At 47.1% G+C, this 143,841-nt stretch overlaps 1 protein-coding gene and 1 long non-coding RNA gene across 2 annotated transcripts; both read left to right on the top strand.

Annotated features, from left to right (window-relative positions):
- The first annotated feature begins 36,318 nt into the window (after nt 1–36,318).
- LOC113938086 lies at nt 36,319–106,903 on the top strand. The gene is made up of 3 exons (XR_003524817.2): nt 36,319–36,822; nt 105,223–105,500; nt 106,591–106,903. It is a non-coding gene; the product is annotated as an uncharacterized LOC113938086 (long non-coding RNA).
- Nucleotides 106,904–122,953: 16,050 nt separating this feature from the next.
- LOC118357269 (60S ribosomal protein L35a-like) lies at nt 122,954–123,348 on the top strand. The gene has a single exon (XM_035728946.1). It carries the CDS (start codon nt 122,995–122,997, stop codon nt 123,325–123,327), a length of 333 nt encoding a protein of 110 aa, XP_035584839.1. The 5' UTR covers nt 122,954–122,994; the 3' UTR covers nt 123,328–123,348.
- The last annotated feature ends 20,493 nt before the right edge of the window (nt 123,349–143,841 follow it).

Raw genomic sequence — 143,841 nt, 5'->3', positions numbered from 1 at the left:
AACTGGAAATAGGATGCCACCTTCAGAAGAGGCACAGGTGCTCCAGAGACAAGCTCAGATAAGGAAGAAGCAGACTTGACTTGAGTCCCTTCACCCTCATGGTCACCCCTTAGGCAAGGGGGCCCCTGACCAGAGTGAAACCTCTGTCCGTCTGGCTACCTGCCACTCACAGACACACTTGCAGGGGAGGGGGCTTGGGTTCCTCTTGGACACAGGAATCGGTGCCAGGGTGAAGGTTCCAGCCCAAAGCAAACAGTACTGCAAGAGAGAGAGTGGGGCCAGAGGAGCTCCAGGACCGGGAAGGGCAGGTTGGCTGGAGGTACAGGAGGCTGGAGTTGGACTGTCTCCGAGTGTTTTCACATGCAATCCTCTGTTCAGTGAAGTGACTCGCTTCTGGCTCTCCACCCCCAGACATGGGCCTCCCAGTACAAAGCAAGGACTGCCCCAGGACTGAGGGTACCGGTCCTGGTTGTGGATGCTGGGATTCACAGCCCCGAAAGGATAAAGAAGAAAATTCCATAGTCAACTCATTTCAACCAGTTTTTTTTTTTCTTTTTACATTTACTATAGCAAAGTTATCCAAAATGCTGTGGGGAATACAACATGATAAATTATATCTCCCATCCCTACCCCGCACTCCCCCACCCCCGATCATGGAAATCCAGTAGGAAAGACAAGCCTGGAAGCCAACTCTAACCAAGGCCAAATCAGATGCAGACCCTCCTGGACTTTCATATATGCCTTTAAAATATATATATATTTTATATATATAAAACCCTTGAACAACTTTGGCCATTAATATCCTGGGGCCTTTAATAGGGACTAAATTTGTTCTTTCATGAAGTGGCCGGGGAACCTTTCATGACAATGCTGCCCCCAGGCCATCAGAGTCCAGGGAAGGAGGCAGGAATAAATAGGATCCATAAAATACAGAGTAGAGACAATGAAAAGGACCAAGGATAAAAACAAAGCAAGGAAGGAGTGAGGAAGTTAAATCTGGGGAATGGTATACTTTTAAAAAGAAGGCCTCACCCAGGACAGGGTGACTTTTGAGTAAAACCTGAAGGAAGTAGGAAAATAGCATATTCCGATTACCAGGAAGAAGAGAAATCCAGGCAGAGAGAGCAGCATGGGCAAAGGTCCTGAGGCCAGTGCCAACAGTGTGGTAGCTGATGTGTCTGAGTCTGGGTGGGTCTAAGGGGAGCCAAGGAACACTCTAAGGGGAGCCAGGGAGCACTCACAACAGATGCTCATGCAGAATAGCTGGAAAATGAGCCATTCCTGAAAAGCATGGGGTGAACTTAACTCAGAGATGACCCGCAGCCCAAATGACCAATCTGTCAAAGTGGAAAACCAACGAAATTTGTTTAGCAATGAAACGACTGAAATGATTTCTCTTTCTCTGGTGTCCTTGCTCACTACTTATTCCCAGCTACTGCTCAGTAAGGGTTTGTTAAAAGGATGTTTCAGGAGGCATGTGGGCGTCTTCAGCGTGGCCCTTGTTGGTGAGCATCCTAAGCATTAGATTAGTGCCTGCTCAGGGCCTGCACTGCTGAGGGCCACACTTGGGGACCATGAGCTAGTTACCTGGTGGGGGGTGGGTGGGGGAGGTTCGGAGAGGACCCAAACGCGGGGACAGCAGGGAGGCGTCACTAGTACCTTGCAGATTCAACCAAACCATCTTCAGTTACTGAGTATTTCCAAAGCACTTGAAAAATAATTATTCGGTCCTGTATCTCCTGTGCACACTCAGTACCATGGAGCCTCAGTTTACAAACTTTCCAGGCAAACTGCTGCTCTCTCTCTCGTCAACATGTTAGAGAGAGGCCTTGATTCCCCTTGCTGCCAAAAGTGCCCTTGCTTTCAAGTTCAAACCAAAAAGAAGAAGTGTGGTTGTTCTTCAAGCTGATCCGTGCAGAGTAACCGCAAATGCCAGCCCGGGCGATGGTTTCTAATTGAATGTGACTTTCTTTGTTAACGCCTGTCCTTGCCCCCAGCAGCAAACTGACAAGCAGGACTTGCCTTTGTGAGCTGAAATGATATAGCTGATAACCAACAGCTTGTATTAATTTTTCCTGATAATCTCACAGCACTTTTAATGAGATCAGTGGCAAACGCTCTGTTTCTGGGGCAAATTAATTTGTCCTTGCAAAACAGACTGTCAGCAATTTTTATTTCCTTTGTGTCTGACATCGAACGGGTTGTGTTTTCAATGGCAATTGATACCACCTAGTATTTCGGCCCGCACTGCAGGAAGGACAAGATTTTGCCAAGAGCAATAAAATCAGCATAACCACAATTAAATGTCAGATGATGGAAATTTGGAAAATGGTCCGCTGATGTTTTCTCCCTTCACTGTCCATGTCGGAGTAGGTGGTGACTTCACAAGGGCCAGAGAGGTGAGCAAGGGGGCCAGTCAGCCACTCAGTCTCCCGGCAGCCTGGTTGTGAGAAGCAACGTGGCTGCTGTCCTTCGGGGGCTTCCTCCCTTGTGTCCTGTGTGGTGGTCACCTGCACTTACGCCCTTCATATTGCTGAGGCCAGGAAGGTGGAAACCGCTATTGTGCCTGCCTCTTCCATTTTCTCATTTCCAAGCTATTATTGCCCCCCCCCCAAATCAAATCAAATCAAATTTTCAGTCAGAACTGGAAGGGTTTTGGCCACACCTTCGGTCACTATTTCCACATTCTTTGCAGAGGATAGAGTTTTGAAGGGGGCAGGTCGTGGAGTAACATTGAGATTTAACCACCTCTTTCTCAAGCTGGCCAGAAATCAGCTGGGGTGCTGAATTCACAGATGCAGTTTTAAAATCTTAACACTCCTGGAATTTTAATGGGGGCGTGTTCTGCTGTGAAGGGTCCCATCCCAGAAGGGGAAGACATGCTGATATCTTCTCTGATGAGCAGTGGGGTTCTGAAGGTTCCGAAAGACCTGCGGGGGCCAGGTGGGGTCTTTCCACAGACAACAATGTAAAGAGCAGGTGCATTTGGCAGACCTCACTCCATCCTCTCTTTAATTTCAAGAAACCAGTCAAAGATAAGAGAGGCTGCTCCCAGAGCTCCTCTGTCCTGTTTAGGGGTTGACCCTGCTAGTATGGCTGGCGGTGGAGTAGGCCACACCTGCTCAAAACCAGCAACAGACGGTGATAGCAGGTGTCCACAACACCACCTAAGAGAGGCCATGAACCAACCCTCCTCCCTTCTAACTTAGGATTGACAGCTTGGAACGACCAGTGGGTGACAGATGCCCAGAAGGTGAGCATCTGCCTGGAGCTGAGGTCAGAGTCTTATTGTTTGTAACTTGAAGTTAAAAGAAGCAAGTCATCCTAGTAAATTATTATGAGGCAGAATGGCTTAGAACCCACTATAAGTAAACAGAATTTTCAACACGGGCCCGGACCCTAGAGCCCTATAGTGCTTTGTAGCCCCCACATGGGCACGACCCTGGCAGCCGGCTGATGTGCCTATGCACTTAATAAAGTCATGAGTAATTTTGGCTCTGAAAAAGGTTTTCCAATTCAAAAATCATGTTCAAGACCAATGCGTGGGACAGTGTTTTGGGTCATGAGTCTTACCCAGGAGCTCGGTTAAAGCAATACAGGGGGAAGTATGGGTCCTCTCAGATGTCTGCAGGCCATGTGGGTGTATAATTAAGTTAGTCTTTTTATCTGGGCAGGAATATAGACAAACTACAAGTGTTCAGAGGAGCCTGACAGCTCTGTTTCAAGCAAGCCAGAATTCAGATGCAGCCAGAAGCAGTGTTTTGTTCGTGGGCACTTGCCTCTCAGCCGGCCCCAGTTTTTATAATATGGAAACCCTCATACCCTTCGCCTGACCCTTTCGCTCAGGCGGTGTGTTTTCTGTTTTAATGTGAGCCTGCCAGGACCACTGATGATAACATTTACAGCTTGCAATAAAAATGGATTCGGGGTGCTATTAATAGAACAGCATATCATCTTGTTGTTTTTCTTTTTTACCTAAGACGATCAGGTTACTTCACAATTTCATTTACCTTCATCTTCAGAAGAATGATAAATAAACTGCTGCCCCTGCTCAGCGGCTTGGCCCCCTGAAAAACCCAGTATCTGAAGTTGGTTCCCAGTGGGAGAAATGGTGCTTTACCACATTTACCTAAATCAGTCTCTGATGTTCTGGTTCTGACTCAGGATGCCACACTGTACATGTAGCAGCTACAGCGTAAATGCCAGGGTCTCTCATCCCACGTGAACGCTGAACTTCTCTTCTGGGGCACGTGGAGTCACAGGCTCTGAAAGGTGCCGCTTTGAAATAATGACCGTGCTCAGAGGCAGATAGTAGAGCTGGAGATTGCACAAGAACACCATCATTTAACCAATCCGCCAGTGTCTTCATTTGCTGCTTAGGTCGGGTTCTTTTTGGAGTGTCCCCAGCTTCACTGAAGCAAATCGTAGGCATTCACAGGCACATCAATATAAATGCCTTTAATATAATACATACTAATAAATATGTGCAAATAAATATAATGCATATAACATAGCTAACAAGTATACATGTTTTATATACATATATTAATTGTGCATGTAGATTTATAATATAAATGTCAGGAATATGTTGTCAAATGAATGAAGGACCCCTTCCTTAAAACAAGTCTAAGTGTCTTACATCACTGCCATGATGTGAGACCCTCATTCATCTCCTGTGAGCATTCCCTCTCTATGTATGTAATCAATACTTATGGCAAATTGATTTCTATTTCACCTCATAAAATGGAAAAACTGTTTTCTCATATTGTGGCTATCCTAAATTTAAAATAGGACAATACTGACATTAAAAAAATAAAATAATATTATAATTTTAGGGCTTACAATTTTTTTCCACCCAGAAAATTAGTACTTTCCAAATTTCTGGTATCTTATTTAAAAACAAAAGAGAAAAAATGTGTGACAAAGACTACCAGATTAATATTCAAATTATATTTAAACGCAAGATTAATATTTAAAATGTTACTGAAAATCAGTTTCAGTTGGATGGTAGGTTTAAATGTAAAAGGTAAAACGATTTCACTTTTAGAAGAAAATATAGAATACAACACAATATTGGCAAAGGCAAAAATTTCTTAATGAGAATACCAAAAGCACCACGAAAGAACAAATGGATAAAATAACAACACCGATGTAATGTCGGGTATGGAAATTAATTCTCTTTACCTGGGTGAAAAAGAAGGTTAAAAGAACCAGGAAGAATTGGAAGGGGTGGGTGAGCCATTTCCCTTATCTTAGAAAGTCAGGCTTCAGAGGAGAGTGTTATTTTGTAAATAGGTAAAAACCCTTTGCGGGCAGAAAGGTTCACGGGTAGCCGCGGGATCTGCTACCATGTGGCAGGGGCTTATAACATGCTGACCCTTTATACACAGTATCTCAGACCATCTTGGTGGCAACCCAATGAAGTAGTTATGATGCTGAGGACATCGAGGCCGAGTAAGGTCAAATGACTAGCCCAAGGTCAGGCAGTTCATAAATGGTACCTGGGGAATTTGAGCCCGTGTAGGTCTGGCAGGGCACCATCTGTATCTCCCTGGATACAGGCAACGGGGCTGTGCCCTCCACCACAGGAATTGCCCAGCAGTCCCTAAGTTCAGCATGAGTTTGTGACTGTTCCTTCTGTGCCTTTTTGTGGTAGGGGCTTCTGTTTGGCCACACGTTCTGTGTTGTTTCTTTCAGAGTATGAATCAACTGATAAGAAAAATCACAATGTAATTTAAAGTCAGAGAAATGATGCTGTTAATTTTCTGACTTATAAATTATATTTTCTTTGGAAGTCTTTTCAGTTTGAAGATCATATGATACAATTGGAGGACAGAGAACAATGAGAACTGAGTTCCAAGGTAATTCAAGGTGGCGGTTGACTATTGAGCGATTAGAGACATGCGTCTTGGGACCTGGCCCAGACTCAACGTCCTTGCATCTCCTTCCCTCCATAGTGTCTGGTACACTTTACGTTGCTGGTACACTTCAACAGCTGTCAGATTGATGAAGAACGAGATAATCACACTCATTTTGGGGTCTCAGGCTAGGAGCATTCGAGTGCCATGTAGCATGTTGTTATCAATTAAAAACGCCAATACCCACCTGCTGAGGTTAGTGGTATTGAGAGACTCAGTCAGTGCACATGCCTGGATATCGGAGGGTATTTCAGGCGTTTGCTTCGAAGGGTTAATCCTGTGACTGAGACTCAAAAAGAAACTTCAAGAATTAATGTTCAAACTTCCGGATTGAATGTATTACCCATGTGATGTAGGGTATGAATAAAATGTTTTTGAATAGATTCCTTTGGGTGTGAGCATGAACATGTGTGTGTGTGTGTGTGTGAGTGTGTGTGTGTGTGTGTGTGTGTGTGTGTATTTAGCCCTTGGCAATCTCAAGGACATGAGCAGAGCTCCGTTGATACCCCAGTTTCTCTCCAAGTCCCAAGTCTCAGGTGAGAAGCTGTGCCCCTAATGTCCATTGTTCCTTCAGTCCCTGAAGCTCTAGACCCTTGCTATTCAACATGCAGTCCTTGGACCAGCAGCAATGCATCCCCCTGGAACTTGTAAGAAACGCAGAATCCCAAGGTTCACCCCAGACCTAAACGATCAGAACCTGCATTTTACCGAGATCCTCTGGGGACCCAATAGCCACGGGCATTTGAGAAGCAGAGAAACACTTCTCTGTGGGACGGAGGCAGGTGACATTCTCTCCCCCTCTCTAGAGCATATTTCTGTGCTTCTTCAGATCCTTGTTTTGGCGACTTTGTAATTAAACATGCTTAGGGACTGAATACTTTAAAACTTGTTCGGCTTTCTCATGCTTGCTTGGCATCCTATCTGTAGTCTGGGGTTTCTTGGTCAGATGTATTTCTCGCCCCGTTGCTCACCAAGCTCTTCTCTGGAGAGCAGAATTACAGACAGAATGGGATTCTGCAGCCAGAGGAGCACCGGAAGCTTGCAGGGTCTGGCCGTGTGGGGGGCTGTCTGAGGGATGTCTCGGGGCCAGGATGTCATCAGGACTAATGGTAGAGTAGCAGAATATTTGCAACTGAGCTACAACCCTGCCTTAGTTTCAGTAGTTGCTTACCTTTGCGACCACGTTTTTGTGTAATACAAAACAGTTCCCTCCCCAATTTAGATTTAAAAGATGTTTAAAATGCTCTCATGCCCCTTTGACTTTTTACCTAAGTGACGAATGGACATAGAAGCCGGGCAGTTTGTAGGATCTCTCTTCCCTTTTGGATTTATCCCACTGTTCCTGGCTTGATTCCCGTGAGTTTTTGTAAAATTTGCTCTTTGTTGCTTTTGTGTGAATTTGCTGCAATTATCACTCTCGGGCCCTCTTTTCCTCACCACCTTTCCCTTCCAGCGGCCTCCGTTTCTGGCTGCTCACACAGACCGCATTCCTACTTGCCTCCAGCCTCGACTCCCAGGCCCCCAGCCCACTGTGGCCAGATGCCCTGTGCCCAGATGTTCCTCGCTGGGCCCTCAGTCTCATGTCCTAAAAGGAAAAGCCTAGGAACCTTGACTTCCCTGTTCACCAACAGTAAGAGACCCCATTGCAGCTCACACCCCCTGCTTTGCTGTCTTTATGGCCACTCATGGAAATGACTTATGTGGGGAAGGGCCCCCCCTAAGAAAAAGACTCATAGGGATCCAGCCGTGTTTCAGATCAGACTGTGCTGGGGGAGCTGAGCCAGTGGTTGGGAGGAAACCTACCCCCGTCTCATTGGCCTCGAGTCAGGGGAAAAGGGAGAGGCCTTCAGGGACCTCAGGGGGAGCTGTGGTCTCCCTGCCTCCTGTGCGGATCAGCCCACCCATCCATGGCGTGGACGCTGTGTTCTCAAGCTGTATGGAAATCAGTTCTTTGTAAGCTGAATAGTACTTTAATTGCACTGGGGGCAGGCTGTCCTGCAGCGAATCGTTTGTACAATGAAGCACCCACCTGTGATGCAGTTAATTTAATAAAAGCCTACCCTGGCATCTCAGAGTTTCTTAAAACAGTGCACACAGCACACATGTCTATAAATACACTTATAGATGCACAAATATATCAGCAACTATACAAATAAACCCCAACAAGCAGGGCCTTGAGGCTTGGGGAACAATCTAGCACTGTTCCTCCTGGCCGTCAGGCCTTCTCCTTTCCCTAGAGATTCAGAGACCTTGGCTCCTTCCATCTCTCAGTTCTCCACCAGTCTCAGAGGGCTTGGAGGTCTCTCCAGCCAGCCAGCAGAAGAGAGTGGAGAGATTCCATCTGCTTCTCAAAGCCTCGGCCTGGAGAAGACCCATATCACTTCCTGTCAGCTCCCGTTGGTGAGAACTGGACCCATGGCCACGGTAGGCCGCAGTGGGGCTGAGCCATGCAGTTTTTGGCCACAACTCTGTCTGAAGTCTGAAGAGGTTGACAAAACGCCTTCTCTGCCACACGTTCTGTGCTTATTCAAGGGTTTAATAAGCAAATTTCCTCTAAGATGTCTGACACTTCCTACGTGGAAGTCTGAGTGACTGGTGGTATCTTTAGTTTATGGAAAGTGAGTTGAGGCCCTAGGGAAACTTATTTGCATTTTGGCAGATGTGGGAGGAGAAACAAAGATCCTAGGGGCTTCCTGTGCTTTGCAAAGTCTGCTTTTCTTCATCACTATGATATTGATTTTAATTTGAAAAAGCAAGCAAGCAAGTGTGAAATAAGTTAATTGCGCAGAAGCAGCTTTGTGGCTTGTTGTCTAATGAGACAAGACTCTGGGCTGTGGGGGCATGGAGCCTCTGTGCCCTACCAACTGATTTACCTTGGGCCCTGTTCTCTGGGTTCCAGAGGGATGACTAAACCTTTGCAGAACTGACCCAGGGCTCAAGCCTGCTTTGCACTGTTTATACTTCCCTGGATTTCATAACTTTACTGGAGCCTGGAAATAGTTTTGGTTTTTTTTTCCCCCCCCTAAAACATAGATGTACCAAGTTCTTGTGAAACTATAAGTAATCTAGTAACCAAAACAGAGCCCCAAGCTCATTTGTTCTGACTGCAAACACCACATTAATAAGGGCTGGGAGAGATCCAGCCTTCGGCCTGGAGACACGGGGCCTTAGAAGGAAGAACCCAGCAGTAGAATCCCATAGACTTAGGTCTCACTCAGTTCTGCCACCTGACACCATCTGACTTTAGGCAATAACCATAGTTCCTTAGGCCCCAGCTGCCTTATCTGTGACATGGGGCAAAATCACGCACTTTGTAGAGTTGCCCCGTTGGCCAGAGATACAGGGTATCGGTGGTGGGTGGGAGATGACTTCCATGGAGTGTGCTCCTTCCCTCTGTCTTCCCTCCCACCTCCTGGGTAGCGATTCCTCCTCATCCCCTCCTCCCTGGCTGACTCCAGTCCCAGTCTCAGAATCTGGATCTCTCACTAACCGAGCTTATTTGCCCCGAACCCCGTGTTTGCTCACCTGTGTGGCACCTTCTCTTCTGTGTCTCTCTGGCCGTGCCGAAACACGGGCACAGTACTGATCCTCTTTCCCTGCAGGGCGTCTCCTCCTGCCTCCCCCAGTCCTACCTCCTTCTGCCCTCATTGCTCGGGTGCCTGGTGGTACCTCCCCCCTTCCCACTTCTCCCACCGTCTCCCATGGCCTCCTTTCGGCTCCCCCAGCGGCCCCTGGCCCTGCCCCTGCATCCTCCCTGGCTCTAGTCCACCCTCTACTTCAAGGCCAGATGCGTCTTCTTGCAACTCTCTTGCCCTTGGCAGCCAGCGGATGCTGCCTGCAGCTCACCGGGTGAGAGACTTGCTGAGGGCCGTCCAGCTCTGAGTGTCCCGAGTCTGAAAGATACCCTTCCTCTGATGGCCAGCGTCCTGCAGTCTCATCTCCTCTTACGCCTTTAGCTTCCTCTCCTCCCCCGATGAGATCATTCCAGTTCAATCTGATCGAACGCAACGTTAGCCAACCAGAGCCACAGGTGTTCATGAAAAGAAAGAAAAGAATCCGGCTCTGTCTTCCCTACTCTGTTTCCCGAACTCACCCCCTTCCCGCTCAGACTCCCCTTGCCTAGAATACATCCTTCACTCCCCACTCTTTTATTTTTTATTTTTATTTTTACCCGCCCCCCCCCATATTTGCGGAATCTCTCCCCCACCGGGAGCTGTTGTTCTGACGACAGGGTGGCATGTGGGAGGACAGTCGTGGGCATAGAGAAGACAGTACGGCTGAGTGGGGTTTTACAAGGATGTTAGAAATAGTGTCATTTTTTTACTGAAGTACAGTTAACATATGGTGTTGTGTTAGTTTCAGGTGGACAATATAGCGACTCAACAGTTCTATACATGACTCAGCGCTCCTCATGACAAGTGCCCCCCTTAATCCCCATCACCTAGTTCCCCCATTCCCCACCCATCTCCCCTCTGGTAACCAGCAGTTTGTTCTCTGTTTAACAGTCTGTTTTTTTATTTGCCTCCTTTTGTTTGTTTGTTTTGTTTCTTAAATTCCACATATGAGTGAAATCATATGACATATGTCTTTCTTTGTCTGACATATTTCACTTAGTGTTATACCCTCTAGCTCCATCCATGTCTTTGCAAATGGCAAGATTTCATTCTTTTTTTATAGCTGAGTAATATTCCAGTGTGTGTGTGTGTGTGTTTATATATACCACATCTTCTTTATCCATTCCTCTATGGATGGACACTTGGGTTGTTTCCATACCTTGGCCATTGTAAGTAATGCTTCAGTAAACATAGGGGTGCATATTAGTGAATTAGTGTTTTTATTTTCATTGGGTAAATGCCCAGTAATGGAAATACTGGATCATAGGGTAGTTCTATTTTTAACTTTCTGAGGAACCTCCATACTGTTTCCACAGTGGCTGCACCAGGTTGCGTTCCCATCAACAGTGCACAAGAGTTCCTTTTTCTCCACAGTGTTAGAAGGATGTTAGAATTGTTAAACTTTCAAAAACCTAGTTTCCTAAAGCTTTAGAGCTCAACTTATAAGTTTTATTATTTTACTTACTAGTCTAATTTTACAATCCATTAATTATATGTCCTCAATATTTTAAACATTAAACTTCTAATATATTTGATTGTCTTCTTAAGCACTCCCAATGTCTGTGACAAGCAGAACTTTCCAAGCATTTAAAACATTTTGTAACTCTGCTGAATTAAACTTATAATGCATGTTCAGTTTATGTCCAGCCTTAGACAAATCATGTTATACCTTCCAACTTATATTCAGATTCTAAAATCAAACACTCGATGATATGTTTTATAACCACCAGGCTAATCTCTGGGATTTGTTAAAATTTCTGAAATATTTTAAACCCTTTAAAGAGGAGACACACACCGATTGCTCACTAAAATTAGTATATTAATTTCTGGGCTTGTCTTAACTCCCTCATTTGTCTACTTAATTCTGACCTTCTGTGTTAAGAGGCACATGTCCGATTTCACTGGACCAAGGAGGTTGGAGTTTCCACCGCAAGGACCCACCTGAAGGATTTGGGCTCAGGATCTGGATTTGAGTTTTCCAGCCGTGTTTCTATCCACTGCAACATATATACCACTGCTTACCGAGAGGTTGGTCCCTCTGACCAGGGTCCTTACATCAAAGGTGCAATCACCCAGCTCTGGGTCCCTTTGAAACTGCCACGGCCAGAGTTTACATTTCTGGTTCTCTTCTTCATCTCCACTCATTCTGGCATGAACACCTCTCCACTGTCCTCCCATTAGACCTTCACTTCCTCCTATCAACTATCAGATGGTTTCTGTGGAAGGGATTCTGTGTTCTTTCCATATTTTTCTTGTTGGATAAGCCCCCAAACGCTCAGAAATGTTAAAATGACATATAGAAGGTTATGCATCTCTTGCAGGCTCTGCCTCTGACATTGAAACCCTGCCAAGGATGGGGGCCTTGGCAGGACAGGGTCCCTCTCTTTTCTGGGCCTGTTCAAGACCTATCATGCATGGCGTGGCATTGTCTGTCAGATCTCATGTGCCTTTGAAATTGCAGTGGGTGCTCTGTGATGCCCATTCTCTCCTTCCTGCCTCTGTGGCCACTAACACGTTCTGGGCCAGCCATAAAGAACTGCTGTCCTGCAGAGTGCATTTACCCTATGAGGGAGGGCCAGACTGGGGAGTGCTTAGTGCAGGGCCACCCAGACTGCTGGTCACAGGAGTGGGATCCGTGTACCCACCCCCACCCCAATAAACTGCACACATTTGATGTCTTCCCACTTGTAGTTTAGCTGCTAACATAAAACTAATGGGTTTGCTCTTATCCCCATATTCTCAAGGTAGCTTTTAACTATAGAAACACTAATTCATATTCCCCAAAGGAGAGAGACCCTGAGATCTTAAAATGTCATCACACTGTTGTTCCCTGGGGTGGAAACAGTTGTGGGAAAATGTTCACTTCTCTGTTCTGTGCCGATTTGGGAAGCTGTAATAAGTGCATGAATGTTATCATCTGTTGTGCTGGGTGGCTTAGGCTGCAAAAGAGGGGTTTGCATCAGATCTTGTATCTTCTATAAGACCTTTTTGGTAGCAACAAAGAGAAAACTCAGAAAACTGGAGGTCACATAAGAAAGGAGAATTTTGAGAAGATTCAGGAATACCTCATAGGTCAGAGTTTGAACAGCGAGTCCTGGGAAGGAGTGGGAAGCAGGTCCGCCACTGGCCAGCCCCGTTCCCAGCCGGGCAGGGAGACCAGCAAAAACACAGCAGATGGGCTCACAGCCCTATGGATGGTGATAGTGGCGGCTTTGTCATTTTCTAGATTTGCAAACTTCCTCCAGTTTCCCAATTCCATTAACGCAAACTGAACTGGCCTTAGAGAATGTGCTGGTAGAGCAGCAAGTTTGGTTATCATGGAAAGGATTTCTGCCTCTGGAGTGCATGGTATGTTAAGTCACAAAAATGTCAGGAGAAGGAAATGGGAATTGACTGGTATTTTGAGAGAGAAAGGGGCATGCATGGGAGAAGGAGGTTCCCGGGTCCTTAAGGAAGGAGATCCAGCCCCTGCCTGGGAGGCCGGCTCCCTGCAGACACCCTGCAGGAGTCCATCACACGGTGCTGGAGATTTCTTCATGATGGCGTCTGGACCTGGAGACAGGGCAGGCTTCTGATCTGCTCTGTATCCATGTGGCCTCCTGCTTGGGGACAAGGCAGGCCCACATCCCCCTGTCATGATCAACCCGACAGAGCAGAGGAGGGCCTGACATGAATGGGCAGGCCAAAAATAGGTTGGAGTCAGAGAAGCTTCCTGGCTCTGCCACCGGCCACGGGGATCACCCCAGGCAAGCTGGGCTTGGCTTCCTCGCTCATGAAGTAGGTGGTTGGACTCCATGGATCCTCTAGTTTTCCAACAGGATTGGGATTTGACGATTGCAAATTAATGATGGGATTGGAACTTTGTTCTAAGTGAGTGACGACCACCTTTCCAAGTAGTTCCACGGAGATATTTTTTCATATCCTAGTTTTTACATAGTTCTGGATTTCAGTTTACATACCTGGAGATGCCACATTTAGAAATTGGTGAGTACACTTGAGTATTCCAGGCCTGGGGAAGGGTCTGGCTGATGTTCAGAGGCTGAAGTGGACAAGCCTGAAGACTCTCCTCCATCTGGAACCATGGCTGAGCAGCACAGGTCTCTGCCCCCAGCTCCCCCGAAGCAGCTCTGACAGATGGAATCGGTGTTTAGTTTGGGGCCAATTATGGAGCCTGCTCCGGGTCTGAAGATCTTCTTTGAAAACTCAGCATGTGACGTGATTTTTCTTGTTATCTTTTTAAGATTAAAAAAATTTGTAATTGTAGTAAAATAACTTCACATAACATAAAATTTACCATTTAACCATTTTAAATGTACAGCTCAGTGGTATGAAATACATTCATAATGTTGTGCAACCATCACCACCATCCATCTCCGGAACTTTTTCTGTCATCCCAAACTGAAACCTCATACCGATTAAACAATAACTTGGCCCCAGTCCCTTCCCCCCAGCCCCTGACAACCACCATTCCACTTTCTGTCTCTATGAATTTGCCTGTCTAGATATTTCATATAAGTGGAATTACACAATATTTGTGCTTTAGCGTCTGGCTTATTTCACGTAGCATAATGTCCTCAAGGTTTATTCATGCTGTAGCATGGGTCAGAATTTTGTTTCCTCTTTAGGGTTGAATACTATTCCATTGTATGCATGTCCCACATTTTGTTCATCCATCCACCTCTCATGGACACTTGGGGTGCTTCTATATTTTGGCTGTTGTTAAGAATACTGCTACAAACATGGGTGTACAAATACCTCTTTGCAACCTTGTTTTCAATTCTTTCGGTTAAATACCCAGAAGTGTAATGGCTGGATCATACAATGATTCTATTTTTAATTATTTGAGGAGCTGCTCTATTGTTTCCCATAGAGGCTGTATGATTTTTCTTTCCTACTAAGAGTGCACGAAGGTTCCAATTTCTCCACAACCCCCCAACACTTACTATTTTCTGGTATGCGTGCATGCGTGCATGTGTGTGTGTTTGTGTGTGTGTGTTTTGTGGGGGGGTTTTTTTGTAACCACATTTTTTTTTTTTCTGGCTGGTTCTCACACAGCCTTTGCTTGCCTCTCTCTGGCTTTGGGGACTGGCCGTTTTCCCAGGCGCAGCACCTTGGCTTGGGGAAGCCGTGAGAACTGAGTGCCTTTTGTAGGAGCATTTGGCTTCTGCAGTGGAAGAACCTTTATGCCTGGGGAGCGTGGGAAGTTTTCCTCTTGCTGGCTTAGGAATGAAGTTGTCACGTAAATGGACCAACAGACCTGAGGAGAGGGGCTGTCCTCCCGGCCGGCGGGTCCTCTCTACTGATGGGTCCAGAGCAGTGAGGTGGGAAATGTACCATGATGAGACTTGCTTATGGCCACAAAGTCGGCAAGCTGTGTGACTGAAGAATTCCTTTTGTCCTGGGTGCCAGTGAGGGGTGCTTAGTAGAGAGATGTTGGTGTTTGCCTCTCCCCAGCCAGCCCGGCCCTCTCAGAATATTCTGTCTTCCGCCGGGAGGCCAATTTCAGAGATTATTTCTCAATGTTCACTTTTGCCTTGAGTAATGTTGTGAACTTCCCTTCTTCTCTGAGGCCAGTAGTAGAATCCAGTTACGTTTCCAGGATCTTGCTACTTGGGATAAAATTCTTTCTAAGAAATATAGAGGAGATGTGGCTGTGCAAAGGATGAGAGCCTTGTTCTCTAGTGTTCTGTAGCACTATAAAGACTGTCCTGGGACGGGGGAGATACAAGGAGGCAAGGAGGGAACGCAGGAAGCACTGAGGGCAGGGAAGGAACCCAACTGCTGCCAAAATAAATACTAGAGAAAGCCCCCAGGCTCCTCGATGTGGAGAATTTCCTCTGAGCTCTCCGCAAGACTCCAGGGACAACGTAATGCATCACTTGATGCATTGAAGCAAATCGTATAAAAAGCCTAGACAGATTTTTCTTTGAATTTGAAACTGGATTTCGAGCGTAGAGTAAGGAATATTGTCCTTGCCACGTAAATAACTCTTGAGGGAGTTGTGTCCTCACTGCATGGAGGTGCTGAAGATCCTGCCCCTGAGCATTTAGTGTGTTCTTCCCGCCCTTCCTAGGGTGAGGGGTGGGGGGCAGGCTGCAGCATGGAACCCCCACCCAACCAGCCTCTCTGCCATTCACCCATTTCCTTGCCTGCCCTCTCTCCTACCCATGGCCACCCCTAACAGCCCACACACTTTCTAGCTCTATTTTGCCAAATCCTTTCTCCCTGACCCCTCTAATATGAAAGTAGAATTTGGCAAACAAGCACGTGTTGGCAAAAAGCTTTTGAATAGACTTACTTTAGACTAAAGCACACAATGGGTCTTATAGTTTGCCTTAGGCCACCATTTAAATGACTTAGATAATGAAATGGAAAACCGGACGGACTAAAATAAGAGTCTTATCTGCGCTGGACAGCAAAGAATGCTCCCTCCTTGCCTCTCTAACAGTTGTAATCATTGTTTCCATAACTTTGAAGCAGATTCTGAAATCAGTGCTTAATTCTGTATCAGTTCATAAATTATTAGGGAAATTGGTGAGTTTTCGCTTTTGCTGTCAGTCTGTTCATTTGACTTGTAACTTCTGGCCTTATCACATCACATTAATGTGTACTTTAGTTAAGCACAGTAATAAATAAAACATTCATTTAATTTTAGACCTAAAGATAAATGTTGGGAGCTATTAAATACTCTTCTAACATAAAAAGGTCTCCCAGGAAGAATTTGCCTTCAGGAAATCATAGAACTGGGTCTACAGGCCATGCAAGTGAAATTACCAAAACTCTAAATATGGTTGGCTGATTTGGTGCAGTTTGTTATTTTCCCCTTGTCCTTACCTGTGTGTTTTTTTCAATATCTATTGAGGCTCAAGGTACTTTAGAAGAGCTCGGTAAGAAACAGTGTCTTATTCGTCCATCCATCCATCCATCCATCCATTCATTCATCTATTGAGTACCTGCTGTGTGCCAGGCTCTGTGCCAGGCATTCTATTCAAGAGCAATATTTCAATGAGGATGGTGTGGGCTAAGACATGCACTCGAAGGCTTAGAGAATAGACACTAACTTGAATATTAAACGAAGAAAATTGTTTGGAGGATGTATTGGTTATCTAAGACAGGCTTAAAACAATAAACACTTCCTATCACAGTTACAGTGAGTCAAGAACCTAGACACAGCTTAGCTGGACATCTTCGGCTCAACACCTCTAATATGGTTGTTGTCAAGGTGTTGGTCCGGGCTTTGGTCTCATCTGAAGGCTCAACTGGGTCTAGTGGTGTCTGCTTCCAGGTTTACTCATGTGGTTGTTGGCAGGCCTTGTTCCCTCATGACATGGGCCTCTCTGTAGGGCTGCCTTATGACATAGAATCTAGTGTGAGAGCACATAAAACGGAAGCTACAGTCTTTTTATACCTTAATCTCAGAAGTGACGTTCCATCACTTCTGCCCTATTCTTTGTCAGAAGTGAGTCAGGAAGTCCAGCTCAGACTCAAGGAGATGAATTACACAGGAGTATGAATATTAGGAGGTGACGTCTGGCCTTAATACATCATATTAATGTGTAGTTTATTTGAGCACATTAATAAATAAAATTGTTGTTTACTGTTAGACCCAAAGATAAATGTTGGGATTTATTAGGTAGTATTCTAACTTCGTATTACAAATAGTATTCTCCCAGGAGGGACGATGGGCCATCGCCCATCTTAGAGGCTACTGACTACACAGAGTATATCAGTTAGGAATTGGATTTGGCTGCTCAGTGACTTAAACACATAAGCATTTATTTTTCTGACATACATAATGAGAAATTTAGAGGCAGATAATTATGGCCTTTGCTCAGAGGCTAAGGGCTTTGTGGCTCTTCTAGCTTTTTGCTTATGGCCCCAAGATCACTACTGGAACTCCTGCTTTCGTGTCTGCATTCCAAGTAGCAGACGAGTAAGTGGGGAATGGGGGAAGAACATAAAAACAATACCAGCCTAGTCTCTTCCTCCTTCATTCCAGGAACTGCCACTCAATGAACTCAATTCACATTTCCGTGACCATCCCTACCTGTTGTAGAACTTGGGGAGTGTAGCCACATGAACCCTTATCTCAAAGTGCTCGCTGCCTCCAGCCTTTCCCCCACCTCATGGCTACCGAGATCTGACTACCCTGCCATACCACCACGCCTGCCCCTTAAGCTGATCTTGTGCCCATCAAGACAATCATGGCCCTTGCTAGTAGTTGCTCTTGTTGTCAGAGAGGCAAGCATGTGAGCAACTTGAAGATACCCGGTCTACCCTGCTTTGCCAGGGACTTAAGTCAGAGCCCTGGAATCCCGTCTGCCTTGCTTGCATCTTCCCTCTAACAGTGACTAGTTAGAAGTCAGGGTCCTGGAGAAAGACTGTCTAGGCGCAAGTCCTTGCCTTGCCACTCCTGTGTCCCCTGGGGTGAGCTGCTGAATGTCTCTGGGTCTGTTTCCTTGTTTATCAAGTTGCCTGCCTTGTAAACCTGTGGGAGGATTATGTGAGGGGATGCATGGTGCTTAGCCCAGTGCCAGGGGCACAGTAGGAGCTGTGCACGTCAACTACATAGATGGCAGTGCTGATGAAGATGATGGTGAGGACAGTGACGATGATGGTGATGATGGTGATGGTGGTGGTGGTGTCCATTTTAGAATTTGATTATACTTTCCTTACTTCTGAAGATGTGCCTATCCATATATCTCACACACATACTGTCTGTTTTTTCCTATTGCAAAGAGAACACTTTCCCACTGCAGATGGACCCTTTTGCCTCCCTGTCACTCAGGGTAGGGGAGATTCCAGACCAACTCTTGAGTGGTCCACATGCCCATACAAGTCTCCAGACAAGCAGCACCTAACTTAGGAGCGTACATGTGGTCCAGAGTATTCTTTTGAAGTCACTAACTGTCTTTGCAATTTCCCAGAAATGAACGGATATAAATTGCCTGTAGGTCTGCCCCCTGAAGTTATATTTAACTCTTAACATGACTTGCATGTGGCATTAATAGGATCAACCTGGGCTCCGGGTCCTGGGAATTAGAGGGAGATAAATGAGTAAGAAACAGGGAAGAAGAGACTGGAAGAAGGCAGGGATGCTGAAGCAATATTTTGAAATAGGGAAGTTTACCAATGGTCACCTATATCACTAGTGCTCAATGTGGTGGGGGTTCACCCTTCTTTTGCTGAAGCCAAGCTCACTTCCTCATGGGGAATAGGTCAGTGAAGGGACAGCGGGCTGAGAAGCCTGACCCATACCCAGCAAGAGTGCTAAGCATGTATGCACTTTGGAGGCATTGGCTCCTTCCCAGGAAAATGCTTGTGAAACTCAAATTGAGTTGTAATTGTCAACATTTAAGGGAGTCTGTAAAAAGTCATTATTCAGTAAACAATATCAAATGTTGCAGTATGTGCTGGGCACATGCTAGGTGCTGGGCACACAGAAGTGATCAAATAGGCAGAGCCTGTTCCATGTTGCTGTGTTTTTGTGAAAAAAAAAAAAAGAAAAGAAAGAAAAAAAAGAAAGAAAAGATATTTTGCTTCAGAAAAGCCAAATCCGACACCAGGGAGCCTGGCAGGGGATCCACTCAGGATCAATGCTGGAGGCTGCTCAGCTTGCTATACCTGCTGTCTTCCCTCATCCAAGTCCAGAGCTCATCCAAGTCCAACCTCAAGGCCACTCGCTACGCCTTAGAGCCGGGGTGAGGTGAGTGTGAATTAGCGTGACTCTTTCCTCTCCTGAAAATTAAAAGGAGCAGTCCTACAACTATCTCATCTTGCAGTCACTGGCATAGTTTACTTTTTTCTTCTTGTGTCTGGATTTTTTTCCCTTGGGTCTGCTGAGGCATGGGGCTGCATCCTCGGTTCAAAGCCAGTGAAAAACTGCAGGAAAGAACTTCTGGATTAGTAAGGCTGCTTAGTGGGCAAGCAACCGACCCTGGGAGTGGGCAGCTGAACAAGTCTGGGCATGTCTTGCCCTCCCTGGCTGCATTAGTTCTAGTTTCTGTTCAGTAGATGAGGAGCAACCCACAACATTAGAGGGAGCTTGCCTTTGTGTACTGAAGACGTGGTGGGGTGATCCCACTGAGGACCATGGAAGCTTCAGCATGAAAATAGGCCCCCAGTCCAGGCACTAGGGAGTTTTAATAATGAGGAAAATGCTCACGTTGTAATAGTAAGTGAAATAAAGCAGTGCACAGTTATGAATAGTAAGTGAAATAAAGCAGTGCACAGTGTGAATACATCTACGTAAACAGACGAGGAGAGAAAGGGAGAAAGCAGGAATGAGCAGAAGGAAATGCATCAAAATATTAATAGTGCTTGGCTTTGGAAAGTGGGATGAACGGTCTCTGCTCCTCAGTATTTTCTAGATTATCCCCAGGCAGCATTTATAACTTTTATAATGAAAACTATATAAACTTTATATGAAAACATACATGGTTTCAAGATCTTAATACTTTGCCTACAGTTTTAAGAACATCGGATAAAAGAAACTCTGGCTACTCTGACCAGCAGATGCTATCTTGATGATTACGGATTCTTTCACCATTAACCAGATAAATGCTAAACAGAAGTTGGTAGGAGCTGTTGTTAGTTGGGTAATCAGTGGGTGAAATCACCTATGAAATGAAAACAAAGCAAAAACAATATGAAAGTGAAAATTAAAATTGCGTGCACTGCATCAGAAGAGGACAAATCCTGCATGACTCCACTTCCATGAGTGACCTAAACTAGTCAACCCCACAGAAGAGAAGAGGCCGGTGTTGGCTGGGGGCGGAGGAGAGAGGGAGATGAGTCACTATTCAGTGTGTGCGCAAGTTGAATAAATTCTAGAGATCTGCTATATAGCCATGTGCCTGATCAATTTTTTTCAAGGTCTGAGAGGATGGGGAGGTTCACCAAATCCTGAATGATGGTGCGGTTAAGGCTGCTGCATTGCAGACCCTCCGTTCTGGTGCCCGGAGCTGACTGGGGTTAGAGCCCGCTGTATGAATTATGATTAGGGCTCGTTGCATATAACCGGAACCTCCAATAACAGATGCTCAAAGGACGCAATGTTTAATTCTCTCAAGTAAAAGAAAGCCAGAGGTAAGCAGTGTAGGGTCACACGGCTGCCCCTCGTGGCTAACTCAGGCCCTTCCTAGCTCATGACCCTGCCCTCCTCAGGTGGTGGCCATGCCCAGCTGCAAGGGGGACTAACAAATGCAGAATTGTTCTAAGGAGAATTATTCTGGGTTCAACTGAAAACCAGGAGCTCGATTATTTGGGGCAAAAGGGAGAGCAGATGCGGGGTTAGGCAACCAGCGGTCGCTGCCATGCCGTAATCTGAGCTGTGTTTGGTAGAATGTTCCTGCATCCCCAAGTGATGCATGGCAGCCTCTCGGTAGGGTCTGATGCCTCCTTTCTTCATCCAGAGGCCTATAAACGATAATAGAACAGTAAGATAAATTATCTGCCCCACACAGTGGAACTAGGGGCAGGATAACCACAACAGCCCTGCCATTCCAAAAGGGGAAGACCAGGGGTGGCGGGGGGCAGAGGGGCACGGGATGGGGGGGCACATACAGCAAGTCTGAAGTCTTCCAGGCAGACAGGGTGAAACCCTTCCCGTGAGGCGGTGGGGGCCGGGGGGTGTCCCACCATCTGTGGGTTTCTCTTTGGGGACCCTGCCCATCTGTTGTGCTTTGGGGCCCCTATGTGTGTGGGGGAGGCCCTGCCATCACTTTGGGGGACTGAAAATGACATGGGGTTGGGAACATGTCTTCGGTGGGGGCTGTGTGTGCAGTTTTTCTAGCCTACTTCCTGTTGCTGAAAGGTTGTGGGTCCCTGAATAGTAAATAGTAAATAGCTGAATAGAAAATGCTTTTTTTTGCTCAAGCTAAAATTCACATCACACAGAAGTAACCATTTAAGAATGACCAATTCAGTGGCATTTAGTATGACCACAGCATCTTGCAACCAGCCCCTCATTCTCGTTCGAAACCTTTCTCATCACCCCGAAAGCACGTGCTGCATCCATTTAGCAGTTTAGCAGTTGCTCCCTATTCCTGCCTTCCCCAGCCCCTCACAACCACTGAACTACACTCTCTCTCTGTGCACCTGCCTATTCTGGATATTTCATATAAATGGAATCAGACCCTCTATGATCTTTTGTGTCTGGCTTCTTTCACTTGGCATAATGTTTTCAAGGTTCAGCCACATTATAGTATGTATCAACGTTTCGTTTCTTTTTATGGCTGAATAATATTCCATGGTATGTATTAAATACTTTTTAAACTCACGGTTTCTTTGACAAGTCAGGTTCTACAAAAACAGTCAGCTTCTGATCTGTCTGCTTGGTTCCACATGGTTGGTTCCACATGGTTGTACTCATACCCAGAGTTCTCGCCAAAACACTGCTCTCAGCCCTGCTTTACTTCTTTTCTTTCTTACCCCTTTCGTCTCTTTTGAGCGAATGTGGCTACTTTGGATCTTCCCATAACACAATGAGGGGAAGGCCAGGCTAGTTCAGGCCTTAGTCACTCAACGACCCACTCAGGCCCATCTCTTACTATTTGGAATCTATAAACAGTTGACTTTTTTGACTTTGCAAGTCCTGGATTTCTGAACTCTTTCTATTCTTTTCATGACCATAACTATTCCACTGATTCTCAGACAGCATTGATTGGAAAACAGAGCATGATTGTATATGCCATGAAAAATAAACATTTGCTGATTCAATCATGACGTGCCATTTAGTGTGAAAGTCGTTATAGTGTATATTAAAAAAAATATCTGCATCTCAGAGTCAACGGCATGCAGTAATAACAGTAATGACTTCCAACACTAAATGAGGTCTTACTATGTGGCCAGGACTGTGGATTATATCTTGAGAGGTAGTGGTATTATGATCTCTTTTATACAATGAAGCAGTGGAGACAGAGGGCGGAGTCTGACCGACTCTGCTGCTCTTGATTGGAAGACTCCTGTTGCGATATAGTCTGCATTTGCCAAACCTTAGTGCATTTGCTGTTCACTCAGTCACCCAGGGACAAACCTTTATGATAAACCTTTATGGTAGGAGTGTGCATGTGAATAGGGCAGGATTTTCCTGTCAAGACCTTTCAGTCTCATGGGAGGGGTAAAAGATTATAGTAAAATATGAAAGCAAGACAGGGAGAAGGAGTTTCAATTGGCAGCCTCCCTCCTGTTCACACTCCGTCCCTTCCCGGGCTCAGGTGCCCATGTGTGCTGATAGTATCTTCTGATGCCTCTCCATAGGGAACACGCACTCATTCTTAGCCGGTGTCATAGACCAGATGCTGTGGAAGGGCACTGATGGCCCAGCCTGGACCCATACCATGGGTTGCTAGTTGCCCACTGAGATCCCTTCTCCCTTTCTTGCTTAATTCAAAAACACATTGTATTTCAGGTGACAGCGTGTCCAGTGGAAAGACTACATTTCTGAGACTAGCTTGTAGCTAGGAGAGGCCCATGTGACTTAGTTCTATGTGTGGAATTATTATGTAGGATTTTCCGCGAGAATGGTGGGGCTGGGAGTGGCGTTATGCGCTTTTCCCATCTTCCATCACTTCTTTCTGCTGTTCATCTGGGGAATGTGGATTTGCTGGCTGGAGTTCCAGCAGCCATCTTGGACCAGGAGGTCGCATGAGGTTGAAAGCCATGCTCCAGGAGGGTAAATCAGAAAGATAGCTGCCCAAGCTCCTGGTGCCCTTTTGGGGCTGCCACATCAGCTTGTGCTCCCTGTGTCAGGCTGCTTTTATGCGAGAGAGAAACAAAGTCCTAACTTAAGCCATGGTTACTTTTTTTTCAGAAACATGCAGCCAGACCAAATCCTAGTTGATGTACTTGCCCAACTGTGTGAAAGGTGGTGAGGCACACTAGAATGATAGAACCGCTAGTACCACATGAAAGGGGAAGGGGAGGGTCCACCAGGAAAGGATGCCGTTAGGCAGAGTGACAGCACATCCACTGCAAAGAGCTGCCACTTGCTGGGTGCTTACTAAAGTCCCAGCCAGCCCTCTGCTAAGTCCTCCACCTGCATCTGTATTTAATCCATACCAAAATGCTGTGACAAGGCTCTCCTATGACCACAGTTATCCTCAATTTACCAATGAGGGAACAAAAGCCCAGAAAGGTCACTTTCTCAAACACCACTTAGTTGGGAGGTGGGTTCCAATCTGGCTCTGCTGGACTGAGAGACAAACCCTTAAACCCTACACAGACCCAAAGAAGCTGTGTCTGTGTGGAAGCTGAAGGGTGACTTAATCAGATCTGTGGCTTTGTCTTATCACAAAAGTGAAAGAAGCAGTTCAGAGAAGGGAGTGGTGAATGGTGAGGCCGAGGCAGGAAGACACGGGCAGCCCCTGCCACACCATTGGGCACTGCCTCGGGGTGAGGTTGGGGTGAGCGATGCTCAGACCCAAATGCCTTCCATGGCACTTCTTCTCAAGCCGTCGCTGGGGTTTATCCCTATTACATGTGAGATTTAACCGGGAAGTTTCCATGAAGAGCCACTCTAGATCGAATGCACTTTCGTAAGTTCATGTGTGATTACGTTAATAACCCATCCGTGGCCATCAGGAAGTGTGCTGATTTTTTTTTTAATACAGCTCAAGTTTTTGATTATGAGCTTTTTCAAAGGAAAACTCAGATTGCTTGAGGCGTATGTGTCCATGAAGTGAAATTAAAAAGCTAATACTGCTGCTAAAAAAAAAAAAAGAAAAAAGAAAAAAAATCACTGGGCTCCAAATCAAGATGGTTTAGCAGCAGAATAAGCTCCACTGATCTCTTGGCAGTCTGCAGCAGACCCAAGAATTATTTAGACATTAAGGTTTTGTTTTTCCAGTTATCAGGCCTAAGAAACTTCCCAGTTACACCAAATCATGCAAAATGATGAAGACTATCATCCTCTGCTGTTTATAATGGAAAGAAGCCATTCATAAGTTCTTCCTGTTAACCAAGAATGAGGAATTTTGCTTTATGTTTTTCTTGTTAACATTTCAATATAGTCTGTCTTCACCAAACCAGAAACAGCTGATACAAACAATAACTCAGAACACTATTAACGGGTTTGCTGGGACTAAGTAATATCATGGGAGATTGAATACTTACTCATGGATGATGCACTCTTTACTAGCAGTCACCTAACCCCATGCTGTAATGCATTCTCCATTGGAGCACCATTTCTCTTGGTTTTCCTCCAACCTCACTGGCCAAGGATGCTGGATCCCCTTCCTGTGTTTATACGTTCTCTCTCCCTCTCTCTCTCTCTCAGCCAGACCAGATCTTTAATGCCGTCTTTAGAACATTAACTCTCAAATCTGCCTCCTTTTCCCAGAATTCCAGGCCTACTTCACATCTCCACATGGCGGCCTGATAGGCACGTCCAAATGAAGGTGGCCCCAACAGAATCCACGATTTCACCCTCCCCCAAACTGCTTCCTTTTGTACCACGCAGTTGCTCAAACTAAAAATCTGAGGGTTATGCTTGATCAGTCTCTGTCGCTACCCCAAGCCCAATCCATTCATCAGCATTACCTCTCAAACTTTTTTTCTGGTAGGTCCTCACCTCTCCATCCCCGCTGCAATCATCAGACTCCCAACGGGACACACTGGACTTCAGTTTCCACTTGGTCCTACATGAGTGATGTACACTCAGCAGTAAGAGTTAGCCTTAGAAAATTCAAATCAGACCACGTCATTCTCCTGTTTAAAACCCTGTGTCTCCTCGTTGCACTTGGCATAAAATCTGAGCTCCTCCCTTGCCACCCTCCCCAGGCCATCTTCTCTCCCTGTTGCTTACCAAGCATCGGCCATGCTGGCCTCTCTCATATCCTGTGGCCCATCAGGCTCCTTTTGGTTTGGGAGGCCTGGGCATCAGCTGATTGCTCATCCCAGAACGCTACTGGCTGGCTCCCAGCTGTCGTTCAGTTCTCCACTTGAATGACATCTCTCCAGAGTGGCCTATCTAGATCGCTTACTCATCTCAAATAGTTTCCTCTTAGCTGTGCTAATTTTTTCACAGTTCATAGCACTGGCTTGTACTTTTCTTGTGCACTTATTTTCTGTCTTTTTGCATCAGAATGTGAGCTTCATGAGAATAGGGCCCTTTTGCGTGTTTTTCTCTGCTGTGCCCCGGAGCCTCAGTGCTTGCATCTGGCAAGCCTTCATTAAATATCTGTTGGATGGTTGAGTTCCAAACTTCTTGCATTCTGCTCCAAGTAGTCTGCTATCTTCTTCCTTTCTTTCTTCTAGTCTGCTTTGTTAAGTAACGTTTTGTAATCATACAGCTCAGTCACAGTCACTGAGTTTTAGAAGATGATGCATATTTAGTACGTGATTCATTCCTTTAAAATTCTAGACTTTTGATTATATCCTGAGACTCAAATACTGTATTGATAGGAAACTTTCAAATAATGAACCACACATAGCTGGCATTTTACCAAGTCGGTGGCATTGATGGTAATAGCCGATACTTAGTGATTGTCCTGATTGTTATAAGCACTTTACATGCATTAACTCCTAATTCTCCTGTAACCCTATGGAGTCGGAACTGATTTTGTCTCCATGTTGCAGATGGGCCGAGTGTTTAAGTTTTCTAATGCCGTGTAACAAATTCCCACAAACTGAGTGGCTTGAAACAACCCCGTTTATTAGTTCACAGTTCCATCAGTCAGAAGTCTGGGTGAGCCCTCCAGGGTCCCTGCACAGGGTCTCACCCAGCAAAATGAGGGTGTCATCAGGACTGAGCTCTTATCTGAAGGCTTTCAGGGAAAACCCACTTCCAAGCTCATCTGGGTTGTTGGTAGAGTCCAGTTCCTTGTGGCCATCGATCTGAGGGCCCTGTTTCCTTGCTGGATCTCAGCTTGGAAGGACTGCCCTCAGCCTGAGCATTCCTGTGCTTTGAGTCTCTGACTTCCTCTTCTGCTTGCAGCCAGGGGAAAAAATCTCTACTTTTAAAGGGCTCACCTGACAAGGTCAGGCCCACCCACTAACTCCCTTATCTTATGGTCAATGGACATGGCCTTCATTACATCCCTTCCAGAAAAATCCCTTCCCAGAAGTACTTAGATTAGCATTGGACTGAATAACCAGGAATAAGAATATCATTACTCTGCAAAAATGAGTAGCCCAAATTGTAATCCATGCTCACAAGTGATTTTAATTCGAAAAACTTCTAGAAAAACTGTATCAAGTGTTTAGTTTTCCTTTTTTCTTGTTTACCACCTGGCAGTGACAGGGATCACTAAACAGCCCTGAGGTTGTCAGTTTAAGTCTAAGATGGTGCTTTTGGGGGGTAAAAGATGAGGTGCCAGGACTGACCTTGACCAGTGGTGTGATGCAGCTCCTGGCTCTGTTCTCCCGCAGTGGAGTGGCAGAAGCCCATCTTGTTCCAAGTGAATGAATCAGAGACACGAGAATATGATTTATTGGAGTTGATGTTTCCAAGAGGTGAGCGTCCGTGTCCGAGGAGGGCAGCCACTACTCTATACATAAGCCTGAACTTTGCCTCCTTGAAAAGGCCCTGTGTGCTCATACTCCCTGCAGTATAGACCAGGAGTCAGAGCTCCAGCTTCCCATGGCCCTTGCCATCAGCCACGACATCCTCAGTTCTGAGGTTCCTTCCTATTTTAATTTACATGAGAAATAGATGCAAACTTGAGAATCTGAGTTCTTTTTGCACCTGTTATTTCCTAATTTGTCAGATGTCACCCCGTGCCATGGTGTGAATCAATGCCAACCATAAGGCTTAGAGTGGAGTATGTATACCTTTGAGATTATTTGGTCCAGGGATTCCAACCCCGACATGCCTGGATACCTGAGTCCAGAATTAGCACATATGGTCTTTGTGTACAAAACCCATTGCATTGTGTGTATTTTATTGTTCTTTCTTAAGAACCATCTATAGCTTTTATCAGACTCTCAAAGGGGTCTTTGTGCACCCAAAGTTAAGAATAACTGGCCTAATCTAACCCTTTTCAAATGCAGAAATAAGTACTTCCTTGAGGATCCTGAACAGGTGACCAGTTAGTTACTGTATGAAAAACTCAAGGGACAAGGACATTCAGGAGGTTTGGTGATGGATGGATGCAGTGGTAGGCTGGCTTGTCCTGGCTTGAAAGAGCTAATTTGTGCCTTTCTTCCCAACTACCTTTCAGTGACATCATGCTGGTGGCTTGAAGTGAGCACTGGAGGGAGAGTTTACATCAGAGAAGTCAGGGAACACTACAAATCAGGGCTTGTTGTATTCATTTATATTTGGAAAGCCTATTAGCACCCCATTAGGTAGATGACAGACAGGAAAGGCCAGGGCTTCCATTTCCATGACTGGGAACATGGAGGTGCTGGTATGCCTGTGGAGATTCAGAGGGATGACTGTGACAACTGCTTGTGTCAGCGCAGGAGAATGGCCCTGTGGGCTGGGATGTGGAGTCTTTTAATGAGAGAAAAAGGGGGAAATTTGGGCTAGGAATCTTGGCAAATAGCCCAGAGCAGAGGCAGAGGGGAGGAGAGAAAAGAATAGTCGGAGAAGGAGAATGATTAGCAAACTGTAGGCATTAGGATATAACATGTGGCTCACTGAGCATAATGACATTTCATGAATTCTTTAAAGAGGGGAGGATGGGAGTGAGGGGTGGTTATCTGCTTCAGCCCATGGCCAGCACCCAAATCATAAGACTAATAGGGTGAGGGCATCAAGTCTCAGTAGCCATCTCTAAAATAGTACTATAGGATTCTTTAATTTGGGGTCTTATGAAGATGATAAAAGGATTTATTGAGGATGGCCAAACCCACACACTGTAGGGAAGACAATTTCTACCTCATATAGGGGAGACATCAAGCTATAAAGAATGTACATGGAGAATTGAACAAATGGGGAGACATACCATGTTCATAGACTTGAAGATTCAACATAGTAAGGATGCTAATTCTTCCCAAATTGATGATGTATAGGTATCATGCAATTCCTTTTAAAATCCCAACAGGATATTTTATAGATATAGAGGACTTGATTCTAAAATTTATATAGAAAGAAACAGAATAGCTGAAACAATTTTGAGAAAGCAGGATAAAGGTGGAGGAATTGCACTACCTGCTTTTAAGACTTCGCACATAGCTACAGTAACCAGGACTGTGTGGTATTGGGAAAGGGATGGACACACAGATCAACCGAACAGAAAGTCCAAATACAGAAAGTTCTACAAACTTTCAGAAGCAATTCAGGGGAGGAAGGATAGCATTTTTTCAACAAATGGTGTTGGAACAACTGGATATCCAAGGAGGAAGAAGAAAAAGGAAGAAAGAAGAAGAAGGAGAAGGAGAAGAAGAAGGAGAAGGAGAAGGAGAAGGAGAAGGAGAAGGAGAAGGAGAAGGAGAAGGAGAAGGAGGAGGAGGAGGAGGAGGAGGAGGAGGAGGAGGAGGAGGAGGAGGAGGAGGAGGAGGAGGAGGAGGAGGAGGAGGAGGAGGAGGAGGAGGAGGAGGAGGAGGAGGAGGAGGAGGAGGAGGAGGAGGAGGAGGAGGAGGAGGAGGAGGAGGAGGAGGAGGAGGAGGAGGAGGAGGAGGAGGAGGAGGAGGAGGAGGAGGAGGAGGAGGAGGAGGAGGAGGAGGAGGAGGAGGAGGAGGAGGAGGAGGAGGAGGAGGAGGAGGAGGAGGAGGAGGAGGAGGAGTAGGAGAAGGAGAAGGAGAAGGAGAAGGAGAAGGAGAAGGAGAAGGAGAAGGAGAAGGAGAAGGAGAAGGAGAAGGAGAAGGAGAAGGAGAAGGAGAAGGAGAAGGAGAAGGAGAAGGAGAAGGAGAAGGAGAAGGAGAAGGAGAAGGAGAAGGAGAAGGAGAAGGAGAAGGAGAGGAACGAGAAGGAGAAGGAGAAGGAGAAGGAGAAGGAGAAGGAGAAGGAGAAGGAGAAGGAGAAGGAGAAGGAGAAGGAGAAGGAGAAGGAGAAGGAGAAGGAGAAGGAGAAGGAGAAGGAGAAGGAGAAGGAGAAGGAGAAGGAGAAGGAGAAGGAGAAGGAGAAGGAGAAGGAGAAGGAGAAGGAGAAGGAGAAGGAAGAAGGAGAAGGAGAAGGAGAGGAACGAGAAGGAGAAGGAGAAGGAGGAGGAGGAGGAGAAGGACAACGAGGAGGAGAAGGAGAAGGAGAAGGAGAAGGAGAAGGAGAAGGAGAAGGAGAAGGAGAAGGAGAAGGAGAAGGAGAAGGAGAAGAGAAGGAGAAGGAGAAGGAGAAGGAGAAGGAGAAGGAGAAGGAGAAGGAGAAGGAGAAGGAGAAGGACAACGAGGAGAGGAAGGAGAAGGAGAAGGAGAAGGAGAAGGAGAAGGAGAAGGAGAAGGAGAAGGAGAAGGAGACGGAGAAGGAGAAGGAGAAGGAGAAGGAGAAGGAGAAGGAGAAGGAGAAGGAGAAGGAGAAGGAGAAGGAGAAGGAGAAGGAGAAGGAGAAGGAGAAGGAGAAGGAGAAGGAGAAGGAGAGGAGAAGGAGAAGGAGAAGGAGAAGGAGAAGGAGAAGGAGAAGGAGAAGGAGAAGGAGAAGGAGAAGGAGAAGGAGAAGGAGAAGGAAGGAGAAGGAGAAGGAGAAGGAGAAGGAGAAGGAGAAGGAGAAGGAGAAGGAGAAGGAGAAGGAGAAGGAGAAGGAGAAGGAGAAGGAGAAGAAGAAAGAAGAAGAAGAAGAAGAAGAAGAAGAAGAAGAAGGAAGAAGGAGGAGGAGGAGGAGAAGGAAGAAGGAGAAGAAGGAGAAGAAGAAAGGAGGAGAATCTCAACCTTATAAAAAAATTAACTTAAAATTGGTCATAGATCTAAATATAAAATGTAGAACACTAAAACTTTTAGAAGAAACAAGGAGAAAAATATTCATTACCTAGACCTAGGGTCAGGCAAAAATTTCTTAGATATGAGATCAAAAGCACAATCCATAAGGGAAAGAAATCAATCAGTTGGACTTCATTAAAATGAACACTTGTGCTCTGTAAAAGATAGTATTGATGAGGATGGAAAGACAAACCACAGACTGGAGAAAATATTTGCAGGTCATATATTTGATTTTAAAACTTGCATCCACAGGGCACCTAGGTGGCTCGGTAGGTTGAGCGTCTTACTCTTGATTTCTGCTCAGGTCATGATCTCAGGGTCATGAGATTGCGCCCTGCATCAGACTCTGTGCTCAGTGGGGAGTCTGCTTCTCTCCCTCTGCCCCCTCCCCACACTCACATGCTCTCTCTCTCTAAAATAAAGAAATCGTAAAAAAAAATAAAACTTGCTTTCAGATGTTATAAAGGAAGGTGTAAACTCAATAGTAAGCAAACAAACAATTCAATTAAAAAGCAGGCAAAGATTTGGACAGACACATCACCAAATGAGCACATGAAAAGATAGGCAATATCATTAGTCATTAGGGAGATGCAAATTAAAGCCACTAGGAGATCCCATTACACACCCGTTAGAATAGCTGTTATTTCTCTTAACAAAAAATACTGACAATAGAGGCGCCTGGGTGGCTCAGTCTGTTGAACGTCTGACTCTTGATTTCGGCCCAGTTCATGATCTCAGGGTCATGAGATCCAGCCCCGAGACAGGCCCCATGTTCAGGGTGGAGCCTGCTTAAGATTCTCTCTCTCCCTCTGCCTCTGTCCTTTCCCCTCCTTAAAAAAAATACTGACAATAGCTGTGCTGACAAAGGTGAGGAGCAACTGGTTTCTCATTCAGGCGTTGGTGGAAATGCAACGGTACGGCTACTCTGGGAGACAATTTGGCAGTTTCTTATAAAGATACACATACAGTTACCATAGAACCAGCAGCCCTGCTGCTGGGTACTTACAGAAGAGAAATGAAAATTTGTGTCCATGCAAAAATCTGTATGCAGATGTTCACAGCAGCTTTATTTGTCGTAGCCAAATATGTCCCTCAACAGGTGAATGAGCGATGACATATCCATACAATGGAATAGTACTTATAAATAAACAAAGGAATAAATATCGATACACACAACTTGGATGGATCTCAAGAGTGCGCAAGTGCATGCGTGCACGCGCGTGTGTTTGGGGGTGTTTTGGAGCAGAATAGTATCTCTGCATTCCAGGGATTCTGGATCTCAGCAGAGCCCAGGAAGCCCTGCGCCCAGCCCTCAGCACAGCCGGCCTCCCCCAGCTTGGTGCAGAGAGAGGCTCATCCCCATGGAGTCAATCCGTGGGGTCTAGCCCCACAGCAAGGCACACTCCATCTCATTGATATTTTCACACCAACCTCCTCTTGGGGAAGCTAGACTTCATCCACCATCCAACCTGTGCCACCGCAGACATTTCTCTCTAGTATTTTTTTCCCCTTCTTACAAACGCATGCCTTTCCTCCTCTCTCCTAAATCCCTCCTCCTCCATCCCTCTCAGCCATCCTCATTACCTTAGTGGAAAATGCCACCTCTTCATCAAGGGGAACTTTTATTGATCTGTAATTATTTAAGGTTTTTAGTAGAAAGACTATAATTGTGTACTACTTGTCATTACATTTAAAAAAATTGATGTCACTTCTTTTACTACAAATGATGAAACATACAAGAGCATATGCAATATGCACAGAGCGGCCCCTCCTCGCCTGGTCGATGTCCCTCGCCGTGGAGGGCTCCATCCCACAGGGCCAAGCCCTCCCTGTGAACGGTAGGTCTGGTCCCTCCTCCCAATTCCACGAATTCCCTCTGGTCCTCTCTTATGTTATCAGCACTTCCCTTTGTAGTAAGTCATTTCTGCCAGTAAGCATCCTGGCAAGGTGTTATTTCTCTTAACAAAAAAGGACATTTGTCTGGACCCCATTTCCTTCTCCAGTGATAGCTATTTCCAGAAAGTATTGTCTTCCACCTTTTTCCCCCTTTCCTCTCTGGCTTTTGAGACCTTCACCAGCTCCTCTCAACACCAGCCTCCCTCACCAAATCCATGATGCTCTCCAGCCGCCACCTCTGTGGCCTAGCTGTGCTTACACAGGTGTTCATTCTCTGCTCTTTTAAGAGCACCTTCTTTACTTGACTCCTCAGGCACTACACTCTCCTGGATTCCCTCCCGCCTCTCTGGACCCTGCCCCCCATCTTCCCTCACCATCCTTTCTCCGCTGGCTCCTTTGACCCCCTGATCTGCAAAAGCTGCAGGACCCAAGGCTCGGTTCTTGCTTCCTTTTCCTACACTCATTCCTCTAGTGAACTCATCCGCTCTCATGGCTTTACAGAATAAATTCCATCTAACTTAAGATCCACTATCAAGTTCAAGTTCCCCCATGGAAGAAAAAAAAAACACTGCCAATTAAACTCTTATTTCATCATTTGCAGGTGTCCCTGGACTGCCCTGGGGTTAGTGGTAATGCTTCTCGGCCCCAGCCCACTGTGCGGGAGCAGGATTCAGACTCGTCTCTCTATTCTTTCCTCCCAGTTCTCTTTACCACCCAGCTGGTGGGATCCTTATATGGTCTCAGGGAGGTATCACCTGGTAGGTGCTACAATGAGCCCTGCCACATATGATTGTGCATATCATGGACTATGTAAATTTACTCTCTGGGGTTGCACAGTGTACAACCTGCACAACTATGTATTGTTGTCTGACTTCACCCATTTTTCCATATCTCTTTTTTTCTTTCTTCATAATGCCTTGTCCTAAACTTTAGAAACTTAAGAGTAAGAATGAGACTCCTGAGTTCTGTGCGTTCTTCCCTGTCATCCCTGAAGCAGTGGCCATAGTCCTGGGCTTTGCTCCAGTTGAGCACCCCTTACCCCATCAGTGTGATTAGAGGTAGCCAGACCCTCGCTGACAAAGGCCTGGGAGCCCATCCTGGAACCAGTCATAGTGACAGAGGGTGACATTCCCTTGTTTTGCTTAGCCTAATCAAAGCTCTGCCCTGGGTATGGGGGTAGGGTCAATCCCAACCAAGTGTCACTAACAAGGGAGAGAGAGGATGAACGGCGGGCATCCATGGGTCTACTCCACGGGGTCAAAGGCAGGGGAGGTATTTGGGGGATGGAAGTGACTGGAGCCTGTGTTGAGGTCCACAGACAGGAAAAGGTTAAGGATGTTGGGGGGAAGAGGCCTATTTTTGATTAGGAACAAAATCCTAGGGAAGAAGTGAGGATGGAGTGAGGGGAGATGCTAGATTTGCAACAAGGGGATGAATCCTCTCCTGGGAAAGAGGGTGGTGGGGACACATGTTTGCATAAGTGATGGAAGGACCATGAGGGATGTTCCCTGATGCCCTCATGCCCCTGATTGGGAGGAGTGCTCTCTGTGCAGACATTGGTGGCATGTACTTCTTGGGATGTGTCGGTGGGTGATTCTAACTGGCCGTCTCCATTAGTGAGAATTCTTACTGTTGTACGGGATAGGTCATTCCAAGGCTAGGATTTTGATTTACCTCTCAGATGAATAGAAAAAACATCTACCTTACACACATCTGCAGAATTGGGGAGAATATACCATGATGTAAGGGGATATATGGGCAAAGGTTCTTTTAAAAGTTCTCTGTGGGAATTCATGTGGCCTGGTGGTTAGGAGTGTGGCTCTGACACCAGGCGGCCTGGGTGCCCATCTGGGCCCTGCAACCTTGGGCAGGCTCCTGGTCCTCTCTGTGCCTCAGTCTTTGCTAGAAAGTGGGGGATGACCTTACTCAGAGGGCTCCTTTGAGGATCAGAAGTTGGAATACCTGTACATGTTTAGAAGAATGACTAACATCTAACAAATACTTTTCAGTGTGAGCCATCGATATTTATAAGAATCCTATGATGTGCTAGAAAGCACTGTCCTCAGACTGTGCACTCTTCAGGAGTGAAACTTCATTATTTTACTAATTCGATGAAATTTTCCAATGCTATTTTCATTGGTGAAAGAACATGTGGATGTTTAAAAAGTGTTTCCATGTAGCCATATTCCAAGTGTCACCATTGTTTTCTTTCTGGTGGAATATGCAGAAATTAGCCAGTTGAAAGAGAATCCACTGTAGAACATTCTGTATTAACAATTATGGGAAGCAGTGCTACTGGTATGCCTTAATGAATGTTTTATTTATGAATATGCTGGAAATAGCCTCCCCCTTCCCACTAATATTCTCTCCCTACCTCCCAGCCCAAATGAGAAGAGCTCTGGATGGAAGTTCAATCAGGAATTAAGAGACAGCATTCATAGGATTATTCAGTGCAGCACTATATGGGGAGGACACAGTTGCAGTGACCTTCCACAGTGATAGCTCAAATTGCTGCTTTGAGAAGAGGCCCAGCTTCATGTCGGAGGCCTTGCCCTAGAATATTCCAGAAGGCTCATTGTAACAGTGTTGCTGTGGAAGAAACCACTGCTAAAGTGATGAGGCCTCTGGCAGGGTCTTCCCAGCAGGAGGGTTGTGGCCGCCACTTGGAACCTACATTTCCCAACTATTTCAAATTTCTGTAATTTATTCCTGGTGATTTTTTTTTAATTGATATATTTTTTTAGTTCCCTCCCAGGGATTAATGAGTTGACTTAATACAAGTCTTCATAAATAAAATAAAGTCTGGCTTTCTACATATAGGACAAAAATCACAACCCAGAGCCCCTACTTCAAGAGCCCTTGCAGACTCCTGGCGTCGGTGTGGATCTCCCATGGCTACTGGATCCCCACAGGCTAAGAGATGTCTCTCAGGGATGACCTACGGCCTCACTGAAGCCCCATCTTCAGGCTGTTCATGAGGCTGCTGACCCCATCCCCATTCCCTGTTCTCCCCTAGAGAAAACACTGCAATGAATGGCACAACAAAGCTAGCCCTAAATTCCAGAAAACCAACAGGCTTTCCTCTCTCCTGGGGGGGGAAAAAAAAAAAACCCTGCCAGAAATGAAAATATTTGGCCAGTTGGCACCCTGCAGCTTTCACAAGGAAGTCAAAGCACTTGGGCCTGATAGAAAATGCCCTGATTTTCCTGTTAAAAGAACCTAATAGAATACTGAACAAGTACTTATTTTCCCCCAAGACAAACCTCGCTGTAAATGGAAACTGGGTCTTCTGACCCCTCTGGGGTAAGGTCCACTGCACACAGATGCTCCTTGCCCGGGTCTTCTGTCTTCCGACAAAACATTGTTTCCTTATTTTCTCTATATCCTTTAGGAGTCTCAGATAGGCACTAAGTCAAAACGTGTCTAAGAGCATCAGTGTTCATGCATGGCTTTGCGTGTGTGACCTTCCAGAAACCATGGTCATCCTAATGCAATCACAGCCGCCCTTCTGGGCTTCTCGGGAGGCGTGGATCCATCACGTGGATCCTGCTCTCCTCCATAGCCTCTCATAATTTAAAAATGCAAGAAGCTGTGGAAGACTGCCCCACCCGCGGTATCATTCCAGAGAAAACCGGGAGGCAGAGGCTACTCTCTGTCCTTGCCTGTTAACATTCATCAACAATCTTTTAAAAGTTCGATTGCTACACCTTCATTTCATTTCTTGGGATTTTAAATATTCATCTCTGGTGAATTCTTGAAGTCTGAAAGACGGATAGAAAAGATTTTGGAAGTCCACTTAATCCCCAAAGCAGAGCACACACCCTGCTCATAAACAGCTTTGAAGAGATCCGGATTTTAGATCCCATGATCTGTTATGTCAGAGGAAGATATGCAGAAGAAAACATGCCCTGAAATCAGTCTTGCCAGGGCAAAAGACCCAACCTCCTTAAGGAATGAGACCATATTCCATTCTCCTCCCTTCCCTGAAATGCCTTGAAACGAGCAAGTGGTTCATGGGAGCTGTGCAAGATATTACAAAATTGCAGTGTATATTTGAAATTCAAATGCACCTGAGATTCATGCATTTTGTTGTCCTGCGGTTCACATCTCCTAAATAAAACATTTCCCCTGTGTAGGCGCTCCCGGGGGCTCCACATGAGGTCAGCGTTTGGGTGGCTTTGCCGGGGTCAGAAGACTGTTCTTCCAGGAAGGGCTGCAGAGACCCTGGGAACGGGACCAGCCCAGCTCACAAGTATGAAGAGAATGTCGGAGAGGAAGTGGTGGCTGTGAGTCAGCATGAGTCATCTCGTTCCAATGAGAACGAAGACTGAGGTGTGCGCCCTTTTTTTTCTTTTTCTTCTTTTTCCTCTTTTTTCTTTTCTTCCTCCCCCCCCCTTCTCTCTTTCTCTCTCTCTCTCTTTTTTTTTTTTTTTTTTTTTTGGTCTCAGCCACGGGGACATGTTCAGGAATAGAGGGGAATAGTGACTGGCTGGCTGTTCTGAGCCTGGGCTAGTATTCCAGGCCGGCTGTGCCTGAGCCCGTGTGTGCCCCAGACCTTCGCGGCTCGGCGGCTGGAAGGTGGAGCCAGCGGCTTCTCCCCGGTGAGTACGTTCCTGTCATTTTTACGATCATTTCTACTGTCTGCCTTGGAGTCTTGGATGGGTTAAAGCTGTTACATCTTGGAGGGGGTACTGCACTTGAGACTTGGGGGATCCCTAATTTTAGAAAGTTGCTTCCTCTGCCCCCACCCCCAGAGCTACTGTGCCGTAGCCTGCTGTCTCGGTGGTTAAGGGAGAGAATGTCAATCCTCGTGGTACATTGTGTTTGTCCCGGCAGAGACAGGGATGCTGGGCTGGAAAATAAGCTGTTGCAGACTCATCTCTGGAGCCATGGTGAAGTTGAGAGATGGAAGTGGGTGAATTGGTGCTAACCCAGGGGTGCTGAGGCTGGGCCAGCTTCCGCTTCTCAGAGGTGGAGGAAAGACAGCCCCTGAGAAATTTCTGGCCGCATGGTCTGAGCTGCCCAGTTTTTAGTGCAAGAAAATACAATAGAGAGGCAGAATTTTGGCTTCCCTGTCTACGAGCCTATGAATGATTCTGGGAACTTATTTTATGTCTTGTCTTTTCACTTGTGACTGAATGTCACAAGCTGTGGTAAAGTCAGAAAGAAAGTTTGTGAGGGGCCGGGGGGTTGGGGGCCGGGGGGCTGGGGGTCAGGACTGGGTTGTTGAGTCCTTAAGGCCTGATATGACCTTGATAATGTGTTTCTCAACCTGTTACTATTCTGATGAGGCTTAGCTTTACAGTCAAGTAAAATACAGGAAACATTTTTTTTAAATGTCATTCTAGTTACTGTAAATGAAACGGTTAAAATGTCATAAATACCTTGTGATAAACATTTTTTGAATTTGCTTAAAAACCTGCACCTCAGTAAGCAGGGTATGACAGGGAGCTTTTTCAGTAGAGTCATTTGAGTGTGTGGGCTTTCTGGGTTAATAATGAGTCAGCACCCGATTTCTAAAATTGGAGCTGCTCTAAGAGAACAAGCGATCTGCCCCCGAGCCCAGCACGGTGGCTGGCTGACCCCTCCAGGAGGATCTGGCTGTTTGGTCTTCGGTTAAAATCAACTCTGAGTACCTCCCTTGTGTGGTGACCCCCTCCCGGCTTCAGTCCCAGCTCTTGTGTGTGCGCCTGTGAGGCCCCTTTGCTAAGGGGTCCCTCTGCCGGGACCCTCCCCTTCGGCTGCTGTTCATTTTTAGGGCCTGCCTTGACAGAACCGGTTAAGCCTACAATGTTAAATTACAAATCCAGAGTTTATGGAGGGCTGGGATCGCCCAGGGTTGAAGTTGCAGCTTGTGTCCCGTGACGTCACACCTGCTGAGGGATGGAGTGGGCGCAGGGAGAGGTCACGGCCTGAGCTTTGAAGCTGGCATTCTGCATGTTTCACACAGCGGCGGGGTGTGTGTGTGTGTGTGTGTGTGTGTGTGTGTGTGCGCGCGCCACCTTAACATCAGAGCGCAGGATTCCAAGGAAGAAAACCTCCCTTTAACCTTACTCTTCTTATAAACAGAGAAGAATGTTATGAAAAATTAAAAAAAAAATAGCTGGAGTTGCAGGCTGGTGGCTCAAAGGCCACATGTGGTCCTGTTTGAATCCACCCTCAACCCCCTCAAATTCTGTTAGCCTGCCCAGGATTGGTGGTGGTTTGGTTTTTGTTTTGTTTTGTTTTTTGTTTTTTGTGTTCAGATGACTATGGGGTCTCCTATTCTTTGGATCATGGGCCCTGTTGAACCCTAATGTGTGCAAGGCTCTGATAGCCTGGGGCTTCCGGACCATGGTTGCTGCCTGCCTCGGAGGGCCACTGGGAGGGCTCAGAGAGTTAGCATTTGCCAAGTGCTTCCAACAGGGTCTGGGCACAGAAGAGACCCCCTCAGTGTTAGCTCTGTCTGCCTCCCTTCTTACCTGGACTCTGAAGGCATCTGGGCTTGTGGCCCCTGAGTTAGTGGCATGACTTTCCCAAGCAAGATCTTGTGATTTCAGTGTAATCAGTGGCGGTTCCAAGGCTGAGCATCTCAGGACCAACTTGGGGCCTCAGCAAGGCAGACAATAGGGGTTTCCAAGGTGGGAGCCCAGCCCAGTCTGTCTCTCTTGGTGAGTAGTCTTTGTAAGCGCTCGGAGAAATGCCATCTTCCTGGAGAGAAGAGCCCAAGAAGGCAAAATGCCCTAGGCAGTGCCTCAGTGGTTTGGGCACACTAGCACTCTCTCTTGTCCCCATTTCAGAGAACATGCCAGGTGTCAACATGTGTTCCTCACCGGGTCCTGAGTCTTCAAATCCCCCTGGATAAGCGCCGTTGGGAAGTAGTTTTGAAGTGGTTGATTTTATCGTAGACATTGATTGTATTCTTTCGTGTAGAATTCGGGCAGTTGTACGAACGCTGGAAGTCAATTTACCGCTTACCCATGAGAAATAAGCCTGTGGCGAACTGATATGATCACTTTTATAATCAGGAGAGTCATTTAAAAAGGCCAGAAATAAGACCCAGGCAGGTCTGAAAATAGAGCATTCATTAATATGATTTGCTGCTTTGTCATATTTTCCAACTACCAAAAGATGCTGATTCTAAGTGAGGATGCAGGCAGGGAGTAAAAAGGGAAACCATCTACAAGAGAAAACAGAGCAGATATTTTAAAAGGACACCTGCAGCAAAAAGAAAATGCTGACAGTCTGATGACACTCGGAAATGGCCCAGTGCCCTGTTGTCATGGCGCCCTCAGCTTCGAGACTGGCCTTTTGCTTGCTGGCCCTGTCTCCCACTCCACACCGTTCATCAGCACCCCTATGCGGGCTTTCGTTATGTCCTGCCAAGAGGTTTTCGTGGTACCTGACAGGTGCCCCACCACCCATTGCCATACAGAGAGCTCACCCTCACATTGAGCAACTTAGCTTCCTGGTGTCCCACCTTCCTCACTGGGAAATGGAGTTAATAATAGTACCAGCCTCTTGGGTCCTTGTAAAGATCAGTGATGATGAGCACACCAGTTACAAGCTATTAAGTACACAATCACTGATTTGGACATACACCCAGACACCTTTCCGTCTCGACCTGGGCCCTGGGCCCTGGGGGCACCCATAAAGAATTGGCTCTCGTGCTTCTGAAGTGAGATCCCATCTGTGTCATGTTCTGCATTTGCAAGACGTCTGTTGATTAGGTAAATGGGAAATGCTTCCTGGTTCTCTCCAGGAAGACCCAGGGTACTAGATGTTGTCACCGACATTGAGGTTATCATGCTTTCTCTTGCCAACATCATCACAGTGAGGACAGCTCCCCTCGCCCTCAGCCCAACCGCATGGTAGTATCTTTCTGTGCATTTCCTTTAACCCCCGGCCCCTGACGCACACACATACCCACCCTGGAAGATAGGACGGACGGCCAGTTGCTCAACTTATTCGAGGTGCACGCGTCCCAGGCCGGTGAATCAGGCGGAGTAGCTGCTTTGAGGAGTGCGTGGCTGAGGGGGGCGCCTTTGCCTCCATCAGGAGAGGAGAGTCAGGAAAGGCAGGGGACCAGGAGAGTGTTGTCTGTAATCCAGCAGACTGGGACCACCGGCCCGAGAATCCAGGACCACTGGCCTCAGACCAGCTTCGGGGGTGGAAGCAGCTGGACGCTGTACCCATGCTTCCTGTCTAAAGGCAGCTACAGTCACCTTCTGGTTGTTTGAGAATCAGCCTAGTATAAGGAGCTGACTCATATTGAAAATATTAAGTAAGATACACTTAAAACTAAAACCAGGCTGAGCATAACGTGGCCTTTCCTTGCCGATTCTGAAGATATCCAAGATCATGCAGGGCCTCAGAAGCTAAATCTTCACATGCATCCTGTAGGGGTCCGAAAGTAGTGCCAAATGTGTCCCTTTGTTCAGTCAGCCTTCTCTGGTACTGCACTGCCAACATAAAGCATCGGGGGCTTTATACATCTCCTTTCTGAAAGTCAAGGCTTTGCACGCTGAGCATGGCTGTGTCGTGTTGGCCCTTTATAAATGGTGCCACTTTGTGGGCAGTTCTGTCCTGCAGCTGCTACCTGTCCCCAAACCCAGAGGACCCTCTCCGCTCTCAGGGCCGTGGCAGGGCAGTCATGTGCTTGGCCCGGTGCTGTGGGGCAGAGCTTGGGCTCCTCACAATGTCAAGAGGGTTCTGGTTAGACCACAGAGCTCAGGCGAGGGGAAGCCGACAGTGGATCAGAAGGAAGTTGGGTCCGCAGGAAGGAGGAGTGGTGGGGAGGCTTGTTTGGTCTCAGATGATTCCTCTGATTAAAAAAAAAGAGAGAGAGAGAGAGAAAAACACGCAGTTTTCTTGCATTTCGTATACGAGAGAAAAGCTAATGGCAGTGGCAAATCTTATCCATTGTGGTTCTCCTGCTTATCCTTTGCTTTTAGGTTCGATTACCCTGCAAGGAAGGGTTTCTGCCATGGAGGCTTTTAGCCTTTCCCTCCACGCTGCCCTTTCAAAAATGTATCATACTTAAAATACTATTTCTAGCAAAGGCATAAAGGCATCATTTTAGCTGTTTTCCCTGGACAAGTCATTTATAGAGTGTGAGAGGGATGCATTGGTTTCTATCAATTTAGGCAGATATAAAGGAAAACCTTACAAAATAGCAGTGCCTCCAGCAACTGTCAAGCTTACTTTCTCTCAGATGGAAAAAGACTGGAAGCAGGCTGTCCAGGGCAAAGTTCATTGGCCAGCCAGTTCATTCATCTCTCTTCTCTGCATTCCTTAGCAGTGGCTTCCTTCCTTAAAGTTGTCTTACGGTTTTAACAAAGCTGCTGGAGCTCCAGCCATCACCCCTGCATTCCACACAGGAGGAAAGAGGAAAGTGGGGGACAGAAGTCTAAGCATCCTAGGTGTCAGTCTCCTTTAAAGAGCTTTCCTAGAACCCCCAAGTAACCCTTTCTGCCTACATCTTTTATTGGCCACTGTATCTGTAAAGCAGCTTGGGGAATGCAGTTTTTTAACTAGGCACTTTGCAGCCCCGACAACTTGGGGGTTGTTGACAACACAGGAAGTAGAGGAGAATGGATGTAGGATAGGCAACAAACAGTCTCCACAACAGAGTGCTCCCGAAGACAGCTAGATTTATGTTTTACAGCATCCTCGGTCCTATGACTAGACCCAGGACAAGTCACTTAGCTCCTCTGGGATCAGGGTCTACTTTGTGAAATAACCACATTGCTGTCATCGAGAGTAGACTGACTTCAAGGGCCCTGAACAATGTGGAGGAGGACGTTCAAAGGGACAGAAATCACTTGTTTGATTTTGGTATTAATAGTTAAAGAAAGAAGATTTCTGTTCATTCATGCATCAGCAAATACTTAATATTTACCCAATAAAATAATGATAATTCAAACACTGCTTTGTTTACAGAGTGCTTGCTTAGGGCCAGGCACTGTTCTGGATGCTTTGCAAAGATGACCTTATTTAGTCCTCACAGAACTGTGTGGCAGATTATTATTATTATTGTCCCCATCATTCAGATGGGGAAGCTGGGACACAGAAGGGTTAGGGGAATGGCTAAATCACACTGTTAGTAAGGAGAGGAGCTTCATTTTGAACGCAACAGTCTGGTTCTTTGGCGCAGGGATGGGAGGTGAACTGGCAGACCAGGTCTTTCCTCTTCATGTCTTTCTGGTGAAACAGACATGAGCCCAATAATGTCAGGCTGTTGTAAGTGCCCCAGGGGACGGGTGCAGGGAGGCAGGGAACCCTCACATCCTGTAGCACCTCCTGCCTCCAAGAAAAGCAGTCCGAGCTTAGTGTTCTTTCCCCCTCCCCACCCAACCCCAGAGCACATACCAGGAATCTCAGCTATGTCTGGGTTCATGACTCACCCCCTCCCTTGCAGCCAGCTTTCCCAGAGTCAGCTCCTGAGTCAGGACCACGCCCTTCCAGCCCCGAGGATACAGACTGGGCTTCAAAGGTTCGGCAGTGTTCCAGCAAAGAGCAGAATGGCCGAAGTAGAAAAGTTTCAGCTCCAAGGACGTGGAGTTTATTCACATAATTCAACCTGATCAAAGGACAGAGAAGGTGAACCTGTCACACCCTCCACTACATGACCCCATTATCTAGTGGCACAACCAGGGCCATGAGGATGCATGAGGACAGTATGGATTTTTCAGCAGGGAGTGTTTGCTGTAATTCTGCCTTGGACTAAGTCTAAGTCCCCTCCTGTGTTTTCTTTGCTTTGCACCATCTCAGAGCCTTGCTTCATCCCTCCGTCTTCCCCTCCAGCTCCTTTACATTATGTGGTACATTTATGCCTTTGCTGAGGGAAAATTCACATGAACAGATGGGGTGGCCAATGAAACACACAGGCTGTGATGGGTGGTGATTTGAGGACAGCTCCTTGAAGGAGCCTGACATCTAAGAGGCTTAACATTTTGTCCTCCACTTCCCTCTGTCCTCCTGTATGGAATGCAAAGGTGATGGCTGGATCTCCAGCAGGCTCCTTGAAATCATGAGACAACTTGGAGAAAGAAAGGCAGCGCTAAGGATGGCAGAGCAGGCAAATGGTCCCAGGGCTTTGGGAGGCTAGGTGCTTTGCCTGGAGATGCGACTATTTTTGGAGTGGGCTTACCTGCGTGATGCAGAGGGAGGTATGTGAAATCACTGCTGAAATTCAATCTGTAGGTCAACTAAGATGGTCTGTTGGAACATCAGTTCCCTTTGTGTGGAGCTGCCTTTTATGCCTCTGGTAGAAGGAGCAAGAGCTCAGGGCTGCACAGTGACTTTTATGGACTCTAGGTGCTTAGCCTTCGTGGCCCCCTCCTTATGTAAGAGCATATCATGACTGTCTCAGTGTAAAGATGAATGTTGTTCAAACTGGATTCGTTATTATATATTCATTTTGATTATATTCTGGTTTCTCTTCTGATTTTAAAATAAATGAAAACATTTAATTTTTAAGAGTATGATGCAGAGGTTGGCACGGGGAGGGCAGAGAGCAAGCACAGAAGGGCCTGTGAGCCTTGGCAGCCCCTCTGTAGAGCCTCAGCAGCCAGGACACTCACATCACCTCTGGAAGTGACGGGGAGGATGATGGGGAGGGTCTTCAGAGCAGACTTGTCTGTCCCGTGCCAGCTTTCCTGTCACCCCTGTCTCCCCGATAATTGCTCTACTCATCCAACTGATCTGTTTAGTGGGTACAAATTTCAGTCTGTGGTGCTAAGGTATCAAAGATGTAACACTCCTCTGTTCTCGAAATCTCTAAAGTATATTAGATCTGCTTTAAGCTCACTATATTACCCCCTCAACCTGGCTGAGGGAAGATTCAGGTTCTGTCATTATCGGGAACGCTTGTGTGTCGCAGTGCTCCTGGGGTCATCGCAGAATCTCAGGGTTACGCGGGGCCGGGCAACCGGGGCGGGGCAGTCTGCTCTGTGAGGGGGCCGCCACCCTTGCCGTGCAACACCCGCGACTCAGCAGGTGTGGGGCTCCAGAGCTGCTCGGACTCCCGCTGTAGCCAGAGGGGCCTGCGCAGCCTGATGGTCTGTCCCTGACCCTAGGCTCCTCCTCCTGTGGAGTGTCTGCTGGGGGCACCCCGTCTATGCCTCATCCTGTCTGCTGACTGCTGCTGGGCCTCTCCTAACCTGGGCCCCCACCTCGGCCTCGGCCTTGGCCTTGGGGTGGGGGGGGAAGAACGGTGATAGCAGGAGAGTCAGAAACACAACCATCTCGGGGGACCTGTGGAGGTCACATGGTGTCTTCTTGTGACTCCCCAAGACCTCCAGAACAGCACTGTTCAACAGAACTCTCTGGGATGATAAAAACGTGCGCTGTCTGTGCCACGGTGCAGCCACAAGCCACATGTGGCCTCTGAGCACTTGAAAGGTGGCTGGTGTGACTGAGGAATTGAATTTAAACTTACATTTTTTTTCAATTCATTTAAATATAAATGTGGCAGTATCGTAGCTAATGAGGTTTGTCTGAGGCACGATTATTGCTAATTAAATTTAAATGTACATAGCCACATGTGGCTAGGGGCTGTCATATTAGAAAGCACGAATCTAGATAGAGCATGTTTTCCTAATCTGGGCAGCTTTGAAAGATGGGCCATCACCCTGAGGGTGGATGTGGCCCTGGGGCGCAGGGGTCAAGTTGAGCCTGGCTCTCAGCCACTCGTCAAAGGGGCGGAGAGTGTCTGGGCCAGGCAGGTGGGGGTCCCACGTCTCTGCCACCAGGGCCACTAGTGTAAGCCTCAGTGTCCCCCTCTCTGGGGATAAAACCTCAAGTGGGTGTTCAGGGCCTCCAGTGCCTGGAGAACGACCTGCCCAGGAGGTGGCCCAGGCTGGGCACCCGACACCGAGAACATTCCCGCCAGGTGTCTGCTGGTTTCTCCTGGGCGCGGGGGCCTCAGGGTGAGGCCCGCCTAGACCGTCTGGGCTTGTGGTATTTGATCACGAACTTCCCTGTTTGGGGAGAGGCATCCTTATTTTTGTTTGTGTGGGGCCATTCCGGGGACGGACTAGGTTGGCCTAAGGGACGTCTCAGGCTCGGCCCCTGTCACTGTCGTCCTACACACCCCCCAAGTGTGTCTTTTGACTCTTCTGGCCTTTTAAGGGACAAGAATTAAACCATGTTCAGCCATCATCGACAGGAAGCACACAAGCAGTGGGGAACGGGGCAGAATGGGCAGAAGACAGCAAACCCAGGCCCCAGGCCCACGTTCCCCCTCTCCCCTGCCCTGTTCCACTGCAGCACGACATGCAGCAAAATGATGTCCTCCCACGGGTGTGGGATGCTGGCACACTCCGTTTCCCTCCCCTGAAGCCAGGCCCCCAGGCACCACACTGTTTGCTCTATCCCATGGACTGACTGGCCGCCGGGAGGCCATGGGCCACCATGAGGAAACCGCCTCTGCTCCCCTAGCTCCTGGCTGCATAACCTCTGTGCATCCTGGCCTGGGAAGTAGGGAGAGAGGAGTAAGCGCCACGAGGGTGGTTTTGAGGATGAAAGGGCTCGCTGCGTGGAGAATTCTTAGCAGAGTGCCACGCACCGTAGGTGTTCAATAGTATTGACTGCTGTTAGTGGAATGGCTGCCTTTCTGCGGTGTGCTCCCGACCACAGACACCTTTCTCTGGGGCCCCCGATCTCCCCCGAGCCGTGGTCCGTCCACTCCAGCTTGGGCGCCTGAGGAATCCCATCATCCTGCCTCCACATTCCGTTTTCTCCAGGCCCAGGGGCAGCTTGAGCTGTATAAGGATAGAGTTAGGGGAGAGGGATTCAGTTGTCTGTCCCTTCATGTATTCATTCGGTATTCATCAGGTGTTTACTGAGACCTCTGGAGGCAGGTGATAAGCAAATGTGGTTGTTAGAAGGGCTGCTGGAGGGGGATGCAAGTGGGGCAGGGCAAGGGGCCTCACGTATATGGGGTGGTCTCTGAGGGTCCCTCCACGTGAGTGGAGATCTGAAAGGAAGTCGGTTTATGCATTGGTGTCTTGCTTGGTTCTCTCTGTATGGACAGGCAGCTAGAGTAGGCTCCTGGCTCCCCCTGGCTAGCTGTATGACCATGAGCGAGTCACCAAGCCTCTCTGATCGTCTGTACAGTACGGTGGGGTGACCCACCATGGTGAGGGCTCAACAACCCAACTTGGGGTCATCACCATTACGCAGATGCTCTTTACTTTGTATCAGGAGTTCTCTGGGGTCAAAGGGCACTGCCCACCCCAGCAGTCCCTCTACATGAGCCCCATAAGGGGCTGTTTAATCTATACGTAAACCCCTTCTCTCCTTCCGGAGACAGCCCAGCCCATCACTGCAAAGCACCGACTGAGAAGCTGTTCCATCAATAATCCAAAGCCTGTTTTCTGGCACTTCCACATTTAGGAAGTGCTCTGCCCCCTGAAGCTATTCAGTCATATCCGTGGTCATGACTATGGTCATAATTCAGCACACTCATTAACATTCATCGGGCAATTCTTCTGTCCCAGAAACTGCTGAATTATAACACAAGCCTCAGCTTCTTCCACGCTGAGCCCCTCCAGTCGCCTAGCTATTACCACTGTGCTCAAGCTCTTCCTTCTTCCCACAGTTCCCGAAAGTGGGTGCTGAGGTGTTCAGCAACCTTGACCCCGGGCTGCCCTTCTGGTCACGGACCACAGTTTTCCGACGTCCCCCCTCCCATGAGCACAGTGACCTGCCTTGTCCTGGATGCGAGGCTGAGGTTTGGGGCCCACACACCCATCCATTGGCCAACATCCTGGCCTCTTTGTGTGGGGACATGTGCAAAGCCACCTTTCCCGCATTTTGCATCTGGGTACTGACTTTTGGTTTAACCTCCTAGATTTGGCCTGGGTATTCTCTAACATAAAATATGAAGCTTGATATCATCTGCAAGTTAGAGAGGTGTCCCTCCCTTTTCCATGTTCACCATAAGACCATTTTGGCTCAGTGTAGACCGAGAGCAGAGACCCGTGGCACTCCACTAGGGACTGTCTTCAAGGTTGCCCACATCTATCATTCTGGGGCACCTCACTGAATACCAACAGCTCCCCTTGCTGCACAGGTTTCCGTGTTGCAGATGAATGGGTGACGAAACATGTCACAAAATCAAATGTGTTGTGTGACCCCACTGACAAACGGGGCAGGTACTGATGATTTAGACGCTCAGCCAGACTCCTCCTGATGGGTGGATGGCCATCCTCCTTCTGTCTCATTCACCTCTCCCCCATCCTCAAATACTGGCAGCTTTCCGTGAGGCTCACAAACCCTAAGGTCCGCTGTTAGATGCTAGCAGTGAGTCTTAAACATCTAGAACATCTGAACGCTCAGTTGGGGATTGTTGGTTTAGTTGCTTATACAGAGTCACATCCTCGGGGTTTGTGGGTTGGATGCGTTTGATTCGTTTCAGACAGGCCTTTCAAGTAGGCATCACCAAGCCCGGCCTGACAGATGGGTGGCTGTCTCTGTGCAGCGGTCCCTTTGAAGTCCCCAGAAGGGCCTGTTCTGCGGAGGGAGGGGAGAGACCCAGAGTGAGTGCAGACTGCCACCCAGCAGCACAAGAGGTGACTGCAAATCACAACGTTCATGGTGAGAAAGTGAGTCACCCAGTCACCGTCTCACCTTCCCAAAGTGGGTATCGCCTGCTCTGTGTTCACCCGCTGAGTCTATCCCCAGGGGCACCTGCACAGAATAGGGATGGTCACTCAAGAGGGGCCAGATGGCTGCCTCCCCCAGTCATTACATAGCCTTTAATGGAGTGCAGTCTTCTCTTGGCTCATCACCACCTCCACCTGCCCTCTGGTTGCCAAAATTATCAGAATCTTCCAACTCTAATTTCTACCACTCTGTGAAAATGAATAGCCAGTGAGTGGCAAGAGAGGGACTTCTTACTAAAATGGAAATTATTCTCCAAGTTTCAGGAGAGAGTTCCAGAACTTTCTGAGAAAACAGCTTCCAAAGATCATTACGGCCACTCAGTGCTCTACCAGTGGAAAAGGGGGGACCCCCAGTTCTCATGTTGGAGGTTTTAATTTATATCTCGTGCAGGACTTCGGGGAGATTAACCATGCTGCTTAAAGTGTATGTGGTAAATCAATTTTGAAAGGGCCTCCTGGCAGCAATAGGGGATGGAGAAACTAATATTTATGGAGTATCTTCCATAGGCCCTGTGTGTGCTGGCTGCTTTATATCCATTAACTTGCTCAATCCCCATATCCATCCCGTGAGGACTGGGAACTCTTAACTCATGTTGCACACAAGCAGGCTAAAGTTCTCAAGAGTTTTGGGGTGCACAGACCAAGGCAGAGCCAGAATTCTCACCAGCCTCATCCCAAAACACCATGAACCCCCAACCGGCCAATGTCGGGCTTTGTGTGGGATTCTATTTTCCAAGACCACAACCAGATTAAAGCCTTTTCGGATCGTTCAAATAAATCACTCCCAAAGGAAGACAACTTTTTTGGAATCCCTGCCTTAGCAGCTCTTCCACGACCTCAAGGAATCTTGCTGGAAGCTCTGTGGTTAGTCGTGGGGAGCGCACTCCTGCCAGGGGCACCTCACCTGGAAAAGGTCCCTCATCGAAGGTGGCACTGACCTTCAGCTGATGCTTCTCAGCATCTTTCGAGATGAGCATAGAGGATGTCTCTTTTAATCTGCAAATATGAATAGGGGATAGAGTTTCCTGCTTTAATTAATTCTTTGAATAAGTTTCGAAAGTGAAAGTAAATACAAAGGGGTCAGGCGAAAAGCACACTCTCACCCCCGTCTCCTACCCAGTTCCCGTTGACCACCCCTCTGAAACCCTACTCTTCAGTTGCTTATCTGTCCAGGGTTTCTTTATGCAAATGTAAGCAGGTATTTGAATGAATCTTTTTCCTTTCTTTCCTACTTTCCGCAAAAACCATCACAATCGTTTTTTACTGTTAAACCACTTCTGTGCTCTCGAGAGCACCGGGTTGTGTGTTCCCTCCCTGCATTCGGGGCTGCTGGGCTGGCCACGCTTCCCCTTCTCCCCAACCCTGGGGGTGAGGCCTGTGCTTGTGCGGGCATCCAAGGGTCAGGCGGGCACACAGGGAAGGCACCGCGTACGGGCTCCTGTGCCCAGTGAAGCCCCAGGCCAGAGTGGTGAGGGCCACCCTGAGGGTCCGGTGGGGCTGAGACGCGCTCTCATGGCCGGGGACTCCATTGACCCAGGCTGGCGATTGGGCAGCTGACAGTGATTTGGTCGCCCTGGGCTTCATGAGGGTCCAGGACCCCCATAGCCAGCTTGACACCAAATTTTATTTTCAAAAGAGATGGATGAGGAGCTGGATTGAGAGTTGAAAAAAAAAAAAAAACCCATCTCAGAATTCTTTTAAACAAATCCCCCTAAGTGAAACTTTGTGCTCTGGCCATGGCCGGAGGCACCCCAGGTGGCCATGGCTGACGTTTCAGTGTCTTCTCTGGGCCTGGCCCCGTTCCAAGTGTCACCAAATAACCCTCCATGAGGATCTCCATTTCTCAGGGAGGAAGCTGAGCCTGTGGTCACAGAGCTAACAAGTGGGGGAGCCAGAGTTCAGGCCAGACAGCCAGCCGCCCACTCCAGCTGGTTCCTCAGCAGTCAGCTGTCCTCAAGGCAGGGCGCCCCCCCCCCCCGGGGGGGCCGAGGGGCTTCCTGGATTTTACCCTCAGGGGAGCACCTTTGGCGTTGCAGGACAGAAGGCAGCACAGAGCCCAGGGTGGCAGGACATCTGCGCTGAGGCATGACAGCCCAAGCCCCGTCTGGGCGGCCCTGCTCCTTCCAGAGGCCCAGCTGGCTGAGAGCGTCCCTGAGAGGCACCTCCTGACTGGGACTGTTTCCACCAGCAGCAGGATTTTGTGCTATGGAATTCCACGCTTTTAACAACCTTTAATTCGACACTGACAAGCAAGAAAGCGGATGTGTTTATAAGAAGGCAGTTTATTTTCGGGGGAAGGAGTTTGGGGGAAGACACTGGCAGAAGAAATGACAGAGAAAGTGAGTAGAAGTCCAGACTTCGTGAGTCATCCGTCAAGGCCTCTGTGTGTGTTATGGGCTGAATCGTGTCTCCCCAGAGTTCATATGTTGAAGCCCTACCCCTCGAGTAACTCAGAAGGAGACCTTATTTGGAAATGGTGTCGTGGCAGACATGATTAAAGATGAGGTCATAGTGGAGTAGGGTGGCCCCTTTTCCAGTGCGAGCGGCGTCCTGACGAGACGGGGACGTTTGGACACAGACACGGACACGGGGAGAAGGCCAGGTGGAGATGGCAGTGAGGCTGCCGCAAACCAGGGAGGCTGGGAGGGACGCCGGGGTCACATTCTCTCCTGGCTGCCTTCAGCGGGAGCGTGGCCCCGCCACACCTTGATCTCAGACTCCTCGCTGGCAGAACTATGAGATAATACATTTCTGTGGTTTGAGCCCCCAGCTTATGGTCCTTTGTTACGGCAACTCTAGGAAACTAAAACAGTGCACATCCTTCCAGATGCTGAAGGAGGCTGCTCTGAGCAGGTCTCCATCCTGAATCCAGCTCAGCTTGGATTAGCCAGTCAGGAGACCCCTGCCGGCAGTGGCGACCACTGGGCGTGTGCCCAGGCAGTCCTGCTTTAGTTAAGCAAATAGAATGTTCTCACTTTGTTTTAGCTTTTCCCTAACTGCAGAAACACGGAGGTCAAAAAGCGGAATTTGGTCTTTACATTAGGTTTTTAAAAAGGGGTGAGGGGTGGGCGGTGGGGGTGGGGTGGGGAGAAGGAGCCACTTCATCTCTACATGCGATGGGATCCATGCTCTGGTGGGCCGCATGATCTGTCCCCCGGGTAGGGCTGGCGACTGAGCCAGTCTCCACGTGAACGTGAGCGGAGCACTGTCTAACCTCATGCCAGGACCTCCCCGGGCGATCGGAACTTTCACCCACATTGTCCTTTGCCGGCTCCTTTCCCTTCCACCAACGGTCACACGCGTCCCTCCAAATTACAACTTACAAAGCAAGCAGGGAGGCTTCCGAGGGCCGGGAAGTCACACTTTATTGTGGGGACTTTTGGCCTTGTTTCCTAGTTCTTGAACAAGGGTGACTGTGAACCTAACACGAACATGGCTTTGACAAGCAGTTCAGAAAAACAGGAACCGCCAATTCATGAGAACTTAAAGAAAAAAATAGTTTAAAGAACTGAGAAATTGCCACATTATAGTGAAAGAATGTCAGGTTTTGGAAATGACAAAAACGAGCAATTTTCACCTCGAAAACCCGGTGGAGTCAGTTACACAAGACAGAACCACACACAAACACGAGCATTTCTTATAATATAAGGGCATTTACAGTCAAGAGTATTTCATGGAAAGTTATTTTAGTACCAAGGGTAGCCTTCAGCAATGAGTATTCGTCAAGAGAGTGAAACCTTGACTTCAAAGCAGGAGGCGGAGGAGCCCAGACTCAGAGCAGCGTCTGAATGCACTCACATGGTGCAGCTGGGACCGGGGACCAGGGACTGGGCCCAGCGAGAGGTTCCACGCAGCGGGAGGCGCTGCCTGGGACGCCCTCGTGACTGCGCGGGGGACACACCCCTCACTGGCACGCCCCCCGCCCCGCCGGGTCGCCGCCTGTTTGCTACAAGCATCAGCCTTAAGCTTTTTGAAGAACTCTTATATTGTCAAATTGAGGGCATTATTGGAAGCAAGCAAAATGGCATGCCAGACTCCGTCTGTGGGATGTAACTGAAGGTTATATCTGTTACCTGAAGGTAATATCTGAAGGAACTATAAATGCACCAGGTGGAAGACGTCCTACGGGTGGAGGTGCTGTGGGACTGCCCCAGGCAGAGGGCTCAGCTAGGAGGACCTGGGTGGCAGGCCTGGTCAGCCCTCAGGACAGCAAGGCCAGGGACTTCAGAACCAAAGACAGGGAGGAAGACAATCACCCACATTTCTCCCTGCGGAGCTATCTGCTGTTCTCATTTGGGCTTGTTTTCTTCCAGTGTTTTTCCTCTGTATATGTTTAATAATTGCCTGGGCAGTCTATCACATAATTCAGTCTTCTTTAAAATGTAGAATAGTACAGTTCACGCAGCACCCTTTGCCCCATTTTTGTGGTCACCTTACTTGGCAGCTACGCACAACTGGTGTCCCTTCAGAAGGGTGGATTTAAAATTTGCCCTCCCCGGGGCGCCTGGCTGACTCAGTCAGAAGAGCATGCGACTCTTGATCTGGGGGTTATAAGTTCAAGCCCCACATTAGGTGTAGAGATTACTTAAAAATAAAATCTTTAAAAAGAAAGTTGCCCTCCCTGAAGAGTTTTAGGATGTAAATCCAATAAACGATGCACTGAAAGAAAATGGAAAGGATTAAACTCAGCCTCCAGAAATACTGATTTTAAAAACAAATATGTAAATTAGCGGATTGTTCTGCAGAGGGGCTGGTTTAAAGGAGAAGGGCTGTTGTCTGCTAATGATTACTCCTTATAAGTTGCCTGCTCATATTCCTTTTTTCTTTTTTTCTTTTAACTTCAGGGGAGAAGGGCCTCTATGTGGCTGAGCAGAACATAGTGGGCATTGAGGTACTCCCACCTCAAAGCTCCGAGGAGACCCCCCCCCGCCAAGGGGCTCTCTCGTGGTTAGGCCAGGCCTGTCCTCACAGCGGGAAGGAGGCTCATCCATGGTGTCTGTGGCATCCCAGACTTCATGGCAGCAATGATGTTCTCACTGTCTCAAGCTTTTTTTTTTTTTTTTTTTTTTTTTGAAAGGGAGGAAGAGAGGGGGCAGGCCGAGGGAGAAGGAGAGAGAGAGTCTTAAGCAGACTTCATGCCCAGCGTGGAGCCCAACACGGGGCTGAATCCCACAACCCCGGGATCATGACCTGAGCTGAATCAACAGTCGGACACCCAACCAACTGAGCCACCCAGGCGCTGCTTTTTTTGAAATTTCATTTAATTTCCAGATTTGTATTTAGAAAAAATAGTTTATGCAGTTCTTTCAGCCTGTTCATAGTCTGTGCATCCCCTCCCTCCCTCCCTCCCTCCCTCCTTCCCTCCTTTTTGGTTGTTGTCCTATTAAGAGCTCTCCTCATATTCTGAGTTTTAAACCTTTGCTATATATGCTGCAAATCATTTCTCCCAGTCCATTGCTTGACCTTCTACTTTGTTTACCGTGTCTTTCATTTTACAGAAATATTTAATTTTTTTTAAAGATTTTATTTGAGAGAGATAGTGAGAGAGAGCAAAAGCAGGAGGAGAGGGAGAAGCAGGCTCCCCGCTGAGCAGGGAGCCCGATGCGGGGCTCGAGCCCAGGACCCTGGGATCATGACCTGAGCCGAAGGCAGACGCTTAACCGACTGAGCCACCCAGGCGCCCCAGAAATACTTAATTTTTTATGTAATCCAATCTGTTACGATTTTCTGGACACCCACGTTTTGGCTTGCTCAGAAAGTCTAGATCACAAAAAAATATGTGGTATTTTATAATTTCATCTTTCTGGTTTAAAATACCAAGTTCATGGGGATTTATTTTTGTTTATGATTTGAAGAAGAGGTATCCAATTTTTCTCTAAATGGACGGTGGTTTTTCCTAGTCCCATTTATTAAGCAGCCTACTTTTTCCTGCTGAAAATATTTTAAGTGTGTGGGTTTTACGTTGGGGGAGTTGGAAGGGGTGAAGTAGGCAATTTTGGTTGGAATGTGGAACTCCAGTGTTTTGGCATCACATCTCTATCCGAACTTGGGGCTCAGGGATGGAGGGAAGTGCAGAGCTTTCAGAGGAGGGGCTGGGTGGATAAGCTGGGACAAGTGAGCAGCGAACACGGTGGAGGGACAGCAGAGGAGGGTGTGAGTGGAGAGCCAAGAAGAAGCTTGGAATAAACGGATCCAGCTTGGGGTCGGCTCATGGAAAGGCAGGTGCTCATGCTGGACGCAGGCCAGCCTGGGCCAGCCCCCCGGGAAGACTTGTGGGCATGGGGAGAGTCAGGTTTGGATATTTGCGTGTTGAAAAATTTGATCTCAAGTGTGAAAAGTAGACATGGCATCTGGGTAGAAAAGAAGCCTGATTTTTCTGGAGCCAGAGAAACCGGATCCGTGAAAATAACCTGAAGAGCAGGAATGGACACAGCCTACAAGAAGGAACCCAACCCCACCAAAGCATGGAGTTTGAGTCAAACCAGAAGACTTAGTGGGGCTCAAGTCTGCTAACAGCTTCAGAGGGCGGAAATCTAGAAAGAGCATCCAGAGGGCCAGACTGAAGCCCCCCCCCCCCCCCACTTTCAAAGAAGCCTTCCCAGGATGCTGTGAGTTCTGTCTTGCCACCATGAAGTCCTTAGCGGGGAGACCATTAAGTCCCCAGCACCCTACCTTCCGGGTCCGTAGCAGATACCAGCTGAACCAACCTCATGGGCTTGTGATCTGTGCAATTGTTCAGGGCTCTGTGCTCAAAATGCCCACACCCAGACTCTCTGGCTCTGCTGTTGCCATCCTGAAATTCTGAATAGTTTTGGAACAATTCTGAAATGTGCGTTGTAAATATCCCAAATGGCATAACATAGACAGTATATCCTAAATGTAGGTGGTGATGGAACCTTCCCCTCTTTTTTTCTTGGAGAATTGTATAGGACCAGAGTTCCAAAGAATGAAATTTGGGACAAAACATACCAATGTCACACGTGTTCATTTTGCACTGGGTCCCACATGTTCTGTACTTGGGCCCAAATATAGGTCATGGGTCCCAGCCCTGTTCCTGGGAGCCCAGACAATGCTTGCAATCCTTGAGCACAGTGTTTGAGGGAGCCCTGCCAGGTGGCAGAGGCAGCAGGAGCTGAAATGTAGTTGCCTTTCGTGACTTGGACTCTTCACTACTGCTTTATGTAACAGCAGGTCCTGATTTATGAAATGTGGCTTAAAAGCAGCTTACAGAAATGAAGGGGTAGGGACAGAATTTCCAGGGAAATTCTGTCACCGTTAAAGAACCTCTAGCCACAGGACCTGCTGCACTTGGGCCATGTTCTCTGCACTAGAAAGGACCCACAGAGAGAGAGGGCTGCCAGCAGGAGGCCTAGGTGCTCTACTGAACTGAGGGCTCAAGGGTGCACTTATCCTAAATGTTCCTAGAACTAAGAGTCAGGTGCCCTGAAACAGGGGTTGTAGGAGGCCTCTCTGTCCCAATCTGAGACGTGCTCCATGGTGGGGAGCTGTTGGACAGCCTTCCCAGTTTATCCACCAGTCCCTGGGGATTCCTGCAGATTGAAGGAGTCTTCTTTTCTCTCACCACCCACTGTGGCCCACCTCTGCAGGACCTCCCTAGACAGAAGCATCCGCCTGGCAGCAGCATTCAGGGACTGAGAAAGCACCAGGCCGAGGCGGACCCATTTCTCTACCTACACATTAGACCCAGGTACTCCCCCTAGGGGAAAACGTGCAGCCCAGTTATAAAGAAGGCACCACAGGATGTGAGGCCAATGCCCGTTCCTACCGAAATTCTAAACACATAGCTCTCTGGTGAGTTCTCCTTCAGGATTTGACAGATCAGATTCCCAACAAGGAGAGCCCACTGAAGTCAGGACTTGCTGCGGGGTTCTTGGAATTTGGTAGCTCACCCAACATGATGGTTTATGAAATGGAACATCCAGAACCTCCAGTGGCAGTTGCCCCCATAGGAAGCAGAGGCTTCAGTAAAACTTCCTCTGTGCTGTTTCTATGCTCAGGCCACCTGTGGGTCAGTTATTCATAATGTGGCCATGGAGGTGAGGGGGCATCAGTGAGTTGGTGTAGAACATCATAAATGCTGTGCCCCACAGTCAAGTGTAGAATGAGAAACTCCAGGCTGATTTAACAGAAACTTTTTTTTAATTGCAGGACTTCTCAGAGCCTTTAGCCATGCTTTGTACATGTCTGAAACGTGCTTTATAAATATCCCAAATAGCATAACGTAGACAGTATATCCTAAATGTAGGTGGTGATGGAACCTTCCCCTCTTTTTTTTCTTGGAGAATTGTATAGGACCAGAGTTCCAAAGAATGAAATTTGGGACAAAACATACCAATGTTACAGAAGTTCGGAAGGAATATGTTAGTATGGGATAAAAGAGAGTGACATTTGGATTAAAATTTTAAAAATCAGAGAAGATCCCTAGATGTTCCCAGATGGGAAGAGTGGTAAGGTAAGAGGCAAAGTATAGTGACAAGTGGCAGATCTAGGGCTGGCTGGCGAGGGCAGGCTTGGGGGAAAGACATCCTGGAGACCGGTCGCCCTCTTGGAAGGCAGCCTTATCAAGGAAGCTTGGCGTGGCCAGGAAGGAACGGACCCAGGTTGGCGGGGCAACAGATGGACACAGAGCTCAAGGTAGAGGTGGCAGCACGGACAACTGGCTGAGTTTTGAAACTCCAGGCCGCCCACGTCACCACTGACATTTCGAAAACTCAGAACAGATGGTAACACCTGGGCCTGTACAGATGGGCCAGGAGGATGGCTGTGACCATGTGAGTGGTGGGCACGGAGTGGAAAGAGTTTCTCCCACTGGAGCATTAAGAATATTACAGAGGGGCTCCCCCTCTTCCCCTCAAGGGTGTACTGGCTGAGCAGCCACCAAATAGCACGTGGGAACAGCTGCATGCCAGGAGCACACTGCGGCCCACCCTTGGGGGTGTCCACGTGGAGGATGAGCAGTGGCCAGGAGTGAGAGGCACCCTCTGGCTGTGATGGACAGCTCAGTGTTGCTGGTCAGTTAGGACAACCCTGGGGAGGAGAGTAGTAGATCACATGCATTCAGTAAGGCCTAGTCCAACTGGGTCTGGCTCTTCTTTCTCTTTGGAACCAACAGAATCGACTGCTCATTGAACTGCTTATCCTGGAATCTCACAAATTTGCACGTTGACTTTGTTAATAAAAGACTAAGTAGATAATTCAAACAAGCCCTGTGGTTTGGAAGTCACAGGTTTTGGCACTTCATGTTCATGCATAAGACGAAGAGCATTTGAGGAACAGCATTTCCTAGACCAAGGCTTTATGTTTGGATCAAATGCAGCCCCTCTAGACAATCTCCCAAAGAAATTCAGTTGGCCTCTTTTGTCTGTACCTTGCTCTTACTGCCTCATCCCATGCATATATTTATGTGTGTTCACATTTATGTATGAACATGCACTCATGTGCCCTCCTATGCAGACATTTGGTTCCTGAAATTTTAATCCATCCGCCGCTAAGGTGCATAACCAGGACAGACTGATGGAAAGTTTTTAGTGCTTGAAAGAGCAGACATGATAGTCATCTTACATTATAAAGAACACCAAACTATTCTATGAGAAATATTTCTGCATCGTGTGAGGAAGTAATGAGATGTGAATGGGGTGAGAAGCCGTGGTTATCTCATTAAGCACGAAGGTACTGATGAGGATGCAAAGAAGAATCAGAAGGGAATCCTGGTGGAAACAACTTTTGGCCTTGAAGGAGAGAGGTCTGAACAATGAAAGCATAAAGGTGGAAGGGAGAACCCTGGAGAGGGGTTGGAGGATGACTTACCCTGAGGCCCACGGTGCTGCTGAAGGAGGCACCATCTGGACCAGGCCCTGAGAGGCAGGTGTCTTTGGATGTGCAGCCGTGGACACGGAAGGCTGTTTGGGTGCAGGAGTCCGTGTGTGCACAGGCACGGAGGTGGGCGTGTCCAGGCGGGGGCGTGTCCAGGCGGGGGGGCGTGTCCAGGCTGCGTGTATCCGGGGGCGTGTTGTGTGCCCTTGGACGGGCAAATCAGCACAGAGGTCTGGAGGTACAGGACTCAGCAGGAGAAGTGGGTTGGTTCCCCTCTGGCCGCTATGACACAAATACACAAATGAGTACAGCCGCTCACGGAAGAGCCGTCAGGGCACACGTTTCTGCCAAGGTTGACATTGCCCAAACCATGGCTGGAATTCCCTTGGGGGGATTACTCTCAGAGCCCATGCAGCAGCCACAGGGAAAAGAACCCCCATTGCCCCAGCTGGCTCACTTCACCTGACAGTTTCTAAAATCTCTCACACAGAATTTGTCACTCTACTAAGCATCCATAAAATGCACCGTGAGCCTGAAAAGCTTTTGCAAAAGAAGAGCTTGAAAATGGAACCTCGAGCAGCAGAAACTGTGACTTCCAAACCCCAGGGCTTGTTTGAATTATCTTTGTAGTCCTTTATTAACGTCAACGTGCAAATATGTGAGATTCCAAGACGGGCAGCTCCGGGAGCAGTGGGTTCCACTGGTTCCAAGTAGCAAGAGAATTCCCTTGTCTTAAGGACCAGATCCATTTGGAATATTCTTTATTAATCACTTATTACAGCATTAATATAACTCTAAACTACCTATCTGGGGTCTTTCCTTTTGTGATGCTGGTGGCACTTGCTTCTATCATCAGAGACTTGTCACAGTGTTCATCCTGAATTCAATTGCTTCTCTCCAACTATTCCAAGCTAATTCTGGGTATGTGTTTCTGTGTGCTTCTGTGCTGTCCATGTTGAAGTCCTGGCTCTATACTGTTTTCCTTATTATTTAGGATCCCGCTGGAAGGACATTACTAAGTTTTGTGAAATCAAAGTTCACATGTTGACTGAGATTATGTGGATTGAGGGTCCTCTGAAAGCTTGGAGGCTAGGGCTGCCTCAGTGGTATCTAATGGCCCAAGAGATATAAATCCTTGCAGCTGTTGGTCACTGAGCAGAAAAACCAAAGTGGTTTTCGAACCAAACTGGTTTGAAATGTGCTCTGGCTTCTGTAACAAAATACCAAAGACTCCATGGCTTAAACAGCAGATACTTATTTGCTCACACTCCCAGAGGCTGGAAGTCCAAGATCAAGGCTGGTTTGGTTTCTTCTGAGGCCTCTCTCCTTGGTTTGCAGACAGCCACCTTCTCCCTGTGTCCCCACATAGTCTTTCCTCTGTGCATGTGCTGGTCTGTGTCTTAATCTCCTCTCCTTAGAAGGACAGTCATATTGGATTAGGGCCCACTCGTATGACCTCATTTTGCCTTAATTAGCTCATTAAAGGCACTATCTCCAAATACAGTACTATACTGAGGTACTGCAGGTTAGGACTTCAACATACAAATTTTAGTGGATACAATTCAGCCCATAACAGTTTGTTCTAGGTAATGCATTTAAGACTCAATTCCATGTATTTCTCTCACCCTTGGATGAATTATGCAAGAAGTGGCTAGGTGAAATGTCTGGCCAGTTAACATCATGATGATCAATTATAAAGACAAAACTTGTTCGCTTTTGCATTCTTCACTGTTGGCTTCTGTGCTTTAAATCTGACAGCTACAATTCAGAATTCTACTAGCGAGAGTGTCAAATCTCTTTCTGGTTGCAAATAGTACATTTTCATCTCTACCAATGTGACCCAGGGCCAATTGCAAGTAGGTAGGGTATGATGCTCATGTTTGTGAGACCACAGGGGCCCCTAGTTTTCTGTGCAGGACCCTCTAGCCCTGTGGCAGAGGGCCGCATCGCCTGCCTAGTGGCAGGACCTATTGTTCCCTCTGATGGAGACGGCTCTCGGGGTCAGCCAGGCCAGTGGCCAGTCTCGGCTTCCTTCCTGCCCATCTTCCATGGGTGTTTTGCTTACACTTCTCAAGTTCACACTGTCCATGATCATCCTCCAAAGGGTTGGCTATCTTTGGAGGTACTTTTGGCCTGAATTCTGCCCTGGATTTATGGGCTTTATTTTGCTTTGCAATTTTTGACATTTTCTCCTATGAGTTCTGTTCCCATAGGAATTGACTAAGGTGAGGACCAGGTGGAGACAAGGTCTCTTTCTCTGAGACTTTTTCTTCTGTTTTATGCTCTTAAATACAATCCACTTGGCCCTTCCCTTAAGAGCACTGATTCTTTTATCACTGGAGTTCCACACACCAGGGTTTGAATTTTCTAGCGCACCACTTACTGGTCAGGTGAGTAGGAAAATTCAGTTTGCATCCCTAGGTCTCAACACCCTCTCCCATAAGGTGTAGGTAAATGATAGCACCTATTTCCCCAAGGCTGCTGTTAATGTTAAATGTAAAACTCTTAACGCAGAGCTCAGTACTGAGTAGGTGCATGGAAAATGTCAGCTGCATGATTATTTTTACTCTTATTTGCACATGCTGTGGCATTTCACAAACCTAGTATTCCTTTCCTAGGCTCACCTCGTACAAACCCGCTCTATCTCTTGACTCTACTCTGTGATGCCCCCTCCAGTGACCAGATGCCAGACCACCAGACTACCTTCTCTAATGGCTGGAAAATTCTGTTTTTCATTGAACCAGTCCGTTTATTGGAACTTTGGCAACTTCTGATCTCCATTCTGCCCTTTGGTGCAGCACAGTTCAATCTGGCTCTTCTCATGTTCCTCCAAGACATTCCCAGGCCCAAAGTTCCTTAGACTGCTTCACATTTAATAAACAAATCCCTTCTCTGTCTGGCCACTCTCCCCTAAATATTCTCTGCTGCTTCCATCCTTCTAAAACTGTGGATCTTAGAAAGAAAGAGGATGCTTCAGGTGAGGTCTGGCCAGCCCAGAGCAGAATGGGCCACCACGTCACGCCATACAAAGCACCCTGGAGCCCTTTCCCTTAGCTAGTGGCCACATTACACTTTCATCAATAATGCATTTATTGTTAATGTAATCCTGTAAGTTTTTTTTTCCTCTTTAATTTCTGCTGCAAAAGACAAGTCTCCTATACTCTAAACTTATGAAGTTAGGGTTTTTTGCATCCAAATGTACATAACCTAATACTGCCTTTATTAAACATTATTATAGAATATTTAGGCTATTATCCTATCCCATCAAAATCTTCTGGTATTCTGTTTGCAAGTCAATAAATGTACTCCCTGCAGAGGATGGGTCATCAGTAGATCTGAGGAACAGGTTGACTATGTTGTTGTCATGTCACTGAGAAGTGGTCACTTCTCAGTGTCACTGAGAAGAAGGACAGGGCTGAGAATGGGGGCCTGGAGGGTGACCGGAGGGAGACACCCACCGCATGACACCAGTTAGACTTCTGGGCTCAGTCAACCAACTGTGAAGCTACTAAACTTGTTCCTGGACGTATTTCTCCATTGTGGCCTCTAGGATTTCTTCGGTGGTGTCTTGCTGAAGCCTAGCTAAGCTGCTCACCATATTTCCTTGATTTACCATTCTCAAGCCCCTGCCATAAGAAAATGAGATTAGCTGCCTGTGACCTGCCTGGCTCCTGGGACATACTACTTCTTTTTCTGAGGTCTTCTAAAGCATGATTTTTGGCATTTTAGAACCCTGTCAAGGGTAAACTTAAGGGTCAGAGTTTTTGGAGTTACCTTCTTGCCCTTTTTGGACACCAGAACCTCCCGTGTCTATGTATGCTGGAGCAGCTCACCAGGGCACATGTGCTGGCTGCAGGCTGCAGGTCACTGAGGTGGGAGGCAGGACCCCGCTTGCTTCATGCGGGTACCCATTCACTGTCACCACCTCCCACCCTGGGCCTCAGCTGGCTCACATGCTGTCTGTGGTCCTTGGGAGGCTTTACTTTTTTGTGTCAACCTGGCTAGACCGCAGTACCCAGATATTTAGCCAAACATTATCTTAGATGTTTCTGTGAAGTTATTTCTAGATGAGATTAAAATTTAAATCTGTAGACATTGAGTAAAGCCGCATGCCGCCATAAGGTGGGTGGGCCTCATCTAATCAGTTGAAGGCCAAAATAGGAAAAAACTGAGGTCCCTTGAAGAAGAGGGAATTCTGCCAGCAGACAACCTTCTGACTCAAACTGTAACTCTTTCCTGGGTCTCCAGCCTGCTGGCCTACCTTGTAGATTTTGCACTTGTCAAGCCTCCATGATTACATGAGTCACTTATTTAAAATAAATCTTTCTCTTTCTCTTTTTTTCCCCTCTCTCTATGCATATTCTGTTGGCTCTGTTTTTCTGGATAACTCTGATGACTACAGTCCTCTGCCCAGTATTAGCATTATTTTGACTGACAAAATAGATAAAATAGAAGTGGAGGAGGTTCTGCTTTCTACCACGAACCCCACTCTTCTGCTCTCTGTAGCCCTTTTGATTTGTTCCTTCCTGAAAGTGCTCTGCCAGGGCTCTGTTGAGTTCCCTTTAAAAACATGAACTGAGCACCTACTATGTGCAGGGCACCGGTCCCTTTTGCACCAACGTTCCATCTTTCATTCACATCCTTTCCATTTGAGCTATGCACCCAGATCATGCACCGTGGGCTACGACACTCTCCATAAGTATCCAGCTCTTCTTCCTCATAAGGGCCATGTCCTATTGCAGGGAGAATTCAGCATCTGAGAGCCTCCCAGCCTTCTTGAGCCATCCTCTCCCTAGGGACTCAGTCTACACAACCATGCTTTTTTGGAGCCTGCATTCCTGGAGTCGCAGGAACACCTGACCTTCTCCATCCATCCGAACACAGCCGACAGGGAAGTTACCAGCCCAGGTCCGGGGTAAGAGAGCCCTTGGTCCTAATCTAAAATCTGCTACTTGCTTGCAGTCTGATCTTGGGCAAACTTTTTAACTTTCCTTGGTCTCAGTTTCCTCATTAGTGGAGGGGCTTTTGACGATGCTCACCTCATGTGGTGGTGATTAAGGATTAAGTGAGAAGAGGCAGCTAATTATTTAGCAGTGTGCCAGGCCTGGGAAGGGTGGCTCCTGGTCTCATCAGGTGCACCCTCTTGGGCCTTCCAAGCTGTTCGCCTCTCCTCACCCATCACTCCCTCTGGCAGTCACTGGTATCGTTCATGGGCATTCCTGTCTCTTTTCTCTTGCACACACAGGGCAGAATTGTAGTTGCCCAGCCTTTGTGAAGGTACACATGGCCATGGGACTTGCTTTGGCAAAAGAAATGAGTGTTGGACACACAGCGTGAGAAAGAAACACATACTTTTTGGGATAAGCTACTAAGATATGGGACGTAGTGTCTGTTACCACGGCACAGCCCAGCCTGTTCTGACTGATACACTCCTTAATCATGACTATCTGAAATCATGTAGCCAATACCATCCTTACATCTGTAGTATATGTAAGTAGCATTTATTGTATGGATGTATTTGCATAAATATATAGAAATGGATACATGTATAGAAATATATTTAAATTCCTAAAGAGTTATTTGAGGGAAATTTTTTCAATGCTCCAGTTAGCTTCCTATTAAAAATAGGAATTTGGGGCAGGTGGTGAAATTGCTTAATCTACTCATACTGGCTGTAATTGGAAAATGGCCAGAGAAATATGACCAAGTTCCCAGTCTGGGGCTTGACCCTGAGCTGGATTCAAAACCCCACAGAGGGCACTGAGAACAGAGCATTCACTGCATTCTCCTTACTGTTTTGGAGAAGGAGATGACATCACGCCTACCTGGCAGTGCCTCTCGAAAACTCCCCTTGGCCACTTTTCTCCTCCTGCACCTCTGCTCCGAGAGGCAGCCTTGGCTCTTACTACCTATCCCAGCATACCTCTTCTGGTCCACTCTGCTTCACCTCCATGTCTCCCTTTTCCTCCACCCCGACTTGGAGTCTTGCCCTCTGGACTCCTCTCCCTTCTCTTAGGCAGCTGGCTGGTGAGGTTTCTTTGCTTTGCTCCAACCTTTATCTCTTCCTCACCCCAAAACCTACTGATGGTTACCCCTGACATCTTCAGAATCCACCTTCCTTGGAAGGGATGGGCAGGGGGATTTTATACAACTTAATTCAATGTCTTTTTATGTCTTCAGTGACTGGTTTTTTCTGAAAATCATTGGTGTTAGATCTTTCCTATCACAAAGAATGAAGTTCTATCTATTTGATGGGGTTCAGTCTTTGTTGAATCAATAGCAGTCATATCCGAAAGAATCGGAGTTATTTGCTAACTATACCTGAGCTGTTAGGTCCTTTCAGACCTCTTCCCCAGACGACCCTGAGCAGATGGGTTGATGTGAGTCCCTGTGAAGGTGTTTTCTGCCTTGAGAGCAGGTTGTTGGCCAAGCCCAGGGGAGCTTTTGACTTCACTCTCACAGAAGGCAGGTCCCAGGGAAGGTCCCCAGGGCATCCAGTGAAAGCTTATTCACCCTCCCCTGGGAGCAACTCTGAGACTAGTAGAACTGACAGTCTCATAGCTGTGAACACCAGTATGTACCATTTCATGCAAGTCAATGTGAAGATCCATTGACGTCCCCACCAGGGATTCAGAGACCCTTCTGCCTCCCCTGCATCAGCCTGCAGCTGCAGAGTGGCACTCTCAAAGCTTCAGAGGAAAGAAGGAAGAGAAGGGAGAGGACAAGAGTCTTTTGCAGACTGGGAAGGAGACCCAGATTCTCAGATTCCATCCAGGGGTAAGAAAGGGTTCGCTGCAGGCCAGGGCACTGGCGAGACTCTCGTGCCAAAATCAACCACCCTTCCCACCTCCGGCCCCGGCCTCCGATATCCGCTATTTTTATTGACGGGGCTGTTGGAGAACATGGATTTGGTGTGTGGAAGCACAGAGGTCCCTTATGCCATACCCCAGAACGAGCCAGATGTGTCCACGCAGACCAGGAAGGGCTGGGCGACCGTGAGCCTGCCTGTGCATGGCAGGGAAAGGAAAACCATTCTTGAGTAAATGGCTTTCAGGGGTTGGGCAGAATTTATACATCTGGTAGTTTTGTTCCCCCATAGATGTGATTGTGCATAGGGGTCAAAAACAAATGCCTTGAGTTCTGGCTTTTTCAGAACCCCAGGCGGGTTACTTAACCTCTCTAAAGCCTGGGTTTTATCACCTAGAAACGGAGACAGAACCCATCTCCTGTTCCACACCTTGTGGAGGGACAGTGCTCAGGCCAGTGCCCGGCAGGGAATTAGTGGACAGCCCCGAGCTACAGCCATAGGTGTCCTCAACCTGGCTTCATGCCCATGACTTTTCACGGAGGCACAAACAAGCCTCTGAGTTTGTTCAGAATCCCTTGCAAGGAAGTGTGGGCTTTGTCTTGCCTTACATTTGATTGATCTTACGGTGAAGTCATGAGAACGCCACACTCAAGGTGGGTCTGCTTTAAGTTGAGTGACAGTCACTTGAGGATTTCTTACTATTCGGGGCTTTCCGACAGGCTTCTGTGGTTCAGTAGTTTTTGTCTTATAAAAGTTTCCCACCTGCAGTTTAGTTTATAATTATTTTAAGAGCTTTTTATAAATGATTTCCTTTGCACTCAGGATAATTTACAGAGTCATCAGTCACTTCACTGCAGCTGTGAGCTCTACCCGAACCCGGCAAATGCACCTTGAAAGTGAAACCAACTACAAGTGGGAAGCAAGGAAGACTGTCTTTGAGGGAAGTAGAAATGATTATCCTGCAAACGGCGGATCTACTGATGGAAACCCTCGCCATCTTCTAGAAAAACATCCAAAATCATTCACTAAGATTTATGTGACTCTCATAAATGAAATGAGAATGATTTCAGCTTCAAAGAATTATTCTGGTCCAAAAATCACACGAGGATGTCCCCATATAATTTATTTAACATAAGGGCGGAGGAAAGCCTGCCTGCCTTTGTGCCACCCCTTCGCCCTCCAGATTGTACTAACCCTATATCCGGTTGGGAATTTTTTGTGAGTGGACGTTAGCTCAAGTCACTTGAGCTAAAACTGTAAATGAATCACACAGAACGGGCTGACAAAGTGCGCTTCCCAAATTCGAAAATGTGACTTGAACGGGAACCAGACATTTGTTTTCCCAAACCCCCCGAGATTCTAGAAGCGGCCAGGGCCTCCCGGAAGGGACGGGCTGTGGCCACTCTTGGTGGGGACACACTTGAACCCTTGGACCAAGTGGAAGGAGTCAGAACACACCCCCAGCCGACTCCTTCCTTCCATCTGAGTGCCGTTGAACGCTGGGTTTCCGTGAGAAGTTTGGCGTTGGCCTCGGGTCTTTACTCCTGACACCGCTACTAATTCATTACTTTATACGCGCAGTCGCCCTTCTGAAAGGAGAATCTTGTTTCAGAATTGCACCTGGACATTTTAAAGTAAATATGATGCAAATCCTTAGCAGGCCTCGGGTGTACATGAACTTCAGAGGGAGGAATGAATATGTAAGACTCTGCCCCGGGGCGGGCGGGGGCGGGGGGGGCGTGGGCGAGGAAAATAATTTGCATAATGGTGTTTGCCGCCTGGCGAAACTGAAACCCAGGCTGTGTGGGTGGGGCCTTGTTTCCTAACGTCAGCGCTGCCGCCCACGGACGCCCCCACTGACACATGGCGCCCTCCAGCCGCCCACAGAGGCAGTGGGATGGCAAGGCAGAGGCGCCCGGGCACCGAGGGTGAAACCAGAAGAAACACCTGGAGCCCGGGCTGGGAGGCTCCCCGGGCTCCGCCTGTGAGGACACGCGCACTGCCGTCCTTGTCCCTGGCGCGTGGTCGAACCTGTCTCACTGGGGTCTCCTCTTGGGTGGCAAGACATGTCTCGATAAATGGAGATAAATCATTTTTAAAGAGTTGCTGCTGCCGCTGCTGCTTCCCCCCCCCCCTCCGTCTTTTTCCCTGAGTCAGTTTCTGAGTCAGCTTGAGTGTTCCAGGACCTGATCCCCGAGGGTCCGTGGAGCTCCTGGCCCACTGTTTTACTAGAGAGGATGGCTCAGAACCCCAACGTATCCAAAAGGGGGCTCCGTGGACCAGCAGCTTAGACCTGCTTGATCTGTACACCTGAACAATTGCAGGGCGTTCAGGTTACTAGTAATTTGACGGTTGCACGAGCTAAGAATTTCTGTCCTGTTCCGCTTGCTAATGTCCCTAAGTGGCAGGGTGAGTTGGGGGCGTAATAGCAGTTTTTGATACAGGAGTGATTTGCTCTAAGTACCAGATTTTCTACTGTAAAATATATGTGCTCCTTATAGAGTTGTAGAAATAGAAGCCTTTCGTAGCCTTGTTTCTTTTTGCTCTGTGTTCCGCGGGCAGTTGGCCCGCGCCCTTGCTGGCAGACGGTGGGGAACCACTCTGCAGAAGTGGTCCCTCCCTGAAGGTGTGGGACCCCGTGATTTCTCAGGGACTCTGAAGTCCACCCACATGTCAGCCATTGCAAACAGCTAAATAACGAATGGCTCTGGCATTGTGTGTTCTGTGACATGGGTGCTCTCTTAATATAAATGATACAAATTCTTTTGTACCTCTAGCTAGACTCGTATTATTTTTTTTTAAGTCACCAGATAATAAAAATATAACTACTATCATAATGTGGGGGGTGGGGATGGTAACTCAGGCTCAGAGTCCGAGAGTCGCAGCCTGCCCTGAGACAGGCTTTGGCGTGGCCAGGAGGGCTGCAGGGAGGTGGCGATAACAAGAGAGGTGCTTTCTGGGAACTTTCAGTTATAAATTTCAGTCGCTGTTCATTTGACCTCAGGATGAACACCATGGTACTAACTTTCATAATGGGTATAGCTCTTTCCCATCAACCGCTTATTTAAAAATACTTACTTTTATGCAACATTGAAAAGAAGGTGATACGCACATGTCCAATTCCTGTGGGCATTTGTGGGGTGTTTGTACTGAGATCTTGCGGATGAGGCCAAAAGATAAGAGCAGGAGGGCTTTATGTAGTTAAACTTTTTTTTTTTTTTTAAGATTTTGTTTATTTATTTGACAGAGAGAGAGACAGTGAGAGAGAGAACACAGGCAGCGAGAGTGGGAGAGGGAGAAGCAAGCTTCCTGCGGAGCAGGGAGCCCGATGCGGGACTCCATCCCAGGACCCTGGGATCATGACCTGAGCCGAAGGCAGATGCTGAACGACTGAGCCACCCAGGCGCCCCTAATTTAAACTTTTTAATCGGTCTGTGTTACTTTTCTTGTTACATTTTGGAAGAAGGAGGAAAAAACAGTTTTAAAACTAGAATTGGGTTATTTTCGTGTGCTTATTTCCACAAACATTACCTGGATGATTATTATGTCCCAAGTACCATGTCACCCTAGGGAATAGTGCTCTTGTCCTTGGGAAGTTCACAGTTTGGAAGGGCAGACAGTTGTGAAAGATAATGTAATACCAACACTCATGTTTCTGGAGGGCCGAATGTGTGCCAGGCTCTGGACCAGGTTCATCATGGGAATGATCTCATTTCATCCTCATATAATCCATGAGAAAGGTCCTATTTTGAGCCTTATTTTACAGATGAGGAAAATAAGGCACAGAGAGGTTAAGTAACTTGCCCAAGGTCACACAGGAGATAGGTGGCAGGGCCTGGATTTGAAGCCAGATTGTTGGATCTGCTGGCATCCCTAGCATGTTCAGAAAGGAGTTGAGGTTTAGGAAGCTAGGAAGGGTTGGGGCTTCAGTGTTGGTTGGTGGCTTCTTCTGCTAATGACAGGAGAAGAATAGTGTAAACCAGGACCATTTGTTCACACCCAAAGATACATCATATTTTTAAAGGACCCTGGTTAGTTTCAGTCTTCTTAGATCTCATCCAGTGTTAGTCAGTGAGGCTGGCATTCCTGTCCCACGTTGTAAGATGTCACTTCTCGTGCATGCAGTTTGGGGCATAAAGTGGGTAAAAATATAACACTAAACAGAATATTTCATCAAGATATGCTCCCTGGGAATTTCACTTATTGGCACTAGTATGCTTCCCTTGAGTCATGAAAAACATGCTTTTTGGAATGCTCTGACATGGGTAGCAATCACCTGAAAGATGCAGAGCCAGGCTGTGGAGAAGCCAGGTGCCCCTCCTGCCCTTTGGTGGCATTTACAAGTTAGAAAGCAGCTGGGAAAGAAGAATTGTATCCCCATAAGAACTCAGCCTTCAGTGCTGGCAGGGCCCAGCCCTGTGCAGGCTCCTTCTGGGCATTTCCATGCCTGCAAGGCAGGAAAGGGGTGGGCGTGGGGAGGAGATGTTCAGAGCAGTGGCGCCTCTGGAAGAGCAAGGTAGTCAGGGCTCCATGGAAAGGAAAGATGCGGTTGAACCTTGAAAGCCTGAGTAGATGGAGGGAAGAGAGGGAGCCTCAGAGGCCGCCGAATAAAGGCAGAGGCCAGGGCAGCTGTGAGCGAAAGTCAGGCTGTGCTCCTGCAGGAGCAGGAAGATTTTATCTGCGTGACAGCAGTGACCATGTGCTTCCACATTTGTCCCCATCTCTGGCCTGGCCCCTCCTTCCCTACCCCATCATGTGCTGTTTTATTGGCGCTGTTATGGGCGAAACTGCGTCCCATTCCAAATTCCTCTGTTGAAGTGCTAACCCACATCAGAATTCAACTGTATTTGGAGATGGGGTCTTTAAAGAGGTGATTAAGTTAAAATGAGGTCATTCAGGTGGACACCAGTCCACTGTGACTGGTGTCCCTACAAGAGGAGGAGATTGGGATACAACCCACGGTAAGAAAGACCATGTGAGGGTGGAGTGAGAAGGCGCCACCTATAAGCCAAGAGGCCTCAGAAGAAGCTGAACTTGCCAACACTTTGATCTCAGACTTCTAGCCTCCAGAATTGTGAGAACATACCTTTCTGTTGTTTACGCCCTCCAGTGTGTGGTGCTTTGTAATGGCAGCCTGAGCAAAATCATACGAGTGCCCAATGTATGTTTGTTGAATAAAAGCAGGGAGAGGTGGTTGGAAAGAAGAGAGTGTTCCATGGCTAGGGTCAGAGCAAACCATACAGGTCTTTCTCAACCTGGGCAGAGAATTTAAATTCAGTGTTGGAGGCAGGAGGGCACACTGGAGGTCCTTGAGCAGGGGAGTTCCACAGCAAAAGCAACCTCATAGGAAGACTAGTATTGTAAGGCTCTGGAGCTCTGAGCTAGGGAGAGGAGCCAGGCCTGGGAACCACAAGAAGCCTTGACAAGGGGCTAATGGATTGCTGATGGGCAATGGGGAAATGGCGGGGGTTCTAGCCTTCCTTTTATGTTAGTGTTCTCTCCTGGAGGGGCAGACAGGGATCTCTGATGGACCAGAAAATTAGAACTCTACCTGGAGACAAGCCCACAAAGGCTCTGATCCAACTGGACAGAGACCAGCTCCCCTCATTTGTCAGATGAAAGTGAATAAGCTATCCCCTAAGGAATTCAGAATTCACACCTTCATTGTATCTGCAGGTAAAATTTTAGGGGGATCCAGTGTGTTCCCAGCACCAGACAGAGGCTTTTCACCCTGGAAAGCAAAGAGTGGCTGAGTTGGGGTACCCATGATCAGAATCCATTCATAGACCAAAGAGGCCGTGAAGGGGGAGGGCCATGGGCAGCAGTAGGGGGCCACCTCAGCCTGACGGGCTCCTTGGCAGGACTTGGCCACTGGTGTTTGCTCTTCAGCCCCTGCCAGTGGGAAGCTGGTTGGGGTTCCCTCCCTGGTCCTTAGTTTAGGCGGATCTTGGTTTCACATTAAACTCCTGGTTCAATGTCACGGCCCGTTTTGTTTGTACTCAGAGCTGCACAGTGATGAATGAATGAAAGATCAGGGCAGATCAAATGTCAAGTCTCAGCAGATGCCCTTATAATTAGAGTTGTTTCTACAAACTGAACCAAAGCTTATAGTATCAAGAACATTGTTAAAGAATACACTTTGATCAAAGTTGGATTCATATTTCTTGTTATTTCAGAGTCTCTGTGAACACCTTTCAAAAGCCCTTGTTATACTGAGCTGTTCTGAGTCTCAACAAGAAACCAATGATGTCAGGAAACCTAGAAGCATTATTTGTTCTAATATGAAAATCAAGAGCCTTTGTATGTTCAGCTCTTCAAGCATTATTCTGTTCTACTTGGTCAGATTCCACAGCATAGAATATGGGAGCCCCCAAATAAAATCCTTGGGGAAGAGAGAACTGGTGTTTTGTAAAATGGCCGGATGAGAAATAAATGTGAAAATTGGGGGAATTCTAATAATGAGATCTTGTAGTCCCTGGTCATTACTTAGTCAGCCAACTGTTTAACTTGGGTTTCTGTTATTTTCTTTATAAACGTGTAATAAAAAGGAGTCTCAGAGGGTCACACCTGGGAAGCTTGGGGTGACAATCTTTGGGAGTAGGAGTTTCATCATGTTAGGGCATGGAGGCACTCTTAAGGGCTGCCTGCCATTGGATTTCATTGGATCTTTCCATATATGCTTCTGTGTCTTTAGTTAAATGGGACAGACTATTGAATGATGCCAAATACTTCATGAAGGAAGAATCCGTACTTGTAAGCCCTCTCCTTTAAGAGTGGATAGTATACAACTGCAGAGTCATTTCTGATTTAATTAAGAGTCTTTTGGTTAAAAGTGACAGAAAACCCAACTCAAAGTGGTTTCAGCAAAATCTAGAATTTGCCATCTCACATAAGTAAAGAATCTCAGAGCAGGGTTGACATCGGCACGGTTCAAGTGAGGTCAAGACGTTTTGTCTTCTTTCTCTTTTCTCCTTTTGGCTCGGTTTCTCCTGTGTTGACTCCCTTCACAAACAGCCTCAACTCTAAATGGTCTCTGGGTGGCGGCCACTTACTTGTCCTTCAGGATCCAAATCCAGGAGAAAAGGGCATTTGTCTCAGAATTCCCTGCAAAAATGCCGTGATTCCCTCTGACTGGACCAGCTGGCTGGAAGAGGGACCTCGGTAGCTCACAAGGTAGCCCCTTAGTAATTGAGCATCATGTCCATTGTTCCTAAACCCAGTGTGGAATTAGCAGCAGGACAGTTCCTGTTCACAGACTGTCTTTGTTGTTTCTCCTACCTCCTCCCAGCAAACCCCAGCTCCTGGTGCCAGAAGCCCAGGTCTTTCCTTATTGGCATAAAATGTCATTTGTGTCTGAGGAGGATTTATTTGATGCATCCACAGTTGTTTTGTTTTGTTTTGTTTTGTTTTCTGTGAAGCAGACACAGGAGCTTTGTCTTTCTAACTTTTTCTATGTGTCATTTAGCTGGAGGCAGTGAATTGCTTCAAAAGGACTTAGCAATGCTGATGAAATGTTTTGTCCACTCTTATGCTCAAGGAACAAGCCCTCACTTAGCAGAAAGTATCACCCACAGGTTCATCTATGTTTGCCAATCAAGAATGCCACAGGGATGTTCTTTCCAGCAGGAGTCCCCTTTCCCCGAGTTAACCACAAAAAGTGTTGACTGAGGCCCCTTGGCAAAACAAAACAACCCTGCATATCTTTGTCATCCATGTTCCAGGCATATCGGTGAGTTCCCAATGATTACAACCAGCAAGCAGATGGAGGCTGCTGTACTATCTGGTAGATTTCACTGTTTATCATGATTATTTACTAGACTTTCAGTCCCTCGCTGCACTTTCAGGAAGACCCTTGCTCTGCTAGAGCCCTCACAGTCTGTTTCTGATCAGTTAAACTGGTCTTGATCGGTGCTAAGTTCACATTTCAACCTTGATTTATGCCTTCCCTATCTGCAGATATGTTCCTTGTTACCCCATACAGTTAGAGGCCTCTTCTCATTTACTCCTCGTTTTCATGTGAACAAGGTAATTGGTATCCGGAATACCTAGCAAGGCCCTGCATGCGAATGTCGCAAGAGAACAGGACGTGGAGGGTAAATAATCATAAAATTCCTGATGGCTGGGGCATAGGAAAAAATCACAGGCAATTCCCTGTGTTGATAATCCCAATTTTTTAATGTCCTTCTTGAGTAGGGAAAACATAATATTGAAACTATTCCAAGTAAATGAGACTCCGTGGAGTTTAGGGCAAGAGCTGTAAAAGAAAGTTCCATGGAAGTGGCCTAGGCCTTTGAGGAACACCTGCCCACAAAGATAAACTGCGCCCTTCAGGCTGTTTTCAAGAGAAAGTGTGGCCATCAAGGTCAGCATATGGTCATTCATTCTCCATTCCCTCGATCTCATTGGCCCTGAGCCTTGTTCAGGGCCAGGGAAGGGTCCTGAAGAACAGTGTGGTGGCCAGATTAAAGAAGAAAGGCAGGATTCACAAAAGTCGCTGATGATTAATAATGATCTCATGTCTTAGCTGGAATGACTTTAGCTGGGGCCTGGTCTTAAAAAGAGAAATACAGGTGTCTCAGCCCTTTGTCCATCTCTGAGCCTGTGAATCTCAGGGGACACCCTGCCATCTGATCACAGCCCCTCATCCTTCTCCAACACCCCAAGCTTTGCCACAAAGTTTCTAGGAGACATTTGTGTCTTTACTGCATTTATGGGTATATCTAGCAAAATGCAAAGTCTTACTGATAAAGTGTGGGCTTTTCCAGTAGAAATGGGTACTATCTTACAGATGTACAGAAAACAAGCCTACTTAAAAAAATGTTTTTAATAATGTATAATTTTTATAAATCACGAATTACATTTATTTCATCTTAATCTCTGTCCTCAGAGACATTTGAAGACCTGGAGTAGGTTCAATTAAAAAAAAACCCAAATGAAACAGCATTTGCAAAGGTGTTTTGGTGTGTCTTGTAAGACTTTATAGTGAATGCTTTTGTTTTCTTTTCCCCCATTTATACAGACTTTTGTTCTGCTCTTAGATAAAATACTAATAAACAGGAAGTTGAAAAAAAAATGTGGTGCAATTGTTCTGAATGTTGTTTTTCTTGCGAGGCTTTATGGGCCAGGCCACACCGCCCTATTCAAAGCAGTCCCTGTAGGTGGTGGTGTTAATACAGAAATGAAACAAGCACGTCGGCCTGAGCCTGCTCTGCAGCTAAACACCTCCCACTGAGGCCTCAAGTCTTCAGGGCTCGTGGGGTTGCTCAGATATTCCAGCAGTTTCCTCTTTATTTGTCCTGAACCAAGTTGCAGAATTTTAAGGAGGTGAAAGTTAAGGCCATTCCTATGGAAAATATATTTTTCTTCTTTCCTTCTCATACTGAGTTCACGAGAAGATTTTATTTCCCTTGAATGTTTGTGTGTGTGTGTGTGTGTGTGTGTGTGTGTGTGTGTGTGTGTAAGTGTAAAAGCCAGCAACAATACAATAGCAATGTGCAACCTTTATCTTTAGGACAGTTAATTAGCTACAACCCTGGTCTGTTGCCATTTGAACAAGTTGGTAAGAAAACCCAAATCTTGTTCCCTTTTTTTTTTTTTAAAGAATGACTTTAATAATCATAGCAACAGTTAGTCAGTGGCACGAGCTATGACAGAATTATGGGCAAGAGTAACCCTCACCTCCCCAGGCCCTCGGCCTGCGGCAAGTCCCAGCCTGGGTGAGCTGGGGTTTGGAAGCTGCAGCCTCTGGAACAACCAGAGCCGGACTGGAGAAGCACAGGGATGTGCTCATTCTTGGGAAGCAGTTGTCACTCAGGGTGTAATGCCACTTGGCTCTTGTAAGACTGCACTGGTGGGGTTTTCTGTCTCCCAGAGGCTCCCACCTCTGTGTGAGGGCTTGCAGACCTTGGCCTGGAATTTTGGACCCTCTGGTCTTTGCCTTTTGCCCCTCACTTAGGATGTCATGTCCAGGTTTCCCATAGCTACAGAAGCCAGGCAGGAAACGGGTGCAGAGTTGCAGGAAGGGAGAGCTGAGGAAGTAAGAATTTGAGGGAGGGAGCAGGGACCCTGACAGGGAGATGGAGACAAAGAGAGCCATCCCTCTGCAGAAGCCCCAGAACTCCCCTTCCACCACCACCAGGTGGGTGTTTTAATTTACTCCCACCCAGCCTCATCTAAACTGCCCCACCTGCTCTAGTCAAGCCTGTACAACCCCAGACAGTTGCCTGTCCCGGGCCTGCCCTCCTGTCATTTTGTTTTTGTGTTTATTACTAAGTGAAACTAGTGTTAAAAACTAGAAGAAAAAGGTAGAGATGCAGTCCCAGGGGCGGGAGGCTGGGCAGGAGCGGAAGGGAGAAGGCTGTGGCCAAGTATAAGGATCTGCCTCCAGGGATCCCACGGGTCTGAGCTCTGAGGCCATTTTAAAAAACTGTTGTTAATGTCAAAAATTAGGAGGGACTAAATAAATGTCTCCTCTGTTACTCTGCACCTGGAGAAAAGCAAACCCCTTGGGCATACTAGGATTTCACCAATCAGATATCCCACGAGCTCTTTCCCTGAGTTTAGCCCTCTTTGGGGAAGAAGCAGGATCTGTGTAAGTGTGTGAACAGTCACCAGGGTTCCGGGGAAAGGGTCCAGAGGGGAAAAGGCTTCTACATCGAGCCTTGTGTTTACAGGACCTTTTATGGCACAGCCGTAAAGAAGCCTGATTTTTACAGGATTAACCACGCTTCCTTTAGGAGTGAGGCAGCCATTGTTCCCGGAGACAGTGAGCAGTGTTTTTTAGGTTAGCACATTGCACATTCTAGGGTTGGGACGGAGATACTCAGTACTCTCAGTACTATTTTTGATATTTTATTTTCTGTTCAGAGTCAAGAGCTTTAGCCACCGAAGTCAGCCCCTGTCAGTAAATGAAAGGTTCCAGCAATGAAGCATCTGCGTGTTCCCAAGACCAGACCCCTGCCATGTCTGTGAACAGAAGATATTTGGGCTCAGATTTCATGAATTATTAAGTTTTTTCTTAGATGACTGAGCTCCGTGGTTAGAGAGCAGATAAGTTATTTTTCTCTTTAATGCTGAGCATTTTCACTGATTTCAGTCTTACTCATTAGAAAATAATCTGCTCACCCACAGATGCCAGGGGTTCCAGAACACAACCGCTCTGCCTTCTCCTGTAGACATTTTAGACCTTCCTCCCCCCACCCCCTGCTGTGGCTTTCACAGTCAAATGTGAGTTGACTTTCAGTCATTGGTGAGTGGTATTTTCGGAGCATGTTCATCCCCACTCCGGGTGTGTGTGAGATAAAATATCCACCCTAGAGTCCCTGTGAAGGGTCACACACCCTTGGATTCTGCCATCGGGACATGAAAGTTTGGACATGATTATTAAAAAAAAAAAAAGGCAACATGACTAAACACAAATTCTCAATGGCCCTGCTGTGAATTTGTAGGGATTTCCACGAGAAGTGCTATTTTAGTCATTTAAAAACATCAGTGCGCTGAGCCTAATCAGCACATTTTTATGTCTGACATTTTTATATTTGGGGAGGGATTGGAAATGAATTTGATCTGTTTCAGTTTGGAATTTCCCCAAAGGTCATTTTACCAGCTTCAGAGCTATGTTGATAATGCTTTCATTTTACACGTAGTTATTTTCTCTCCGTTCAGTGATCACTCCTTGCCTGGTGTGTGGTCTAGTGACTCGGTGATTTCAAAATCCCGTGTTGCAGCGGACTTGGACGAGGCACCTGGGCCAGGTCTGGCGGCACTGCTCACTTGGGCCGTCAGGCGGCCTGGCTGAGCCACGGACAGCACGGGGCCCGGATAAGGTCCAGACGGTGGAGGACCTGGGTGGTGTCGTTTTAGAGCCTCTGTGTTTGGTTGTTGGTTCAGAAGATCCATTCTCTCCTATAAATATCTATAAATACATGCCCTCTCCAACCTCTCCCCCAGATAATTAACAGAGCCTACGATTACCTGTGCCACACAGAGATTTTGCTTTTCTGCAAGATTTTTCCCTTTTTTCTAGGAAGCTTTTAATAAATCTTTGTGGTTATTGCAATATTTCAGATATCATATACACACACATACACGATGACCCACACACAAACTACGTGAGGCTTTTGTAAAGAGAGAAATGGAATGAGTTGATGAATCTCAATTTCTTTTCAATAGCAAAAAAAGGCACTGGGTAACCACCCCAGCAAGAGAAGCTTCAGAAGTTAAAACAAGGTGACATGTACCCAGTTCTGAATTAAAATGTAACATTTGGCTTTCATTTTTCTTCTCTGTCAAGCCTTCATAGTTTCTGCACAACATCAGGCCTTTTCAGATCTAAGGTAAAGATGATTTGGAATTATGTTTCAAATTAGAACTGTCAGATGGCCACTCACAGGTTTTGCCATTGTTATGGTATAGTAAACAATGCTCTTTAATCAATAATTTACTTTCTGGGTCAGTGACTTTTATCTCCATCTTCACCTGTATTTCATAACATTAATATTTCATTGTTTACCTATTAAAGTAATGTTTTATAGAAGCTTACCTATGAGATTCATACTTCGTATTTGCCTCCCTGGGCAATTAATTTTTCTCTGATGCTACAGCTCATCTTGTAACACACAAGTCAAGAAAATTAGCAAGATGCATGTTGTTCCTTATTGTACAAAACAAATGACACATGATGCCTTTGTCAACAACTTTGAGTACTAACAGATGAATTTGAAAAATAAAATTTGCCTTTTCTATCAACAAGGAAAACCTCTTTTTCTCTCCTCCCTCTCCTTTTTGTTGGCTCTTTAAAAATTTCTAAACACTAAAAAAGAAATTTTCTAAACATTAAATAATCAACCCCAGCCGTCCCATCTTCGGGGGAATTACTCATGCTATTTTCTGCTTTACGGTCAGGTCACCAGGGGCTAACGTCGGGATCCGCGATGAGCTTCCTGTTGTTTCGCAAAACTTTCCTCAGTGGTGAGAGACCATTTGTGTACAGAGTGCTCACCGTGCGGATGAGATGGCAGCCTGGCTTATTTTACTTCTTAAATGACTTTTAAAATACCAGTTTTAAAAGTGTGTCTTTTACCAAACCAAAACAGTGTGTCCCTGATGTTTCTCACTGGGTGCTCTCCCTGCAGGGATGCTTTCTATGCAATTGGATGTTTGGACTCAACTTCCACTTTGCAAATCCGTGAAAGAATTGCTCCTGCCAACAGCCATAGGGAGGGCCAGTCTGTTGTAGTGTAATTCACATGCGGCAGGACAGAAAAGAGACCCTGGAGAAAAGAATCTCTGACCCTGCTCAGTCCTGATGATGCTGAAGCTCTTTCCGCATATAAAAAGTATTGTTATGATTCCACTCATAGGAGATACGTAGAGTTGTACAACTCAGAATAGACTTGAGGTTAGCAGGGGCTCGGGGTGGAGGCATGGGGGTTAGTGTTTAAGGGGTGTAGAGTTTCTGTTTGGGAAGAGGAAAAAGTTCTAGAGACAGAGAGTGGTCATAGTTGCAAAATCCTGTGAATGGGCTTCATGACACTGAGTCATATGCTTACAAATGGTTAAAATGGCAAATGTTATGTATATTTTGCCACAGTAAACACACACACACACACACACACACACACACACACACACACACACACACACGTGCACAGAATGGAAACAAGGTGTTTGAATTACTCTGTATAATAAAGTTAGATGCTAGGTGTGATTTGCAAGGAATTACCAGGGGAAAAGATCTCAAGAGGCACCAGTGAGTCCAGACCTCTGGTTTCACAGGTCTGGGAGCTGAGGCCCTGAGGGAGCATGTACCCCCCACCCCCACCCCGAGTGATGGCAAAAGCCCAGGCCTGGGCTCTTGGCTGACCCTTTGCTGCCTCTCCCCAGACCAGTCGTTCCTTCTCATTCTAGCAAACGTGCCATTGATGAGATTAGCTTTGTGATAAAGACCTGCAGCAAGGATGCCGCAGCCTTTAATCTGGACAGTTTGGGAGTTAGACGGGTGTGTCTCTGGGGGAAGGCTCCCAGACCAGAGGCTGACTCCACTGCAGCCTGTGGCCTCAGCATGCCATGAGACCAGGGGCTTTTATTTCCCAGGAAAATCGTGTTTGAAACCAAAGTGGCTCCCTGGTGACAGCCAACAGCCCACTGATTGTCCAGGTGGGCAGCGCAAGGCTTCTCCCTGTCTCTCGATACTGTGGCTTTAGGTGAGCTTTGGATTTGACAGGGTATTCCCATGCCTTTACCACCTTAATTCAGACTTCATTTATACCTACTGTTCTTAAGGGTTCCGTGTTACTAAAGGAAGTTTGTATGTGAGAATTATCCGTGCGATTTTTTTTTTTAGAAGTGGTTCAAATTAGCCAGGGAGCTAAACCCTCAAGAAACAAATTCCAATACACACTCTATGGCCTTGGAACATACTGTCCCAAGACTTTTCTATGATATGCCTTTATTTTACTTTTTTTTTTTTAAATTCCAGTATGTATCCCCTGCCATCAAAAAAGTGCATGCGCCACATTTGATATTTTTAAAAAATTCCACCTCAGTGGCATGAACACGAATTATGTTTAATTCCATGCAAGTCCCAGCTGTAGATGACTTGCCTACTTCCTGGCAGCAAACGCCCTACCGGCATGACGTTTGTTGGTAACACATTTGTGCTCAACATCAGCATTAATAATTCTGGGTGGAGGCTGCAGCAAAATGAAGAAATTGCTTGATCGAGGGACCACAAAGGCTTCATGTGTGAGACAGGCTTGACATACTTTTTCTTTCCAAATGAGGTAGTACTTTTGCTTTTCAAAATGCATCTTGTTGAAGAAAATGGTTGCTCCATCCCATCCATTGCTCACGTTAAGTGCCGTTCAGAAAAACAAAGCACAAAGGCTAGTATTTCTGATGCATTTACAACTGGAGATCAAGCACCATCCCAATGGGAAGCCTGAAACATCACCTTCCAGGTCAGGGCTGTTCCAGGCTATTTCTGTGGTTCATTCTGTAATTCCATGAACTGTGGGAATTTTAGGCTAAGGTCTATTTCTCCTACTCGGCTAAGTGTTTTTCTGATTCTGAGCTCCTTCAGAAATGGACCCCATGCATTCAGTGGGGGACAGCGAAATGGAGGGAAGAGGAAGGCAGAGAACCCGAGGTGACTGAAGGAGAGTCACTGAGAACAGTCTAGCGGCTCTCAAGAGTTACACATGTTGAGCTTTGCCCGAATAGAGCTTGAGTGGGAAAAGGAATATAACTCTGACATATGTGAAGGTTACTGATACCCGGGAGGTAAAAGAAGTGTTTAGCACGGTACAAAGGGTAACCAGAGTAATGGGGCGAAACCGAGGGAGGACGCGTCCTGGAATTTAATATGAGAAATAAACTTCCAAACAGGGGCGTGTCCATCAGAGTGTGAAATGGGCTTATCAGGGAAAAAAAAAAAAAAACCGGCCAACTAGTTCTAGTGACATTGCAAAGAAGGTTAGAATAAAAAAACCTAATGAACAGTTGGGGGAGCATTAGGCCCAGCCCAGGCTGCTGGCCCAAGGGACAGTGGTGGATTTTTTTGCATCCAAGCAGCGGGTGGTTAGGGGCAGAAGAGGTGACACCCCGCAGCTCTGCCCCTGGATCGGGAAGACCCTGGTTTCCCCATCTTGGCCATTGGTGTTCCTCTGCAAGGCTCTTTGTTACTGTGAGGTAGTGCTATGGGGTCAAAACCAGGAAATGCATACACGGTCACAACGGGTGTAGCTTTTATGTCACTGTATTTTATTTAAAATCTTTTGACTTTCCAAATAAGGTGCGGAATTGTTATTAATACTGAAACTTTCCCATTAAAACTGTATTTCTTAACAGTGCCTAGAAATGCCCCCAGCCACCCCCCCTCCACCCCAGTCATCTCTTTGGTTGCGTTCTTCCCCTGCAGGCAAAGAGATTTATTTCCATAGCAGGGGTTTCCAGTGTCATGTTTACAGACTTGAGATAATTCTTGCTGGCTTCATGTACTGACCTGCTTTTAAAATAATCCCGTCACGACGCTAGGTAGGCAAAGTAATACTTTCATAACGAGGGAAGAGCGACTTTCCCCAGTGCGAAAGGGCAGTGCTCCATAGAACAGAGAGGGTGTGTCACCCAGTCTCCGTTTCTCTGTGTCTTCTACAACGTGTGGAATGAGTATCCGAATTGAAAAGGAGGCTATGGCTTCCTCCAGGCTCTGTCTGGATGGGGTCAGTCTCCACGGTGATTGCTCTTCCCTCCTTCCTTCCTTTGAAATCTTTCTTCCCCACTTTTTCCTCTTGCTTTTCTTTCTGGGTCCCCATCTTCTCTTTTTTTCTCTGCGTTTTTTTTTTTTTTTAAAACAACGTACGTGAGTTGCTTTAAAAAAAAAAACAAGAAAAAGTTATTTTTATACTTTTTCTTGAAGAAAAAGACATGAATTAAACAGTGGGACCACCCCTTATTATATTAGTCCACAGGAAGAAAAGAACGCCAAGGTAAGCAGCAAACAATAGAAACACAATCATTTTATTATCATTTTTTTTCAGCTGTGGAGTGACTTAGAGAGGATTGTACTCCCATCAAGTGGACGATAGATATGTGGCCAGTGTTAGGGGGCCCCCAGGAGCGAGGTGTGTCAGAACACCAACGGGTGGAAAGAGTAAAGTAAGCCGCAATGCCCGGGGTGGTCTGAGAGGGGGTGCCACCTGGGAACCACTGGCCTTCCTGGTGACCATAGCCATCTGTGCCCCTGGAGAGGGACTGCAGGCCAAGCAGGAGAAGACAGTCCAAGGGCTCCCCTGAGAGAAGCCCTGTCTGCTGATGGGCTAGGTAGGCCTCTCTGCAAACATCACCTCCCTAACCTCCACCCCCACAGTGTGGCCTGAAATGAGACCTGAAATCCCCTGGTTAGAGTTTTGTGAACATACTCGAGCCTCTCCTCTGGGAGTGTGTTAACCGCTGGTCTAGAAGGCTGAACTCGTGACCCAGTGCCCACCCCCCACCTCCCCAGTCTTTCCTGGGAATGGCAGGGGCCGGGAGAGGGAAGTGGGGGCGGGGGGGGGAGGGGTGGCAAAGGGGAAAGGTGGCAGAAGGAAAAGGTAGTTCTAGGTAATTTTAGGAGTTGGAGCAGGCATTGGGTGGGAGGGGCCCCTGGGGGGACACTCAGGGACAAAGGAAGTCTAACATGGGCTTGACCTGGGCTTGCCTTTATCAGGGAAGGGAAAGAAAGTTCTGCCCTTTTCTCTTTCCTTCTGTTCCTGCTACACAAATTATTCCACTCTCAGCTTCCAGAGTTTGGCTGGTTCAGCTAGTACTGTGACACTGTGGGGAAGTGGGCCCAGAAACCCGATTACCTGTGTGTGTGTGTGTGTGTGTGTGTGTGTGTGTGTGTGTGTGTGTAAATGGTAATATTTTTATTCATGTGAATCACCTTGCTAATCATTTCCAAATCTTTATGGTGACTGATATTATTTTGGTGTGTCTTTAAAATCCATAGGCATGCGCAGTCTTGGGTCCCACTTAGCACACAGGAGTGGTGAATTCAGTTCACATATGTGGAATGCCTACTACAGGCCAAGCACCGTGCCCAGCACAGGGACTTCAACAAGAGACTAGATAGACAGTGCCTTAGAGCTTAATCAAGACCTAGTGCTAAGAACCAGCTCCTTGACCTTGAACCCAGTACTGCGCTCACTTCCCCTTCTGCCCTTAGGCCTCCCTGTATTTTACAGGGCCAGAGAGCCGCCAGATGACTCAGACTGCCCCACTGCGCAGCCCTGGGAGGCCAGAGCAGGCAGATGTGGGCGTCGGGGGGCTAGCCCCGCGTTTTTTTACCGTGATTTGTCCAAGCAGCTTCTTCCCTGGGCCTTTCTGTCCATAAAAAACCTTCATCTGTTCAATAAACAAATGTATGGGCCCGAATCCATCTGCCCTGCCTGCCTCTCTGTGCAGTTCTGAAGTTCAGATGAAACCATATCTACAGAAGCCCCTGTGAGCGGGGGGCTACTTTGCAAACCCAAAGGGAAAATAAGAATGGTATTGGAATGATCAATCTAATAAGCTTCTAATTCCTATGAAAAACATCCTGGATTCCTTGGCATGAAAGACTTTGTTTCCTCCACCACAGCCCAGCTGTGTACGGCACCAAGTTATTGCATCTTAGAATAGACTTGGTGTGATGGAGAGGCCACTCTTCCTGCTTTGCCAACAGCCGCCTTCCCCTCAAGGGCGCCCTCTTAGTTTTCCTGACCTCTGCCCATGAGAATTTCTAGCAGAACACTGGATTAGGTATGCCAAACATGTTCTAGCCCTGATTATGAAGATTATACACACACAGACCTCTGAAGACAAACGTTATTTAATTGGATAAACAAGGCCTTGTGTAGTTTTTCCTTTCTGTTTTATTTCAAGGTACTGCTCACATGGTTAATTTGGGGGCAATTTTTTTGAGATGATTTTTGAGTCTGCATCGATCCTGGCACATCCTAGTTGCCTGGACGGACTGTGGAATGGATAAACGAAGGAATGAGTTAATACATTAATATTGAGGGATGATTGCGAAAAGGCAGGCCCCAGGATACTGTCGAATGCAAGATGTGGTTGGGGAACCTGGTAGAGGGAACAGTCTGATGAGTGGTCAACTACAGCTGTCCTCCCGCCTACCCCCTCGAGTGGGTCCTCTTCATGACTTTACAGGAGCAAGGCCCCCTTCTCCCCTGTGTGCACTCTGCCACGGATGGAACAAGCCTGATCCATCCTCGATTCTCACTATGGGGCAGGTGGGTTCGGCCCCTCCATAAAGTGGTCTGTCCGTGTAACGCATGGGAACCCGAGGCTCACCAATGTGTGTAGTGCAAACGATGAGCCTTCTCCAGGTCCGATGATGTTTTGCTTCTAGCACGAACTCGAACACCCAATACTGAACACAGTTCCTCCTTGCCCCAGAAGACCTCAAGGGCAAGAGATGGCAAACCACTTCTCATGCACAGGTCCTATAGACACAGGCTACTCCAGCCAAGGTTTTTGGTGTTGACCAGGCAGGGTCAGCCAGCTGCAGAGTCTGTCCCGGAGAAGTCGCAGTCCAGCCAGGCACGTGGAGATCCAGACCAACAACCTCTGTGGCAGGGGCTCCAATGGTTTCGAGATGGTGGCCACTGACTTCAGTGGCACTGAAGGAGACATGGTAGGAGTGCAAGATCACCTGCTGGACCAACAGAGACTCTTCCCTAGCTGTCATCTGCAGCAGGGTAACCGCCCCTCCGCTGGCTTCCTTCTCTGTAAACAAGAATAATAAGAGTATTTGGCTCCTGGGGGGGTGGGGGCAAACTTGATCATTTACACAGCGCACCCAGGACAGTACCTTTGACAAATGGTAGTCATCAGCTTTCTTCTTCTCATTGTACCAGCCCATCTGTGTCAACCCTGAGACTGTAGTTGGGTCCTGAGCTCATGCTACCTGACCAGCCGCATCCATCCACCATTTGTGAGCCCATTCAGCAGATTCTCACCCAGTGCCAACTCTGCACCAAACACTGCCCTGGGAGGGGACTCAGGGAGACCCTGCCCTCCTGCCCCAAGGGCCTGAAGGAGCCAATCTCAACATGTGGGACCTTGGAACTACACAAGGGAGGCCTGAAGCATGAGGCCTACGGTTGCCCGGTGACAAGGTCCATCCTCCCAGGGAGAAGTAGAAGGAGGTGGCTTTCAACCCACAGAGTGACATTTGGACTGTATTAAGTGTGGGCCGGTAGCGTCTAGAGAGAGATCAGCTCGCACCATCTCCACCAACTCCTGAGTGAGTCACAGCGGCCAGCAGGGGCCAGACTCTGGCCACCTCCATGGGAGGCACATTAAAGGGTTGTGGAAACCGTGTCCCAAGAATCGAGGTGAGTCTGGGTTTGAGGACAGAAGTGGCTGTTCACTTATCACTGGCAAAAAAGCAACTATAGATCATTGGTACAACTATGATGTTATGCTTCCAAATGAATTCGAACGCAAAACGATGATGGATTCCAAGTTACTTCTTGGAAATAAATTGTGGGTAAATACCATTTGCTAAGGCTTGGAAACCCAGTTTCCTTTGGTTTGTGTTTTTAAATGCTTTGACAATGTGGTTTGTTTCTCTCCAAGAAAAAAAAAAAGACAGAAAGAAAAAAGTAAATAAAGGCTGACGACTGAGGGAGATCACAGCCAAGTATTCTAAGAGCCCACAGTCACCTAGGGCACGGTGGTTGGCAACAGAGGACAGAAATCCAATATGGACGTGAGATCCATTCCGAAGGCGTCAACAGCAACATGAAGAAAATATACATTTCATAATGGGGCGGATGTTGCCATCTTTCTGAGGGGAATGTAAATGAGGATGTTTTTAAGGATGATTTCCCACTCTGTCCCCAAACTGAGACATTTGTGCTCGCTCCCTGCCAAGTGAGGATTCCTGCTGTGGTTCTCGCGAGGCATTCGGGCTCATTCCCTAGCAACAAGCGGCAGCAGAGAAGGCTCTGCGCGCAGTGTCACCTAATAAACGCGGCGGGGACAGTGTCAGCAACACAGGCAGCCTCGGAGGGAGGGCCCCTGGAGGCAGAGCACGGTGCCTCACTGGCCTTTTGTCTCTGCCCACGGCCCTGGGCAGGTGGGAAGGAGGTCCAGGCGACGTGGGAAGTCCCTTTGATTTGCTGGAATGGAAGAGTTCACATTTTATTTCGCAGGCTAGCGTGGCCATTCTGGATTAGTTCCATCAGAAGTGTTTAGCGCTGTATTGTAACCCTTTTTTTCTTTCCTTGTCCTTCTGAAAAACCAATCCCTGACGCCGCCCCCGGGACCTCTGTGTGCTGGCTCAGAACCTCAGTCCGGCATTCAAAGGAGCTGGGAGAACGGGCCCTTTCAGAATCTAGAAGCAGAGCTCCCTGGCGCAGAGGGGAGAGTGACACTTCTTCATCCTACCCCTCCTTGGAGAGCCCCTTCCCTGGTCTTCGTGCACTAGTGTTTGTAACTTCTCAGATGAATGCCACAGCACAGGCGAGGGGAGGAGAGCTCTTAATAAACGAAGTCCGGGGGCGTTGGGTTAATAGAATAAATCAAGGTTGCTAATTCCCACTAAGAAGAAGAAGAGTCGCAGAGCAGGCGATAGGTTCCGATCATTATTGTCCTCGGCCTGTTCCCCGGGCCCCTGCACTGCTTCCTTTTCTAGCTGCACTGTCAGAACCCGGGTGGGGATTTCCTCTGGCCTGGCTCTCCTGGGGTTGAACGGCAACCTATGTGGGCAGATTTTAATGCTCCATTTTTTTTTAATCATCTTATTTAATTTTTTTTCATTACAATAAGTGTGCTGCTACATTTTTTTTTTTTAAACAAAATGATTCACAATGAAAGAGTTGGGTTTGGGGAGAAGCCCTTTTTTTTTTTTTTTTAAACAAACTACAGAAAGTAACTGATGAACAGTGCAGTTTTAGAAAACATTTGTTTCTGTCAGCCTTTGAAAACAGTGCTGTCAGCTGCCCTATCCCAAGATACCCCTGGAGCTCCACCATGTGAATGAAGGTAGAAGGTGGTAAGGAACAGAGTTTCCTATTTGAATATACATTTTTGTCACATAATACCAACAACCATTTCCCTTTCTGAGAGATCTGCGCCGTCCCCTGCATGAGGTTCTGTGGTTCAGGGGTGGTGTTGGCTGCAGCGTGGTGATTTCACTTGGGGCTGCGACAGCCTGTCTTTCAGCTTCGTTTGTCTTAGAGCTTAATTTCCACTCCCAGCAGATTAGGCAAAATGGAAAGTGACATTCGGAAAAGAGTGGATGAGTGTCTGGTATGTTCTCCAAACCTCATTCTTGTGATAGTGGAGTGGTGGTGATTCACTCCCCCATCTCCCGATAAAATATAAAGCATCACTTCTTGGTTGCTAAACCAACAGACAGAAAGCGACTGACCCCTTCCCCTGGTTGAAGATACCCGAGGGCAGATGTTTATCCAGGACCTCGCACTGCTCCTGTGAGAGGACTTTCTATCGAGGCAGCGCTTTGGTAAAGCACTCCGTGTCGCTCTGGGTTTTCCTTGCCGTCGACGATTTTAAGTGTGAAGGGAAGGAAAGCCCGTCTTATCAGAATGTTCTTTCCAAGACAAGTCTCAGTGAAGAAGTAGGCTAAAGGGCTCGGACCCTCGTCTATTTCAGGAAACACCATGCTTATCATTAACTCTCCCTGGGTGCTCTGTTCACTGTGGTTTGCTCGCCTCTGTCACCATCCCTGTGACGAGGTGTGAAAGTGGGCTTATATTCCACTTGTCGCCCGGGGCTCCACTTTCCGTTTAGCAGATCTTAGCTAAGGAAGTGAGAGGACATGGGGAGGATTTGTGTTCAGTAAATACGAGTTAAGTCTCTTCAGATTTCTGGGCTGGAATTTAGCAAAACAAGGTCTGCTCACCAAAGTGGTTGCATCTCAACTAAGTATAGACTGGAGATAAATCTGACAAGCCCTGACATCTTTAAATGTCAAATCCACCGCATATCACAGACGACATCGTACCTAATGATCGAACTCCCTTTAAAATATATTCATGTAAATACATTTTTGTGAAACCACAAGCTGTTTCTCTCAGTTTTGTTTTCAGCTGGCTTTGATAAAGAGATTGGTTGGCATCCTACAGCTAATTAAACAGCTTTCAAGCCAACATCAATGAAAAGTTTTAGACTCAGAAATATACTCTACTCTTCCTAGTCCAAGGGTATCCACAGTGCTTTTTTAATTGTGCTAACAGACCCTGTCAGAGGAGGATTATTTAGCTGTAGCCTGAGTCGACAAGCAAAATTACCCTGTTCTTGATGGTCTGCTCTGCCTTTGTTCACTCACTGTGTCACTAACACGGTGTACTGGATTCACACTACCAAGAAACGCAATGACTGTTTCTGTGTTCACTTAGATACAGTAGTGTTTAATATAGTTCAGGTTTCTTATTCTTGTACACATTTCATTTTGTGACTGGAAAGCTGTTTGTGTTTCCTTTGTGGAAAAGAGAAAATAAAATGTGAGAGACTCTTATTTCCAGGTCAAGAATTCTGAGTTACCAGGCTTCTCTCATTCCTTGTCTGTCTGCCTACTTCTTCTTCTTTTTCTTTTCTTTTCTTTTTTTTCCAGTTGCAGTTGTTTCTAGATTCTGGAAAACTATTACTTGCTTTAAAAAAAAAAAATAAAAAGCCTGGTCTTCTATTTTATAGTTGAACCTTCCCTAACCCTTAAAGCCAGGTTGCTTTACCAAAATTGTCACCATTTCATACATGATAGATTGGCTTCAAGTAAAAAGGTATATCTAGTAAATGGAGGGGAAACTGTTTTACTTCCATTTAGAAATGCCTCTGAATATAACAATGGTGTTTTAAAATCTTGCTGTCAACAAATGCATTTTGTGAAAAGAAAAAAAAGGAAGAACAGGTTAGCTGGTTGCATGTTGTGAAATAATGATGCTGAAAACAATTTTTACTATGGAAGGGTTCACATTTTGATTTATGCCCTTGCCCAAAAAGTGAGAAATTTCTTTTTTCATGCCTTGACTATTTCTTCAATGAAAGCTTCTGTACCGAGCCACTCCACTCTTCAGAAATTCCTGAGTTACACATACAATTGAGGGCGAACCTGATTCTGTTCCGTGAGCATGGCCTTTTTAGTTGTGGTAAAACAGAGTTAAAATGACAGCCGTGGGGAAGAAAGTGCTTCAAGACCATGTCATGTTTCACTCTTTCCAGATGACTAAAATCACCATCATTTCCCAAGTCTGGCATCGGGGGAAGGGGATATGTGTGGTTTAAAAGAGTGGGCAAGTATTAGTTAAGGTCAGACTTCTTCTGAATGTGAACATTCGATGACGCTGGCTGAGGGCGAGGGCAGAGATTCTAGGGTAAAACCGTCAGACAGAAAATCTCTTCAGGTAACAAATTCAGGTGGTTACCCTAGTCTTCTCATTCCCTGTCATCATTAAACTGTAGGGTTCATTCCAGGTTTTTTTGGTTGGTTGGTTTGTTCTCAAATGGTGTTGTCTTGCCTAAATCAGGCTACTTGCTTTAAAGTACCAAGCACTGAAAGAATTAGAACATTAAACATTAAAAACATAAAGTGTAAAGTCTGAATCACATGTTTTAGGTCTGGAATTAAACAGCATAACCCATGACCTTCACAGAAGATGTTATCACCCTGATACTGTCATCGGTTCAAGCTCCCCAAAAGCAATGCCTGCCTCTCACCAAGAAGGTTTTAAACTGGCCACAAATGTGTCCAGTGATTAAAATTTTTCATGCTAAGCTTTCTGTCAGTCAGTATGTATTTTCAGTGTCCTTCCTGAGTTTTGTAATTTCTTTCTTTTTAGTTCTTTTTACTGTTTATTTGCTGGTCTATGATTTATGAAGAAATCCACTTTCAGAAGAAATAATGACTTACTCTCTGTGGGTGTTTCCTTTCTTTACTACTTGAAGAATCTTCAAGTATGAATAGATTATGAGAATACAGATTTGGATTTGTGCAAAGAAGCTGGAGGAAAAGAATGAACTAACTTTTCAATTGTTTAAAATGAGGGGGATACTGGGCTGAATCTACTGGTGTTTTTCAAATTGTTCCTCAATTTAATTAGCCAAAGCACTGAGTAGTATTTCTTTCTAATATAGATGTTAAAAACAGCCTAGCTTTTCTAAATATAAATAGCAAGGACTAATGCTCTCAGTGTTGCCTAAAAATTTAGAAATGTCTGCAGCCTTTTGTGAACAATTCTGTCTCTTTATGGAGAGTTGTTTGGGCTTTTTAGAAACTCATTAATTTGATTGTAAGCGTCTGAGTGTTATCAGGAAAAGAAGCTTTAGAAAATGGTTTCAGAATGTGTCATTTTCTCCTGGGTTTAATCTGAGATGGTGTGTGGGCATGCTGGTATTTTAAAAGGCTAAAAATGGTGTACATATTGCTGTGCCTTCAAATATGAGGTAGGATTGCAAACAGAAGTTTTCTTCAGTCTTCTCTCTGACATTCTGCTTTTCTTCCAAGTAGTAATTCTCGAACTTTTAGCAAGTGTTCTTTCATTCTTTTTTCATTTTCAATTTGTTGTTGTAATTAAGCAAAAACAAAATTTAAAAAGCCATGTCAGTTTTCTATTATTTAGATCTTAATATTTCATGTTTCATAAAATTAAAACCCTGTGTTTTCATTTTAACTAGTTTCATTTTTTTTATGAAATGATTTGCGGTATAAGACTGCCATTTGGTTTCAATATTAATATATAAGATGAACTACGTGGGTGTCATTTATTTTCAGTAGTAAATAATTGCTTAACCGATGATTTTACCTTAGCATAATTCAATCGATTCCTTTAGAATTTTGCTCTGCATGTTCCAACAATATTTGATGTGTGTGTGTAAAATAAAAATGACATGTTGTCTCACTAAAAGCAAGTTCATGGTGTAATGGTGATCAGAATTGGAGAATGTCATGTAGTTGGTTTCAAAATCCAATCAGTGTGTTAATCATTAATTATTCTTTTTTTTTTTTCCAGGAAAGTTTGATTTGGTTGTTTCAAATTTAGATTTACTAGAATTCTTTTTTTTTTAAATCTTTTATGTGTGTGTCATTTTAACCTTAAAAGGGGTTAATTTAGCGAGAATAGATACCTTTTCTGTTTGTATTGTGGCTTGTTCAATTTCTCATAAACTGTATTTGGTAGCTCAAATGTTGAAAGCAGTTTGGGAACAAAATGTCTGCTTAAACCATGACAAAATTGGCCACAATTTGCCGATTGGGCTGATAACAAAAGCCAGCAACACAAAATAGGTAGAAAAACAGTTTGTTCGGTGATGTGAGACCACTGAAGGTCTTTTTGCATGTTATTTTTTTCATTCTGATGTTTATGTTTTGCTGGAAGTATGTGAAGAGAAGTTTTTGCTCACCCATCGATTCTGATTAACCATTTCATCTAGTGGATTTCTTTTAAAACCCCAAAGAACAAAGCTGCTCACCTGGCATCTGAGACACATCTGAGCTGAAATCCAGCTTTTGCACCCAAACCCCACGGTTCCCCCAGGCTCCACCTGGTCATAAATGTCTCCAAGCTCCTAATTTGATCTTTGAAAGCAGCACTTCGATGCCGTTGTTTCAGGCCTGCAACATTGAATGGTGTGGTTCTTACTGCCTTTTTTTTTTTTCTGCAAGTGTCAAACAAAAATTACAGTTTGCAGTTTAAAAAAAGCTCCCTACCTGAGCGTGCAGTTGAGAAAAATTTCAGCAATCAGATGTACACAGTGGCTCTCATATTATCTTCGCAGACTGTACAGAAATATTAATGTTTGACACGAGACAATACATTTTTTCAAGTGATAGAAGGAGGCAACAGCACCCTGTCTCCTCTCCGTTGTTTTGACTTCTCATGCTTTGAGTGTGTGTGTGTGTGTGTGTGTGTGATGGTCTTATTTTTTTGTCTTAAAAATCAGATACTCCTGGGCAATAATTAGGATGAGGTTTATGTTTCTACTTATCTAATCTTTGTTTTCACAAATAAATACAAATAACTCAAACTGAAACTTGATGGCTTTGGTGATAATAAAATAGCAGCCACGGGGAAATTTTCTTCATTTTAATGTTCTTTCACAACCCACATTCAGTTTCGGTAGGAAAATTATTAACCTTTCAACAGCCTGCTAAGACATGGGTTCCTAATACACTCTTGAGGATGATTTGCAGGTTTTGGTTCTATTTTGAGATTTTGTTGTACAGTTTTTTCTTTTTCTTTCTTTCTTTCTTTCTTTTTCTTTCTTTTTTTTTTTTTAACAACAAGGGCTTTCTTTGACAGCGATGGCAATGACTTGAAATCCTTTTGATTTCAAGATATCTTTTCAGTGCGTGCATATTCTACAGTGTTTGTATTTATTTTTGATCACGGGGAGGGAGGGCTCCTATTTCCTGTTCTCCTACTGCCTGGTGTGTGAAAGAGGAAACGTTCTTTAGTCTCCCTGGTTTTCCTCCTTCTAATCCTTAGGTGGACATTGTGAGTCCCGTGCCCCCCCATTTTTAAAAATCCGGTCGGGCTATATTTCAGAGAGGGCTGGGGGCTCTGTGTGAAGCATCTGGCCTGACTCCTGCCTGCCTTGGGTGGCCTCATGTCAGTGTCAATCAAGCCAGAGCAGGTCAGGCCAGTTTGGGCTTGTGGTCCTGAAGGTCTGCTTGGCCGCCGACTTGCCTGAAGGGCCCCGCGTAGGGGTGTCTCTCGAGCTGGCTGACACTTCTGGAAAGGGAGTGCGGGGAGGTGATCATGAGCTGGTAACTCCCATGTCTTCACCTGAAACACGCAGGAGGGCAGAATGTGGGACAGGAGAGGCAGCGGGTGCGTGGGATGATCTCGAACGGCAGTTTCCATTTTAGGTGTTTTCTCCAAGTCTGGCTGGCATGGCCACACCTGCAGAGAGGGCCCTGAATTGGACGTGGTCCTACCACACACCCTGCCCTGCGTCTGGTGAGGCTGTGCCTCGTGACTCACAGTCCCCTTCTTTGCTCCATCTCCTCCGGCCTCGTCAGTCCCCACCCACCCCCAGTGCCCCCCCCTTTCCCACCACCCCTCCAAAGTGGACAGTGGAAACTGAGGAACGTCGTGTTATCTCTATGCACCTCCATCTTGGCCACTTTCAGTGTCGTAGCCTGAGTTTGTCTTCCTCCTCCTCCTTCTTCTTTTCATACTTCCTGTATGAGGTTAGGTTTTTTTTTTAATAATAAACAAACTATATTTTTATGTTTTTTGTGGGGGGGGACCTGGTCGCATGTTGCCGCCTACCTGTCTGGTCATGGGTCCGGGGTGGTGCCCTCCCCCCCAACCTGTGTGTTGTGAGTGTGAGCAGAGCTCTGAAGCAGGGTGGTGGGCTTTGCCCCCTCCTCTCCTCCCAGGGTGGTAGTAAGGAGGGTCAAGCTGGTGAAACCATTTTCTACTCTCTTATTTGAGAGAAATGCCACCCGACTTGGTGGCTCAAGTATGGTCCTCAGGCCGAGCATGTTGGCTGGGAGAGAAGTAGATGACGGGGGCAGGGGGAAATCGCTCTCGCAGGCTTAAAATCCCACCGTGTCAGCCCATGCTGTGCAGATGAGCAGCATCCAGAAAAGGAGATTAAGGCTCCCATTGTGTCAACACTTCTCCCCAGGTCACCCCAAGAACTTGTTGAAAGTCTCAGACGGCCTCTGAGCTGCTGGCTCTTTCCTGCCTCTGTGGGGAGCTCAGGAGAGAACCATCCAGTGAGGAACTTGTGAACAGTTACCTAACATGCGGTCACCCACAGTCACTTGGGACCAAGCCTACGGCCCCACGTCCAAGAGCATCACTAGGTCTTCTGAGGTTCGGTCACCACTGTGATTCTTGGGCATGCGTCTGAACCACCTGGGGGCTTATGAAAACAGACAGCGCTGGGCCCCACGGCCAGAGTTTCCAGTTGAGAAGGTCTGGGAAAGAGCCTGCAAATTTGCATTTCTGACAAATTCTCAGGTGATGTGATGCCACTGGTCCAGGGCCCTGCGTTGAGAAGCTCTGGTGAGGGCCCTGGGCCATGGCTGATGGGAACACCTAAAAGGCCATGTCTGACGGAGCGTGTCGGTGTGTCCATCTTCCCTCCAGTGCCTCGTCCCTTCATGTGCCCAACACAGCTGGAGTGGGAAATCCGGCTCTTCAGAACTTTGCATCCCTCAGTAACTAGACAGCAAGTTTCCCTGTAATTCTGAGCTTTCATGGTGCCGACCAGATGATAGGTCTGCTAACATGGTTTTGAGGTTCAGTTCTTTGCACAGTGGGTTTTATCTTAAGGATAGAGAGAGTGGCCAAGGTGAGGGGGTGATGGCCTGACTGCAGTAGGAGACAGTCCAGTGAGGGCCGCCCTTGGGCTGCCCGCTCTTGTCTGTCTTCCCACCTTTGGTACAAATGGAGGAAGGTCTTTAATAGGTGGCTCTCTGTACCAGAAGGTGGACAAACTTCCAAGATCCCCAGGGGGACAAGGCGTTTGAATCGCCTGTGAGCTCCTGTTCATCTCAGAAGGGGGGCAGAACATCTTGATCAAGATGCTAGATGGGAAGCAGGGTGCCACCACCTACTAACTAGTTGTGGAGCTCCCCTTGCCTGCCATGTGAGAGGGATGAGCCGAATAGCACCGGCCTGAGAGGCCAGTGCCATGCCGAGGGGGGAGCACGCATCTGGAACAGTGTCTGGCGTATGGGATGTGCCCTCTAAATGGTGGCCTAGAGGATCTGGGTGTCTTCTGGGGCGGCCCTGGGATAGACTCGTGCTTTGCTGACAGGGGTTTTGAGGGATACGGAGTCTTTCTGAACCACGTGTAGGTCTGTAATGATGCGTGGAACACTTTGCAAAAACTGCTTCTCAAGGGAGATCCCCTCAGGAAAGGCTCTAAGTCTGCTCAGAGTTACGTGGCTTTAGCTCGAGAAATGGGAGCCCCTTCAGAAACAAGGAAAGGGGGGGGCCCCTCAAGCGTAGATTTCTCTCTCCCTTGCCCTGACCGGTCTGGCAGCACAGAAGCATGATAATTTACACAAGGGACCCAAATCACTTATCTCTGAAATTAGTCTGTGATAAGCAATGAATACTTTCTGGCTGTGCCCTCTTGGTTTTAACTTCCTAAGAAATAAAACCAGTGGGGTCCCGAGAGCCGGACACCTTGGTGTTGTTGAGTACGCCCTATCCTCCTGGGCAGCTATTTCGAAATCATAAAAAGTTGGCTCCCAACCCGACACTGTCAGAATCCACCGTGAGTCAGCACGAACAGGATGTGAGTGCCTGGCTTGTCATTTTCCCAAGCGTTGACAAAGACTTTGGTGCAGAACAGGCTCAAGTGTCTGTTTTGCACCTGGGGGTGCTGGGGGCTCTGGTTTGGTCTCTTGGCAGTGTGGGATTCACAGTGCCATGGATGTTACAGCCAACTGAAGTCTATGGCTTTGCTTCCCCGACCCTGTGTGGGGTCCTGGTCCTTACTGCCTGGGGAAGAGGCCTGGGTGAAGCCATCCAGTGAACCATCCAGTCTGGGGGTGGGTGTCTGAGCTACTGTTTTGTCACCTCTTCTCAGTTTCCCATGCCTAAAGCTTTTCCTCTGCCAGTAGGAACAGAAAGGGCAGGAGTTGGGAGCTAGCTCAGGGAACATCCAGAAAATTGCCTGGGCTACATTTTAGGTCCCTGATGAGGGCTTGTATTTGCAGTGTGATGTGTGTGACCCTGAGGCCCTCCCTCAGATCTGAGGGAGAGTGAAGTTGTGTGCATAGTGGGGAGGACTGACTGGGGCCCCTTGAATGCTAGAGACAGGCAGGAATAGTGTAATTCAGCCAGACTGGAAGTAAAAGTAAAGGAGTCACGTGACCCGAAGCTCCTCTGGGACTGTCCAACATGGGGCTGGTAGTTTCCACCCACTCCTTGTGGATGCCAGCATATGGGAAGCCAAATGTGTGGTTGGCTTTGAATTAGGGGCAAATCTTTTAAAGTTCCTAAATGGGTTATCTTAAGTTTTTTCAGTGATAACTAGACAGCCAGGCCAACATGGAGTCATTATGGACTTGACTTATCCATGTAAGAGCTCCTAAACAAGCTAGCTCAGGTCTTATAGGCGAAGCTAGAATTCAGAATTTAGGGACTAGGTAGGAGGGACCCAGGTCTTAGTCCCAGCAGCGTCCCTTCCAGTGTCACCTTAGAAAGATTGCCAACTTCCTCCCTCTGGGTGCCTGTAAAATGAAGGTTGACCAGATGATCCTTAAGGCCCTGCTATGTCTTTTTCTGTGATTCTGGTCAAGGTCTGCATGGTGGAGTGTTCAGTACTAATGTCTGCCTGGGCTGTTGTACTTTGGTTTTTTTATCCCTCAGAAGTGGAGTACCACTGGAGGAGAGCCCAAGTTCCTAAGCCACCTCTCTATTTCAATGGTGAGACTAAAGGAACCAGGATTTCCCGTGTACCCGTGTCCGTCGCTGATGCATTTCTTTCGCCCCTGTTTCTCTTTGCCCACCCAGGAAAGCACTACATAAGAGATCTTTGGTCCACTTTCCAGACTTTAAGTCACATTAGAAAATGCTAGCTCACAGGACACAAATCAGGAAGCTGGTTTTCCCAGCAGACTCATCAGGGCAGCATTCTTCCTAGAATGTTAGATACCACAGAGCCAAATTTATCACCTCTCAGAAAGCCCGGTATTTATTTCACTGCCACTGGGAAATGGGGCTCTTGAGAAAAAAACTAAGGCTGCAGGGGTTGATGTGAATCAGCTAACTCACTTGTACAGATGGTTAGGGGAAAGATATAAGGAAAAGCAATACAGAATTTCAAGAAATAAGTACAGACTATCACAACTGCCACACAAAGTGTTGGGACAGCAGGGATGATGAGTGTTAAGAGAAGCTTTGATCTCCGCCACTCAACAGAACGCTGCCAGCAAAGGCTAGGTGTGTAAAAAGGGTTCTGCTCCAGCTACATTTGGGAAGCATATAATAAATGAATTTCAGCAGCTTTCTTTATTTCTAACTTCTCAGGGTCTTTTGTATGCTACTGTGCATTGTGAATGAACCTGTAGGGGGAGGATGGAGTTTTTCCAAAATCATGCACCCCTTCCTCCCTTTTTACAGAGAATTTTGTGCCATTAACAAAAGTCAGGAAATGGGGAGGGGCAGGGGGCTGCTGGTTTTCCTGGTGACCCCAGGGTCGCATGTGGAGGGCACAGCAGTACCCAGGAGGCTCTGAGTAGACAGGCAGAGCCCGTTCCTTCTCTGACCATCCGTAAGGAGTGCCTGGTCAGAGAATATGGCTGGAAAGTATAGGCAGGCGTGGGTTTGCCTTCCTTCCCATGGCAGTTCTGTCTCCTGCCTTCTCAGCCTCCCCCGCCTGTCTGAGCCACAGATGTAAGCACAGAGCTGGCTTGTAGGGCCACCATCTTTGGGGGAGGTGACACCGTCTGTATTTCTGAATTGACCCATCCCTCTGCCTGTCTTTGGAATTATCCTTTCTCTTGTTTGGGAACTGAGAATAAGCTTCCACAAACAGTGTGCTGCTTGGGAGCCAAACCATGCTGGTCTCAAGTGGCAAAGCAGTTTTATCAGAACCATAGCCCTTAGCGCTGTCTCAACCTTGTGCTGTCTTCAAGGATTTTGTTTGGCCAGCACCACCCCCCCGCCACAGCCCTTTGTTTGTCCAGGAGCCCCTTCTCCTCATTTTCTTCCTTCACCTCACTAAGACTTCTTGGTGCAAGCCCATCTGTTCACCATGCTTGGATGTACCTGGGAGGCTTAACACCCCTGAGACAGGGAGAGGACGGGACCAGAAGTTCAGCCACCATCCTCCTCGTCCATCCTCATGGGGCTGCAATTCCCCAGTGACCTCTCTCACATCTCTTTGGACCCTTGGGGAGGGGTGCTTGGTGCTTCACCTGGGCAAACACCGGGGTTGTCCTGAAAGTCCTGTGTGACCCTTTAGCAAGGTCAACAGGAGCATGTAAGGGAAAAGGCTCAATGTGCCCCAGCAGTAGACCCTGACCCAGAAGGTCAGGACTGATTCAACTTTCAGTAAACAGGTAGTAGGCTTCTGGGAACATCTGCCTTTTCAGTCTCTTGTGAATTATTTTTAAACAAACACCCTGCACTGCCGCCCCCCGGCCCCCATCGCCACCCGCAATTTTCGTTGATTATCACTATTTGAATAGATGCTGATAAATTTGATTCCCCAGCTTACTGTGGCATTGATGATCTGTCTTTCCCTTTTCGGTTTCCATGTACTGGAGTGACTGTCTCTCAGTGCGGTTGACAGTGACCTGTGTTTTTCATGCATGTTTTTGTTTCAGAATAACTGGGAGATGAAACAGGAAGCTCTATGACACAGTTGAGCGAAAATGACACAGACACAGAAAAATCAGGACTCAGGCCCCTCCAGTGCCTCTACCTGCTGCCCACAGCCAGAGTGCAGGTGAAGGGTTTCCCCTGGGGCCTGATCCTAACTGCTGTGGACTCCAAGAGCCTCCACATTCACTGACAATGCGTCTGTGATGTTGTGGTCATGGTCTAGTCTGGTTGGTTTCCTATTTATTGGGCCAGCCTCAGTGTGTCTTAATTCTTTTTCCTTCATTAAAAGCAAAACTCAAGAAAAATGAATTGTTTGCTTATTAGCTATACTCAAACATTAATGGAAAGGACACTAAAGAGCATTCAAGATTAATTTCTATAGCACCATGAGTAAGCCCTGCCATAACCACACAGATCATGATGGCATTTTTAGAAGAGTGTTGAACTTGAATCTCTTATTAGTCAGCCTTGTTTGCCCTACCTTTTTCTTCTACAGCTCTAGAAGACCTCCCTAGAGTCAGTATTGGCACACTGACATTGGAGGAAAACCCTGGAAGACGTTTAGGACTCTCTTTCCACACCTACTCTGATCATGGCCTGCAAATGGTGACCCCATCACCAACCTTGAGACTTCTGCCAAAGACCTCGGTCTTCTCGGCTGCCTCCTTCTCTGCCCCAACCCATCGGTCACCCATTCACTTCTTCATTCCACAAGGTTTCTTTGGGGCATACTGTGTGCCACATTCTGGAGACAATTTGGATGGGACCAACTCTGCTCTGGTCTACCCAGCATCTTTAGTCTACATATGAGTGGGTATTGCTGGGGCTTTGCTCACAAAGTGTAGGGAGCACCATGCAGTTCATCATGGAAGGACAGCAGGCTCATTTCATTTAGGTGCCCTGGTTTCTTCAATCCGCCATTCAAATCCGAGCACCTGGAATTGGCAACTAAACATTCTTTAGAATGGGTAAATGTCAAAACATTCCTTCAGTGGAGTACTACCCTCGTCTCCAGCCCTTAATGGGACAACTCAGTCCTCCTGGGGACCTGGCCAGAGAGGCCGTTGGTAGTTGCCTTCCAGCACTTCTGTCAGCCTTCACTTTTAAGCTCAGCAGATGTCCACGAATGATTTAAAATGACAGTACTGTTTAATGCTTCTCAGAATTAATTTCTCAGTCAATCATGCCGATCATCTCAACCCTCCCTACTTCATCATATAATGTATACTATGATGTATGTCCAGGTCTCAGCCCTAATGCCCCCTACTCAGGAATGCTCTGACCACCTGTCCTGAGACAACCACTTACCACCACTATTTCTCTCTGCTTCATGACCCTATGTTATTTTCTTCACAGAACTTACCAATATCAACAGTTATCCTGTTTGTTCATTTATTAATTAGCTGTGTTCCCCTCACCTGCCGTCCACATTTCAGCTCTGTAAAGGAAGATTCTAGACTGCCTTATTCCCCAGTCTGTCCCCAGCACCTGGCATTCTGCTCAATAACTCTGTATTGACCAGATCCATTGTCTTATCACTTCTCATAGAGACACTGTGATGTTGAGTAGCTCTGTATTCTAACCAGTGTTTGGTGGATGAGGAAATTGTGAGTCCATTTACCTCTGATGATGTAAAGAGGTAAATGGAGTAGCCAAGGGGCGGACACAGGCTTTTTGTCAGTAGACTACCTAACAGAAAATGTTGATCATAAACTATCTGCTATCAGGATAATCAGATTCTCACCTGAAACCAAGCTTTGTCTTGCTAATCAGTGTCCTTAAGTTAAATTACATTTGCTCGAGTTCCTGGAAGATTAAAGGCAACCATGCATCGGAGGGAGGTGTCCTCAGTGAGGACTCTGCAGTCCACGCCCCTCATTCTTGCTCTGTTCTAGAATCCCCTAACCTCTCCGGACACTACTTTCCTCAGCACAACACGGGATCACCCTAAAGACCCCACCCTGCCCTGAGGTTCTTTTTCCACCTCTCTGCTGGATCTGTTTCTCAGGGTTCTAGAAGAGCCGAGGCAGTACAGAAAAGATACCATGGGGAGGCAGAGACAAAGCCCCTGAAGGTCCACGGAGCCCAGGCCCAGCAGGGGGTTTGTGGATGTGCCCCATGGGGTGCTCACACAGACCTAAGTCAGCCCCTTTAAACCCATCCCTGTCCTGCTGCAAAGGGATCTTTTGGGGAAGAAGGTCGCCTCCCACCTGGTCACCCCTCCCCTGTGCTTTTGAGCAGAACTAAGCTGCACCCTCTGCCCATTTCGCAGAAATTAATCCACTAGGATACTCATGACCTGGAAAAGGTGGAAGTCACAGGCAGAAGCAGAAATAACTCATGTGGCACTTGCAGGGTAATTAGTTCACAAGGATAACAAGAGGAACAAATGAGAATTGAGCACACAGTTCTCCGTGGTTGGGGCAATGGTTCTGAATCCTGGCCAGACATCAGAATTGCCCAGGGGTTTTAAGAAATCCAATGCCCAGGCTCCACCAGGACCAATCACAACAGAATTTGGGGTGGAAGGACAGACATTAGTATTTTTTTTAAAACTCCCCAGGTAATTCCATCCTGTAGCCAAGGTTAAGAACTGCTGGTCTGGGGCTGTGTTGTCCAGTATGGTGGCCACTAGCCACATGTGTCTCATGAAAACTTGAAACGTGGCTGTGTGACTGAGGAAACACATTTTTAATTCCTTTTTATTTTAGTTAATTTAAATGTAAATATCCACATGCAACTCTGGTTGCCATATTGGACAGCACAAATATAAAACACGTGTGTCATCACAGAAAGTTCTACCGGACAGCTCTGTCTAGGTGAACTCTGATGCCAAGTGAAATTATACTGAATACAAGAGAAGTTTAAGGTGATCGTCTCAGTCTCTTAATCTGACTAGGGCCTGCTCTCCTGTCTTGGGCCTGCAATGTATTTTTCACTATCTTTTGAGCCTGGGCTTGCACAGTAGCAAGAGTGACATGCTCTCAAAGGACCACCTGGTAGGATCCAAAGGAATTTAAAAGACCTGCAAAAGTCCAAGGCCCTGACCCAAGTCATTCGGCATTCACTCTGGCTATGTCCTTGGTTTGCATCTTGGAGACCCAGCCCTGGAAAGGGAGTTGTCGGAATGATCCTTTAATTACCAGAATTTAGGACAGTGGGAAGCAGGCCTTCCAGGAAGAACTTTTGGAAAAGCAGATGGCCAAAGGAGGAGGGGTTTGGAGTTTTGCAGGAGTTCGGGATCTGTGGTGGGCTCACTGGGGCCACTCTGTGAGCTCAACCAGTCTGGGGTTACAGCTGGAGAAACAGAAGCCAAAGCTGAATCATTTTCTGCTTATCACTCACAGACTGTCAGAGTTTTTTTTTTTTTTTTTTTTTTCTTTTTTTGGAGGGAAAGCACCTTACAACAAATAATAATACTATTTTGAATTTCGGAGCTTTCCCTTTTTCAAAGCACTTTACCACCTCTGACTTATTCTGTCCTCACAACCAGGCCATAACACAAGTAGGGAAAGGATTTTTGGTGCCGGTCTAATGCCCCGAGAAAGAGTTCAATATTATGAAAGAATTAAAAAGTAGAGGTAAAGACTCTCAAGTGTTATTTTGTCATCTCTGGTCACACTCAGGCAGGCAGGGCATAGCTAGAATCGAATGTACCTGAATTCCGTGCTCCTCCAGTGCACTGTGCTTTTCCAGAAAAACCTAGGCTTTGCATTTGCTCCTGTCTCATTTCACCCCAGCCTTCTGACTCTTGTGGGTTGATGGTGTGAGGCCATTTTGTCCTGAGAGGCTTGTGTGATTTGCAGATGTGACAAATAGGCCATCAGTGTCTCCCTCAAAGTTAGTTTTTGAAATGGAACGTGGGACAGGGCCCCGTGGGTCTCCTAGGAAACACCTCTGCTTCCCTCCAAAGGACGTGACTGGAGCAAAACAAACCATAGCCCCGCACTGTCACCCTTCTCCATGTGTAGAGCTGCAGAGAATCATTTCAAATCTCACTTGCCAGTGGGGAGAAAACACTGAATCGTCTGAGCTGTTGAGACCCAGTGGGTGGCCTGGCCAGCATGGCCATCTCCAGAGTGGACGTGGCAGTCGAGGGAGCAGGGCCGACATCATGCCATGGCCTGACCTCTGTGGGAAGGTCGGCCCGGCCACTGTGAATTCTCCCAGTCATAGCATCAGCGGGCCCATCTTGTGTATCTCAGGTACATAGGATACGATGAGAGGTTTTCAGATGCTTTACTGAAAGCAAGACACACTTTCTGGGGCATTCCCCTAATCGACTGTTCTGGTGAAGCTCGTCAAAACAGGAAATGAGGTTAGCATGGAATGACTTTCTCTTAGAGAACTCTTGTTGCCTCTTAGAGACCACCACTTTCTTCCCAAATGCTTGTGAGCTTTGTCTAATGCCTCTTCGGGTTTGCCCGGAAATTGGAGTGAGTCTGCTCTGCTGTTTTCAGAACCCGTTCCTTTGGAAAATGGTGGTGATATTTGCTCACTCCCGACCTTCCAGATCCTCTCCCTTTCACACCAGTATCTCTGAGATGTTTGCAAGTGGCTCTGAGGCTAGGGATGCGCAGACTTCAGGCACAGCCCAAACATGGCTCCAGGCACACGCCCAGGCTGAGGTGGTCACACAAGGGCTTGAGGTAGTTGCCTTCTCATGCTGCTTGGCGCCCGTGGTCCCTTTCCATCAGGTGTGCCAGGAGGAGAAATGAATCCAGCAGAGATGAAAACTCAGTGAAAACCATCCACTTTCCTGCCCTGCTCCACGTGTGGGCCTCTGGCTCAGGAAGGCACTATGATTAAAACAGCTGTGCCCGTCTTCCTTCACATGAATCCCCACTTTGGGTTCTTTGACTCAGTTTTCTAAAACAGTGAGGGTTTCATAGTCTGGGCGAGCTGCAACATGCTTATCTCTCTGCTGAGGCCTTTTGGCCGATGGCTTGACTTAAAATTTCTGGATCTAAATGTCTTTTTGTCAATACTGAGGTACCTTTGAGTCACTTTTGCTTCTCTCCAGCAGAAGGGAGTCAAGCTGGGGAATGTCTGCCTTGGACTGACAGGTGTCTGGGGAGGGCCGATGTCTCCAAACAATGAGATTTGGATGACCTCCCAGAGGTCGGCCTATGCGCTCTCCTCTCCCTTCTGTGATTGCGGCCGTCTCCCTTGTTGCGTGACTTAGCAGGACCTCGAAAGCCATGCTGAGTGCCCATGCCTCGAATGGGACATGCTCTCCTTTGGCCTGGTGTCCCTGCCTCACTTTCCCCAGCTGTACAGGAACTGTATGTCCGGTGACGATCACCCAAGTACATGGATTAATAAACATGTACCTCGAGAATAACCCCAGCTACCATCTGAGGCTTTAGTTTGCTCAGGACACAACTTTTGATGTTCACACGTTACAGTTGATTCTTGAACCACACGGGGGTTATGGGCACCACACCCCCACACAGCTGAAAATCTGTGTCTAGTTTTACCTTCCTCCAGACTTAACTCTTGACCAGAAGCCTTACCGATAACATGACAGTGGATTCACACCTACTTTATATGTTACATGTATTATGTACTGTGTTCTTACTGTAAAGTAAGCTAGAGAAACAAATCTTACTGAGAAAATTAGGAAGAAGGGGAAATACACTACAATAGTGTTCAATGAAAGTCCAGTGTAAGTGGGCCCGCGCAGTTCAAACCCATGCAGTCAGCTGTATTTCCAGTCCTCGTAACAGGCCCCAGAGGTGGGATTGTTATTTTTTCATTTCAGTTAAGAAAACGGAGTTTTGGTTTGCTCCATATCACAAAATTAGTGCATCCTGGATTTAAATCCAGAGTAGCCTGGCTTCCCCCATCCTCCGGCCATGCTGCTTCTTCGTATTTTATAAATATGGAAAAGCAAAGCCATTTTCCCTCACCAAAGAGTGTGACTAGTAAGGGACGGTTGGAAGAGAGACAGCAGAGCACAACTGAAAACAGAGGGCAATTGGAAGTCAAGTGACCCATGCAGAGTCCCGGGTGCCCCGCTGAGTGTGGCAGGACCGCGAGCAGGTGCGGTGGCCACCTGAGCCCCTGCCTGTGTGCACACCGGCAGCCCTGTTGGCCTTGCCCCGTGCAGGCCACAGTGGTGTGAGGGTCCTTCCCGGCAGGCCCAGGTGTTCGCAGACTCTGTTCCTGAAAACTGCCTACCGCTCAAAGTGCGGTTGGAGGGTAAAAAGCAGAGGTCCCACCCTGGCCCCTGACACCAGAATCTGCATTTTCACAAGACCCCAGAAGCCCGGTGAGCACAGCCACTAGCTCCGCTCTCTGGGCCCCTTGAGGTCAGAGCTCTGTGGTAACACCTTTTACCTCCAAAGCCCAACATATGCCTGCCTTACGTAGGTGGTGAGTCAATGTTGGTAAAGTGAATTTGATGTTTATTCTTCTGAGAAGCTGGTAGGGGACCTGGGGGGGAATCAGTTAGAGGCTCCTGGGGGTCCCAGCTAACTGTGAGGCTGTTTGAGAGTCATCGGGATGGAGAAGGGGATGGGGCTAAGGAGCCATGAAAAGAGGTAGACCACTAGAAGGGGTGGTTGCTGCCATTTGAGAGAGAAGCAAAAATGAGGAAAATGTATCATCCGAAACTGTTGGTGCGCCACCTCCGGCCCTGAGTAACTCTGATTCCGTTTTTGTTATCTTTGGAACCTCTAGAGGTGGGAGCACACAGCTCTGTAATTGGTCATTTTACCTTTAGCTTACCTTATGTCTGCTTTTTTATTTCCTCAAGAAGTCACGTTACAGACAGTCACTCCTCCACATACGTGCCATCTCTTTGAGAGGGAAGGCTGTTTGGCAGTCCGCCTACGGTTCCGGCGGTCTGCCCTAGAATTAGCAGAGTCAGCAATGGGGGTGTGAGAATGAGGGTGTGCCTGTGTGTGCGTGTGTGCATGTGTGTGTAGTATGGAGGTGTGTGGTGTGGTCATGTGAGTACTGTGTTGGGGTGCATGTGGGGGGGGTGCATCTATGGTGTGTGTGTGTGTGTGTGTGTGTGTGCTTATGTGCCTGTGGGGGTGGATGTGAGTGTGGGCATCCCTGGTACATGTGTGGTATAGGTGTGTGCACATGGGTGTGGTGTAGGTTGTTGGCCATATGTCTTGCTGTGTGTGCTGTGTGTGGTGCGTATGCGACTCGATGTAGGTATGGTACATGTGGGGTATGAGTGTAGGTTGTCTGGAGCTCGTGTGTGTGTGTTCAGTGTGCGCATGTGTGGTATGTGTGTGTCAGGGGTGACCGGTGGTGGGTGTCTGTAGTGCATGAGCACCTGTGTACGTGCAGGGGTGTGTGTGGTGGGTATCTGCACAGCATACACATATGGCATGGGTGCGGGTGTGTGGGGGCAGTCTGCGATATGTGTGTGTACCTGGTGTGTGCTGATGAGGGGGTATGAGAGTCTGGGATGTGTGCAGGTTGGGGGTGGGTGTGTTTGTGTGTGCAGTGGGAGTGAGGGGGGCGCTTCTCGAGTGCGTGAGGGAGAGCAGAAGTGTGTGCCCTCGGGGGCTATTGGCAGGCTCTCTTCGGACCCATGCAGCACTCCACATGACACGACCGGGAGGGGAGGCCTCTGCCCCCCCAGGAGGGGAAGCTACTCCCACAGGGGCATGGAATGGGGGGGCGGGGATACGAGTGGGGTCTGGGGAGTGCAGGCTCTGAACCACCTGCACCTGGAGCCCTTGAGGGCAGGACTAAGCCAGGAAGGATGGGCCCAGGGCAGAATCGCCCAAACAGAAGCCCCTTCCTTCTGCCCTGCTGGCTGACACAGGGGAGTCGAGGAGAGCTTCGGGCCCCAAGTTTCACATCTGATGTCCATGCTGGGGGATAGATGAGTCCCTCCTCCAACGCCAAGTCTCCACAGCAATGCCTTGTCTTGCACAGGTGCCCGAGGACAACCATGTTGGCGTCTTTCTCTTGGTCACAGCCGGAGCTCCACGGGGATCTGCTGGGCTGCAGGATGCTGCCAACGGATGCGGGTGGCCCGCGTGGCCCCCAGAGCAATCGGTGCCTGGCCTACTGCTCACCTGGCCCCTGCTCCAGCCCTCACGTGCAGTCCCTCAGAAGAGCATTGCTCCCGTTAGAAAAAAGGCCACCTGACTGCCCTTGACCCGTCTCTTCTTGAAACAAGAGTGAACCAGCAAAGTATTTCTGAAGACATGGTCAGTGCTGGGGCCCCTCCTTTAGGGTCAGAGCAACGGAGACTCCAGAAATTATAGAAGTCAGATGTGCCCCTGCTCTGGCTTGCATGCTCTCTGGCTAGCGGTTGGGTCCCTGAGCTTCAGTTGCTGAATTCACCATGTCAGTGTGGGAGGGTATTTGCAATAATGTATGAAAGCATAAAGGACAGATTCAGTAATGGTGACTGTCATCGTTATTATTTTAATTCGTAAAAATTGAGGATTTAAAAAAAATAAATGTACCAAGGAACTAATAGAAACATGCCATTGGTAAAAATACTCTGGTGGCGTCCTAATGACCTAAGCTGTAAAATGTAAAATATCAAAAGGAAGGAAAGATCTAAAAAGCTGGGGGTAGCAGAGACAGCAGTCTCAGAAAAGAGAATAGTCTTAGAAAGAGCCTGAAAAACATAGGGCCAGCCTTCCAGAACACTGCTTCCTCTGCTCTCCACAATCTTGACGAGGCCTGTCCCGAATGTGCAGAGCCAGACACCATATAGGAACATTGATCTGCTTTAATGTAAATATTTTGATGTCTTTCTTTGCCTGAACTTTTAACCTTACTGGTAAACAGGGTATGTACAGTGAATGCCTATTTTTCTGAGAACTGACTTTTGAGGAAATAGGGGAAAAAAAGGATTTTTATTAGCTAATTGTCGGTCTTGTGCATGATTGAAAACCTCATTACTCTGCTACTCAAGATCTGCTTCAGGAGACATTTGGCCACCAAAAATTTCCTTTTTGACTTTATGAAAAAGAAAACTTTAAAATGTGTAAATAACGCCAATTCAAAAATTGCAAAACTTACAAGGACAGTGGAGGGAGGGAAGTCATTCTGTAGGTTTCTGAGACAAGAAGAACAACCCAACATTCCAACCAAAGTCCAAGTTGCTTCTAATTAGAAACTTTTCCACCCTTCATTTCCCTGTGGACTCTGGGCCTACTCTCCCTTTCCATCTGTTGTAACCTCTGAGGTCTTAGAATGGAGGTCAACGGGCATCCAAGGTCCTGGCCTCAGAGCGAGCCTTAAGATAGCTTTGCAATATGCAAGGTGCTACCTTTCTCTCCCCAGGTAGGCATCTGGCAGCTGTTTTGTTGACAAACACTGTCCCTGCCAATGGATTGTCTAAGAATGAGAACAAGGAGAGGGAACCAAGTGGAGCAAGGAAGACCCGGATTCTAGCATAAGCTTGCCACCTGTAAGTGTCATTCGACCTCTGCCCTGTGATTTCCTTAACTATTAAATGAAGATACGACTTTGGGGCTTTCAAGCCTCATGCAGGTGTTGTCAAGACACAAGATCCGATTCAAAGGGGTACATGCACCTCGATGTTTATAGCAGCAATGTCCACAATAGCCAAACTACAGAAGCCGCCCAAGTGTCTATCGGCAGATGAATGGATAAAGAAGATGTGGTACATGTGCACAATGGAATATTATTCGGCCATAAAAAAGGATGAAATCTTGCCATTTACAATGACATGGATGGAGCTAGAGAGTACAATGCTGAGCAAAATAAGTCAGTCAGAGACAAACACCGTATGATTTCCCTCATATGTGGAATTTAAGAAACAAAACAAGCAAGCAAAGGAAAAAATGAGAGAGAGAGAAAGACAAACCAAGAAACAGACCCTTAACTATAGAGAAACAAATGGGTGGTTACCGGGGGGGGGGGGATGGGTGAACTAGGTGATGGGGATTAAGGAGTGTGCTTGTCGTGATGAGCAGTGGGTGATGGATGGAACTGTTGAATATTCTACACCTAAAACTAACATTATACTATATGTTAACTGTACTGGCATTAAAATAAAACACAATTAAAAAGAAAAAAAAAGACCACAGGATCCATAATGTGCTTTGAAATAGTTAGAGGGAAAAAAGAAACCTTCTCTGTGCCCAGTTGTGATGGAGTCTCACCAACATCATAACAGATGCTGGCACATCACTTGGATTCATAAGACTTGCTGGGGACCGCAGTCTTGGAATGACTCTGCCACTCCTCACTATTTATACTTACCATATTTGTGACTATTAGTTGAATGCTGGTGGCATCTCTTTCCAGTAATGCTTCCATTGGCAGGTAAACCGAGGACATTGAGAATAAACGTTTCAAGTCTTCTAAGACAGGGTGGTGCAGATAGGACTTCTAAAGGAGTTTCCACCTGCCTTCTTAGAGGAAGGATGAAGGGGAGGACAGGGAAGCTGAGAAGAGGAAATGAATGGCCGCATCTTTTTTAAAGATGGTATTGAAACAAACCACAAAATGTGTTTAAGAGAGGCAGCTCGGGGGAAGCCAATTCTTAAAGCTCTTGGTCGCCATCCTTCTCCTCTCCTTTGCCTTTCAGAATAAATTAAAGAACCGGCTAAAATCCAAATTGTGTGTGTGGTATCTTTATCTGATCAACCTCATACTCTAATCACATCTTATCTTTGCTTGTAAAGCAGCTCCCTTCCTGTTCTCCAGGCACATCACTTCTTTAAATGTTATGAACACACACAGATGAGTCAACTCTGCAGAAAAACAGAACTCAAGGTCTTCGTCCTCTGCAATTCATTTGGAGGTTTAGTTCTGGAAGGCCTGACTGGCATTACCAGCAAACTGTCCCACACATTCCAATGGTTCTGCAAACAGCCTCTCTCTCAAAGCAAACAAGGTGGGACATCAGGTAAACAGTAAAGAATGGAAATGTCACTCATTTCCCCATCTGTATCCTTTCTAGTTGACAAGAGCATCAGTCAATGCAAAGTTTGTTGAGACTGGTAAGTTTGAGGATTTATTTGGAAGGCTGTGTTAATAAGATATTTTTGAAAAGTTCAGTTGTGTGTGGTGAATGCTGTCTTTTTCTTCGCCTTGATTCATTTCGAACTATTTAAATTGGAAAGTTGGGGGCTGTTTTAAAATGCACCTTAGAGTGTTGAAAAAGTCATTTTGTTGTGGTGGTACTTATTGTCACTGTTCTTGTTGGCTGGTTGGTTCTAGTTCCTACAAGGCCCACTCCTCTCTGGGCTCCTAGATAATGACCCGGCCAGTGATTCTCCAGCCAGATGGCAAAGTAGGTGTTTTTAAGGCAAAGGCTGCATGGGTAGTGTTGATAAATATAATTTCTGTGTGTTTGTGTGTGTTTCTACGTTGAAACTTTCTGCAAAATTATGTAAATACTTGTATGTGAGTTGCGGTGTATGCATGAGCGTGCCCCATTATAAAAAAAGGTAGATTTGCAAGTATTCCTTCCATCGGCAAGTAAATCTTCCCCAGTACTTCATCATTACAACTGCTAGTCATACTTGAAGCTACTTTAGTTTCCCTCGCCTAACCTACCCCTCCCCCCCGTTAGAAAAAGGCTTCTTTAGTGTAGCAGGGCGGAGGGGGGGGCGCTGTGTCTTTGAATCTAACTTCATGAATTTTATATTTAGTTCAGACAGGGAAATTCTAGTGTTTACTAGGGGCCAAAAAGTCGCGCCTACTTTAAATCTGTTGCACCACACTGGCTTAAATGATGAGACAAAAAACACCCAAGTACTGGAAAGCCAGAGACCCTGGGAAGGAAAATGTTGTGAAATTGCCGTGTTCCCTTTAGGCAGGCTTTCCCATCCTCTAAGAGTAACATTGAAGTGTCATGTAGATCCCCTCCGTGCCTGTATCATAGAAGGGTTTTTAGCTTTTTATGCCAACATTTTTGACTTTGGCATAAAATTCAATCTCTAATTCCCACCCCCATCCCAAATTCAAAAAGAAATGCATCTTTCTATCAAACTGAGACAGGAATCTCATATTTATTGAAAATCTATAAGCTTGTATTCTTTTTTTTAAGATTTTATTTATTTATTTGACAGAAAGAGAGAAAGTGAGAGAGGGAACACAAGCAGGGGGGAGTGGGAGAGGGAGAAGCAGGCTTCCCGCTCAGCAGAGAGCCTGATGTGGGGCTCGATCCCAGGACCCTGGGATCATGACCTGAAGGCAGATGCTTAACGACTGAGCCACCCAGGCGCCCCAGCTTGTATTCTTCTAAAAAGCACTTCCACACCCTCATCCATGGCCCCGTGGGGCCAGTCATAGCTTTATCCTCATTTTAGGGTAGAGCAATGAAGGCTCAGAATGGGCAAGCAACTTGCCCAAAGTGATCCAGTCAGGAAGTGGCAAAGCTGGTACTCAGAGTGGGTTTGTTTAACCAAATTGTTTAAAAATATCAATTTAGTTTGTGAAACAGTCCTATCCGATGGGTATTATTGTCCCCAGTGGACCACCAATCTAGCAGGTCGGAGGCAAAGCTGTACAGCTAAAGACCAGCAAGACCAGAATAGGCACACATGCCTGACTCCCACTTCACCTGCCTCCACGTGAGAAGATGCGTGCTCCTGAGTGCTTCCGGTTTCACACACTTCATCGCTTCCTCGTCAGGGGGCAGGATGACTGCTCCTCCTGCTGCATGGTGAAGGAATCTTCTGGAAAGGTATTCCCTTCCGAGCAGCCCTGCCTCTCCCTTCTCTCTGTGAGAGGAAGCTCGTGCTTTCTGAGGTTCAGCAGAGAAAGGAGGTGGGAAACCTCGGGAAATGGGAGGTCTCACTCTTTTGAAGTCACCAGCCATCAGCTCCCAGAAGTAGAACCACAATGCACCCGCAAACCCCACCTTTTAGCCTGGAACCCGGAGGTTTTTGCTGGGAATTCTCTCAGTCCCTTGTGGGGCGGCCCCATGCCAGATGCCCCTTATCAGGATCGGGGCCTGGGCGGGTGGTACTTTGTAGAACATCTCAGGCCAAGCAGTGCAGTCCGAGAGCACGTCGAGAACCACTTGTCTTGCAGACGGCTCATTCCAGTCTGTTCTTCAACTGAGCTCAGAGTGGTGGAGATTAAATACAGAAATACAGGATCTGCTTTTAGCACCCCTACAGACTGTTTTTTTTTTTTAAGGCTGTGCACACTCACACAAAAATTGGGAACTTGATCACTGTGGGCTGACGATGTATTTTTGAAAAGGATGGGGAAAATCCTTCTCTCCCTGAAAGTTCCCATCCATTGTTGAGTAAACATCATAAATCTGTTGCAGATAGACAGGCTGCATGTACTCAAATTACCTCCTACAATTTTAGCTTCGAGTTTTAATGCCCTAAACATGAATAACGTTGTATCCTAGCACAGGTCTGATTAATGAGGCAACTTTGCCAACTTCGGGGTCGGAGAGCAGCTCCCCACTCCCTTCCTTTTTCTCTGCGTGGCTTAGTAACCACTTCAGCAAATTTCCCTATTAAATATACAAGGCAACTGAGTGCAATAAAAACTAAAGGTTGTGGCAGATAAACACTAGCATCTCTCCGGGCAGACCTCGCCGGCTGACAGAGAATAGGTCTGTTCAAGTTTGCCCCCTGGAATCCCAAATGTTTCACTATGGATCCCAGCATAAAAGCCACTTGCACCTTGCCATTTGCCCATGGCTCATCTTCAGTCTGTGGGTTACACTTACCGGACCATCTGCTTCCTGGGTGCTATGTGGTTTGTACAGGGCGTGCCCTTGTTATGCGGGAAAGCATCGAAGCCCTCACTCGGCATTTAGGAATGGGGCTGAAGGTCACCCTTGGGAAGTGACCCAAATTAGCACCTAACAGTCAACCAGGAAAGAAAAGGGGGTTTGTCTCACCCAGATATTGCCTGCCCCCTGAATACGGCTCCCGTGAATAATTCCTGGATAGGAATCATATTTGTTGAGCAATTAATACACACTGGGCACACTTAACCAGAAAGGCTGAGTCCTCTGTGAGGTGGCAGAGGGACTCTGCTTGTACATTCTCATTTGCGGTCCACAACAACCCTGTCCAGCCAAAGACATTATCTCCATGTTTCTCGCACATAATCAAGCAGGCTTATTGGGTGACATAACTTGCCCAGTGATGGAGCTGGAATCTGAGTCCTGCTCTGACTCCAAATTCAATGTTCTTGAACAATAAAACCTCTCTCCCTCACCCACCTCCGTTACTACTTGCATCCTCTTCATTCACATACACACACACACACACACACACACACACACACACACACACACACACACCCCTTTACACTTGAACCCTTGTGTGTGCCAGTTACATCAACCACTTGAACACAGAACCTGGATTGGCCCAAATTACAGGGATTTAGAATCTAAAATTTCCATGATATTCAGGCTTCATAGAATTAATATTTCAGGTGGGTTTTGTTGTTGGTTTTTTTTCCCCCCTCTAAACAAGGGTTCAGCAAGCTTTTTCTCTGAAGGGTTAGATAATAAATTTTTTCGACTTTTCAGGCCGTTAGGGTCTCTGTCACAACTCTCCACTCTACCACTGTAATGAAAAACAGCCATAGGCAGTCTGTAAAGGAATGGGAGTGGCTATGTGCCACTAAAACTTTATTTACAAAGATAAGCAATGGGCCCGATTTGGCCCATGGGCCACAGTTTGAGATCCCATTAGTTTGAGCCCAAGCCATCATTAAAAGTGTTACCTACACCCTAGGGTTTTAAACAATGGGTCTGGCTAAACTATCAGGGGCAAGACTAGGAGCCAGGACCCTTACAGTTAGGCCACAGAAATTCACATCTGCTTAATAGGCACTGGGACCAACATTGCTCCTACCCCCAGATGGCCAGGCCAGTGGGTCTCAGTATGTGCTCCACAGGGAGATACCATAGGCATTTTGCCAGAAAAAAGTTTTCTGGACTAGTAAGTCTGGGAAGCCTTGGGTTCGGTAGTTGAACTGTTTCTGTGACTACAGGACTTCTCAGGACTTTTAACGTACAGATGAACATTCTTAGTCTCAAGTCTCCCAAGCTTGTTGGACCTTTATGTGCAATCCTTCGCTGTGCAGAGAGGGCAGTGGGGTGAGCAAAGATGTGACCTTAGGTTCGGACTCATTTCCATTTCAACAGGTGGGTGAGTTGGCTGAAACTGTCACATTTGTTGAGCTGTTGCTATTGTCCCGTTTTGTTTTGCTGTTGTTGTTTCAATGGCCTTCTGAGTTTCCTAGTAGTGATTACGAAGAAAACTCCTAAACTGAATCAAAACATCAACGACAAAGGCAAAAACAAAGAACCAAATCCCCACCAGCACAATTCAGACCCTCTTGGCTAGGGTTGGTTTTCCACAGGCTGTGTTTATTTCAAAATGCACCTGCTTCCTTTTTTCTCTCTCATTTCCCAAGTGCCACTGAGAATCCCTCCTTCTTGTCCAGGGACCCAAAAGGACCCCGTAGGGCAGGACCCACACTGGTCTTGGGCAGCACATTCTCGGCAGAGCTGCCAGCCCTCTGGCCCCCTGCCCCCACTCCGGGATGCGGGACCCTTCCCTGCTTCTCCTCTACTCAGGTGCGTGCCTTGTCCTGAAGCCAGGTTTTAGTGAAAGCCTTTTGTGGCTTCTCCCTCATCCAGGGAACCTCCATCTTTCAGGGAGATCCTTGGTGGGCAGACTGACCCCTTTCTTATTGGAAATCAGTCCACAGGGGGACACTCGCCTGTCAGCGGGGCTCTTGTATTTCCTGCCCAGCGATCACAACCCCCTGTTTCCTCCTGGGATGTGAGAGATTGGTTCTAATCCTTCCATCTCCACAGTCTTGCCTCTCCAGCCCTGACCTGCAAAAGAAACCAGAGAAAGCTTCCAGGCCTCTCCTTGACGCAGGCCGGGGAGGTGAATATGGCCTCCTCTTCTGAGTCAGCCAGAAGAACGGGGCCGGTGAGGGCCAGATAGGGGTGAATTCAAATCCCAGCCTTGGCCCCCACCAGCTGTGTGATCTGAAGCAACTCGTCCAACCTCTCTGAGCCTCGGTGTCCCCATTTATAAACCAGGGAGTAGAGCGCACTTGGCCCCGTGGGGTTGTTGTAAGAAAAGCGAGTCAGTGCCTGTGCCCAGGGAAGGCGCTTCCAAGCAGGACCTGACAGCTCATCAGGAAAGCTTGCTGCCTGTCCATCCTGGGGAGGCTGTGCCAGATCAGAGGGAAGCTCAGCAAGCCACTTGAAAGGGACCTTGACTCATTTTGTGGTAACCGAATGTGCCGTTCAGGAAGTGCTTCGCAAGAGCAAACTGGGCTCCAGCCACCCCCTCGTCCCCCTGCCCTCGGCACAGAATCCATGGTGCCATGATGTGGCTCCGGGCAGCCTTCCCGTCGGACACCAGCTGGTGCACATCGGCAGCGTGGGCAGCAAGACCCGAGTGTGGGCGCCAGTGGCCCATGGAAGGCTGCCGGGTGTGGGGGGCCATGGGTTGGTGGACGCACTGTCCAGCCGCCTGGGTTCAAATTGTGCTCCATCCCTGGGCCAGGTGCTCAGCTCTCTGAGCCTCTTTTCCTCATCTGTAACTGGCACCCCCTTGGGTGAGGCCGGCGCTGAGCACTTGGCGGGTCCTGTCTCCTCACACACAGCTTTACAGGAAAGTACTAAACTTCTCACCATTTAAGGATGGGGAAACCGAGGCACCCAGAGGTTATGAAATGCTGGAGCTCATGAAGGGTGAGTCCTGGAGCTGGGATTTGAACCCAGGGAGTTGTCCTCCAGAGCCTGCCTCTTACCCCCTGGCCTCTAGAGCCTGTCCCACAGTAGGCCTGTCTCAGTGCTTCCTAACGGGAACGAAAGAGCAGCTAGCCTCCACTGGTCACACAGGGGAGGTTGTGAGTGTGGAGGGAAGGGTGACGTGTGGGGCATCTTCAACCGCTCTGCTGTTTCGCTGCCAGGCAAGGGAGTGGTTTTGAGTGTAGGGGAACATCAGAAGCTGGGGGTAGCCTGGGGATGAGGCAGGTGCTGAATGGGGCAGAGGAGGCCCTGGAGGAGGAGGCCACTCTGGTTATTTGCCCCATCCCCCACCCCCTCTGCCAGCCTCCACACACTGGCCACACGGTGGGGTGGAGAACGAAATGACCCAGGAAAGTGAGTGGGGCGGCCCCCCTGCAACGGTGGCTAAGAATTGCTGAGCTGGCTCAGAGGTCCTGAGACCTGCCCCACGGGCCTGGGGGAGAGAAAACACTGCCGGCTGGGCCATCCCCTGCTGGGAAATCAGGGCTTGTCCTAGTTCCTCATTCAAGGCACACACAGCCCCATTCCCAAGGCAGTTAGAAGCCTGGAGTTGCCCAACTCAGACAGGGGAAGCCGGGCGCCCCGGGCCCTCCTGCCCTCGCATCCCCCGCGCTGGCCACCAGGGCCAGCCCGTCTGGCCTCCGAGGCCGATCAGTGACCCCTCCCTGCGTCCCAGAGCCCACGTGTCGAGGAGGAAGCTGCCATTCTGATGGCCCAGAAACATCTGTTCCCCATTCGTCATTGTCAAGCTCTGATGTCCTCTGGGACTCTCTTTGAAGGACAGTTTTTACTGTTGTAACCAAAAAAGCAAAAGGAAGCAAACAATTACAGGCCCCTTTATTTTCGGGACTTTTTTCTGTGTCAGTAGAAAGCCATTTCAGTAAATAGGGGCTTTGCCTATATTACCTGCCCCCACAACGAGTGACTGGAGCATCTCCCCTCCCCCTCTCCACACCCCACTGTGCTGAGAAATGTCGAGGTAAATACATTGGAGCTGAGGCTGGAACAAAATGAGCCAGCAGGAAACATTTGGTTTTCACCCGGGTTTGTGCATCTTTTGAAAGATCCTGTGTCCCAGCCCCATGTCCCCGATGCTCTGTGACCGAACGCCAGGGGCAGCTCTGAGGGAGCAGCACCCCCGTTCACCTGCTGCGCCCTTGAGGCTCCTCCTCTGATCTGGAGGTCGCCGATATGTGCGTGTTCAGACTATCGATAAGCCGTTTCCGACTCCTGGGCACCGTGGAGGTTCCCACTGGGCCCCAGGGATGCCGCCTGCACTCCAGCTGTCAGGGCTCGCTGCCGTATGCAGAGGCTATTAAGCCGGCCCGGGATCCAGAAGGGTAAGAGAATGCCCTACCTGCTGGAGGTCGAGGGCGGCCGAGTGGCCCACGTGGAGCTCATGCTGAATCCTGGAGGACCCTGCGTTTCCTTCCCGAGGATTTTCAGGAGGTGTTCGGGGTGGAGGCCGGGAGGGTGTTTCCCGGCAGGGAGGCAGAGGTCTGGGTTCCTGGGATGCGACAGGTCAGCCCCTTGGTCCCTGTCCCCCTTTCAGGCTTTCCCCTGCTAAGCGTTCTAGTTTTTATGGCTGCGGAAACACCCTTGGTAAGCTTGAAACAACGCAAATGTCTTCTCTGCCCGCTCTGGAGGCCAGAAGCCCGAAACCAGAACCTCAAGTCGAAGGTTCTTCTGGGAGGCTCTGGGACGGATTCGGCTGCCCGGACTCTTCCAGCTTCCGGAGGTCGCCGGGATTTCTTGGCCTGTGGCCTTTTTCTTCGTCTTAACATGCATCACCCTGACATCTGGTTCCGTCATCCAGGTCCTTCTCTCCTTCGACCTTCTTGCCTCACTCTTATAAGGACCCCAATAATTACATTTAGGGTCCACTCTGGTAATCCAGGGTGAGCTCCCCATCTCAAGATCTTCCATTTCATCACGTCTGCAAAGTTCCTTTGGACACAGAGGGTAACAGTCAGAGTTTCCAGGGATTAGCCCACGGGTATTTGGGGGAGGCCATTACTCAGTGTAGCACAGAAAGTCGCCGTGAGGACCCACAAGCAGCCTCCCGCATTTCCGAGGAGTCCTTGGAAAGGCCTGGCAGCAAAGGAACAGTGAGGCCTGGTGGAGAGAGCTGTGGTGTATTTGGGGCCACTCAGCACTTTTTCCCATCTCTGCAACTCCCAGCTTCCTCTGGGGCAGCGCCCCCTCCTTCCATTGTGTGATAGCTTGGGGAGTATGGGCACGCCGGAGCGAGGGGTGCCGGCTTTTCCTCTCCTGTCTGGGTGCGGCCAGGGGTGGACACACCACCAGGCTCTGTCGTTGGGGGGCCGTTGCCTGAGACTTGAAAGCTGACATTGTCGTTCAGCCCAGCAGTGACCCCCTGACCACGTTACTCCTGCTTTATGCCCGTTTCTGCCATTCCTCTTCCCTGGCCCCACCCAGCATGCCTGGGAGCCCACCCACCCCCAAACCTGATGCCCCATCCTTCCCCAGGAGTCAGTGAACTGCCATTCTCCTGGCCCTTTGTGAGAGAGTTCACAGATGCAGATTCTGGTGCTCATGCTCAGATCTGTAACTCTGGGATTGTCTGCTGTGTCCAACAAATGGAAGGACTGGAGGATTCTTTTTTTTTTTTTTTTTTTTTAGTGCCATCTTACAAATGGGCTAGTGTCTTGGGAACCCGGTCCTGGCATCAAGGCCCTGGCTTCTGTCACCGAGAGGTGTGCCTGGGGTGCACTGGAGGAAGGGGCCCTGATAGAGAATGGTGTTGGGTTCACCAGTCTCTGCCCCTGGTTCTCTACTGTACAACAATGAGGCTGTGCTCTCACATCAGATGGCATTGTGATTGCCAGAGCCCTGATGGGGTTCAGGACACACCACCCCAAATATGGCACCTTGCTTGACATCCTGAATATTTTAAGTTGATGGGGTTTGAGAAAATGGCAGCTGGAAGGTGATTCAGACCTCCTCCCCCGCTTGCCCTTCTTCACCAAAACTGGTCATAAAACACTGGTGGGAGAGGTGCACCGCCCACACCCAGAGGAAAGGCGCATCTGAATCTCCGGGGACAAAGAGCTGCCAAGAAGATTCCTACAAACAGGCCTTGCTGTGTTCGCCCCAGTCCGTAGTGCTTGCCTCAGACTCCTCAACTCTTTATCAAACCTTGCATAAAATACTCAGGTGGAACTGTTCCTTTGGTTCTTCATTTCCTTACTAAGGCTCCCAAGTCATGTGGAACTTAGATCCCACCAGTTAGTATGCTTTTTTCCAGTTTGTCAGTTGAATGTTCAGACCCAGCCAAGGAGCCCAAGATGGTTGAGGGGGAAAAAAATGTTCCCTCCCCTACAGCCCTATAGTTGCTCATGAAGCCTCCACTTACACAGCTGTTTGCAGGACATGGAGGGGACGAAACTGGGCATTCAGGTTCGTGTGGTGCTTGTGGCAGCCACAAGCCGCGGTGAAGGCTGGCGGGGCTTCTGTTTCACCTCTGAAGCTCCTCCACAAGAAATGGGGAGTTGTTGAATGAATGAGTGAATGAATGCCACAGTCTGCACTGTCCTTCTTGCTGGTGGCCTGACAAGTCCACCTAGAGCTATGGTCACACCTCAGAGACAGGCCTCTGAACCCAGCTGAAGAGCAGGGAGCGTGACCCATGTTCTTCTTCTTTCTGTCACTCTGTTCCACCTCGCCAGGACTCACAGCATCCAAACACAAAACAAAAACTCCACTCCCCAAACTGGGCTTTTACTTGAACCTAAGAGGGCTCAGAAAAGTATCGTGAACGTTGGTGCCATGTAATTTTAAAGCATTTTGGAATTACATAGCTCTAAATAAAACAACAACAACAAATGAAAGACAAAAGACTTTTTATCATCAGAGTTGATAGCTATGTAAATGTATGGATAACTCATAGGTGTTAAAACAAAAAACAAAAAAGAATACTTTCTAAACTCTGGGTCCTCTTGGGAACGACAATGGTGTCATTGGATGAGAGGAACCAAGAGCTAAGACAGACAGATAGGTTGTAGCCAAAATCCAAGGAGACACGGTGGGGGGGTGTGTGTGGGGAGAGCGTGTTGGGTTGATAACAAAGAGAACACAGCCAGGAGAACAGGCTGCAAGGAGGGCACAGAGGAAGGCATCAGCCTCAGGAAGCCTCTCAAACAGAAGGCTCTGGGACAGGAGGCAGCCCTGCAGGGAGGGGAAGCCTCTAACCTACAGCTCTTGAGCTACCTGTGGGGTGACCAAAGCATCATTTGCATGGAACTGAGAAATATCCTGAGATGTGGGACTTCTGGTGTTAAAGCTGGGGTAGTACCAAGCAAACTAGGATGGATGGTCACTCAAGTTCCAACCTGTCTCTAGAATTTTCTAGTAATGAAAGAATTCCAGTCCCCTGAGGCCACTGAGATGCCCCTCTCCTTCACGGGTTTATGCTTGGGGTAGCAGGTATGGAGGATCCAGGGAAAGATCACCCCACCCTTCCCGCCTGGAGCAGATGCGAGGGCTTTTCCAGGACTTTGGACTCTGAAGTGGAAGGTGAACGCTTAAGCACCTTTAGGATTTCATGAGAACGCTAAGATTTTATTTTCAACAATCAATTTTAATATTTGACAAAATGCAGACCTGTGTCTCAGAGTTGGTACTGAGTCAGTGTGGAAAATAATCTTTCTCTAGAAGAGAAACTGCACTGGAGTTCATTTGAATTTCAAAGGGACAACAGTTTATGTTAAGCAAACACAGCTCAGTGAAGCCTATTCTAGCATGTTCTATGACCAGGAGTACACCTTAGTGCAAACGAACCCCGAAATCGAGACTTGGAGTCCTTGGGGCCTCAGGCCACAGGTTTTAGGTCCTCCAGAGATACACGAATAGCTCAACCGCATTTCAGAAGTGGGAAAACGTGTAACTTTCATCCTTTCTAAAAAATATCTAAGCTCATCTTAAACTAAAGGCCTATTGGTAGCAACAAGATATTTCCTTCTACCCACCAAAGATTTCTCAATTTCTACTGTTTTAAAACTTAGACTCCATGTGGCCTAAGTGTCTGATGCTGTCCCAGGTTTCTCTTCCCGTCTTCCTTTTCCAAGATGCAGGCCAGGTGCCAGAAGTGGACCTGGGTGCCCCATGGCCTTCAGAAAGGAGGGTCTAGCCTCACAAGGAAGCAGAATTCCTCCCTCCTGGTCTTCAGGCATCCATCTCGGGCCTCAGCGTGTTCCCCTAGCCCTGGTGTCTGTGTCTGGGGTTACCCTCAGCCCATCCTCACCAAGGTCCCCGCACTAAGGTCTGCTGTGACTCGTGTCTATCCAACAATTGGCTGAGAAGTAACCACCCAGACGGTTATACCATACTTTGTGCATCCGTTCACCTGTTGATGGCCATTGGGGTTATTTCCAATTTTGGAGTATTATGAATAAAGCTGGAAAGAACAGGGACGCCTGGGTGGCTCAGTTGGTTAAGCAGCTGCCTTCGGCTCAGGTCACGATCCCAGGATCCTGGGATCGAGTCCCGCGTCGGGCTCCCTGCTCAGCGGGGAGCCTGCTTCTCCCTCTGCCTGCCACTCCTCCTGCTTGTGCTCTTTCTCTCTCTCTCTCTCTCTGACAAATAAATAAATAAAATCTTTAAAAAAAAAAGGCTGGAAAGAACATGCACAAGTCGTTTTGTGGACAAATGTTTTTTCTCTTGGAAAACTACCTAAGAGAAATATGGCCAGGTCATGCTGTAAGTGAATATTGAATTTATAAGTAGCTGCCAAATACTTTTTCTAGGTGATGGTGGGGTCCCACCAGCAAAGTATGAGAGTTGCAATTGCTTCATGTCTCTGCCAACATTTGGTGTGGTCAGTCCTGATAAAAATTTTAAGCATTCTAGTGCATGAGAAATGGTATCTCATTGTGGTTTTAATTTGCATGTCTCTCATTACTAATTATGTTGAGCACCTTTGTATGTGCTTATTGGCCATTTGTAAAGTGTCCATTCTTGTCCTTTGCCCATTTTTAATATTGGACTATAGGTCTTTTATTATGGATATATAGGAATTCTTTATATATTCTGGATACAAGTCCTGTGCCAGATAAATAAGTTGTGAATGTTTTCTGCCAGTCTTCGGCTTGTCTCATCATCATTTTCATTTCCTTTCCTTCAAAGAGAAGAATTTTATGAAGACAATTTATCATTTTTAAAATGTTATGAGTAGGGCTTTTCATGTCCTACGAAATCTTTGCCTACCCCAAGATTGCAAAGACCTTCTATGTTTTCTCTCACAGGATTTATAATTGTAGGGTTTTACTTTTAAGTTTACAGTTGATAAGCCTACATATTGTGGCTAATTTTTTATTTGAAGATTTTCTAGATATTTTGTTGTTGATTTCTACTATCCATGGGGTGAGAGATAAACTCTGCATGATGTCATATGAACTACAGGCAAAAACAATTGGCTGTTATCTTTTAAGGAAATTATAGCGGAACAAGAAAAGTAGTCTTTATTTTGCCCACATATTTGCCACTTGAGGTATCTTCTTCCCATGTTGAAGGCACAAGTGTGCGTCTGATGTCATGTCTCTTCACCCTGAATAACTTCCTTTCACAGTTCCTGAGGAAGAATGCTCTCAGTTTCCTTTAACTGGCAATGTCTGTCACCTTCATTTTTTGAAGGACGTATTTTACTGGATGTAGAATTTCAGCATTTGTCATTCCATTATCTTATCTCATAATTTCTCATTGCTTCTGAAAAAAAGTCAGGTGTGATTCATATCATTGGTCTCTTATTATCTGTGATATTTTCCTCTCTGGCTGCTCTGGGTTTTTCTCTTTATTTTTCAATCATTTAACTATGATGTGCTTTTCTGTGGTGTGTGTGAATGTTTATCTTCCTTGGAGATTTTTATGATTCCTGGGCTTTTATATGTTAATGTTCTTTCATCAAATTTAGGACATTTTCAGCCGTGTTCTTTCAAATATTTTTTTCTGCCCATTCTCTCCCTCTTCCCCTTCTGAGATTCCAATTACACATATTTTAGAATGTTTGATTTTATACCAAATGTCACTGAAGCTCTTTCATTTTTAAAAAATCTTTTTCACCCTGCGTTCTTAAGATTGGATAATTTACACTGGCCTGTCTTCTAGTTCACTGACCCTTTCTTCTGTTGCCTCCAAATTGATATTAGGCCTATCTGCTAAATTTTTCATTTCTGAGTCTTGTCAGTTCTAAAACTCCTACTTGATTCCCCTATTCACTCATTTCGGCAATGTTTTCCTTTAAGTCCTCGAACATATTTATGATAGCCACTGTGAAGTTTTCCTCTGCTAACTCCAACATATGGGTTCTCTGGGAGTGTTTCTATTGAATGATTTCTTTTCTTGAGGATGGGTCACATTTTTCTGTTTCTTTGCATGTCTAGGAATTTTTTATTTGTATACTGGTCTCTGAGGACAATAGGTTTAGAGATTCTGTGTTCTGTTGTCTTCCTTTGACAACAGCAGGCAGTTAATCCTGGCATATCACCTTGATGTTTTGAAAGCTTGCTTTTATACTCTTTGGGATGGGTCTGTTTTGAGTTTTCTTTAGTCTGAGGGACAATCTTTACTTTTTAATTTTTTTTAAGATTTTATTTATTTATTTGATAGAGAGAGAAACAGCAAGAGAGGAAACACAAGCAGGGGGAATGGGAGAGGGAGAAGCAGGCTTCCCACCGAGCAGGGAGCCCAGTGCAGGGGCTGGGATCATGACCTGAGCCAAAGGCAGACGCTTAAAGACTGAGCCACCCAGGCGCCCCTGAGGGACAGTCGTTAATCCTGAGACATAGTCTGTGCTCCTAGATAGGATCCCCCCCTTCTCCAGCCCAAGGTTTCAATGGAATGCCCAAGGTGTTTATGAAATCTCTTGGAAAAAGTGGCATGATTCAAACTCCAAACTCTGTCTCTCATTAAATGGGTGGCAGTTGAAATCTCTGCTCAGCTTTTTAAACTTTTCACTCCTTTCAGGATTTACCCCCTCCATTTCCCGCCACTCTGGTAGCCCTGAACTCTGTCCTCTGACACCTCGAGCAAAAACTTTCTGCCTGGCTGGCTGAGGAAAGCCCTCAGCAGAAAACTGTCTAAAGATAGATTTCACTCAGTGTGGTTCCTTCTTTCAAAGGTCAAAGTCTCTCCAGTTTCTGCCTGTTTCTGGTTGTTCTCCAGTACTTCAAAATGGTTGTTTTTTTAAACATTCTGTTCAGAGTTTGTCATCATTTTCTGCAGGAAGGTTGGCCCAGTAGGAGCTACTCCACCATCAACAGAACTAGAATTTCCTCTATACCTATTTTAAAGCTTTTTAAACATATTGCAAAACTGACCTCCACAAAGATTGTACCAAGTTACATTCTCACTGGCAGATGAAGAGTCCTTGATATTCTTCCTGTTTGGCAGCCAGAATTTTTTTTTAATTTTTTTATTGTTATGTTAATCACCATACATTACATCATTAGTTTTTGATGTAGTGTTCCATGACTCATTGTTTGTGCATAACACCCAGGGCTCCATGCAGAATGTGGCCTCTTTAATACCCATCACCAGGCTAACCCATCCCCCCACCCCCCTCCCCTCTAGAACCCTCAGTTTGTTTCTCAGAGTCCGTCGTCTCTCATGGTTCGTCTCCCCCTCTGATTCCCCCCCTTCATTCTTCCCCTCCTGCTATCTTCTTCTTCTTTTTTTTTCTTAATATATATTGCATTATTTGTTTCAGAGGTACAGATCTGTGATTCAACAGTCTTGTACAATTCACAGCACTCACCATAGCACTTACCCTCCCCAATGTCTATCAACCAGCCACCCCATCCCTCCCGCCCCACCCCCACTCCAGCAACCCTCAGTTTGTTTCCTGAGATTAAGAATTCCTCATATCACTTTTTTTTTTCCGCCATCTTGGAGCCTGTGGAGGCCTGCTGGGAACAGGACTCTTATAACGCCAAATAATGTCTGGAAGGCTGTGGTCCAAGGCCATTTTTGCTGGCTATAAGCAGGGTCTCCGGAACCAGAGGGAGCACACAGCTCTTCTTAAAATCGAAGGTGTTTATGCTCGAGATGAAACGGAATTCTATCTAGGCAAGAGATGTGCTTATGTGTACAAAGCAAAGAACAACACAGTGACTCCTGGTGGCAAACCAAACAAAACCAGAGTAATCTGGGGAAAAGTAACTCGTGCTCATGGAAACAGTGGCATGGTTCGTGCCAAATTCCAAAGCAACCTTCCTGCTAAAGCCATTGGCCACAGAATCCGTGTGATGCTGTACCCCTCAAGGATTTAAATTTAATGAAAAGTAAATAAAGGTGTAGATTTGTTCTCTTGTAAAAAAAAAAAAAAAAGAATTCCTCATATCAATGAGGTCATATGATACATGTCTTTCTCTGATTGACTTATTTCACTCAGCATAACACCCTCCAGTTCCATCCACGTCATTGCAAATGGCAAGATCTCATTCTTTTTGATGGTAGCCAGAATTTTTAAGTGAAGTATCATGGAATGCCGGAACCTTAGAGACTGCCAAAGACAGTAATTCCCATTTAAGGTCCCTGGATCCCAAAACGATTCCTGAGGTCATAACGGGTTGAAGGGCAATTTCTAGAAGTTATAAACACTATTTCCAAATATGAAATATACAAGTACCCATAACTAAAACCGTAAACATTATTACTTTTGGTTAGAATTACAACATATTTTTCATAGAGGCACTGGTTTCTCTTGCTAGTCAGAACTTCTGCTTCAGAGTTCAGCATGTTTTTTGCCAACCCAAATTGGCAAAATACATTATTATTGATGAGTGAAGCGTGGCTTCTAGGACATAGCAACCTCAGGAGAAATTTAATCAGTGGAAATATTGGTGGCCCTGGGCCCTGGAAACAGTGATGGGAGTTTTTTGCAGATGAATTTATTCTTCATCATTGGATCTATCTTTGTTCATACAGCTTTGTCTGCAATAGTGCTGTAGCCCCTTTGTTTACTGAGGCCCAAAGAGATGAAAAAGCTTGCCTGGATTCACACAGACTTACTCCCACTGTGGGCGCAGAGATCAAAACCCAAGATCAGACTTTGTTCTGAACACAGAGGCATATTTTAACTGTGAAGGAGTAATTCTGATATCTACCAAGGGTTTGGAGAGAAAAATATAAAAGAGTAAACGTAGAGAAGAGTACTTTAGAGAGCTATCCTGGGAGCATGTTAATGATTGGGTGGATAGTCATGTTCTTTGAAGTGCCTGTGATTTCCATGTCATTAACTTTCAGAGGCAAAGGTAAGAACCAGTCGCAATCTAGGTGAATGGATTTTAGTCGAATGCAGCAGACCCAATTGTCTCTTGCTAGGTTTTCCTGTATTTGTCTATGATGTTCATTTCTTATATTTTGATGCTGGATTTGGATTCCTGTGTGCAGATTCATATCTCCTCAGTTTCCAAAGGCAAATGCCTCCCGCCTTTTGTAAGCATGTAGAAATGACCAGAGTACGGTAAACACATAGACTGCTTTCCTTTAATAACTTCTCTAACACCCAGGCCACTGTTACATATTCCTTAGTATATATTTTCTGTAGCAAAACTTAGGTTTATTCCAGCACTTTTGTTTTTCCAGATAAGTCAGGGTTCTCATTTGATCACGACACCATGGAGACTTTAGCAAAGCCTTATGCCTTATGGCTTCGAAGGGACTTAGATCAATGTTTAATTACCTCCACCTGGAGATACTTGCTTCCTTTTGCTCTGTGTGTGTGTGTGTATCAGGGTCCCATGTGTGTGTTCATGAGGTTAGCTACATAAGAGCAAATGTGAGTGTTTGAGTTGGCCGTGCATCTCCTCTGCCTCCTCCCTGACATTTCATTTCTAATTTTGCTCTAGAAGGCTGACCAGCTGAGCCGGGCATTCCCACCTGCGGTCCGCCTGGAGCTTGTCTCAGGAAGCCAGGACCCAGATCAGATTTGCTCAGACTCATCTCAGAGGTCTGGGATTGGGTTGACCAACCAGCTCCTTGAGGAGGCAAGGCAGCTGCCACACGGGAAGGAGAAGCCAGTCAACCCCTGGGGAGTGCAGAGGCCTCTAACCTCCAGGATGGGTCCTAGGCTTTTCCCCCTTCTCAGGAGCAAACCCTTTCCCACTGTTTTTCCATCCAGCCAGGCCAGCACCGTAGCAAAGAGGGAAGACCCCCAAGGGCCCCCCATCTTGGCGGCACAGCCAGGACTCGTGTGCAGAAAGACACCAGGCGTGGTACCATGACAGGATACAGCGAGGGGAAACAGCCCCGCAGAGACTGGCTGTGGGAGGAGGTGGCAGGAGAGGCTCTCGAGAGGAGGGGCTCAGCGGGGCAGTGCAGCCATCTTTGATGGAAAGCCCAGCACACGCCGCAGGGAGTAGACATGGCCAGGCCAGGGTCTCCTCCAGTTCCGCCGGGCTAAGCCCAAGGGCGGGGCCAGGCCAAAATAAACACAGAACACTGCTTCTTGCAGATAAGATGTGAAAGGGGGTCTGTTCCTCCTCCAGGCCCTACACCACTCTTAGCAAAGCTGGATGCTTCCAGCGGGGGATCTTAGGTCCCATCACTCCATCTGATTCTCCCTCTTGCCCCTTCACCACTTCTCTGAAGCTTGACTGAAGGGAATCTCTCTTTTTGCCTCTGCTTTGGCCTTGTCACCATTAATGACAAATGAAGGAATTCTTTGTGGTGAGAATATGACCATGGGACAACTTAAACGTCAAGCCTGTCTGTTTGGATCTGTGGATTGTATTTTCTCTCCTCTCATATGAGCTCTTCAAATAAAAGGATTTGAGAAGCTTCATGCTTTGGACATATATCGCAGAGATATAGAAATATGTGTGGACTCTGAAGCCAGACCACCAGTGTAACCCTAGCTCCAATGGGTATTAGCCGTGTGACCTTGGGCAAGTTACTTAACCTCTCTGCGCCTCGATTTCTTCAAATGAAGACAATGCTAGTACCTCCCTCATAGTGTTGTCATTCGGATTTTATTAACTATTGTGTATGAAATTCTTAAACAACTCCTGGCATATAGTAAGTACAATGTAAGTGTGATACATCATTGTTTTTATAATTAGTATTTTGCTTTATATCCTTCTGCTCATTGCACATGCCTAATTTCTAAAAGAGATCTCCATCACTTTATTATTAAGGTGGGAGGAAAGCCTAGCTACCTTCCGCCTCCCCCAGCCCCGGCCTGTACACACCCCTCACCCTTGCTGTTTTTGGCTGTGGCCAGTGACACACGATTCTTGTCCCTGTGCCCAGCCAGGGGTGTTGAAGCAGAGTAGATGTATTTACTAGGCTGTGGTTTGAGCCCCGTCCTGTCTTTCAACTTAAAAAGTATCTGTGCAGTTTTTTTTATCATCATTAACAATAGTATTCTTTTGTCATAATTTTTTTCTTACAATTAATGTATGTACATCATAAGAAAAATATACATGCACATTATAAAAAGCTTCAAGTATTAAAAAGCCCCTAGCTCTTGCCGAAGGCTGATTTCCTTCCCTTGAGGTAATCACTATTAAGATTGTTTCCTGAAATCCTTTCAGGCTTCTTCTAGAACAGCACTTATTTTCCAAGGCCTTCTCTGACTTTCCAAAAGACACCATTGGTGCAGCTGTGTAAATGAGTCTGGGTGCACAGGCCTGGGTGAGAATGACCTCTGCGCTGAGGCTGTAGACCCCAGGGCTGGGCTGGGCCTTTCTTAGCCCAAAGGAATTCAAGAGCCCACTCAGTGGGTTGAACGTCTGGATATCAAGGTCATTTTTCCACAGGGCCCAGGCTGACCTTGGAGCATGGTTCTGAAAACCACCCTCAGCCTTTGGTCTGATAGCCCAGGCCTGGTGTCTGAACGCTTCCCAGACTCTTCCTATGAGCCTGGCTCTTTTACCTGAGACTTTTTACAGGAGTTCACCCTTTCCCCTCCAGCCCTGTCAAGAACAGGGCTCCTCAGAAGCCGACATTAAGACGCCAGTGCTGACCCAAGGCAGCGCCATCCCACCCCTTGTGTGTGGTCTCCCTCATCTCTCCTGGTCACTGGGTTCCCCAACGGGGACCCTTGCTGGAGCCACGGACGTCCCCCCCGTCCTGCACTGCCTCTGATTCTGGGGGCTTTACACTCTGCCTGGGAAGGCTCCCCCTCCCTGGCTACAGCTTGTGAAGGCTATCTGGCCTCTGCAGGTAATCGCCAGATGACTGTGGGCCTCCCTACCCTCCCTGGCCCTGGGCTCCTGATTTGAAAAGTGGGAAAGGAGAGGGCTCACTGGCATCTTCTTCAGAGTTCTTTTTATTACTCAGAATCTATCTCACTAAACATATTTTAAATAATATTTATGGGTATAAACGGGCAATGGCGAGCTCATGGCCATAGCAGAAGCAAGGGTGTGGGTAAACAAGAGCCTGTCCAGCCTCATGGAGCTCGTATCCAGTAGAAGAAGAACACCTGGCAGCTCTGGGAAAGGCACTTCGGATCTGTCCCTCCCCTACATCACACCTGGCGGGGTTTCCCTTGCCCCCAGTGGCAGGTGCCCTTTGAGCCCTGTGAGCGGGCAATGCCATGGCATAGCCTGAGCTAATTGCAAGGAAGGCTAGTGGCCGCCCAGAGATGCTTCTCAGCCTCCAACTGCCACGTTTGGGGAGCTGCGCCAGGTCCCCAGAGATGATTCTCTATCCCAAACTGGAAACAAGGACTCGGTATAGCCATTTTCATTTTGATAGAGAAAAAGTCGCTCAGAAGCACTTTATTGTTTCCTAAATGGTCTCAGGTAGAAAGACCGGGCCCAGCCCTGTCTTAAGGCAAGGCTTACTTCCTATCTGCGATCTTCAACATCATATTGACGATGATGATGGCGATGGAACCAAAAAAAGTAACAGTAAGGAGAGTTGCCTCCTTGCACATTTCAAGTGATGTGTGCAGATATCTGAGGCTCACCGCTGTCTGAAGAGTGGTCCCTGGGGACCCCCACTGCTACAGGTAGTCCGTGTCTGTATCTCCCGAAATGCAGGTCTAGCTACCACGGTCATGGAAAAGAGCAAGGGCAGAGGGTGTCAGCATCAGAACCAGACGTCACCACAAAGTTCACATAACTTGGAAAGGAACATGGCAAGTCTTACACATTCATGATCTCTGCAGAGAGACCATCCATACCGGGACAGGCAATCAAATCTTACTGCTTCTGTTTTGTGGTAAAACCCTGAGGGTTCCTACACTTCTTTCTTCCTCCAGGCCCCATTTTGTAAACATCTGGTTGCTCCTTTGAGCTACCCAGGATTCTGATGGACAGGATTGTTCTCTCCTTGCTCAGCTCTGTCCCCAAGAAGCTCGGTCATTGTGCGCCCGTGGGCTGCTTTGGAGGGTGATTCTCCCCTCCCCGTCCCATTTTCAATACCCAAGCTTTTCCTATTATTTTCTTCTTTACAAACTGCATTTTCCCAAAGATTGGGAAATAAAAACATCAGGATGAGACATATGTATGGCTAGGTAGAAGGATGATGGTCAGTGTTAATCTTTTTGTTTTCTGCATTTCCCAAACTTCTACGATGAACATCTATTGTGTGTGTAATCGGGAGCACGTTCTGATAAAAGGGAGCAGGGGGACCTTGAGGTTGAATATTCTGATCCAGTGTTGGTTAGGAATCTGACTTCCCCGAGGTTTGTTAAAAGCCCTTTCTCCCTCCCTACGATTGCTGGGGTAACAACCCAATCCCCCAGGTCATGGAATGCAGAGGATTATCTTGTCCGGAGCTCCAGACCTCTGTGGCTCCTACATGGGCAGGGCTCTCCTGTCTCGGAGACTTGACATTTCTCTGACTCCCCTGACAGCTGCAGCTGAGTGTTCCTTGGGGGTCCATGCCCCTGTCCAGCCCGCACCCATGCTCACAGCCTCCCACTGAGTCCGCCGCTATGCCGTGCGGGGCCCATGGTGCCTCCCCCCGACCCAGGCTTCGGAGACGACAGCCCCAGAGTGGACAGCTTGCCTCACCTAAGGCAGCCAGGATGGTTTCTACCAGGACTTTTTCTGTGTGGTGTGTTTTTCTTTCTTTGGTAGCTCATAAAATCCCCCTGCCTGAACTGGGCCTCTTGGTCTTTAATCTCCAATCTCTCTTGGAGCTGTCCCTATTTCTTTTTAATTGTGCCTCCTTTTTTATGGAAGTTTCCTATTGAATTTTTATGACAATATAGAGACATGGATAGACTCCAACAAAAATGAAATCTTTATGGAATAGTCATTTCTCTCCTGGAGCCTCCTGACAAATGTTCCTCTGTGGATATATATACATATCTATATATTGGCGGGGAGTGGGGGGCAGCCCCTCTCGTCTTGGCTGCAGCTCAGAAGGCTGAGTGGTGGGCCGCTGAGCTGGTTATTATTGCAGTGTTATGACCGCTGGGGGAGCGGTGTGCAGCTCAGCCGGGGGGAGTGGGGGCAGCATGAGATATGGAAGAGGAGATGTAAATCTTCCTCAGGTACAATCCCTTTGCCTTGGTGTCAGCTGAATTAGCACCACTCCCTAATCCCAAGCAATCTGCCTACGTGACTGCGCCTGCATGGTGGGGGGACCTGCTCAGTTACCCCCTTTCCAGCACCTCCCGTCCTGGCTCCCCAGCCTAGGCTGAGAAGCCTCTGTTCTTGGGCTCCTTGCCTTGTGTGACTGTCTGAGGTCACTGGCACGCTTCTCTTGGGTGAGCGTCACCAAGTGTGGTCTGGGGATGGCTTGGGATCCACACAGATGGCTCTCCAGAGGTCAGGAGCCAGGGTTGCCTTGGCAGGGCATGAGTATTTGTGCCAGGATGGGAAGGAACAATTATCTATTTACAAATAGGTATTGGGAACAACCCACACCAAATGTCTGGCCCAGATCTGGGCACCAGGGATTTCAAAGTCATGGTCCCTGGTCCCATGGAGCTGATGTTCTTCAAGGAGGAAACAGGCATAAACCAAGTAAACACGTAAATGAACATGATGATTTCGGATTGGGGCACCTGCCATGGAGCAAACGGGGAATAGAGAGGGCTGCTAAGGGAGAGGAAGCCCCTCCACCTTAGACTATGGTCAGGGAAGGCTGCCTGCTAAGACAATACTGGAGACAGGGCAAGAAGTTGGGAGGCCAGCATGCTCAGATCAGGAAGAGCATTCCAGCCAGTGAAACCAGCAAGTGCAAAGGCCCTGAAGCCAAATGCCCTCAAGTTGCTGAGAAAAAGAAAGAAGGTGAGTGTGGCTGAGTGGTGTGAGCCATTGGTGGAGCAGGAAGAGGTAAGTCTGGAACAGGTCTGGGGGTTTTGTGAGCCTCCCTAACTAAGAGCTCTTAGTTCAAGTGCAGTGTGAACCACTGAGTGGATTTAGGAAATAGAGGACTGACAGGAACTGATTTTCATTTTAAAGACACCATTTTTGACTTCTGTGCAGAGAAATGCACTATTGAATTGCATCAAAACCAAGGTGCCAAGTGTCCAGAGCCGAAAGGCAGCACGATTCTTCAACTCTCAAGGGGATTTGGGAGAAGGGACAAAGTGGGATTGTTGTTTCTTCAGGACGTTGGATCAAGAGCTGTTGCCTCAAGCTGCAAGGCCTCCTACATAACTTTTCCGCAGCCCACGTTTTAAGGAGAACTGAGAAGTGATCGTTGTGTTTGCCTCCCTGCAGAGAATCAGCTTTCAGGCAAGAACAAAGCAGTGTAGATCTTACATGTGAATTTTGTTAAGGAATGGAGTCTTCTATGTGAGTGTGCCAATCGTCTACGCAGTAGGAGGGGCAGCCATAAACATCCTAGTAAGGAAAGAAACGAACATATTTTAGTGCCCAGCATGTGGCAGTCTCTGTCCCATGTGTTAGGTCTTCTAACTGCCACATGTACTATAGTGTACTATAGTACTATAAAGTACTATTAGTTGTGAGACCTGGAACCAGAGAGGTTAAGTAACTTATTCAAGGTCACACAGCTAAGAGGTGGAACTGGGGTTTGAAGTCAGACCTGCCTGATTCCAGTGCCCTTGTTTCTGTCACTCACTCCGATGGCCTTGGACGACATCCACATACTGAGGGGTCAGTGGTCCCTCTCCGATAAAAGCAGTCATGGTTTCTTAGAGACAATGGGGACCATGCCAGGGTGAGGCTGGGGCACCCTCAGGAGAACCTGGTGCCTTCAGGGCTCCTCCCAGGCCCTTCCAGCCATCGGCCCATGAGCTCAGAGCCTGCCAGAGGCCTGAAGCTTTCAAAAAAACCACGCTTGACATTGAACAAAAAATCAATTCCAAAATATAAGAAGAAAGCTATAAAACCACAGCTGGTAATTTAAATCAATCAAGGCCAAGAAAAACGCAAAATTTTATTTTACCTTCATTCTTTCCTTCTCCAACACTCATCCCTGCCTTATGCAGACCCAAGTTTCTGCCTGAAAAACTTCTCGTCACATCTCCTGCAGGGTGGATCTCCTGGCAGTGAACACCATCCGATTTTGTCTGAGAATATCTTTACTTCTTCACTTTTTGCAGTTAAACTTTTTGAGATCTTTGTAAATTCATAGGTGTTGTAAGAAACAAATCAGAGAAATCCTGTGTGCCCTTCACTCAGTTTCCTTCAAAAGTGACAGCTGGCAGAACTACAGTATAACGTCATAGCCAGAATATTGACACTGATAACTTTTACGTGTACTCCCTATGAGTGTGTATGTGTGTATTCTGTCCCATGCAGTTTTAACCAACATGTGGATATCTGTCACCACAGTCATGATACGCTTTACTTCTGGGGCACCTGGGTGGCTCAGTTGGTTTAGCCTCCGACTCTTAATTTCTGTTCCGGTCATGATCTCACGGTCCTGAGATAGAGCCGCATGTTGGGCTCCATGCTCAGCATGGAGTCTGCTTAAGATTCTCTCTCTCTCTCTCCTCCTCCCCTGACTCGAGGGCACACGCGCTCTCTCTGTAAAATAAATAAATAAATCTTAAAAAAAAAAAAAGATACGCTTTACTTCTGTGACTGACAGGATCTCTCGTGTTGTCATTTGATAACTGTCCCTCCCACTCTCTCCCCTTCTGTAACTCCCAGCAACCAATAGTCTGTTCCCTGCTTTCATAATTTTGTCATTTCAAGGATATTAGATAAATGGAATTGTAGTATGTATGCTTTTTTTGCTCAGCATAACTCTCCGGAGATTCATCCGTTCATTCATCCGGCGTATGGAGACCCACCATCCTCTTGATTGCCGAGTAGCACTCCAAGGCAGAAGCGTGCCCCAGTGTGTTTGCTTAACTGTTCATCACTGGCGGACATCTGTGCTCTTCTAGTTTGGGGTGGGAAGACTGGGGAGAAAGTGGTCCAGGAGGGGATGGAGGAGGAGTCTGGGGGGGGGACAAGCCTGTGCAGAGTGCAGGTGGAGAGAAGGGCAGGGGACAGGGGAGAGGTAGAAGTGGTGCCTGCAGGAGAGGACACAGGGGATGAAGAGAGAACCAAAAAAATGGGAAGATTATAAGGTATGTAATCACACTGTACAGATTGCTTACTTGCCGTAGAATTTATGTTCTTGGACACACACAAAATTTCTTTTTTTTTTTAATTTTATTTATTTGAGAGAGAGAATGAGAGACAGCATGAGAGGGAAGAGGGTCGGAGGGAGAGGCAGACTCCCCGCTGAGCGGGGAGCCCGATGTGGGACTCGATCCCAAAACTCCAGGATCATGACCTGAGCCGAAGGCAGTGGCTTAACCAACTGAGCCACCCAGGCGCCCCCCACACAAAATTTCTTTGTGGACTCCTCCTTCGGGAAGACGCAGCCCAGTTTGCCGCAGATCACCGGCAGCGCACGCGCATGTGCGTGCCGACGCGCTCCCTCGGTCGCTCCTGCACAGCCGCTTCTGCACGCATGCGCACACGTGCGTGTGCAGCGGCCAGCCCCGGCGCCCGCCGTCTCTTCCTCTCCTAATGCAGGGGTGGTCTTCTCGTGTGTAGGCTTAACAACAGCTCCTGGTCGCTAGCCCCCTTGCCCACTGGTGCTTCTTCAGGGGTGGGAGTGAGAGGAGAAAAATTCTTGGCTTCTTGAATTAAAACTTGGAATTTACTGCCCACTAGAAATAGCGCATGGGGCATGGAACTTTAGGATGAAGTCTTTGTGGGATGCCATAGAATTCTAATCACCCTAAAATATGTGTCTATGGGAAAATGCACCTTGAGTTCTGTCTTACAAATGAATTTTTATGGGTTTGGGATTTATGTAAACTCTTCATAGTATGCTAATGATACAGATTTATTGTTTAAAAAAATTTAGAGGATAAAGAAGAAAGCAAACATTACCTATGATTTTGTACTGCATTTATTTTTTCTTATAAAAATATTATCATATTGCACATACTGTTTTGTGTCATTCCTGGTTTTATTAGCTAAATGTATAAGGCAGAATTCTAAATATGCTCCCTCAGGATTCTGTCTAATCCCCAGAACCTAGGACTATGATGAGCTATCGTGCCCATGAATATATTATCTTACATGGCAAAAAGAACTTGGTAGATTTAATTAAAGTTATTAATTAGTTGACTTTCATACAGAGAGATTTATCTTGGATTATCTGGGTTGGACTGAGGGAATCCCATGAGCCCTTCGAGAGAATGAAGCACAAAAGGGACTTGATGTACCATAGCTGTCTTTGAAGATGGGTCCACAAGCCAAGAAAACGTGGGAAGCCTCTAGACGCTGAGAATGATCCCCAGCTGACAGCCAGCAAGGAGACCGGGTTTTCAGCCCTACAATCAGAGAACTGAGTTCTGCCAACAACCTTAATGAACGTGCAAGTGGACCCTCCCCCAGAGCCTCAGGATAAAAGCATAAAAATAGCTGGCACCTGATTTGAGCCTATGAGACCCCGAGCAGACACCCCCAAGCAGACACCCAGCTGAGCCACCTGGACTCATGACTTCCAGAACTGTGTTTTAAGCTGCTGAAGTCTGTGCTAAATTGTTATGCAGCATTAGATAATGAGTACAGTAATAAACCACAAGTATTTTCATGCCAGTGAACTTATTTGACATCTGTTTCAGTGGCTGTTTCTATTCCACGGATGTCCGTACTTTGGTGAGCATCCTTTAGTGGTGCACACAAAATCATTGGGTATAACACATTCATTTATAGATGGGGCTCGCAAGCCACGTCCTCACATATCTTGTTGTCATTTACTGGGGAAAATGTTCTAAGAATTACCCTCCATATTCATGGGCCACAGTGAGAGCAGACCACACTCATTATTTCCCATGTATGTGGGTCTTACTGACACGGTGCCCTGACTAATGGCGACTCTACCGATATCATCAATCACGTTAGTAGATACGCTTTTTAAAAAATATTTATTTATTTATTTGAGAGAGAGATAGTAAGAGAGAGCATGGGTGGAAAAGAGGGGGAGACGCAAACTCCCCGCTGAGCAGGGAGACTGATGCCAGACTCGACCCCAGGACCCTGGGATCACAACCCGAGCAGAAGGCAGATGCTCAACTGACTGAGCCATCTAGGCGCCCCATTGGATTTACTTTTAAAAAGCAAATTCTTCAAACTTCCATTACAGTCAAATGGAGTAGAGAGACTAGATTTATTCACTCACATGAAACAAACAAAAAAAATGGCAAAAATATATGAATCTACAAAAAACCACTAAAAGGAATCAGTGGGTTTAGAAACGGTACAAGATATAAGATCAATACAGGAAAATCACTTGCATGCCTATGTACAAGCAGTGGGCAATCTGAAATTGAAATAAAAAATACTATTTCTAGGGGCACGTGGGTGGCTCAGTCAGTTAAGCTTCTGTCTTTGGCTCAGGTCATGATCTCAGGGTCCTGGGATCGAGCCACATAGGACTGCCTGCTCAGCGGGGAGTCTGCTTCTCCCTCTGCCCCTCCTCCCACTTGTGCTTTCTCTCTCTCTCACTCTCTCCCTCTCAAATACATAAATAAAATCTTTAAAAAAAATACTATTTCTAGTAACCTAAAAATCAGAACTACTTAGGGATAAATATGATGAAGGCTGAGAAAGGTCTGTATACTGAAAACTATCAAATATTGTTGGGAGGAATTGATTGAATAAGATGTAAGTAAATAGAAAGACATACCATGTTTTGAGTCAGAAGACTCTACATTGGTAAGATGGTAATTTTCTCCAAACTGATACATAGATTCACCATGATCCCAGTCAAAAATCCCTAAACCCTTTTGTGTTTGTCAAAATTGATAAACTGATTCTAAGATTCAACAGAAAACACAATAGATCTGGGAGAGTCCAGAGGATTCTGAAGAAGAGAAACAATTTTGAGGACTAGCCCTACCTGATTTCAGGTCTTATTATAAAGTTACCAGAATGAAGCAGTGTGTGTTGGCATACAGATGGACAAACAGATCAATAGAACAAAATATATATTTCAAAAATAGACCTACATATGTATGGACAACTGATCTTCAGCAAAGATGCAAAGACAGCTCCATAGGAAAAAAAAAATACTCTTTCAGTAAATGCTGCTGGAACAATTAAATATTTACCTCATGAAAAATTGGGCTTTGAGGAACACCCCACACCATATACAAAAATTAACGCAAAATGGATCACAGGCCCATTTTTAAAACCTATAACTGTATAAGTCCAACATGAAAATACAGAAAAAAGTTCTAAACAGACAGGCAAATCCAAGAAACTCAGAAACTGAATCTGCAACTCTGAGTTAGGCAGAGATTTTTTAGCTGAGATAGCAAAAGCATGACATATAAAAAGTTTGATAGATTGGCTTCATAGAATTTTAGAACTTCTGATCTATGAGAGACACCATAAAGAGGGAAACAGATAAGTCACAGACTAGAAGATATCTGCAGATCACATCTCTGATAACAGACTTGAACCCAAGATATTAAAAAAAAAATTCTCAAAATCAGTAAGAAGAAAGCATATAACCCAGTTTTATAAGTGGGAAAAGGAACTGGGCATAGATTTCACCAAAGAAGCAGTATGAATGGTAAATAAGCACAGTACCATTGGTAACTAGGGAAATGCAAATGGAAACAACAATGAGATAGCACCACATACCGACTGAAATGTCTAAAATTAAAAATACTGACCGTGCTGAAATGGGTAAGAATTGCAACCTTACATGCTGTGGTGGGAATGTAAAATGGTACAACCACTTTGGAAAATGGATGGGCAGTTGCTTCAAAGTTAAGCATACACTCACCATATGACCCAGCCATTCCACTCCTAGGTATTTACCCAAGAGAAGTGAAAGCATATGTCCACACTAAGCCTCCCACATGAAGGCCAATAGCAGCTTTATTTTTTAATAACTCAAACCTGGAAAGAATCCAGAGGTACAGTACAGGTAAACAGACCATGGCTCATCCATGTAATGGAATACTATGGAGCATTAAGAAGGGACAAACCGTTGACACATGCAAGAACATGAATGAATCTGGAATAATTATGCTGTGTGAAAGAAGCCAGAGGGAAAAAAAACACAAACTGCACAAATCTATCTACATAAAAAATTTTAGAAAATATAAACTAATCCATAGTGACAGAACACAGACTAGTGGAAATTTCTAGTGTTAAATGCATATATTAGAAAAAAAGAAATCTGGGGCACCTGGGTAGCTCAGTCAGTTAAGCTTCCGACCCTTCGTGATGTCAGGGTCGTGAGATCAAGCCCTGCATTGTGCTCCACACTGGCCGTGGAGCCTGCTTAAGATTCTCTCTCTCCCTTTCCCTCTGTCCCTCCCCACCCCCCTCTCTCTCCCTCTCTTAAAAAAAAAAAAAGAAAAAAAAAAGAAAGAAAGATCTAAAATTAATCATCCAAGTTTTCATCTTAGGAAATTTTCAGATGTATGCAAATTTTTAAAATTGAATAAATTTTTAAAATTTATTCAAAAGGTTGGGGGATTCTGGAAGGGAATGCTGAATCTGAGCAAAAAAATTGTAACTGTATTACACATGTAGGAAATCACCTCGCTGAAGGGGTGGGCCTAAAAGGTGCTGACCCAAGTAGTACTGGAAATAAGTGGAAATTGTAAGACCGAAGGCAAAAGGAATGGTCCATAACACTGTATTCTTGTTGATAAAGTTGTTTCCCATGGGATAGGGGTTGATGATTCTGAAGCCACCCATCATGAATTTTGGAATTGTGAGGGGTTGATGATTCTGAAGCCACCCACCATGAATTTTGGAATTGTGAAGTTCAGTAAATGGATGACAGATGGTGGGAGCCAAGGTTCCCCTTGTTGGAGTGCGAAGTTTACAGACGAGCAAACGGGGGAGGCCGGAATGGTTCGCGTTGTAGTGGATTAGCGTTGGCAACATCAGGAGGAACTCATGTTTCGCCTCATACGGATACAGAGGGATGCATACGAAATATTTGTTGATATGGGTTGGTATAAACACATAGATTTCCTTGCTCTGTCAGCTGAGAGGGTCCGCAATCAATGACATCCTTGCAATGAACACATCTGGTGCCCAGATTTCAGATTTTTAGTATCATTCTCCAGGAAAAGAAACTGGGACTTCTTGGAGAAATGGCTGGTTTTAGGATGGGCAGGGAATATGCAAGATGATCCTGGAGCATCTTATAATGTCAGGAAGTAAGAAAGTGCTGAGAAAAATAACAACACACAGTGGGGGGGGGGGGTGTCAAAGGAACACAGCTGCCATTTGAAAGAGCTCTCAATGGCCCAAAGTGGAGTAGTCTGAGCAATAAAGTTGTATTGGATTATAAATAATACAAGTATAAAATAAATATGCATGACTCATACTGATGTATATGAATATGCAATATTCCATACTGATAACATGAATACATGATTGGAGGAGACTGGACAAATCTCGCATGCAGCACAACTTCAAATGATTGATGTAGCTACCCTGCCCCCCAAGAAGGTGGAGCAGAGCTCCCCACTCCTTGAGCGCCGAGTGCGCATAGTGACTTCCTTTCAATGAGTATGGTGTGAAAAGGGAGAAGAAGAAACTCAACAAACACGACCTCAGCCAGAGGTAAAGGTCAACATCAAGAGTAGTAAGTCATGTGGAATGCAGGTACCCTTGATAATGAGGGGATGAGAATGAGCACTTTACCTCGGTGTGTTCTTCCCAGAAACCCATAATCCCACCCTAATCATGAGGGAACACCGGACACATCCCAACGTAGGGACATTCTACAAAATGCCTGACCAGTACTCCTGAAAACTGTCAGGGTCATCAAAACCAAGGAATATCAGAGGAACTGCCCCAGCCAAGAGGAGCCTAAAGGGCACCTGACAGCTAAATATAATGGTATCCTGGATGGAATCCCAAAGCAGAAGGACGTTAGGTAAAAACAAAGGAAATATGAAGAAAGTATAGACTTGAGTTCATAATAACATATCAATATTGCTTATTAAATATCACAGGTGTTCCATGCTAAGATAGGACACTGACAATAGGAGAAGCTGGGTGCGAGGTAGGTGAGAACTCTTTGGACTATTTTTTCAACTTTTCTGGACATTTAAAGCTATTTTGAAATTTAAAAAAATTTTTTTAAATACAGGCTAATCCCTTCCCCTTGCTTCTCATCCCCTGCCTCCTTTCTCCCTTCCTTTAAGAACAACAACAGCATCACACATGTTTCAGCACCTTGTCATTTCCAGCTGTCCTCCTGGATCATTCTGCAAGAGGCTTGCCATGACCCTGTGCTGTGTGCAGTCCGCTCCAATTTGCAGACAGGCAAACAGGGCCAGCGAGGCAAGGGACCCATCCATGGTAGCAGAGTGCCAGCAGTGGCCCCGGGACTCGTACTGGGCTCTCCTGGTCCCACCCCATCACCCCACCACTCTGCTTTCCACATGTCCCTCTGATTACAAACCATCTGGGGCACAGTGTGGGAAGTGGGATTCTTATACTCCAACCTGACTTGCCAGGACTTGTCCTGCGGGTGGGAGGCATCATCTGGCTGCTCCTTCCCCTTAGAAACAGTCACTCAGAAAGGAGACAGCTGGGAGCTGGCGTGGGTGCTGGAATTCCTTCCCGTCCACCAAACTGCTCCTTATCTCTCTCTGCCAAGCACTTCCACAGGTAATGATCTCATTTGGTGAACCCCAAAAATATCATGAAGGAAGTTATTATTATCATCCCCAATGTGCAGTTGAGAACACTGAGACTAGAAACACTGATGATAACTGAATACAAACCCTTCCCCTTTCTCCTGATCACCTGTTGTCCCTGACTCGGGTTCTGGCCACACCCACCTGTCTGGGGTCCCAGGTAGAAGCTGCTCGTACCGCCCCCCGCCCCACAGTGTGAGCTCATGATACCCATCACCGCCCATGGCTTGACGTGGCCTCCCTAGCAGACCGGTATCACCTGTTCTCTGTGCGTGAATGTGCCTTAGGGAGACTGCCAAATCCCAAAGGAGAAATGACATCCTCTGCGGAAAATATCTGCAGTGAGGTGACCATCCTGTTTCCTTCCTCCGTCCTTCCGGACCACAGCCGAGTCCCCGTGCAGGCACCTGAGAGTGTGGGCAGAAGCGCTTCTGCTGAGTGGGATGAAACATCGTAAGAGCTCTGAGGGTTGAAACTTTGAAGAGGTTGAGATCTTTGAGAGCTGAAGAACCTTTGAATCTCCCTTCAGCTCCCCCTACCCTGACCACAAGCCCTCTCTTGATGTAAAACATGTGTTCAGATTGAAAACAATGAGGCACATGTCTATGCCGACAGGACTATTTTGCTTTATGCTTCCTCGGTGGTTGGAAACACCCTACCTCTGACATCTGCGTGACACTTTAAATGGAAGACACTCCGTGTCGTTCCTATCTGTGGATTTGCGAGATAGAACAGGAGACAGTGTCTCTGCCGCTAGGAATGGAGTCTGTGTGACCTGGTTGTGCTGGGGGTGGGTCCGGCATCCAGCGGCCCACACACAACCCCTTGGAGCAGATGTGACAAAGGTGTCTGGACTTACGTGGGAGCCATTAAAGTTAAGCTGAAATGCCCGGGGACCAATAGAGGGAACCTTCCGGAACAGACAGGATGTGACCCCCTGCCCCCCTCACGCTACACCAGCCACACGGATGATGTCTTCATCCACATGATGAACGGCCTCGCATCAAACCAGGACATCTGGCTTCCAGGCTCTCTCTTCTGCCACTTACCCCACCATTTGACCCTGGACAAGTCACATGGCTTCTTCTTAAAGAAGCGGACTGAATACTTTCTAAAGAATCTTCCAACTCTAAAAGCTTATGAGTTCTTTAGCTCTGAGTTGATGAGAAATCAGCTATAGTGAACACTCCTGTCTGTTCGGTCTAAGTTAGTAGATACCAACATCCCTAGATGAGCAGACCAAATTCTGAAGTGGAAGGAACATGGGGACCAAATGGGGAAAGGGTTTGGGACCAAAACAGATAACAAGAGTAAATGAACAGAAGACATTCAGATTGAATCAACCTTCCACAAATCTGTACTGAGTAATAACTTCTACATGCAAGTCACTAAAGTGTAAGAGGGGGGATGGATGGAAGCAGGAGACTCTTTCTCAAAATCCTGCATTCTAATTGATGCACTAAGAAATTCTCGGTGGAAGAAAAATATCTTGCATAAACAATAGGACGCTGTGCGGGAACAGTAAGGCTGAAAGAGGTATTTGGCAGGCAGATATAGAGAGGAGGCCGAATTCAGGAACAAAGCAACAAAAGCAAGCGGGAAAGGGGGGCATTCGAAGGTCAAGTCTAATAAGCCTTACTTCATGGTCCATGTTAGTACTCCAGAATTTAGCCCTGAGAATCACCATGCCCAAAGCCCCATCACTAGGGGAGCTGCTAGGGTTCCAGGGATGGTGGCACGCTCTGGGAGGACTTCCTTAGTCTAAGACGATGTTGGCATCATTGGGCCCCACGCCATCAGGGGAGGGAGGCTGAGGCTCGATGCAAAGGCACGGGGGTGCTGGTGTTGTCATACCAGGAGGAATTCCCACCAAGTGGGGATGTGTCACAATAAGGATTCCATAGTCTGGTCAGGGCAGAAGGCAGAGTGTTGACCGATGCTCTATGTGACCTAATTCTTTACCTGGGCAAGCTAGCGTTTCAAGCTCCCGACCCTCGTTCATTGTTTTAGTCATGTGAATGAGTTTTCAGGTCTTCTCCTGAAAACTAGTTGGGATGGCCGGTAAGTGAGCAAGAGGCTGGGCCTTGCACTTGGTTGGAAAAGAGGGGTTCTTGCTCATCATTATCTGCAGAGGGTCCCACCTGTGCCCAGAAGAGAAAGTGGGGCTTGTCTTGGCTTGGAGTCATTGGGGGAGAATAACGCAGAATATGATTTCTGTTGAGAACTAAGTAGGGTTAGGATTTTGAGCAGGAGGGACTTTCTTTCTTTTTGCCGGCAGGATGTTCTGGAGCAGAGAAGTCACAGACTATGCTTTGCAGTTGCACCGTTTCACTCTTTGTTCAGGCAACGAAACAGGATAAACGTCTGCAGAGCAGAGCTGAAAGGGGCTTCAGAGTCAGTTTTCAAGGTAAACTAACCACAGATACCTTGGCCTTTTCCTCATCTGTATTTGCTGGGGCTGCCATAACAAAGTATCAACAATGGTGCCTTAGAACAGAAACATACTGTCTCACGGCTCTGGCGGCCACCGATCCCAGGGCAGTGGCGTCCGCAGGCTTGGTCCCTGCTGAGGGCTTTGAGAGAAAATCTGTTCCAGGCCTCCCTCCCAGCTTCTGGGGCTTGGTGGCAATCTGTGGCATTCTCTGCCTTGTAGATGCGATACCCCGATCTCTGCCTTCATGTCCACATGGTGTTCTCTCTGCGCGCGCGTGTCTATGTCCAAATTTCCCCTTCAATTTTTATAAAGGCACCAGTCGTGTGGGATGAGGGGACCACCCTAATCCAGTATGACTTCATCTTAACTAATTGTATCTATAATGACCCTATTCCAAACAAGGTCACGCTCTGAGGTATGAGGTGGGGAGGTTAGGACTTCAACATATGAGATTTAGGAGGAAACAAATCAATCTTTTATTTTTTTTAAAGATTTTATTTATTTAGGGGTACCTGGGTGGCTCCGTCAGTTAAGCGGCTGCCTTCGGCTCAGGTCATGGACCCTGGGATCGAGCCCCACATCGGGCTCCCTGCTCAGTGGGAGGCCTGCTTCTCCCTCTCCCACTCCCCCTGCTTGTGTTCCCTCTCTCGCTGTCTCTCTCAGTCAAATAAATAAATAAATAATTTATTTGACAGAGAGAGAGAGAACATGAGCAGGGGAAGTGGCAGGCAGAGGGAAAAGTAGGCTCCCTGCTGAGCAAGGAGCTGGATGCGGGGCTTGATCCCAGGACCCTGAGATCATGACCTGAGCCGAAGGCAGACGCTTAACTGGCTGAGCCACCCAGGCGCCGCTACAATTCATCTTACAGCATCTTTTCTGCACAGGGAGCCAATACTGTGGGGCCATTGAGTCACAGGAAGGGAAAGAGATGCAGCGCTGGGTCCCTCAGAGTTTGGAGCAGCTCTGGACACGCTTCGCCCCATTGTCCCCGCATTGCAGATGGAGACTGGGCTCGGGTCCATAGCAGAGCCCGCTGTGAATGGAGATGGCTGCATCCCCACCCCCTGCTGAGGGCTGGCACTGGGGCAGGATACCCAGGCCCACCTTGAGGAGAATGGGTCACAGCAGGTAGAGGATGACCCCACGATGCTGGCACATGCTCAGAAGCAAGAACCACTGCCCTGTGCAGTGGGGACCAGCTCCTTAGGCATGCCTGCCGGGAGGGCCAGGATAAGGGGCTGCTCTCTGAACCATCTGTACCCACACCGACAGGATGTGGCCTCACTGTGCCTCAACTCCTTCCCCTGCAAAATGGCAGGGCTGCCCTGCCCATCTGTGGTCCAGTGAGGGTCACAACGTGGGCCTGGCTTTGGAAAGACCCACGTCCTTGGCGACACGGGGAGTAGCCCTGGCTGACAAGTGCCAGCCGGCGGCTGTCTCATCTCCTCAGGGAGGCCTAAGCGTCCTCCAGCAGGGACAATGTCTGATGACTAAAACATATCTGACCCTCCCCGTGCCCGAGCCTCAGCTGGTCCCAGTCCCCCTGGCAGCCTGCCTGCCGGCCTGTCCGGCTGCTCAGCGCAGAGCCTGAAACCCACCCGGGTTGCATTTCACATGGCCCAGCCTGCACTCCCCACTCAGGGAGCTGGGAGGGGAGCGGGCTTGCAGGCTGGGTTCTGGCCAGGTGAGCCGGGCCCGGGGGGAGGAGGAGGGGACCCTGGCATGCACCTGTGGCTTCGGTTTCTCCCTGGTGGGGTGGCGGGGGCGGGGGGCTTTCTCTCCACTGGCTTTTTCCAGAGGGCCTTCATCCTCTGAGATTGACAGCTTACTCCTGGTTGGGACTAGAGCGTAGGAAGTGGTCTTTTCGAACTTCCCTTGCAGCACCGCCTGCCAAAAGCCCCACCACGGGCTGCGTTGCCTTATTTACCCTGGCCACCAGGTCTCTCCCAGCGGCCCTAAGAAAACAGATTACTGTCCAGAGCAAAGTCCTTGCGTGTTTCCTCTCTGGAGAGGGATCAAGTTTTGAAAGAAAGGTTTCCTGCGGCCCATTACACCATTTGGGTTTGTTTTATCTGTCTCCACCTGTGGGGCAGGGAATTAACCTGTTGCCCAGGGCCAGGCCAGCAAATGACTGAAAGGAAAGCCAAGCTCACCGGTGCGCTTTTCGACAACACACCGCGGCCTTGTTCTCCTCTGCTCAGCATTGTGCGGCTGAGGCCCCGGCCCAAATCTGAATAGGACTCCACGTAACTTGATATGTTTTCTTTCTTTGCT

This window comes from Zalophus californianus, chromosome 8, assembly GCF_009762305.2.
Source record: "Zalophus californianus isolate mZalCal1 chromosome 8, mZalCal1.pri.v2, whole genome shotgun sequence".
In the NCBI taxonomy this organism is placed as follows: Eukaryota; Metazoa; Chordata; class Mammalia; order Carnivora; family Otariidae; genus Zalophus; species Zalophus californianus.
Note: the sequence above shows the minus strand (reverse complement) of the source record. Positions and strands in the feature narration are given on the sequence as shown.

Excerpts from the sequence above, each read along its gene's own strand:
- LOC118357269 (XM_035728946.1), top strand. The coding sequence starts at position 122,995 with ATGTCTGGAAGGCTGTGGTCCAAGGCCATTTTTGCTGGCTATAAGCAG.